Source organism: Schistocerca americana, chromosome X (assembly GCF_021461395.2).
Source record: "Schistocerca americana isolate TAMUIC-IGC-003095 chromosome X, iqSchAmer2.1, whole genome shotgun sequence".
Classification (NCBI taxonomy): Eukaryota; Metazoa; Arthropoda; class Insecta; order Orthoptera; family Acrididae; genus Schistocerca; species Schistocerca americana.
This window is the reverse complement of record NC_060130.1, coordinates 606,499,080-606,643,258: the sequence shown is the minus strand read 5'-3', so window position 1 is coordinate 606,643,258 and position 144,179 is coordinate 606,499,080. Positions and strand designations below refer to the sequence as shown.

The window sequence follows — 144,179 nt, the reverse complement described above, 5'->3', positions numbered from 1 at the left end:
GTTGCAGCCTTCAGCTTGCTGCCACTGTTGCTTCCAATAGCTCTGATTACCCTAAGAGCAACCTACGAAAACCCTAAGAACATTTCAGGTCCTCTTCTCGCATTTCTACCAGAGATTTTTTGCTGACTTCTTCCACAAGGATTTTGCTAGCCAGTAAAACCTTTCCACTGATTAACCTCCAATCCTCTGCGGAGACCTTCTGGTACTGCATCCTTATTTTCTTGAACATAGTATTTGGAGGAGTATCCTTAAGACATTTTGGTACCGAAATTGAAACCTTTGTAATCTTGAAGAGCTCAGCCAGAGTCTTGACGAGTAGCCTTGCCTTCTACCATCTTAGGCACCATCTCCTCAAGCCAAGTCACTATTTCCAGTCCCTCATAGACGAAGATAAGAGCACCTTTGTCCTGATAGACCCTACCGAATTTGGGTCCTGTACTTGTCCCCCCCTCCCCCATCCTCTTGAAGAGAGATATCTGAACAAGTTACATCTGCTGTGAAGTGATATTGGCAAGTGGATGTCCCTGCTGGATAGGCCCATCCTGAAAAACAAAAGAGAAGCTTTAAAGATCTATTTTCCTATTTCCTGCCTTGGCTTTTGCTGGATCTGTTATCCTGAGAAGTAGGAATATTACACTCCTCACTTGTTCTCTTGTTCCCTGTCTTAGAGTTAGAAGGGATCAGATTATCTCTTTCACCCTGACACAGGGTCCGTTTTTAGGTCTTCAGCTCAAGACCTTTTAGTTTCCTCCATTTATGTTTAGGATGCTGTTCTTCACCTTCCTTTTCTTTTTATTCTTTCCTTTCATTCTTTTCTTTCTTTCTTTTTATTCTTTGAGAAGTTTTCTTCTCTGACCTCAGACGAGGATTTGATCTTGACCTGTTCCTACTTCTCAGTAAAAGTTTCCACTTCTTGGACTGGTCTATTGCCAGACCCAACACAGAAACAATTTCCATCACTTTCAGCCCCAATGCTTCGATGTTTGAGGTCTCATCAAGTACCTCAGTTCTTGTTTTGCTTTCCATGTTCTCCATTTTGGTCCCACAAGAATTCTTAATCTATTCAGTCAACTCCATGGAACCCCACATGGTGCAGGCTAACTACCTTGGAGGTTGCCTGTTGCCACTTGCCTTGCACCTCTTGGTATAGGCCACATCAGAACTTGGGTTGGTTCCTGGGGAACTGGTGAAGGATTATGGGCATGAATACTGGAGAGATGGAACAATGTGGGACACACTTTGTCTGGTTCAGCTGCTGAGGTATGTCCAACATAGAAGACCCTGCCACTAGCTGTGCTACAGCTGGCATAGCCTGCATCTTCAAGCAAACATGAGAGCCTCTCCATCTGCACAGTAAATACTTCAACAAGCTGGTGTCCCCTTGACAGGCCATTGACTTTAGTTCCCTTATCATATTTTTAACGTCTGTACTTTTCAAAACTTCTGGTACATTCAGTAAGTCAGTTTCTTGTTTTTAGACATAGCCTTCCACGATAAGATATTCCTAACTTAACCATACTACATTCTAAATAGCCTCTATGCTCATTGGTAATTATGTTGTCCAAGCATGTTCCTAGTCTTGTGGGTTGTTCATTGACGCAGAAGAGATTAAGTGACTTTTATTGCTTTTATTGAGACACATTCTTCCTTTTTTCCCTTACCTCTATGTTAATATCACTGGCTACAAAAAGTTTGTATCATCTGAATCTTGAAACATACTATTAGAGTGCTGAGTTTGTCTACGAAAGTCTTGTCATCAGTTCCTGATGTACGGCACAGAGAGCCAGTTACAGTTTCTTGTGTGTGTAGTATCACTACCACTATTTGAAATACACCTCCTAGACACAGATTACTAACATACATATCTGTGTACTTTACAAGTAGATTGACTCTAACATAGATTGACACCCCACCATTTGCAACACTTGGTCTGCAATAACTTGTGATCAGTATCCAAATGAGACAAACAATTCTATTTGTGAACTATTTAGCCTGTGTTTGTTACATATCCGATTATTACCAATCAGGCTTTTGCAAATATCAAAATATATCTGCTTTAATAAAACTAATAGACTCTGAAGCTAGTAATAGACAAGCAAGTGGTGATAATCATTTAGATTTTAGCAAAGCCTTTCATACTGTTGATGTTGGCACATTACTTGCCAAATGTAGCAGCCTAAGTTTCCTAGAAGTGCCAAACATTAGTTTTACTTATACTTGATGTTTCCCCAGCAAAATGTTAAGCATGGAACCACAAAATAGAAGTGGAAGCAGGTAGTATTGTGTGCCATCCCTGGTTTGATTTTAGGTTCAATGCTCTTCTCATTACATGTCAATGATGTGTCAACAGTTCCATCCCACTGTAAGAACCACATGTACACTGAATGCAAAACCATTTAACTTCTGGACATTTATAAAGAATGTCAATTCTGATCTAACTCAGTTATTAAAATGGGCACAGAAAGTTGGAATACAGGTTAATGACTCCAAAACCTATGCACCTATGGTTAGTCATTCTAGGCTCAAGATCCTGAAATTTCAGGAATCTCTACCATTTTCCTTAACTGAGAAACATAAACTACTATCCCCTAGAGATAATAAACAGCTCTCCACACCCGACAAAAACAGGAAAAAATAGGGATAATGTAATCTTCAAAGTAACCATTATGGCACACTCCTTCAATAAATTAGGGAGACCATAGAAAACCTAAATCTTGAGGGCCAGGTGGGTTTTGAGCAGCCATTCTCCTGAATGTGAGTCCACTGTCTTTATTACTGTTTCAACTCTCTTGGTGCCATTTTAAGCTGCACTCACACTATGAAATACCAGGGTGAGATGTGCAATGCCAGATTGTGCTGAGCTGGCTCAAGCCATCATTATGGGTGCTGGGTGTTCACAATATATATCATTTTGGGATGCATATTAGGGGAAACCCACATTCCTAATTTTGATACTGTGAAAACTTTTTAAAGTATTTGAGACTATATCACACCCATTTCTTGACTTCTTATTTTTCAACAAAAATTTTTCTTTCAGTGTAAAATGCATAAATGATTACTTTTCATTTCATCACTTCTCTAATGTTTCTCAACTGGTTCTGAAGAAAGTATTCCATTTAAAACATGTGATTTCTTTTTTAAACAAGGTAGTGTAATGTCTTAGCTTCATAATGAACTACACTTCTTTTCTTAATTGGTAACTGTATGCACATTACTTACTAACATTGTACCAAAGACATATAACTGCCAGTAACTCACTGTTCGTTATATATACATCTACATGGATACTCTGCAAATCACATTTAAGTGCCTGGCACAGGGTTTATTGAATCACCTTAACAATAATTCTCTATTATTTCAATCTCATACAGTGCACAGAAAAAATGAACACCTATATCTTTCTGTGAGAGCTCTTATTTCCTTTATTTTATTACAATGTGATCATTTCTTCCTGTGTAGTTCATCATCAACAAAATATTTTCGCATTCAGAGGAGAAAATTGTTGACTGAAATTTTGCAAGAAGATTCTGCCACAGCCAAAAATGCCTTTGTTTTAATTATGTCTACCCCAAATCCTGTATCATTTCAGTGACACTCTCTTACCTATTTCGTGACGATACAAAACATGCTGCCCTTCTTTGAACTTTCTTGACGTACTCTGTCAATCCTATCTTGTGAGGATCCCACACCATGCAGCAGTATTCTAAAACAGGGCAGACAAGTGTAGTGTAGACAGTCTCTCTAGTAGATATGTTACATTTTCTAAGTGTCCTGTCAATAAAACACAGTCTTTGGCTAGCCTTGCCCACAACATTTTCTCTGTGTTTCTTCCAATTTAGAGTTGTTTGTAATTCCTGGACATTTAGTTGAATTTATGGCCTTTAGATTTGACTGATTTATCATGTAACTGAAGTTTAATGGATTCCTTTTAGCAATAATGTTACGTTTTAGAACATATATTACTGCAAGTGAAATATAGCTAAAAACATGTAATAGTTATTTAATTGGTAGTGGCACTTCTTTCAAAAGTCAATGATTTGGATTCTCTGCCCATCCTGAGTATTAATTTGGAGGAGAAGTCAGGGGTACTCAGGTTTTGTTAGCATAGTCTTAATCTGTTCCCGCAGAGCGTGCCACTGATGCTGCAGGCACATCACATGGGCCTGTCAACTGATTTGAGAGCACCAGTAAATACCATGGCCCTGCACTTGGCACTCAGTTCCTCGCTATTCTCTGTTCCTAGCTATTCTCTGAAGCTGTCAGTATGTAGTATCAATTGTAGAATGATTGACCTTGCCTTTGGCTACTTTTCATGATTCAGATTGCTCCCTGGGCTGTTTAGTGCATGCTCACACCTAATTCCACTACTCTATGGACTGCTTTTGGCTAGCCTGTCACTTGGTAAACTCTGCCATCATTGGGCACAGCAACTGACTGTTTGTTCCATCAGACTCTTTTTTTGTCCCTCTGTACCACCACCAGTGCAAGTGATCATGAACTGTGTTCTACTGATGCATAGTAGGGCAGAAAAGTGATGATAATGGCTTTCTCACAATGCAAATATTCAGTTAGGAACATGAAGCCCAAGTTTTTGAGGTTGTGGAGGTGGCAGTGGCAGCAGCACGAAAAACAGTCACAATTCCAATGACAAAACAGGAATTTCTGTTACAATTACCACAAAACTGCTGTCACAGCATGACTGCCTCCCCCTCAGCCATTTGCTTGGTTTGACAAGGCAAACAAGAGTGGGGAGGTTTATTTACATTGTTATGTTCTTCACTGAATGGTAAGTCAAATAACTGACCCTGAACAAAAGTCTGCTCTTTCACTATCTACTAGTAATAAATTGTACAAAGTCATGCAAAAACTATGCCCACATTCACTCTCCATAAGTTTGAGTTTTTCTGAACTGACTATTACAGTCACCAAGCCCACATTATTGGGACTAGGCTCAAATTTAATCAATGTCTTCATCAACATAAGCAAACATAGACAGCATGGGCTACAGATGTACAAGGCTTAGCACCCAAGTGTGTTTTTTCCTCCAGTGACATATCATATGTGGAGCCATTAATTCATATTGTTGATGTATTGCTGTTTGTTTACATGCCACTGCACCACTGCAGTGACTGGATTGTGGAACGTGACTACCAAATTAATTAGTACAACGTGAATGAGTGCACATTTATTGCAACACACACAACTGTAACATCCAGTTCATGTTAAACACAAAATGGATGTACCCTGGCAGAGACTAAGTCCAATACACAATATACTTCCTCAAAATAAACACTGTCCAGAGCTAAGTCTGTTACCAACGTCAGTGGGTGATAGTGGTAGCGGTAGCTGCTACCCTCGTGGACTGTTTAGTCTGGACTGCTGATTCCAGACTGGCTGCTGCTGATTAGCACCCAAACTTGATGCAAACTGCATATGAACTCCGTATGAGCTAGCACTAATTTGATGGGGTGCAAGTTAAATATCCAAGCGGACTAATGGTGACAATCCGTGTGATTGCCTGTAGCCATATATCTACATCTACATTTATACTCCGCAAGCCACCCAACGGTGTGTGGCGGAGGGCACTTTACGTGCCACTGTCATTACCTCCCTTTCCTGTTCCAGTCGCGTATGGTTCGCGGGAAGAACGACTGTCTGAAAGCCTCCGTGCGCGCTCTAATCTCTCTAATTTTACTTTCATGATCTCCTCGGGAGGTATAAGCAGGGGGAAGCAATATATTCGATACCTCATCCAGAAACGCACCCTCTCGAAACCTGGCGAGCAAGCTACACCGCGATGCAGAGCGCCTCTCTTGCAGAGTCTGCCACTTGAGTTTGTTAAACATCTCCGTAACGCTATCACGGTTACCAAATAACCCTGTGACGAAACGCGCCGCACTTCTTTGGATCTTCTCTATCTCCTCCGTCAACCCGATCTGGTACGGATCCCACACTGATGAGCAATACTCAAGTATAGGTCGAACGAGTGTTTTGTATGCCACCTCCTTTGTTGATGGACTACATTTTCTAAGGACTCTCCCAATGAATCTCAACCTGGTACCTGCCTTACCAACAATTAATTTTATATGATCATTCCACTTCAAATCGTTCCGCACGCATACTCCCAGATATTTTACAGAAGTAACTGCTACCAGTGTTTGTTCCGCTATCATATAATCATACAATAAAGGATCCTTCATTCTATGTATTCACAATACATTACATTTGTCTATGTTAAGGGTCAGTTGCCACTCCCTGCACCAAGTGCCTATCCGCTGCAGATCTTCCTGCATTTCGCTACAATTTTCTAATGCTGTAACTTCTCTGTATACCACAGCATCATCCGCGAAAAGCCGCATGGAACTTCCGACACTATCTACTAGGTCATTTACGTATATTGTGAAAAGCAATGGTCCCATAACACTCCCCTGTGGCACGCCAGAGGTTACTTTAACGTCTGTAGACGTCTCTCCATTGATAACAACATGCTGTGTTCTGTTTGCCAAAAACTCTTCAATCCAGCCACACAGCTGGTCTGATATTCCGTAGGCTCTTAGTTTGTTTATCAGGCGACAGTGCGGAACTGTATCGAACGCCTTCCGGAAGTCAAGAAAAATAGCATCTACCTGGGAGCCTGTATCTAATATTTTCTGGCTCTCATGAACAAATAAAGCGAGTTGGGTCTCACACGATCGCTGTTTCCGGAATCCATGTTGATTCCTACATAGTAGATTCTGGGTTTCCAAAAACGACATGATACTCGAGCAAAAAACATGTTCTAAAATTCTACAACAGATCAACGTCAGAGATATAGATCTATAGTTTTGCGCATCTGCTCGACGACCCTTCTTGAAGACTGGGACTACCTGTGCTCTTTTCTAATCATTTGGAACCTTCCGTTCCTCTAGAGACTTGCGGTACACGGCTGTTAGAAGGGGGGCAAGTTCTTTCGCGTACTGTGTGTAGAATCGAATTGGTATCCCGTCAGGTCCAGTGGACTTTCCTCTGTTGAGTGATTCCAGTTGCTTTTCTATTCCTTGGACACTTATTTCGATGTCAGCCATTTTTTCGTTTGTGCGAGGATTTAGAGAAGGAACTGCAGTGCGGTCTTCCTCTGTGAAACAGCTTTGGAAAAAGGTGTTTAGTATTTCAGCTTTACGTGTGTCATCCTCTGTTTCAATGCCATCACCATCCCGGAGTGTCTGGATATGCTGTTTCGAGCCACTTACTGATTTAACATAAGACCAGAACTTCCTAGGATTTTCTGTCAAGTCGGTACATAGAATTTTACTTTCGAATTCACTGAACGCTTCACGCATAGCCCTCCTTACACTAACTTTGACATCGTTTAGCTTCTGTTTGTCTGAGAGGTTTTGGCTGCGTTTAAACTTGAAGTGGAGCTCTCTTTGCTTTTGCAGTAGTTTCCTAACTTTGTTACTGTACCACGGTGGGTTTTTCCCGTCCCTCACAGTTTTACTCGACACTTACCTGTCTAAAACGCATTTTACGATTGCCTTGAACTTTTTCCATAAACACTCAACATTGTCAGTGTCGGAACAGAAATTTTCATTTTGATCTGTTAGGTAGTCTGAAATCTGCCTTCTACTACTCTTGCTAAACAGATAAACCTTCCTCCCTTTTTTATATTCCTATTAACTTCCATATTCAGGGATGCTGCAACGGCCTTATGATCACTAATTCCCTGTCCTGCACATACAGAGTCGAAAAGTTCGGGTCTGTTTGTTATCATTAGGTCCAAGATGTTATCTCCACGAGTCTGTTCTCTGTTTAATAGCTCGAGGTAATTTTCGGATAGTGCACACAGTATAATGTCACTCGATGCTCTGTCCCTACCACCCGTCCTAAACATCTGAGTGTCCCAGTCTATATCTGGTAAATTGATATCTCCACCTAAGACTATAATATGCTGAGAAAATTTATGTAAAATGTATTCCAAATTTTCTCTCAGTTGTTCTGCCACTAATGCTGCTGAGGTCGGTAAAAGGAGCCAATTATTAACCTAGCTCGGTTGTTGAGTGTAACCTCCACCCATAATAATTCGCAGGAACTATCCACTTCTACTTCACTACAGGATAAACTACTACTAACAGCGACGAACACTCCATCACCATTTGCATGCAATCTATCCTTTCTAAACACCGTCTGTACCTTTGTAAAAATTTCGGCAGAATTTATCTCTGGCTTAAGCCAGCTTTCTGTACCTATAACGATTTCAGCTTCGGTGCTTTCTATCAGCGCTTGAAGTTCCGGTACTTTACCAACGCAGCTTCGACAGTTTACAATTACAATACCGATTGCTGCTTGGTCCCCGCATGACCTGACTTTGCCCCGCACCCGTTGAGGCTATTTCCCTTTCTGTACTTGCCCAAGGCCATCTAACCTAAAAAACCGTCCAGCCCACCCCACACAACCCCTGCTACCCGTGTATCCGCTTGTTGCGTGTAGTGGATACCTGACCTATCCAGCAGAACCCGAAACCCCACCACCCTATGGTGCAAGTCGAGGAATCTGCAGCCCACATGGTCGCAGAACCGTCTCAGCCTCTGATTCAGACCCTCCACTCGGCTCTGTACCAAAGGTCCACAGTCAGTCCTGTCGACGATGCTTCAGATGGTGAGCTCTGCTTTCATCCCGGTAGCGAGACCGGCAGTCTTCACCAAATCAGATAGCCGCCGGAAGCCAGAGAGGATTTCCTCCGATCCATAGCGACACACATCATTGGTGCTGACATGAGCGACCACCTGCAGATGGGTGCACCCTGTACCCTTCATGGCATCCGGAAGGACCCTTTCCACATCTGGAATGACTCCCCCCGGTATGCACACGGAGTGCACATTGGTTTTCTTCCCCTCTCTTGCTGCCATATCCCTAAGGGGCCCCATTACGCGCCTGACATTGGAGCTCCCAACTACCAGTAAGCCCACCCTCTGCGACCGCCCGGATCTTGCAGATTGAGGGGCAACCTCTGGAACAGGATAAGCAGCCATGTCAGGCCGAAGATCAGTATCAGCCTGAGACAGAGCCTGAAACCGGTTCGTGAGACAAACTGGAGAAGCCTTCCGTTCAGCCCTCTGGAATGTCTTTCGCCCCCTGCCACACCTTGAGATGACCTCCCACTCTACCACAGGTGAGGGATCAGCCTCAATGCAGGCAGTATCCCGGGCAACTAGAGTCGTAGTCTGATCGGGGGATGCGTGGGACGAGCTGGCCATCCCCGACAAACCCCCATCCGGGCCCCCACAGTGATGCCCACTGGCAACAGCCTCAAGCTGTGTGACTGAAGCCAACACTGCCTGAAGCTGGGAGCGAAGGGATGCCAACTCAGCCTGTATCCGAACACAGCAGTTGCAGTCCCTATCCATGCTAAAAACTGTTGTGCAAAGAACGTCTGAACTAATCTACAGAGAGCGCAAACAAATCGACACAAAATTTAAACGGTTATTAAAATACAAGATTGCCTAGTAAATGCAGTACTGCTGCTACTTGCGCACTGCTGACACACTGCTCGGCGGGGGAAGGAGACTACGCCATTTTACACTATTCAGGTACTAAAACGCGATGCTACAACTCTCAAATACTATAATACGCCCGAAATTTAGGAATTAAACAATGCAAGTACAAAAACACGCAAAGAAATTAAGAATTAAACTATGTAACAAATGAGTGAGCTAGGAGTATACGACTACACATAGAGTAACAACACACATAACTGGATTCCCAGAAGGAGTGATATCATCCCTCTCCCCAAATGGTGCACATAGCAAGGCATGCAAAGTAGTATGGTCACTGCTGGTGGCCTATGTGGAAGACCACAGAAGTACTTGCTGCACTAGTTTTATCTTGACATAGGCCGAGCTCACACACAACCACAACGGAAGGGCAGACTATACAGCAGAAGCAGCAGCAGCAGCAGCAGCAGCAGTAGTAGTGTGGGACCCGACATACCCGTCCACCCCCCCCCCCCCCCTCCCAAAAAAAGAGGCAAATACTCTTCTTCTTCAGCTGCTACTATGATTAGTGGATAATTTCCATCTCCATCCTGGCCTCCATGCTGTTGCTGCTGAGCTCTGTGTGTAGTTTTGTAGTTCCCTCCTCCTCACCCCTACCAGGGAAGCAGCACTGCCATCAACCAGAAAAGGGCTGCTATTCCTGGAAAGAAGAAAGTATCAACTCATGGGTGGAGCTGATCTAGAAGTTAGTATTGCATAGGCCTGCCAGTCATCAGTATGACATACATTGTGCAGCCCACGTGACATACCATTAAGCCAGGATACTTCCTTCTTGCCATGCCATAAACCAGAATGGGAGATCTTGGTATAAGGTCATTGGTCCCATGATCGAGGACGGCGGAAATCAAGGGAGGAACAACACAAACAACAAAGTCCAGTCAAACGGAAGGGATAACATGCAAACAAAGAGGGAAAAGGGATGTCATGGCAACAGGAAGAGGACAGAACAAGAGGGAGGTGGGTGGGAACAGGGAGAGCAGAGGTGTCCCAAAAATGTTATGCACAGTGAAGCACCAGCTCTGCCACTGAACTGTCCCAACACCCACACCATACCATTAGCATGATTCAAAGGGGACAAACAAAATTTCAGGAGAAGGCAGGGGGAGGCGAGATCAAGGCTTCCACAACCAATCCTCATGCTAACTGAGGGTCTCAAATGCCAGAGGAAAATTCAGAGACTTCAATCAGAGGGTACAAACCTCTTTCGCAAAGTATACTGAGGGCAGACATAAACAAGCAAGGGTTGTACTAATACCTGAGACAAGGAAGGTGGGAGGGCATATTTAGTGTGAAGGACCAAAAGGCAGGGACACTCTAGCAAAATAGGGATCACGGTGAGTGGAGCCCCACAACCACAAAGAGTTGGGCATCTCACTGCGGAGTGAAAAACCATGAATGAACCTAGTTTGGTCAATGCAAAGATGGCAGAGGATTGTAGATTCCTGCAGGGAGAGGCACAAGGAAGAATGTCACATGGTGGCAGTCTCCTTGATGGCATGAAGTTTATTAGACAGAGTCAGCCTACGATTGTAAAAAAGGTTGTAGTAAGCAAGTTCATTACCCAGGATGCCTACTTGTCCAGGAAATCAACTGAACAAGCGACACCACAAAGATCAGTGAGAAGTTCATATTCAAGAAACTGTTCACACAGGAGAATCATACAAACATACCATCATTTGACCATTGGACTGACTGCCTTATGGATGACCTAGTAATAAGCATGCCTGGCATAGAAAAACAACTGAATAATTTGGAAGCAAATAAATCACCATGTCCAGATGGAATCCCAGTGTGATTTTACAGTGGCATTGGACCCTTGCCTAGCTTGCATGTAACGTGAATCACTTGCCCAGCGCCAACTCCCAAGAGACTACAAAAAAGTGCAGGTGACTCCAGTATAAGAGAAAGGTAAAAGAACGGACCCACAAAAGTACAGACCAATATCCCTAACTTCTGTTTGTTGCAGAATTCTTGAACGTATTCTCAGTTCTTGAGACTGAGAATCTTATGTGCATGCATCAGCAGGGTTTTAGAAAGCATCACTCATGCGAAACTCAGTTTGCTCTTTCCTCACATGATATATTAAGAAGTATAGGTGAAGAGCAACAGGCAGATTCCATATTTCTAGATTTCTAGAAATCATTTGACATGGTGCCCCATTGTAGGCCGTTAACAAAACTATGAACATATGGAATTAGACTGCAGATATTGGAGTGGCTCCAAGACTTCTTAAATAATAGAACCCAGAATGTTGCCCTTGACTGCGAGTGTTCACCAGAGATGAGGATATCATCAGGAGTACCCCAGGGAAGTATGATAGGGCCACTATCGTTCTCTAACACAAATTATTTGGTGGACAGGGTGGGCAGCAATCTCCAGTTGCTACATACATACATACATTAATACTTGTTCCATAGAGCATGAATACGACATTTCATAATGATGTAAAAGGTGTCATTTTTACATAAGTTTTCTTTACACAAAATAACTATTTGTTTTTCAGTTACTACTTCATGTATAAGAAATCATCTATTGAGTAGAAGGAGTTGTCATTCAGAAATTCTTTTAATTTTTTTAAAATGTTGGTTGGCTATCTGGCTATCTGTCAGATTTTTAATACCATTTGACAAATGACCAAAGACTTTTGTGGCAGCATAACTGAACCCTTTCTGTGCCAGAGTCAGATTTAATCCAGAATAGTAAAGATCATACTTCCTTCTAATGTTGTAGCTATGCACTTTGTTGTTATTTTTGAAATGGGATTGGTTATTAATAACAAATTTCATAAGTGAACATATTTATTGTGAGGGTACTGTGAATATCTCGAGTTCCTTAAATAAATGTCTGCAAGTCAATCTTAGATAAGCTCCAGCTATTATTCTGATTACACACTTTTGTGCAATGAATACTTTTTGTCTCAATGATGAATTACCCCAAAATATGATGCCATATGAAAGCAGTAAATGAAAATAGGCAAAGTAGGCTAATTTACTGATATGTTTATCACCAAACTTTGCAATAACCCTAATAGTATAAGCAGCTGAACCTAACAGTTTCACCAGATCATCAAAGTGTTCCTTCCAGTTCAATTCCTCATCAGTGCACACACCCAGAATTTTTCAATATTCTGCCTTAGCAACAGACTTCTGTTCATAGTCTTCATTTATCAATAGTGTTACACCATTTACTGTAGATAATTGCATACTCTGTGTTTTCTCAAAATTTAGTAAGAGTCAGTTTTCACAGAAACACTTAATAATTTTCTGAAAGACATTATTTACAATTTCCTCAGCTGATTTTTGTTTGTTGGCATGATTACTATACTTCTATCATCAGCAAAATGAACTAGATTTGCATCTTCATGAATATAGACTGGAAAGTCCATTAATATATGAGGGTTGGAAGAGTAATTGTGCCAACTATTTATTTACAGCTCGTAAAAAACAGATACGTGTTTCATAGTTTTACTGACCTTCAAAGCAGTCACCAGCATTGTGTATAACCCATTGCCAGTGATGTGGAAGTCACAGGATACTATTAGCAGTGCCATTTGTGTTGACAGTTCGAGCAAAGTCGTCTACTGCCTGACGAATTTGTATAAGTTCTGAAGTGAATGCCATGAAGTGTTTCCATCAGTTTAGAAATCGAGTTGAACTTACAAGAGCTTAAATCAGGGGCGTGCAGTAAGTGGTATAGCATTTAGTAGCCCCATCAGTCAAACAAATCAGTAACAGCTTGCACTGTACATGCTTGAGCATTGTCCTGCAAAATGATGATCAGGTCCTGCAGACAGCGTCGTCACTTCTGTCTCTATGCTGTTCATTTTTGGAACACAACCTATGACCAGCTTAGAGACAGAAGAGATGACACTTTCTGCAGGACCTGACCATCATTTTGCAGGACAATGCTCAAGCATGTACAGTGCAAGCTGTTACTGACTTGTTTGACTGATGAGGCTGCTAAATGCTATACCACCTAGTGCACTCCCCTAACTTAAGCCCTCGTGAGTTCAACTCGATTTCTAAACTGAAGGAAAAACTTCACACCATTAGATTCAGAACTGCTACAAATTTGTCCGGCAATAGACCACACTGCTCGAACTGTCAACACAACTGGCACTGCTAAGAGTATCCTATGACTTTCACATCACTGGCAACGGGTTATACACAATGCTGGTGACTACTTTCAAGGTCAGTAAAACTTTGAAACATGTATCTATTTTATATGAGCTGTAAATAATAAATAATTGCCACTATTAAATTTCCAACCCTCGTATATTAAGAACAATAAGGGACCCAAGACTGAACCCAGTGGGACACCATTATTGATACCTCCCCAGTTAAAGGACTCTGCTGATTTTTGCAGACTATCTGTATTGTTAATTTCAACCTTCTGCACTCTTCCAGTCAAATGTGAAATAAATCATTTGTGCACTGTCCCACTCATACCACAATACTTAAGGTTATCTAGAAAAATTTCATGATTCACAAAATCAAAAGCCTTTGAGAGACCACAAAATATCCCAATGGGTGATATTCAGTTACTCAATGCATTTCTGTGGAAATGCCTTTCTGAAAAACAACTTGACATTTTGATAATCCGTAATTTTTTTCAAATATGTTGTGTTACTGTTGAATACACTACTTTTTCAAGAATTTTGGATTAAGCTGTCAGAAGTTAGATTGGGTGGTAGTTGTTAGCATCAGACTTATCCCCTTTTTTTATGCAGTGGTTTAACAATTTCAGTTTATCTGGTAAAATGCCCTGTTTCAGTGAGCAACTACACATGTGGCTGAGAATCCTAGTTATCTGTTGGGAAAAAGCTTTTAGCACTCTGTTGGAAATGCCATCAATACCATGTGAGCTTTTACTTTGGAGTGAATTTATTATTTTCCAAATTTCAGTAGACGAGGTGGGCTGAATTTCAGTTTTATCAAATTGCATGGGTAGTGACTGTTCCATATACTGCCTTGCATTTTCTAATGAATAACTGGAACCTATTTTCTCTACAACACTTAAAAATGATTATTAAAAATGTTTTCTATTTCTGACTTCTTGTTAACAAACTTTGCATTGAGTTTGATAGAAATACAGTCTTCCTGTACTCTCGGTTGCCCTGTTTCCCTTTTAAGAATAGTCCAAATCATTTTAATTTTATTATCAGATGTGCTAATCTCAGACATAATGCACATACTTCTGGACTCTTTTATAACTTTCTTAATACAGTACAGTAGTTTTTTAATGTTTCACTGTTTCTGGATCATTACTTCCCCTACGTATAAGATATATTTCCCTTTTCTGTTTACAAGACATGGCTTTTTAAATGGTTTCTCACAATTACATTTCACCATTTTCTTAGGGAAACTGTTTTCAAATATAGTCACAAGGATATCATGAAATAGGTTAAATTTTAAATTAGCATCAGGTTCCCTGTGTACCTCATCCCAGTCTAACTGCTACAGGCTTTCCCCAGAATTTTCAATTGTTAAATCATTAACTGAGTGCACTATTTTGGAGGGCTGTTTTGCATTAACATATGGAGCTATGTCATATACTGTAAATAGCTGTGCATCATGATCAGACAGACAATTCTTAACGGAAAAAGTTTTTATTTGACTACATTTATCTTTGTCTATAAAAGCATTATCTATTAGTGTGGTGCTTTCCTGTACCACCCGAGTAGGAAAAACCAATAACTGATGACAAATTGAAAGAACCAAGTAATACTTCAAGGTCAAGCTTTCTATTGGACTCTTTTAAAAAATTTCCCAATGGGGACCTATACATGGCTACAACTATAAAAGTACCACTACTTAGTTTTAACTCACATGCACATGCTTCTGTATGTTTCTCTAGACAACCTTTGTTAGTTTCTAAATTTTTCACACTATGATAGATTTTAACATACACTATGTGATCAAATGTGTCTGGACACCTGGCTGAAAATGACTTAAAAGTTCATGGGGCCCTCCACTGGTAACGCTGGAGTTCAATATTTTATTGGTCCACCCTTAGGCTTAATGATAGCTTCCATTCTTGCAGCCATACACTGAATCAGGTGCTGGAGGGTTTCTTGGGGAATGGCAGCCCATTCTTCATGGAGTGCTGCACTGAGGACAGGTATCAGTGTCAGTCGATGAGACCTGGCAAGAAGTCGGCATTCCAAAACATCCTAAAGGTGTTCTACAGGATTCAGGTCAAGACTCTGTGTAGGCCAGTCCATCACAAGGATGTTATTATCATGTAACCACTCCACCAAAGGCTGTGCATTGTGAACAGGTGGTCAATTGTGTTGAAAGATGCATTGGCAACACTGAATCGCTCTTCGACAGTCGGAAGCAACAAGGTGCTTAAAACATCAATGTAGGCCTGTGCTGCGATAGTACCATGCAAAACAACAATTGGTGCAAGCCCCCTCCATGAAAAACACAACCACACCATAACACCACCACCTCTGAATTTTACTGTTGGCACTACACACGCTAGCATATGACATTCACCAGGCATTTGCCATTCCAACACCCTGCTACTGGATTTCCACATTGTGTACCATGATTAATCACTTGACACAACGTTTTTCCACTGTTCAAGCATCCAATGTTTACGCTCCTTGCACCAGGCGAGTCTTCATTTGGCATTTACCGACATGATGTGTGGCTTATGAGCAGCCACTCAACCATGAAATCCAAGTTTTCTCACCTGCCGCCTAACTGTCATAGTACTTGCAGTGGATCCTGATCCAGTTTGGAATTCCTGTGTGATGATCTGGATAGATGTATGCCTATTACATATTACAACCCTCTTCAACTGTCGGCTGTCTCTGTCAGTCGACAGACAAGGTCAGCCTGTACGCTTTTGTGCAGTACGTGTCCCTTCACATTTCCACTTCACTATCACATCATAAACAGTGGACCTAGGGATGTTCATGAGTGTGGAAATCTTGCATACAGATGTATGACACAAGTGACACCCAATCACCTGACCACATTGGAATTCGGTGAGTTCCACAGAGCACACCAGTCTGCTCTCTCATAATGTCTAATGACTACTGAGGCCACTGATGTGGGATACCTGGCAGTAGGTGGCAGCACAATGCACCTTATATGAAAAATGTATGTTTTTTGGCGTGTGCGGATACTTTTGATCACACAGTGTATATGGCAACTCCTCCTCTCTCCATAGTGTCTCTACTTACATGTGCTGAAAGCTTATATCCACCTACATTTACCATTTCTATACCTGTGACTACATGATGATCAGACAGGATAGTACATCTATTCCACCCTCAGTTTCTAAATCTTCTAAACAAACATGATGATCAGACAGGATAGTACATCTATTCCACTCTCAGTTTCTAAATCTTCTAAACAAACATGAAGGTCATCTACTTTGTTTTTTCATCTCCTGATATTCTGATGCAATATACTAACATTATTTTTCACTGAGCTTTTGTGAGAATCTTGTGACATTCTAACATTATTTTTCACTATACTGTTATGAGATATTTGAACATCTCTAGTACCTGCATGTCTGAGCTTCTCATTAAGCTTAATTTCAATCAATGCTTGATGATTGGACAATGATATTAGCCTAAAAAAGAGGTACTTCCATGAGATTCAGTGCTCCCCATTAAAGATTTTGCTATCATCCCAGCCAATTTACCCTTCCCTTACCTACTGAGATGCAGTCCATGTCTTGTGAAGTACCCCCTACTAATGCCATCAACAGGAACCAAACCTACGCTTGACAAAGTAGCCGCCAGAAGCAGCTAATCTAGCTCCATACTGACCATCCTGACAGAACTGTTCAATTGGGGCTGATCATACTACATGAGAGCAGGAACCAAGCCAACATTTTTATGGTTCTTTGCAGATGCTATTTTTACTAGGTCACACTCAATATTGTTTGTAAAACTGTTACACAATGATCCTACATCCTCTAAGACATGCACTGGGCTTGAAAATACTTGTTACCTAGTACCTGTCACCCTATTTTTTCTACAAGATCTGGCCCACACCTCTTCCATGGCTACTACCTAACAACTCAAGTTTCCTCCTACTTTCTACTTTTTTGAAGCAGTTGGTTTCCTAGTGAAAGCATGTTTAGAGCTGACTACACTTACATCCACTTGAGCCTTTTCCTTAGTTGACTGAGGTAGCAAGGCAAATCTATTGTTTGTGCAAATGATGAAACTGTCAGATATTGATCTCTTTCTGTGGCCCCTGTTCCTTGCTACCACTTCCCACCTGTCTTCACCCTTCTCTCCCCTTAACCTCGTCAGTTCCTGACTAGCACTATCCAGTTCAGCCTTAAGGGCTCTAATCTTCCCTCCCTGTCCAGCTATTTTCCTATCCCTTGAACATACTCTGCAATACCATGGAAGAGACCCATTTACTTCCCCAATTCCCATGCCACTAAATTTCCCCCCGTGTGACCATCTGTCACAACAACTGCACAGAACCCCAGAACTAACTTTCCTACAACAGCTCGAACACTTCTCGCTCATGGTTGTTTACAATAGTTTTACAAAATTTATCTAGGCAATAACAGTAATATTCTATTAACTACAGATCACAAGAGTCACTAAAGTTATGTGGAACACTAATATACATATTTACTACTAGTATAGTAATGTAATGCGATTAAACTAATGTTAAAAATCAGAACCTGTGTACCTGAAAAATTAGGCCTAAGATCGCATATGCGCAATATGTACTTCACATGTTTTGAAAGGAAATAAAAGATAGAACTTAAAACCTTAATTCCCCAAGTAGACACAGCTCTACTAAATACATGTGTAATGAAAACAACCTAAATTCTTCACTTAATACTAGCTGATGATGCCTTGGTGTACAGTAAGGTGACAAAGTTGAGTGACTGTAGGAAGATACAGGACAACTTACACAAAATTTCCGGTTGATGTGACGAATGACAGCTAGGCCTAAGTGTGGAAAAATCTAAGTTAATGCAGATGAGTCAGAAGATCAAACCTTTAATGTTCAGATACAACATTACTAGTATCCTGCTTGACACAGTCAAGTCATTTAAATATCTGGGCATAATGTTGCAAAGCGATAGGAGCTAGAACGAGCATGTGAAAACTGTGATAGGGAAGGCAAATGGTCAACTTTGGTTGATTGGGAGAATTTTAGGAAAGAGTGGTTCACCTGTAAAGGAGACCACATATAGGATGCTGATGCAACCTATTCTTGAGTGCTGCTTGAGTGTTTTGGATCCATACCAGGTCAGATTGAAGGAAGATGTCAAAGCAATTCAGAGACGGGCTGCTAGATATGTTAGCGGTAGGTTTGAACAACATGTAAGTGTTACGCAGATGCTATGGAAACTCAAATGGGAATCCCTGAGGGGAAGGCGACCTTCTTTTCGAGAAACACTATTGAGAAAATTTCGAGAACTGGCATTTGAAGCTGAATGCAGAATGATTCTACTGCTGTCAACATACATTGCGCGTAAGGACTACGAAGATATAAACGAGAAATCAGGGATCATACAGAGGCATACAGACAGTCAATTTTCCCTCACCCTATTTGCAAAAGGAACAGTACAGGAAATGACAAGTAATGGTACAGGGTACCCTCCACCATGCACCGTAAGGTGGCTTGTGGAGTATCTATGTAGATGTAGATGGCAGAGACAAAGGTGTGGTGGGAAAAAAACAGAGAGATACACTGAAGGCCACTCATTCAGTCCATACATAACAAAATTCAGGTGATGGGGGACCATTTAATATAACAGAGGGCCCGATAGATGGCCATCAATTCTGCAGTAAACACTCCACATACAGCAGACGTGAGATGGTGTTCTGTGCCTACAGAAGATATGGAGGCATATCCCATATGATCAGTGGATTTAGAGCCATCAATGTAAAAAAAAAAAAAAAAAAAAAAAACAATGACATCCTGAAACTCCTGTGAGAGTGTTCGGGACAAACCACAGAACACTACTGGGCTGATTGAGGCTTTTGGTCCCTGGAAGAGATCCATCCAAATCTGTCACCAAGGAACTAACAAAAGAAGAGGGGGGGGGGCACTGTTTGGGAGGGAATGTGGGTAAGAAGGCAAGGAGGAGAAATGGAAGTCATGGTGGAGAGAAGGGAAGTGTAACCCAATCGGTAAACCCACCTGGGGGCAGACAGTAGGTGGGCGATGGCCTGAAGATGTGAAAAGGATAAAATAGGAAGGGTGAGCAGGGCAAGAGCAGACAGTGATGGCATATCCCAGGAGCTGGGACCATTGAATCAAAAGGGAAGGGAGCCCAGCATCAATCAGAAGACTATCAACAGGGCTAGTGTAAAAGGCACCAATGGCAACATGGATACCACAATGGTGAACCAGGTCCAAGAGGAACAGTATGGAAGGGGAACCTGGTCCATAAAATTGGCTACCATAGTCCAGACAGGACAGAACTAATGCCCAGTAAAGAGGCAGAAGGGTCGAATGATCTGCACCCCAAGAGATGTGGGCAAGGAAGCAAAGAACATTGAGTTTATGAAAACAGCCAAACTTCAGATGAGGGATTTGGGACATCCAGGTAAGCTTGTTGTCAAAAAGCAGACCTAAGGAATGGAACTGGGGGACCATGGTCAAGTGTTAGGCATTGAAGCAGAGCTCCAGATCAGGATGGGCTGTAGTACAGAGACAGAAATGAAAGGGGAGAGAACTGAAAACAGTGTTAGAGTGTCCACATCGAAGCACACCAGAGGGCAACATGGAGCTGCAGCTCCAGAGGCCACCAAGTGGGAGCTAGCCCAAATACAGGAATCATCCACAAACAGAGCAGGGGTGACCAACGGTCCAGCAGAGGCCACAAGTCCGTTAATAGTGGTTAGTAAAGGGAGGACACTTAACATGGAGCCCTGTGGAATGCCATTCTCCTGGGTCTGTGAAGAGCTGAGAACAGTGCCTACCTGGACTCTGAACGACCATTGGGACAGGAACTGGCGAATAAGAATTGGGAAGGGTCCTGAAGACCCCACCCATGGAGTGTAAGGAGTATGTGATGGTGCCAAGATGTGTCGCAGGCCTTATGAAGACCAAAGAAAACTGCAACAAGATGGCAGTGATGAGAAAAGGCCTATTGAACAGTGGTTTCTAATCACAGCAGATGCTCAATCAGAGACTGACCATCTCGAAAACCATGCAGCCAAGGAGATAAAAGTCTCCAAGGTTCAAGGACTCGATGGAACTGACAAGCCACCATCCGTTCTATTAACTTGAAGGGGACATTTGTCAGGCTGATAGGTTGGTAACTATCAAGGGATGACAAATCCTTGCCACGCTTAAGGACAGAAACCACAATATTGTCTCTCCATTGAGAGGGGAAAATGCCTTGTAGATAAATATGGTTAAACACCTTGGAGGACATATTTCCGTTGTGGAGGACTGAAGGGTTGAAGCAACTGGTTATGGATGGAGTCAGTGCTAGGAGCTGAATCACGAGAAGAAGAGAGGGCCAGAAGCAGCTCCCATTAGGTAAAAGGTCCACTGTAGGATTCCACCTGACAAAGGGTAAAATATAAGGCAGGAGAGGGAGACAGATGGATAGGAGGCTGTCACCGATGCCATTGTAAAATGGGTTGAATGGGTTGTGAAGTGTTCCATAAGAACTGATGGATCTGTACAAAGGCCACTTGGAAGATCAAGTCCCAGAATGGAAGACTGTCACTGACAACCTTGGAGGGTGTGGAGTGTAGCCCACACCCATGAGAAAGGGACAGAAGCACCTAGAGAGGATACAAAGTGATCCCAACTCACCTGTTTGCTCTGTCTGATAAAGTAAGAGACCCTGGCACGAAAATGTTTAAAGGTAACATGACCGGCAAAGGACAGGTGCCACTTAAGATGTTGCGAGGCGCAACAGTAGTCACAGATAGTAGTAGCAATAGCAGTGCTCCACCGTCGAACTGGCTGATGTTGAACGGGGCCTGTCATGCGCAGAACGGCAGTGCTTGCAGCGCAGATTATCTTATCGGACAGATCACAGATGACTTCATCAATAGCCGGCTGTAGTGGCCGAATGGTTCTAGGCACTACAGTCTGGAATCATGTGACTGCTATGGTTGCAGGTTTGAATCCTGCCTCAGGCAGGGATGTGTGTGATGTCCTTAGGTTAGTTAGGTTTAAGTAGCTCTAAGTTCTAGGGGACTGATGACCTCAGAAGTTAAGTCCCATAGTGCTCAGAGCCATTTTTTGTACTTCATCAATACAATCTGACAAAGAATGTGGAAACATGGGAACATGACCTGGAAGGTATAAATAATAACTGGATCCTTTTACCAGCTTCTCAACTCAGGCGATATAATTGCTGAAAGGTTAAAAGATAACTTGAGTTTAATTTCAAACATGTACCTGACACACACAGTATAGGTTGATGGTGATTATAATTTACCCTCGATATGTTGGCGAAAATACATGTTTAAATCCAGAGGTATGCATAAAATATCATCCAAAATTATGCTAAACGCATTCTCTGTAAATTATTTCAAGCAGTTAGTTCGTGAGCCCACGTGAATAGTAAACCACAAGTTAACAACGAGCATCAAAACGGCTACAGAGATTAGCGAACACAGTGTTGTCGTAGAGTAATTCAATGCTGTAACCCCTAAATCCTCCAAAAATAAACGAAAAAACACCTACCCAACAAAGCATATAAAAATTCACTTGGCGCCTTCCTGAGAGACAATCTCCATTCCTTCCAAATTAACAATGTAATTGTAGACCAGATGGGGCCAGTATTCCAAGTAATAGTGTGATAGCAGTTGAGAGATTTATACCAAATAAATTAACAAACGATGGAGATGATCCCGATGTTGCAGAAACAACGAAAAAAGCATGCCAAATTTAAATGAATGCAAAATCTCCATGATTGGGGATATTTTGCAGAAGCTCGAAATTTAGCGCGGACTTCAATTCGAGATGCTTATAACAGTTTCCACAACAGAACTTTATCTCGAAACTTGGCAGAAAATCCAAAGAGATTCTGGTCGTATGTAAACTATTCTAGCGGCCAGATACAATCAATGCCTTCTCCGCGCGATAGCAACGGAAATACTATTGGCCACAGTGCTGCCAAAGCGGAGTTACTAAACACAGTCTTCCAAAATTCCTTCACCAAATAAGGCGAAGTAAATATTACAGAACTCGAATCAAGAACAGCTACCAACATGAGTAACTTAGAAATAGATATCTTCGGAGTAGTGAAGCAACTTAAATCACTTAATTAAAGAAAGTCTTCCGGTCCAAACTGTATACCAATTAGGGTCCTTCCAGAGTAAGCTGATGCAATACCTCCATATTTGAAAATCATATACAAGCGCTCGGTCAACGAAAGATCAATACCCAAAGACGGGAAAGTTGGAAAGGTCGCACCAATATTCAAGAAAAGTAATAGGAGTAGTCCACTAAATTACAGGCCCATATCACTGATGTCGAAATGCAGTAGGATTTTAGAACATAATTGTGTTCGAATATTATGAATTATCTCGAGAGGAATGGTCTATTGACACACAGTCAACACGGATTTAGAAAACATCGTTCTTGTGAAACACAACTAGCTCTTTTCACACAAGAAGCGTTGACTGCTATTGATGAGGGATTTCAAATTAATTCCGTATTTCTAGATTTCTAGAAGGCTTTTGACACTGTACCTCACTAGCGGCTTGTAGTACAGGTCGCAGTTAATATTAACTGATGGAAGGTCATCGAGTAAAACAAAAGTGATTTCTGGCGTTCCCCAAGGCGACTTTACACGCCCTCTGCTGTTCCTTATCGATATAAACGATTTACGAGACAATCTGAAGAGCCGTCTTAGGTTGTTTGGAGATGATGCTGTCGTTTATCGTCTAGTAAAGTCATCAGAGGATCAAAACAAATTACAAAACTATACAGAAAATACATCTGTATTGTGCGAAAATTGGCAATTGATCTTCAATAATGAAACGTGTGAGGTCATACACATGAGTGCTAAACCGAACCTGGTAAACTTCAGTTAGACGATAAATCAGTCAAATACAAAGGCAGTAAATTCAACTACATACCTGGGAATTATAATTCCGAACAAGTTAAATTGGAAAGAACACATAGAAAATGTTGTGGGGAAGACACCCAGAGTAGAGGGCATGGGAACTGCAGGGGAGTGGGAGAGAAGAGGAGCGGAGAGGAGAGGACAGGAGGACAGGATTGGAGTAAGGAAGAGGGAGAATGGGGTAAGAACGTCATTCAGAGGTGAAAGTGGAAGTCATCGACACAGGGTGGAGTCGGTCATATTTTTGATGAGCCTTAGTGTAAGACAGATGATCTAGAAACTTATACACTTTTATCTTCTTTTCTTTCTTGTAAGATGGGCAATCTGGTGAACATGAAACCTCTCATGGAGGTGGGTGTCCACATTCACCTTACAGAGGGTCTCCTGGCCATCAGCAAGACATGTGCCCACAATGCAAGCACCGAGAGCACCTCATGGGTGGAGGGATGTATGGCTTCACATCACACTGTTAACACATAACCTTGACTTTCTCTGGGAGGGTATCTGACTCAAACGCCAGAATAAAGGCACTGCGTATCGGCCAGTTGTTCTTAGGATCTTTCTGCACATGTCAAATAAAATGAAAGCCCCTTCATTCCAGATTAGCCCAGAGTTCCTCATCAGTTTGAAGGATGAAATCCCGATGAAATGTGACTCCCTGGACCATATTCAGAGACTTGTGAGGTGTAATAAACACCAGGACGTCGCCAAGACGATCACAAACATGAAGAGCTGCAGATTGTGCAGCAGATGAAGCTTTGATGAGCAGGGAACCCAACCACATCTTAATGAAACTTGTCTTTGATATTTTTCACAAAAAATAGTGGCTTTGTGGCGTTAAAAGTTCCCCTATCAGTCTTAGTACAGACCACGTAGCAGGGAAAGTGTTTCACTCCAAGCTGGCGAGCCTGGCTCTCCTCTCAAGGTGCAGCCAGAGAAGGGAAAGCTGCAGGGCCATAAGAAGCAGCATTCAATGATCTGTTACCACAGGAAGAGATGGATGCAGGAGAATGGCCAGATTGTTCGAGTTTGATATGCTTCATGCAGGAAGCATCCAGCCTGATGCCACCTACTCCAATTAGGGGCTCGCCCCATGGGTGCCACCCACCAACAGCAAGGGCAGCCCTCAAGGGAGGAGAGGAATCCATGCCGTAGACACTAGGGATGGAGTTCTTCACCAAATGGCTCACACTACAGACAGAAAATTTAGAAATGGAAGTCTAATACCAAAGAGAGACCAAAGTGCCAAAAAGGATGAAAGAGAAATGCAAAGGGAAATAAAACCACAAGTAATACAGGAAACCATGTGAACAGTCAGGTCGACGTAAATAAGAACTGTAGTACCTCCCGCCGCGGAAGTCGAACACGTGCAGAACAAATGGACGTGGTCAGCCCATAGAGGGCTCCGCATCCACAGCGGCTATTCCGCGCAGCGGCTATTCTGCACAGCAGCTCTCGCGCAGCGAGCGCGCCACCGCTACGCCACGTGCAGACAGCAGCCAATAGCCGCTCCCTCCGGTTTTGTATATATGGACCCGCTCTGCCCTAGTCCAGTCAGTCTGGTACTCGCTCTGGATTGCGTTTCTATCTCAGCGGTACTGCGTTCTGGTCGTTGCTCGTTGTTGACATTTGCCTGGCTCTGGTTCCAAGTGGATATACTGTTGGTGTTTGGTGTTGTGGTTTCTACAAGCCTCCGCTGTTTATCTCTTCCTTGTTGTGTCGGTCATAGTCGGTCATGGTCGGTTGTTGTCGGCTGTCATTGGTCTGTCGCCGACTCGTCCTTGTGTTTACCTGGTGGTGAGTGCTTCCCCGCCTGGCGGCTCCGATCCGCAGCCCAAGGCGTTCCCACTGTTGGTTTTGGTTACTACAAGAACACTGAAAGGTGGGGAGAGGTGGGGAGGGGGGGGGGGCGGTGGCACGCAGCCCAGGAAGGAAGAATGCGCTGCAATAGCTTAGGGCCCCGTGAGCGCTACAGACAAACTCACGAAAGAACTGAGAGCCCCTGGGGATGTCAGAATGTTCCTCATCCTTCCATCGTGCAGCATCTCTGTAAGAGATATATCCTTGTGGGGAGAGCCTCTGTAAGATGTGAGAAACATTATCAAGTCATCCTCTGATGCATAATCAGAAGTGAGACTTTTCATTTGGACCTCAGATGTCTGAATGGAAGGTCCTGCAACCCCGTTTGACTCCAGATGAAACAGCGCTCTGTGAAAGTGCCACATCCCACGAGTTGTGCAGAAACACTCAAATTATTGACTTGTGAACTTTGTGGCAACAGCCATAATAATAGCCACTGGGGGACCCTCCACAGACAAAATCTGTTTCAGAGTACGGACTGTTTGGAGTGCCCTTGTATTGCACATCTTGATGACATACCGATAGCTTGTGTAATAAGTATTATCCAATTAGCCTCCAGGAAAATTCTGGCGTCATCAAGGTGGAGCTGACTCCCAGATTCCAAGCCAGGGAAAGCACGATTTTGGGGTACCGCTTGGTACTTGGCACAGAGTTGCCTTGAACACATTCGACATTCCCATCCTGGATTTGTTTGGCTGAACCCTGAACTATGAATCCAATCTGCTGAAAAAGATCCAGTTCCATGATGGTGGCAGCTGTTTGTGACTGTCACCAACAGTGGTACCAGTACCTGTTTGTGTTCATACCTAGTAGCCACAATAAAATGACCTTTGATTTGGATTGGCTGATCAGTACAACTCTTTAGAGTGCCTTGAAATTTGGAAAAGTGTGGAGACTCAAGAAAATCATACATACCACTGTTTATGAATTTGTATTGTATATTTTGGCCACTGAGCCCAACATCCACTAAAACAGCGCTGTCACCTAGAAAAAGAATAACACAAACACTATTTTCAAAGCCACCCTCCTTGTGTTCAGCATCACATGTGCAGTTACGGCACTAGACAGTGCGACACTGTTTCTGTAAACAAACCTCTGCCTTAGCTCCCTCTTTATGACAGTATAAGCATTTCATGTTTTTGTAACATTATATCTATTTATCATATGTAACAAAGCATTGAGGAAAAGATTTATCTTTAGAGGACTGATTTCCAATTAATTTAGACTTACACCCATTTGATGGGGCATGAATACCCCCAGGATTTCCATGGGTGTTACCATTCCATTTACCCCTGTGATTGACAGATTTGTCACCATTATTAAAGTCCCTCTTAAAAATCATGGTTTCTCCATGATCAAGAGCTCACACTGTTTGATTTTTTTGTTCAGAAGCTTGAATAACAGATAAACAGTCTTCCAATGAGGGATTATTTACACGACTAAGATCATTACACAGTCCTGAGTCTGGTGCATGAATGGTAAGCATGTACCTGACTGCTATATCAGCTTAAAAAACATTACAGTCCTGACTTTCTCACTTGAATTTACAGTCTCAGATGAGACACAAGAACATGGCTACCCATTTCTTAAAAGATTGTCCATTTTTCTAATATGCCCTATTGAAGTTATGCCATGGAGCCACCACTAGAATATTACATTAAAAATATTCAGTTGCAGCATTGAATAATAAGAACAAATCTTTGGCAATTCACCCACTGTCTTGTGTGCTGTGAATTGTTTCTCCAGCCTGGCTAAGCAGCTGGGCGAAGTTTCTTTTGTTGGGTCAAATGGGTGGAATGCCACTGGTGTTTGACTGACACCCTGTTGCCATTGCTCCTGTTCGTCTAATCTTTGTAACAGCTTTTCCTGGCTAGTACCAATGGACTACAAGAAGTTCAAGATTTGAATTGTGAGATCAAGTTGCTGTACCATTTGGAATGAACTGAAGACATATTAATGTGCTCAGCCAAATATAATGTGATGAGATGGGGCACAAAAGAATGTTCCAACAAGAAAAATAGCAGAAAAGTTCCTGAGTGCATGAAATATAATAATATTGAGCACCACTATGACTACTGACTTTCTTGACATCAACACTCTTTAGTCAGCAAACATAAAATAATACTCTGTACCACGTACCCTTGATGGTTTGAAATATGTCATTGATACAATCTGTGTTGATTGCCACTGAGGGACATCATCTTCAATTGCTGCAGGTAACTGCCCTTCCTTGTTACAAATACTATTTCGACTGAAAGTGTTGTCTACATTTGAAATGCTAAATGACTGCGCCACTGATGTTAGTGTTCCTATTTGTTTTTGTGCTACTGCAGTGATTTGGTTCTGGAACAACACTACCAAATTAGTACAGTGTAACTGAAAACTCATTCACTGCAACACACACAACCATTACATCCAGTTCCTGCTAAATACTAACAAGGATCTGTCCTGGCAGAGACTAAGTCCAATACACAATATAGTCATATTCCCAAAGTAAACAACATCCAGAGATACCAGCATCGCTGAGTGACTGTTACAAAGGTGGCTGCTATCCTCGAGGACTGTTTACGATAGATTCCTGATTCCAGAATGGCTGCTGCCCGATAGCACTCACACTAGATGCGAATCACATACAAACTCTATTATGAACTGGCATTAAATCTTGGGGACATGAGTTAAATAGCTGCACATATAGATAGATACTGGGAATCCATGGTATTGGCTGTGGCTCTAAAGTGATAACACATGTCCTTTGCGTTGGTTTCTCAGATGGTGTCATGTCATCCCTCTACCCAAATGGAACACATGAAAAGGAGTGGAAAGTAGCAGGACCACTGCTTATGGCCACTGCAGAAGATCTGTGAACTAATCAGTACACTGGCTTCATCTTGATGTAGTTTTAGCCTGCACACCACCATGGAGGAAGGGTGGAGTACCCAGCAGAGCCAGTGGTTTGTCCGATAGAGAAGTTAGTGTGAAGGCTTTAGGATTAACAGATCCAACCATGAGTGATTTGCTGAAAATTTCCAAAGATCACAAAGTAACAGCTTCAGTGCAAGCTATCTTTGACATACTACTGGTGTCAATTTTCTTTGTACTGTAGTCACTGTAGTATTATGTGATCAACTGATGACAACCAATCAACGTCATAAATGAATTTGTTCAGCACTTGTTTTTCAAATGTTCTGGCAAGGTGGGATTCAGCAGTCAGAGCAGTAGTTAGTGATCCACTGCAATCACGATAGGTAGGTGCACCCAAACAGAAGTTTTTTGTATGTCATTGTCATGTTCCAAAGCAGGCGCAAGCTCAAACGAAATTTTCCACCACATCATTGTCTAAGAGTCCAGGAAAGTTAGTGTAATCAAATCATGTCCAGATTCTGACCCAACACATAGACATTTTTTTTTCCCATTCTGTGACGTCACCTGTTTTGCATTTTTCAAACTGAGGTATCTAGTGAATGTTTGCCTTGGCCAGCGGATGACAACGGCTGGCAGTGAGATACATTCTATCTCAAGACTGCCAAGAGCAGCAGCATACAGGCTGCAGAAGCTCATGCTGTAACAAGAAATTAATGAAGTGATGGCAGAATACCAGCTGAGAACAGGCGCAGCTGTATATATTATTAACAGACTCGTACTGGTGCATCAGCTTACGACAGATGCCGTGGCTTCAGCGCATGGCTGTGACATACAATGGAAAGTCGATCCCACTGCAAGGTCAAATCATAGTCCACGCTAAGCATAAAAATGTAGCTAGGCAATTAACACTATTAGTAGTGAACTCTGGATGACAACAAACATTTTTGGCTTTGATGCTTTTGAGCATTTTGGTTTCCAAATTCAAGACGAAGTGAATCTAATTACAACCACAATTCCATTCAAAGAACTTGATATTTTATGTATGCAATATAAGCAGTTATTTGAACCTGCTGTAGGTTGTGCAACAGGGTTTCAAGCCCATGTACAAGGGCCACTCCAAAAGAAATGCACACTTTTTTTTTTTTAATTTATCTTTTATTCTACATGTTTGAAAGTTTTACAGTGTTTAGATACATCCTTTAGGAACAATATTTTCATTTCTCCACGTAATTTCCATCCCTCTCAACTGCATTATGCCATCTTGGAACCAGCACCTGTATGCCTGCACGGTAAAATTTTGGACCAACCTGTTGGAGCCACTGTTTGGCAGCGTGCACAAGGGAGTCATCATCTTCAATCCTTGTTCCACGAAGAGTGTCTTTCAGTTTCCCAAAGAAATGATAGTCACATGGAGCCAGGTCAGGATTATACAGCAGGTGGTTTCAGTGCTGTCCATCCGAGTTTTGTGATCGCTTCCATCATTTTTAGACTGACATGTAGCTGTGCATTGTCATGCAACAGCAAAACATCCTGCTTTTGCTGATATGGTCGAACATGACTCAGTCGAGCTTGAATTTTCTTCAATGTCGTCACATATACATCAGAATTAGTGGTTGCACTTGGCATGTGTCCACAAGCAAGAGTCTTTCGGAATCGAAAAACACCGTAGCCACAACTTTTCCAGCAGAAGGTATGGTTTTGATTTTTTTTTTCTTGGGTGAATTTGCATGATGCCACTCCATTGATTGCCTCTTCGTCTTTGGTGAAAAATGATGGAGCCATGTTTCATCACCTGTCACAATTCTTCCAAGAAATTCATCTCCATCATTCTCGCACTGTTCCAAAATTTCACTGCATACCGTTTTTCTTGTTTCTTTGTGAGCCACTGTCAACATCCTGAGAACCCACCTGGCACAAACCTTTCTTAACGCCAACACTTTCAGTATTCTGCAAACACTTCCTTCCCCTATCCCAACGTAGCGTGACAATTCATTCACTATGATGTGTCTGTCATCAGTCACCAATTCGTTAATTCTTTGCACATTGTCTGGAGTGTGTGCAGTACGAGGCCTGCCACTGCGAGGACAATCCTCAATATTGCCGTGCCCGCTTTCATCACGTAACCTGCTTGCCCACCGATTAATTGTATTGCAATCGACAGCAGCATCTCCATACACCTTTTTCAACCTCTTGTGGATGTTTCCCTCTGTCTCGTTTTCACAGCACAGGAAGTCTGTGGCAACACGTTGCTTCTGATGAACGTTAAGTGTAGCAGCCATCTTGAAGACATGCTGTGACGGCGCCACCCACGAGAACAGGTTGAACTAAAATTGAAAACAAGTGGGAAGGATGTATATACACACTGTAAAACTTTCACACACACAGAATGAAAACTGTATTTTTACAAAAATAGTGTGCATTTCTTTTGGAGTGACCCTCATATCTGTAAAGCAACCTGCAATGCCTAAGTTTTGTAGAGCATGCCCATGTGTGATTGGGTTTAAGTATAACAAGATGATTTATAAAGTATGGGAACAATATCCCCAATATCATCTACTCAGTGGCCCATGCTATTAGTAAAGATGCCAAATGAATCACTTAGAATACTGTTATGTGACAGTTTTAAGTCTGTCATTAATGCTCAAGCTAACACAGATTTGTGTAAAATTCTTTGTTGAAATGTGTAATGTGTTTTATTCATCTCATAATGTACATAATTTCAGAACATTTGTCTGAAGTACAGGAGACATGTCAAGGTTACAATTTGCTAATTTAAAATTTTGTCACACTTACAATAATACTTTGCCGAAAGTTTACTTACTTAAAATATGTCAAACTTACAGTATTTTAATCTACTGTAACTCTCATAAATTTTTATTCCATTTTAGGGATCCAGCTCAAAGTATCACTTCGTCCTTCTTGAAATCTTCCAGAGTATTATCATCATTTAATTAGAAAATCATGTAACTTGCTTTTTAAACTCTTTACCTTCATATTCATTATGTCACAACCTTTTATTGTGTTGTGAATTTTCATGGCTACATACCGAGGAGTCTGAGCATGCAGTTTTAAGTGATGGGAGGTGAGCATAAAGTTTTCTTTATGTCTTGTGTTGCATGAGTGTTCAAAATGATTTTTTTTAATAGATCAGCTCTGCAGCATAGGAAAAGCTGTATAAAGAGGGAACAGTTAATATTTTTAGGTCTTTCAATAATGTTCAACATAATGCCCTCGACCATGCAGACATGTTGTGAATGATTCTTTTTTGCAACTTTAAAATTCGTGTAATGCTTCCCAAGATTCGCCAAAAAATTATGCCATATTGAATAACTGATTCAAAGTAGCTATAATATGCTATTTTCCTGGTTGCCCTATCAGTGGCACAGGCTAAAATTTCCATTGCAAATGCAAGGCTGTTTAATTTATTTGCTAGATATTCTACATGAGAATTCCAGCTCAAAGTTCTGTCTAAGTTTGGTCCCAGGAACCTGACTGAGTCAAGTTCTTCCAGTTTTTGATTGTTGTGAGTGATACAGATTTCTTCAGTTGTTGCCTGTTTGGTTTTAAAACTCATCATATGAGTTTTTTAAATGTTTAGCCTTAAGCCATTTGACTGAACCATGTTTCCAGGTTACTTAAAGTATTCATGACACACTGTGGTATATTGTCAGAGTTTTTGTTTTCAATTATGACAAAAGCATCATCTGCAAACAAAGCTAAACGAGTATTTATATTGAGAGGCAAGTCATTTACATAAACAGGAATAAAATGGTTCCAAGGATTGAGCCTTGAGGAACACCTTGTCTCACAGTTTTCCACTCAGAGAAATAATTTGCTCCATTTTCTGTGATTACTACCCTTTGTTTCATCTCCAAGAAATATGACTCAAACCATTTAAAAGCAATATCACTTATTCCATACCCGTTGAATTTGAAAAGCATCAGGGCACGGATTACAGAGTTGAATGTTTTTGTAAGATAACAGAATATTCCTGTAACCTTAGCTTTTCTATCTAGTGAAGAAGTAATTTTTTCAATAAACTCATTTATCACATCTACTGTGTTTTTGACTTGTAGGAAGCCAAATCGGTTTTGTGAAATGATATCATTCTGCATGATGAAGCTTTGTATCTGTAAAGTAGCAATTTTTTCAAATATTTTGGATATGGCAAGGAGTAAAGAGATGGAGCGATAATTTCCCATATGATATTTTTAACCTTTTTTAAACAATGATTTTACTTCTGCATATTTCAGGAGATCAGGGAAGTAACCTTCTTCAAAGGATTTGTTTATTATGAGAGAGAGAGAGAGAGAGAGAGAGAGAGAGAGAGAGAGAGAGAGAGAGGAGCAGCTATTATGTTGTAAACTTTTTTAATTATTTTGGTGCGTATCCCATCCCAGACAGCAGAGTTTTTGTCTTTTAAGGAGAGTATGACATTTTCAACAAATTTTGCTGAGACTGTCTTGAATGTTTTAAGACATTCAGTGGCATTGTCTTTTAATCCAAAACTATTTATTTTCTGCTCATTATTTGCTATGTCTAAATCAGATTTTGCTACATTTATGAAGTACTCATTGAAGCACTCAGATATTTGAGCTGAATTTACAACTGATTTTTCCTTAAGTTTGCCTTTTGACATGTCTTCTTTGTGATTTTGGATACCTAAATCAGACTTAACTACAGATCATACTGCCCTTGTTTTATTTTTCTGCCCTAGAATGAATTTGTTATTTGCCATTTGTTTTGCAGCTTTCACAACTTTTGAAAAAATAGTTTTATAGTTTCTAACATATTTTACAAAATCAGGATCTCTGCTGTATTTCAGCTGATTGTGTAGCTTCCTTTTCTCTCACTGGATATTTTTATCCCTGATGTGATCCATCTTATCTTACTTGATGTTTTGTTGCAATATGGTCTTGATGGGAAATTTTAATTAAATACTTCAAGAAAACTGTTTAAGAATATACTACAGTTTTCATTTGTTGAATCACCATCCCCGAAACACCACTTAACTTTACTTAGTTTCTCATAGAATATTTGAATATTTGTTTTATTGAAACTTCTTTTGATAAAAATTTTCCTTATATTATGTTCATCAGTTTTTGGCAGTGAGGGAAACAAGGCTGAGTGATCAGTCCCAAATCTAGACAGAATTTATATACATTATCAAAGTAGTAATTTGTTACAATTTTGTCGATGCATGTTGCTGAGTGAATATTTTCTCTGGTGAACTCCAAAAAATTTATTTTAAAACCAGACTTTTTACTTGAATCAATAAATTTTGTTGACTCTCTGTTGTCATTTGCAGTGTTTATATTAAAATCTGTTGCTATTACAATTTTTTTCTTCTCTTCTTTCTTTAGTTTATCTAGCAAGCACTGGAATTTAGAGAAGAATGGTGTGACTAAAGCCCTTTTGGAATTCTATAAATTGAAATGATTAATATATTACGGTCTTTAAGCTCCACACAACAACTTTCAAATATGCAATCTTCATTTAAACAATTAAAATCTCTTTTCACTTCATAGCTTATGGAAGATTCCAGGAGTATGCAGCAACCTCCATGAGATTTTTTTCTCCATGCAATAGCCACTTGCAACATCGAAATTTTCAATTTTATTTAAAATATTTATTGTATTAGAGCTAAGCCAATGTTCATTTAAACAAATAATTTTTATGTTTTTACATTCTGAGAGAAGAATTTGTAACTCATCGAGTTTGTAGCTTAGGCTCCTGGAAGATTTAGTATTTAAGCCATTTATATAACAGTGCATCAAATAAGAATTTTCACTTGTTTTAATGGTATTAAGCACACACTTTCATTGACACTCTTCAACAGTTTTTTTTTTTTTTTTTTTTTCAACAGGCATTTTTCTTTTATATCCCCCCCCCCCCAAGTAAACATTAATTTCCCTTAGTTTTAATGATTTTACAAACATCCGTAAACATTTTGCTTAAGGTCATCGATCGTAGTCTGTTTGGATGCAGTCCATCCTTGGCCAAAAGCTTATTTGAGTATATAAATATAGCACCTAGTCTCTCAAAATTAATTCTGCAGTTAATTCAATTGATATAACTGTTACTCACTGACCTCCTGTTTACGATTTCACTTATCACTATTCTGGAAGCGGGGTAAATTTTTCTAGCAGATCGGATTATATTTTTTGATTCGTTAATAATTACCTCTTTGCTGTATCCTCAGAGGGAATTTGTCCCAACATGGATGAAAACGGATTTGTAATTTTTGTTCACTTCTTTTTTGATGTTTTCTCTTGAATTTGTATTGTTTTTAAAATAGGTACTAAGCTGATGGGACCTAATTCCTGGGTGCACTTCAGCTTCACAGGTTGGTACTATAACATTCTTCAACATATCGCCAATTATGAGAAATTCCTTTTCAGCTACACTTTTATTACTTGACGTCTTTTGTTCTCGAACTTTTCACTTGTCCATTTATATGTAGTGTTTATGCCTATTGAGTCTGCACTTTGTTTTAATTCACGTGACGTCAAGCACTCGTCTTGCAGGGAGCTCATATCTGCATCCCTCCACAAATGGCGTACTTCATTGTTTGCATCGATCATTTTTTGGGAGTTGTTTGGGTCACAGTTTTCTTCATGAATGAGATCCACATATTCATTTCTAGGTATCAATACTTCTGAGGGATTGTTAGCAAAATTGGCTGGGGGCTTTATTTTCCTAAAAAAATTTGCTGATGTCTACTTTCAATTACGTGGAGATGATTGAACTATTTTTAGTAATTGATACACCATTTGGCATGAAATGTTATAACAAATTATCATTTGGGGTTGCAAGTGCTCCCACAGTTTTTCAGAGGCACCTCGAGTAACTCATCCAATGTATCCCCAATTGTGCCAGTTATTCTAATGACTTGCTAATTAGCAGTGCCACATGAAAGCAGTACATGCAAAACTTACAGATGATGTTTGAGTGGCTTCAAGCCAATGGTTTGTGTTACTGGCTTGACAAGTGTAGTTCCCTTGAGCCAAGTGTAAAATACCTAGGACATATACAGCATGCAGAAAAACAAAATGATCAAAACTGTAGGGCAGAAAGACGACATCAAACAAAAGAATTTGAGCATAGGAACTACATGTTGCAGCTGAACGTTTACGGTGCTACATCGGTGTGAAAACAGTCGTCAGTTTGAACAGTTGTGATGGCATACTTATGTTGGTTAAGTGGTGGCAAGTCTGTGTAGAAGAGCATATTCATTTTTCATTTACTTTGACTTTTTTTGGACATACTGAAATATGGAACATGGACATGTGATTGTTTTCTTTCCAAAGAAATGCTGTATAGTACGTCAGCTAAGTATGAAACACGTGTGTGATACTTTTAAGTTTTCCTTGTTCTCATCATGGGACTTGGTTAGTGCAAACATTTTGTTTATGTATACATTTTCTGTGAATTATATTTCATTTGGAGTAAAGCTGTCCATATGTCAAATTTCAATTATGTTCCTGTAGTGCCGAAATATACAACTTCGACCCCTAGTTCCTATACTCAAATTCCTTTGTTTGATTCCTTCTTTCTGCCCTACACTTTTGGCCAAATTGTTTTTCCACAACCTGTATAGAGTACAGAAGGAATTATGCCCACAAAGAATCGTGAATGAAGTCAGTAACTTACCAGCTCCCAAGAACCTCAAAGAACTGCAGTTATTCTTGGACAAAGTTAATTACTATGCCAAATTCATTTCCAATGTACATAAATTTCCTACCTGATTAATCAATTCCATAAAAAATGAGTTAAATTCATGTAATTGGAGGCATTCCATACAGCACAGTCCATTGCATTTGAATTTAAAACATTAAATGCGACACAGAAAACGTACACGCATATAGAGAAAGACATGTTGGCTATCATATATGACATCAAGAAGTTTCATATACACCTCTGCAGTAGAGTGTTTCATCTGATCATTGATCCCTGGCCCCTCATTTTGCTATTCATTTCCCCTTTAAACTTCCCTATAAGACAGCACAGTGGCTGCAACAGTGGGAATGGTTCCTTAGTAATTATAGCTATGAGATCCATTTCAGGCCTGCCATGCAATACTCAAACATGGGTCCTCTTTGTTACTTGGTATGCAGCTCAGATACAAAGTTTGACAGGCACAAAGCAAACTGTTTTGACTTGTACTCCAATCAGCAACAGGCCCTTGATGAATCCCCAATTACAGCACATAAAGTAGCAGTAGGAACAGTTCATGAACCACTATACACCTGTTTGAGGCCATAGACCTAACACGGCAAACCTAATTTTTGTTATGAGAGTAATTCGATGCAACTGATGGTGTCATATTATTAGCCACAACAATCTGTGTCCTCTTCATCATATTTGCTACAGAGGGGGCACCATCCACCTTGGTTTTTGCCTATTCATGGCATCTGTGTTTCAGAGTTCTTGTTATCATAACAGCACTGAGCACCTGACCACCATGTCATTTCATCCAGCCTCTAATTCTGAGAATGAGTTGACTGTCAGGACCTTCAAAATGCAAGTCAGCAAGATAATGGCAGCCAACTCCAGGGAAGCAATCACCAAGTTCCTTGCAACATACTGGTCCATCCCTTTGACTGGATGTAGTCCAGCTGAAATTTTACACGTGTAGACCCAGTGCTCTCTTTGACCTGCTGTGCCCGACTGAGCAAACACACTGAACATGCACATAGCCTTATTACCACATGAGCTCCCATACCTGGGCTCATTTTCCACCAGAATCCCAGGCAGACACAAAGCTCCACTGACAGCTATAGGGAGCACCAAATGTTTGAGGTTGCAGCTGGATAGGAGCAAATAGCCAGACATCAAATTCAGTGCCAGCCACAACCAGAGCGAGAAATAATGCCTCCTTTCTGCCCCCCTTCCGCAGCCAACTGGGTGTGACTCATGCAACTAGGTGTGAGACAAGCCTGACTAATAGACTGTCTGCCATTGCTACAACCTCTGACTTTGTTTTAGGTGCCCTCAGGGGGGTCAACAATGACACCAATTCCACAGACCCACACACTAAACTATCGGTGGAAGTTGAACATATCCAGACTGAGGTGCACATGGAAGCTGAACCATTGTTACAATCTGGACCATTACCAGCACCCACTCCCCCGCAGGAAAAACCAAACAGCATCCCAGAAACTGTTGATTGGCCAGGAATTCCAAAGACAGTACCAAAATCCAACCCATCTGAACATGATGAGGTAATGCCACAGGAGATTTCAACAGAAATTACAGCACCATTCTCTCTCCATCCTCAATGAAGTCAGTACAGACCAAGCCATTTCTGGTAATATATGCCAATTAAGGGGGGATGGGTCTAGTACCCAACACTGATACAGATTTCCCAACCATCCTGAGTACCAATTTGGAGGAATAGTCAGAGATACTCGGGCATCTTGGTAGCAAGGAGGGTGTCACCACCACACACACAGCCTCTGGTTTGAAGAGGGTAGCTTTGGCTGAAACTGGTTAGTACAATTAATTAATAAATTGTTTTGCAATTTGGACTGGCTGTTTCTGTTATTCTGTCATTTCACTATGACATCAAAAATTATTAGCTTATTGCCTAGTCAGACATTTGGAAGATTTAAGAAGTTTGTTTTGCTAATAATTCAGTCTATCAACAATTTCCATCTTCAGAATCCAGTATACTAAATAACGACAGTCATCACTGACTACCAAATAATTACCTGATTACTAAAGTTTTGTGGTCCATTAATGTATTTACAGTAAAATAAATATTTCCTGGTTTTCTGTGGAATCTTACTGCAAATATGTAGCAATTTATGGATTTAAGAAATTTCTGTGGGCAGGGAAAATAATAAATCATAATATGAAAAGTAGCAAACAATGTCTTGCAGTAAATGTTATTCCAAGATATGCAAGAGTTAACATTAATGTTAATTCACCTGCAGCCACATTTGTTCAACAGAGGAGCAGTTAAGCAAACTTCGGTAAGCACATTATTTACAAGAATATTTAAATAGGGAAAGTAGGGATTGCATTTACTCTTTAGTAGTCAACTATCATCTTTGACTTCTTCAAAGCAAAAGCAAATCAAAACTCTGCACTGATCACCATGTCATCCTCTTCCAATGACATCATTTGGATGTGATATGAAGGGGCATGAGATCAACAAACCACTCTCCTAGTCATTGTCACATTTCTTGACCTCTCTTTCAAGTAGGTCCTCAACTGGCATCACGAGGCTGAGTCCACCCCATTCTGGTCCTCCCACCAAGGACAAATCCCTGACAGTAACGGGAATAACCCAGGTTCTCTGTGTAATACTGATCACAAAGTTATGGAGGTGTACTTGATTTTTGTCAGTGGTGCTCAATTTCATAGATATTAAGATATATAAAATTCAGGACTTCAAAGAGATAAGCATCTTAAGAAAATTAATTCCTTGATTAGTAGTGATAATAAAAGCACAGGTTGAGGCGTGGCACCATATAACGGTCCTGCCTTGGAGGCGGTTAAGTGGGAGATGTGTCTCGGAGCTGGATAGTGACAGATGGTGATGCAAGACTCGACATGTACGTAGTCTCTGTGTCAGCCGATAGAGGACGATACTGGATAGGGGGACTGTGATTTTAGTTTCGATTGTGCCCACTAGAGTGCACTAAAGTAACAGAATGTTTTTCATAAACTGTTCTAGTATTTTAATAAAGTGTTGTTATGTCTTTTTGTGTATGGTTACAATTTTCCTGAGAATTAAAAAACATCCTGTGGTGACAAAGGTCTACAGACAAGACATATTATTGCCATATTACACTGATAAGCAAAATTTCCTAATACAACAAAGTACTCTTACTCTTTATAATGGTACAGGCTTGGCATGTCACAAAATCTGCATAATGCTAAGCAACTGCACTGGTCCAACACTGCTCAATCTCTGCATCATGTTTGTCAATGGACAGCTGTCAAGAACATTTCCAAAGACAAACAAACATGAGAACATACACTATTAGCAGGTCCCTAATACTAATTCCTTGTGAAAAAATGGGATAGATGAAATGAGAGCTCCAACTCTCATTGTATAAATGTTCTGCAGATAAGGATTTGATCATCAATCTGAACTGTCCCCAGCAATGCAACATGTACTAGTCTGGTTAGATAATAGAGGAGAAATTAGATTACTTGCTGAGTTGTAAAATTCAACATGATTTACACATATGAATTGAACAAATCATAGTACTCAAATGCTAAATTTCAAAGGATGGTTTCCATTAATTTAATTTTTTTGTCCATTCTTCACTAAACAATGCAAAAAGCAAGATTAAATACAAGGAGATGAAGAGGCAGTTGTTTGACCTCAGTCTTGGTAGAAGTACACAGGATAACAGAGTAATAATTATTAACTTACACATATCTTAAAGTTAAATTTCGCATGCAGAAAAGTTATGTGAACCTCTCTCTCTCTCTCTCTCTCTCTCTCTCTCTCTCTCTCTCTCTCTCTCTCTAGAAATCAGATAATAAGGTGGACTGTGTAGCAATAAAAGAAAATAACAGTTTATTCAAAAGAAAATAACAGTTTATTCTTCAGCTTCAATTTGCAAAGTTGAAAACAAGGTTGGAATATTTATAAGAAATTGTCCTGCACTATTAAGCAGAATCATGTTGCATTTAATGTACAAGCTCACTGCAGGAAGCATTATATGTAACCAGAACGACAGGCGTTAAAATCCTTTCAGTTTTTAAAATTTGTAACTTTTCTTAAAGAAAAGATAAATCATGAGTTACACATGATCTGTATCAATAGTTCTTACACAGACAAGTAGTTCTTTCTTTCTTTCCATGCTGTTTTAGAAGTAAATTCTTATTCTTTCTGCGTGCATTATGACAAAAATCACAATGATTGTATTATAATATTACAGAACATTTTAATAGTTATAGTACCAGCATAAGATATCTGTAAAATATCCTGAGTTTGTAATGTCTCAATTGTAGTAGATACAACAGGCAAATGGAATCATATTCACCAGCAAGAGACAAGCTATCATAAACACTAAACTGCATAGTGTTAAACTGACTAGACTACTACAGGCTGATGCACACAACTTGCTTGTCATTTTTCTGCTGTGTTCGCTGGCTATGCCTGTAACTAGCACACTGCATAAAATCTGTTACACAATTGCGATACATATCTATACGAGCATTGGAGGGGAGGGGGGCGGCAGGTAGGTAGGTAGGTAGGTAGGTAGGTAGGTAGGTAGGTAGATAGAGAGAGAGAGACAGAGAGAGAGAGAGAGAGAGAGAGAGAGAGAGAGACAAAATCCGAGATCTCCCAGCAAGCTGTCAGGTACTGGGCCACTAATCACATCACAAGCATAGATTTTTGTCAGCACTTTTTGTAGCTCTATCTGAACAGATATGAGAAAATTCAATTTTTGTGGTCATTCTGCAATTGAAAATATGGCAGAGATGCATCCGACCATATAAACTAAGAAATCTCTTGATAAAGAAGCCAGACTTTGTATGTTGAGCAAACACTATTGAGTGACTGAAATATGGTGTGTATAAATGATGAAGTTGTTCTTTCACTTTTTTGTATTTTACACTATGTTGAATATTTGCAAAAGGAAAAACACAATTTTAATTTGTCACAAAGACCACAATACAAAGAAGTCTAAAGATTTTATTTGTGATGAAGATGAGTCTTTGAGATTTATTTGTAAGGTGTAACATGTTGAGCATATTTGTGCATCGATTCAAATGGTAACAAAGTACAGGGCAAGGATGGTGAACTACTGATACTTTGCCAATTGGTACACTCCACATGTCACTAAAAGTGCTAAAAGGTGTTTCAGTACAGTGAGAAAAATTGTAACTGACAAAAGACATGGACTTCAGTTCAGTTCTGTGGATGCACTGATGGACACAAATAACTACCTAACAACTAGGTGAAATGCCACTGTGTTGTGAGCTGTGGGGCATGCAGTGTGGTGCAGTGGTTAGCATTGCTGGAAGGCATGCTGCAAGTCACCATTTCAAACCTGAGCACCAGCAGTTATTTTTTATTTAGTATTTATCATTATTGGAAGGTTCTTGAAAGATCTTATGTTTGTAATGTGAGTATATCCTGGAATATTTTATGTTTTATGAATACTAATTTCTGGTTTATCCTACGTTCATACAAATTGCTTCACTCGCTGTCCAAGAGTTCAGTTCTCTTCTGGCAGTGTGTTGGTGTCAGTAGTAAGTGTGCTTTCAGCGCTAAGTGTTATATTTCATTGATAAGCCAGGCTTTGGATTTGGATTTGATTCTGATTATGATGTTATACTGTTTGGTGGAGACAATAGATATTTCAAAACATATACATCACTGTGGCTCCAATTGAGTAATGTAAAAGCCATCACCTGCATGTAAAAGCACCAGAATATAAACAGTACACCACTCTTAAGATTTATACACTCAGGCAACCAATGGATTCCAAAACAGCAGTAAGTCAGCTGTACATCAGGCACCCATAAGTATTTTCCAGAGATGGTGGTCAGGATCTGATGAAATCGCTGAAAGGATTTGACCAAATCACAAAATACAACAGGAGGAATGACATGATATTTTTGGAAATTGTGACTTACTTGGAGGGTACAGCCCAGCATTGGTTCGAGAACAACAAAGAGAAGCTCAGTAGGTGAGAGAACACCTAGCTCCTACCTAAACTAAGGAAAACTTTTGGCAACAATCAGCAGCAAGTCCACTTAGCAGACAAACAATTGAGGAACACTGACTAATGTCACGGTGAAATGAGACACTCATACATACTGAATGTTTTGGCTCTATATCACATCCTGAATATGACAGAAGGTGACAAAATCTCACACTTGATGAAAGAAATCATAGAAGATATGTATGAAGCTCTTCTGGTAAAGGATGTCACTACAAAAAAGGAATTTATCAAATGATGCCAGAAAATTGAGCAAATGCAACAGAAAAGTGTTGGACAAAAGAAGTATGACTGACTGCCGAAATTTGTCCCTATAACAACTTTAGAACTACCATGGGCTTTGTTTCAGCGTAAAAGTCAAGTTCCAGCACGGCGGTCAGGAATGGCAGAGCAGAGAGGGCTGTGAAGACAATGTCAGCCAATAGTATGCTGACCGACCCCCCTCTAGGACGACACCGAGGCAGCAGCAGCCTCTAGGCAAAGAGAACATAAGTGCTGCACTGCCTGGCTATGGCCCAGTTGAATACTAGCCGTTCTACGAGCTCTACAGCAGTGACTTAATAACTGTATCCCTCCTCTTGTATTATGAGTTGTATATACTGAAGAGAATTCTTATTTGTCTATCACCATTTGCTTGCGACTCATCTTCACAAATCCTCGATGTTAAGTGTTGTCATTTAATTTTCTGAAATAAAACAATTTGCTTGAACTGTTGTCTAGCAATCTGAGAAAGCAGATTTCCTAGGCGCCCTATATTACACAAGTGGCCAGGACACAACAAACTTGCCTCTCTCATAGCCCAAATAGTAAACGAAGAGGTACAATAGTGTATGGCCGCCTGAAATGTCAAACCATGCACCAAGAGATAGCAGTCATGAATGTCAATCCCATACTACAGGAGGTAGTAGCAAATGTCAGAGACAGGTGTATTGATCTTTGGCATCAACCTCCACCACAGTTAAACATGCCATGAAGAATGGACTCTGCCAACTTGGACTTATACTGACTAACTACGAAACAACCACCCAGCATAGGACCAACACAGGTACAACCAACTCCTACATCAAGAATAACACCTAGTGGAAAAACAGACACTTGGATGCAGGAGAACAACACACCAGTATGTTTTCACTGTGAACGTCCTAAGCATGTGCTCTACTCCAGAGAGAGAAGACGACTGTATCACGACTATTGCACCACAAAAGTCAACCATCATAATAGTTCTACCACTGCCACTCAACTGCAGACAATTGTAGTCAACCTGTAGGACAAAGCAGATCACTGCACCCTCAATGAGGTTGTTCCTCAACACACACTAGCCATTCCCCTGTCTCCCTAAAGAGGCACTAGCTGCTCACCCAGTCACTGAAGTTAGGAAAACTACATGAGGAGACCATCTATAGAGGTGTGGCCACTACAGATGAAAATTCTCCATGGATGACAGTCACCAAGACATCACAAAATCTCACTGATGGCCAACCTGTCTGGACACTAATCAATTCGGTGGATTCTTTTTCTGTTAGGTCAAATGCTTGTTGACGTCAGCTAAAGACTGTGTTCTGCGATACAAAAATGATTGTGCTGAATACTGCAAATGGGAAATTTGCTTATCTGACATGAACATGTATAACAAGAATAACTGTCAATGACAGAATATAGCCCTTCAAGTTTGTTGTCTTAGTATAATGTAGTCATAATGTACTCAAATGGGACTCTTTGGAAGCATCACAAGAAGCCATAGACTGCGAAGATCAGAGCTTCAGACTGATATAGTTATTCCAACTAGCACACACAACGCAGATTGCACTGGGAGGCTGCTTGCCATTGAAGACGTTGTTATCTAGCCATCATCAATGAGATAAGGGTCAGTCATTATTTGAGATGCTCAGTTACACTGTGAAGATTTTGTTGAGTGCAAAAAGCTGCTGAGGCTTACAAAAGAAATTTAGACACCCGTGATTATAATAAGTTCTGTAGGTGGGCAAGGAGAACTTTAGTTTACTAATTTTCATGAGCAGCCAAAACTCCATCCCTAAAGGTATGTGCATATGGACAACTGAACCAGTCCAGGAAGTGTTGCTTAGGGCCATGGATAAAGAATTGTGCTCTACTATTGATGCAAGGGAGCAAGCTACAATTGAATTGTCAATAGGTTCTGGACTGACGAAGAAACATCAACATATTACAGTCATTCTGTGTCAATTTTCAGAAGCTCTCAAATCCAGAGTGGAGAAAGGACAGATCAAGCAAGCAATGTTAAAGCACCAGACTAACATCATCCACTAATTAGCAGTGCTCATATAGAGTGTCGCCGGCTGAACAACAGTCAATGCAGGAGGAAGTGGAGAAGATACTGCAAGATGACAGCTTTGAATCTTTAGAGTGTCCTTGGCTCTCTCCTGTGGTCCTAGGGGAGAAGAAGGATTGCACATGGCATTTCTGAGTCAACTACTGATGAGTCAACCAAATTAGGAAGAAAGATTTCTATCCATTGTCAAACGTAGATAACACCCTAGAAAATTATAAAGGAGCAAACTATTTCTCAACTATGGTCATGTAGGGAGGCTACTGGGAAACTGACGTAGATGAGTCTGACTGGGAAATGACTGCCTTCATGACTCCTGTTCCCCTCTGTGAGTTTAAAGTTATGCCGTTTGGACTGTGCAATTTTCCAGACAGCTTCAACTGAATGATGGACAATGTGTCTCTGCACTCTGGCTGACACAATCATTTTTTTTAAGATGTTTGAAAAATGTGTAAAGCCACTTGAGAAGCATGTTAACGTGTGTTCAGACTGCAGGCTTTCACCTAAATGTGAAAAAGTGCCCCTTTGCTGCTCAAGAAATAAAAATCTTGGATCATCTAGTGAATGGCAATGTAGTCCACCCCAGTCCAGAGAAAATAAGGGAATTACACATTTTCCAACGCCTCCACACATTTGTGATGTGAGAAGTTTTCTTGGAATATGTTCATACTACCAGCAGTTCATAAAGAACTTCTGCACCACGGCACATCCTTTCAAAGAATTCCTGCAAGGACAGGCCAAATGTTCCTGGAAGAAAGTGCAGGGAAGGTCTTTCTTTGCCCTTAGAGATGCCCTCCCACCCTAGCATTGTACAACAAGAATGATGAGACAGAACTGCACACTGGTGCTAGAGGTGATGGGATAGGTACAACTCTAGAGCAAATTTAGAAAAGCACCGAAAAAGTGATAGCTTATGCCTCCAGAGTATTCTCCAAATCTGAGAGGCGCTATCCTACAACTGAGAATAAGTGCCTTGCAGTTTTTTGGGCCAACACAGTACATACAGTTCCACACAGTAAATGGAATGACACCATTAATAAAAATAGACTTCGATCAGAAATGGGTAGCTAAGGTAGAACATTCAAAATTTCTAGGTGTACGCATTGATGAGGGGCTGAATTGGAAAAAAACACACTGAAGATCTGCTGAAACGTTTGAGTTCAGCTACTTATGCTATGAGGGTCATTGCTAATTTTTGAGATATACATCTCAGTAAATTATCTTACCACGCCTATTTTCATTCTCTGCTTTTGTATGGCATCATATTCAGAGGTAACTCCACATTGAGTAAAAGAGTGTTCATTGCACAAAAGTGTGTAATCAGAATAATTGCAAGAGCTCATCCAAGATCATCCTGCAGACACTTATTTAGAGAGCTAGAGTGCTTCACTGTAGCCTCACAATATATATATTCACTTATGAAATTTGTTATTAACAATCCGAACAAATTCAAAAGTAATAGCAGTGTATATGGCTACAACACTAGGAGAAAGGATGATCTTCACTACTCAAGGTTAAATCTAACTTTGGCTCAGAAGGGGGTAAATGATGCTGTCACAGAAGTGTTTGGTCACTTACCTAATAGCATCAAAAGTCTGACAGATAGCCATATAGCATTTAAAAGGAAATTAAAAGAATTTCTTAATGGCAACTCCTTCTACTCATTAGATGAATTTTTGGATATAGTAAGTGGGTAATTTCCGCAATCCCCACAAAAAAATTAAAAATATTCAGTGTCATGTAATATTTTGTGTAATGTAATATCTTGTATAGACACTTTTATTAACCTGACACATTCCACATCATTAGGAAGTGTCGTACTCATGATCTATGGAACAAGTACTAATCTATTCTAATCTAATCAACAAGTTTCAACCATATTTATTCAGAACACCATTCACTGTTGTGATGGATCACAATTCGCTATGGTGGTTGACTAGCTTAAAGGATCCATCAGGTCTAATGGTGAGATGAGCACCAAGGCTTCAGGGGTATGAGATCACAATGGTATACAAAAGAGGATACAAATGCAAGGACACTGTCTGTCTTTCAACAAATCTTTTGGCAGAACACAGCAGTATGGATGAAATCTCTGTCATTACTGCATTAAATAACATTGCTAATGAACAGAGCAAAGATACAGCACTGCTGTAAACCATATAAATCTTGAAGGAGGAGGAACAAACTAAAGAAGAAGTCTAATTAATAAATGGAACATTGTGTAAGAGGAACTAGCATTCAATGAGGTGGAAATCGTCACAAATTATACCAGCTCATCTGCAGCCAGCTATTCTAAACTATTTCCATGACACTCCAGCATCTGGTCACATGGAATTCATGAAGGCTGTAAACAGAATAATATGCAGGCATCGCTGACCAGGTCTCTTCTGATCCATTAGACACTGTGAGCCAATGTGATGAATTCCAATGACAGTAGCACATGCCACAGTTACCACCAGAACATTTGATAACAATTCCATCTGAAGCAGTGCCATTCCATCAGATGTGAATCAACCTCTTTGGGAGATTCCCAGAGCCAATAAATGGAGTCCATGGATAACAATCTGCAATGACAGCCTCACCTGCTAGACTCTAAATCTGTGTCAAGAGATGATGCCCCAGAAATTGCGAAGTTCCTTGCAGAAAACGTCATTTTCAAGTATGAAGCACCCAGTGGGAAGATCTCTGATCATATAAAAGTTTTCCAGCGAAGATTAAAATGCGCGTCATTTACGACGGCGGCTGAGTTTAGGTTCGTTCTGCACATCTGGCATCACAAAACACAGTCAGCCAATGAACAGAGAACGACGTTGCCAGAGCTCGACTGCAGTGCAGAGCATGGATGAGTGTCGTCAGTTTTAGAAACGTTCAGTCATAAATAAAGTAATTGAACAAAAGCAATGTCTTGATAGCAGACTTTCTTTTATAGAAAGTTTGGAAAAAGCATTTTTTATACCAATTGCTTCATATTCTGTTAATTAATTAAACCAAACAAGCAATAAGCCTCCTAATTCAGGTGATACCAAGGAAAGGTGTTTGTATCATTCTCACTAACCGCTTTTTCGCAATAAAGAACAGCGGTAATTATTTCTTTCCTATTGTACTTCGACGAAACGTGAGTAATTCATAGTCATATCAACAGTGTTTGTCGGTATTTTGCGTGCTCTTTTAAAGTCCTTCGAATGGTTCATTGATTGACAAGATGTGTTAGCGTAATGATTAAAGTGATTTGCTGGAAAGCGAATGGTTCCGAGTTCAAACCTTGTTCAGTGCTTAATATTCTCTTTATTTAAAAACAATATCGAAGTGTCTTATTTCATGAATTTTATTCGTTTGAATGCAATTTTTTGAAATTTCTAGTGGCAACTAAAATCGACCATACGCAAAGTATACACTATGGACTTTTACCTCTGCAAACTCTTCAAAATTTCATGCAATTGTTTACTAAAACTAATGCTGCACAATAACTGTGTTGAACATCGAAACAAAATTAAGTCATTTATGGGTGGAAGGTATCAGTCAAGAAGATGTGTAAAAATCAAATTATTGGGCCAAATAGTTTTTGTGAAATCGAATGATAAAGTGTGTCAAAGAAGTTGAAACACCATGTGTCTGCACAGGCAAGCAGTGCAGTGATGACAAAATCGTGCACAGCGCGGAATGCGGGGAGCACGTCTCTGTAGCAGCGAAAGGGTTAATGCGGCCATGGTGGATTTACTTCATAAACTGCACGCTCCCCCCCCAATCGTAAGTTTGCGAACTATACTACGGCGCTGCTTCTCTTGGTGCGTGCAACTGGCAACGCAGCAATCTCCCGCGTCTGGGCAGGCATGCGTGAACCACCAAGATAAAAGAATTGAACTACAGTATTAGAGGTAATTTCATATTTCAACATCACACACAGGATCATAACTGCCTACCACTCATAGACAAATGGCCTTACAGAATGCTTTAATAAGACAATGGAAAGATGTTCTTAATGTGTGTTGATGTAGAACAGAAACAATGAGATATAATACTGCCTGTTATAACATTTGCATACAACAGAGTGAAGCAAGTCACTACAAGAGTCACTCTGTTCTTTGTGCTCGATGGTCATAAGACTGACATGACCATGGATATGCTGTCTGTGTTTCAGTGGGACGATACTTGAGATGACTGTGTGAAACACCTCATCACCAGAATCACAGAACGAAGGCAGCTGGGCTCCATACGGATACCAGATACCCAGAAGAAAGACTGAGAGCACTGCAATGGCAAGCACCAGCCAGTGAGATACAGCTTGGGAGTGGAAAACTAACTACTGGAAAAGTTACTAAAGCAGTACTTCATGCTGTATCATACCCTTCGTCACTTGTCAGATTTCACATATGAAAAAAAAAAATAATAATAATAATAATGAACCTTTGTCAAGAATACAAAATCACACAGAAGTTGTCCATGCACTCCGTAAGAATCCCTACTACAGTCCAGAGTTGCTGATTAACAATGGAAAGTTCCAGGAAACTGAAGACCCATTCTGTGATCATGAAGCTTAAACAGGAAGGGCTATCTCTGATACTGATCACAGTTGCTGATTAACAATGGGAAGTTCAGGGAAACTCAAGACCCATTTAGTGGTCATGAAGTGTTGACAGAAAGAGCTATCCTTGATCCTGACCACAGTGAAGAGGATGCAACAAGACAACCTGAATATAAGGATCCGTAAGTGTCACTGTACACAGGACGACTGACAAGATCCAGATCCAGGATGCTGTAGTTGGCTTTGATAAGAGCTTCTCAAACAGTAGGCTGCTGTTTCTCCACAAGAGGGAGCAATGTCGTAAGATGTGGTGCATACAGTGTAGCATAATGGTTAGCATTACTGGTAGGCATGCTGTGAGTCACTAGTTCAAACCCGACCACAGTCAATTATTTGTTACTTAACATTTATCATTTCTGGGAGGTTCTTAAAAAGTTGTATGTTTGTATCGTGTGTATATTTTGCAGTGTACAATGTTTGTATAAATACCAGCATTCTGGAATATTTGATGTACATATAAATAGTTGTAATATCCATCCAGGAGTTCACTTCTGTCCTGATTTTACATCGGTGTCAGTAATAAACATGATTTCAATTCTAAGTGGTGTACTTCACTAATAATGCTGCCTTCGTATTTGGCTTGCTTCTGTTTACAATCCGACAGTATATTCCCAATTGATCATATCAACTGATTACTTATTAAGAAATTTAAGATGCTTTACTTTATTGTTAGAAATATCAGAGGCAAAAGTGCAATGATTCATGATGTGAATATGACACCAATGAATACTAATGTTTTTCTCTGTTTTACACAAATTTATTATTTACAAACAAACGAAATAGTACCTGTACATAAATTTTGTACATTGTCAATGCCCTTAAATTGCACAATTAAGCTGTGAACCCTCAAATCTCCTTTGTAGTTTGCTCCCATCCAACTTGCTCTCATTTGTTCAATTCAAAATGACAATTTAGGCTGGCAAAGTCCAAAGTATCTTCGGAGCCATTCAACACCTCCTGTAACAAGACTTTCAACTGAGTGCATTTTACCATTAACAAAGCTGATGATCAGGAGATCACATGTGTATTAAACATTTTAGTGGGATCCTTTATTGTAAAACAAGTATTAACCATGATTTTTTTTCTTTTTGTTCCTAAAATAAACAATGACATTATGATGCAAAATTTCGGTAGCATAGACTCACAGCAAAAAAAAATGCGACACCAAGATGGAGTTGTGTGACATAAACAAAAGTTGGTACACATGTTTCTACATCTGAAAGACAATGTATATTCAAATTTCACATTAGTCGCATAAAAGTGGCGTTAGCAGTGCCACTATGAGGAAGCAAATCAACTTTGCTTAAAATACACACTGTAATGGTCATGAGTGTCAGTTACCTTTGAGACTGGAAGTAGTGAGTTTCAATAATGCCTTTAAGGTGAAAAAGGTGCCACTGAGTTTGAACGAGGTTGTGGAATAGAGCTACAAGAAGCTTAATATTCCTTCTGCGGTACTGGAGAAAGACTTTGCATGAATCACTGTACATTATTGCTGGTAGCAGTGGTCACAAGAATGTACGGTTGCAAGAAGACCAGGCTCTGGATGGCCACATTGCACCATAATGTTTGGCGTATACCTCTGGCACATCATACTGCATCTGCAGCACCAAATTGAGCAACAGCTGGCACAAGAGCACCACAACGAACTGTTACAAATTGGTTACTTCAAGGACAGCTCCGAACCAGAGGCCCTGTAGTATGCATTCCATTGACCCCAAACCACCACCATTTGCAATTTCAGTGGTGTCCTGCAAGAGCTCAATGGAGGCAGGGTGGAGGTCTGTTGTTTTCCAATGAAAGTTGGTTCTTCCTTGGTGCCGGTGATAGCTGTGTGTCGGTTAGGAGGTGGTCAGTTAAAGCTCTGCAACCAACCTATCTGCATGCTAAATACACTGGACCTACACCTTGAGTTATCATCTGGGATGTGATTTTGTATGACAGCAGGAGCACTCTCATGGTTATCCCCTGTCCCCTGAATGCAAATTTCATCGTCAGCTTGACGATTTGACCTGCTGCCATTCATGAACAGCATTCCAGGGGGTGTTTTCCAACAGGTAACACTTGCCCACATACCGCTGTTGTAACCCAACATACTCTAAAGGATGTTGACATGTTGCCTTGGCCTGCTTGATCACCTGATCTGTCCCCAATCGAGCACATATGGGACCTCATTAGACAACAACTCCAACGTCATCCACAAACAGCACTAACCATCCCTGTATTGACCAACCACATGCAACACCCATGGACCTCCATCCAACAAACTGATAACTGCCACCTGTAAAACACAATGCATGCACATTTGCATGCTTGCACTCAACATTCTGGTAGTTACACCAGTTACTAATATGTCAGCATTTCACATTTGCAATGGCTTATCTTGTGCTTACATTAACCTGTGATCTTGCAATGTTAATCACTTACATATGTTACCTAGACAAATGTATTCCCAAAATTTCATTACTCTAAATTAATTATTTTTGGTGTTGCAATTTTTTTCCACCACCGTATATTGTGTACTGGGAGTTGATGGAATGAACTATGACTGAATAGGGCTATTGCTTGTAGGCTAAACATATGACATGGCACAAATGTTTTTGGACCTAAAGTCAATGAGCTGTAACTTAGAACAAGTGACTGGAATTATGCATGTCTTGGATTGCATTTTTGAGGCATTAAAATGAATACTCACATGTAAATGAATTAATATCTTGGTGCATTGAAGGAAAAAGCTTCAAATAAGCTCTTGCCAGAACACAAAATTTACAGGGTTTACTTTCCCAGATTCTCCTAACAGCACCTCAAAATGGAATACTCAGCTGCTGCTACAAACTCTCCAAAAGCTGTAAAAAAATTACAAGATACTTAGCAGGTAAAAAGGAACAAAAAAATGAACTTGACTAACAACACAGCCATGACAAAATTGAGGATGTGAAAGAATCTCAGTATCCTACACCGACCAATGTCAATGAAGCACTGACAAGAACTGAAAAACTTAGGCTCAAGCAAAGTTCAGTCAATAACATCAGCACATAGGCCATTACAATAAACAAATACTGAAATTTTAATTCAGAAAATGAACATTCAGTCTTATGTTTACTGATGTGGAACATTACATTATTCCTTCCCTATTAGTAAATACAAAGCTGGCCATTAAAATTGCAACAAAGGTCATAGCAGCATAAAATGATCTACATGCTTGTATATGCAAATGATTAGCATTTCAGGACAAGTGCACAAAGTAGGAAGGGAGAATGGTATTAATGTTCTGTGTATAACAAAAGATCACACAGCAGGTTTCTCATTCAGAAGTCACATTTGTATGTAGTTGTTTGTGAGAAGATTATATTATGCCTCAGGTACAGGAAAATGTCTACCAGCATGTGTCAGAAATACGACAGTGACAGGATCATGGCCAATAAGACTGCTGTTTAGCATTCAGTGAGACAGCTGCTCTCATTGATTGGAATCATATGATTGTTTTGCAAGTACATATTGGCAAGTTCAGGAAGATGATAGTGTCATGCAGGATCTCAATAGACCCACATGATTACTGCCTAATAGGAGAGAGATAATGTTTGCCCAGCCATGCAGGGTAGCAGGGCCACATCACGTACCTTCAGTCAGGAAATGGACATATTTGCAGCAAAATAAATGGGTCAGTTAGTGAATCATTGTTAAAAATAACAAATGCCATCCACCTTAACGTCATCTGACTGGTGATAGACACTTTGGACCAGCACCATTCCCAATCTCTGTGCCAAGGCTGTTGCGCTACCATTTCACATCAAGCAGTGACAACTCATGGTGCAATACACATACAAAATATATCCCTTTACCCTGTAACATTCATACCACGATGTCGCTTGTCCACCCTTTGAACAACTCTTCAACATCTGTTGGCGAGAACAAAGTGTTTTGGGAAATGTGCAAAGGATTTTCTTTTCGAAATGAGTGTGGCCGACGTTGAAGTTGTATGCCAAGATTGGAGTCAGAGTCCTTTTAGCTTCCTTAGCTGCTCAGTCTATATGCCGCAAGCCACCGTATTCTACATGGCAGAGGGTAACCTGTACCACTACGGGCCATTTTCTTTCCTGTTCCACTGACAAAGCATGGGAAAAATTGACTTTCTACATGCCTCTCGTATCTTATCCTTACACGAAATGTATGCTGGCAGCAGTGGAATCATTCTGAAGTCAGTTTTAAATGCCAGTTCTCTAAATTTTCTCAATAGGGTTCCTCAAAAAGATTATTGTCTTCCCTCCAGTGATTCCCATTTGAGTTCACACAGCATCGCCATAATACTTGCATGTCGTTCAGACCTAGAAACCTGCTTCAATGTCTTCCTCTAATCCGACCTGGTGTGGATCCCAAACAATCAAATAGTACTCAAGAACAGGTTGCACCAGCATCCTATATGTGATATCCGTTACGGATGAACCACACTTTCTTAAAATTCTCCCAGTTAACTGGAGTTGACTAGTCCCTTCCCAACTGCAGTCCTCACATGCTCATTTCATTTCATATAGCTTTGCAACATCATGCCCAGATATTTAAATGACATGACAGTGTTGAGCAGGACACCACTAACACTGTATCCAAATATTATGGGTTTGTTTTCCCTCCCCATCTGCATTAACTTACATTTTGCTACATTTAGAGATAGCTGCCATTCATGTATGATCCTACAGTTCCTCAACTTCAACACCTTCCCGTACACCACAGTATCGTCAGTGATCAGTCACAGATTGCTGCCCACCCTGTCCACCAGATCATTTACGTATACAGAAAATAAGAGTGATCCTATCACGTTTCTCTTGGGCATTTCTGATGATACCCTTGTCTCTGATGAACACTCGTCATCAAGAACAACATACTAGGTTCTATTACTTAAGATGTCTTTGAGCCACTCACATATCTAGTAACCTATTCCATATGCTGATACCTTTGTTGGAGGATGTTGCTGAAGGAAAATGTTTAACATCTGCTCCATTTCCCTTAGTGCTATACAAGCCCAGCAGCAAATGCACAGAGCAGAGAAAATGATTCAGGGCTGACTGTCCCTTCTTCAACACCAAGGGAACAAGTATGGTTCTACTGGATTTCCTGGACATGTAAAAATTCAGAGGCATGAGACAGCAGATGTAGCAGCAAAGCAAGCCTCCAGGAAACTTAATGTGGCTCTATTTACCCAACCCCTGCAGGCTATCATCTCACTGTAAGGTCAAAAAGTCATGCAACGATGGAAGGAGGAGTGATAACACATGTGGGACAATAACCTGAGATCGGTGACATCAACCATTTCTGACATACCTCATACTGGTCACTCCAATGGGATGAACTCACCGTGACAGACCTCTGAATAACTTCTATCTTTGGCAAGGATATCCTCCAGTCTGTCATATCTGTGGTGTAAAACTGACTGTAAGTTATTTTGTAATAAAATGTATTTTATATTCAGACAACAGGGCAGCAGATATTTCAAGTCCAAACCTGCTCTCTGTTTTAGCTACGAGATGTGTGTTACAAAGATTTTGACATTTTGTGCACTGTCCAGAATGCAGCCTAAGGTCTCAGGTAAAACATTGATAAAACATTGTGTGCTGCTGATTAAAGGAGTCTGTAACTGCCTCCTGCACATCCTTGTCTGACACAAATCGCGAACCCTTCGAGGCCTTTTTTAAGGGACCGGAAGCATGATAGTTACCAGGGGAGAGATCAGGACTACTGGGCGTGTGCTCTAGTGTCTCCCACTTGACTTGGCCTAAGTTCTGCATTACGACATTTGCAATATGGGGACATTGATAATCATGAAGAACAGCACTCCTAGTCACAGTTTTCCTGGATGTTTCATCTTAATTTCACACATTCTCTGATGTACATACACCAGTGTTTGTCTTTCAACAGCCAAGAAAAGAGTAACAGCACATATGTCCTGTATGGATGCATTTGTCAATGTCACCATAGTTCATGTTTTCACATTTACTGCACAATAGAAAGACATGAATGCCACACATTCCTTGTCTACACGCCTGTGCTTATGTAACCGCATTGGAGTCACAGTGCATCGCATATATGCTGCAACAATGCCCTCAAATGGGAACTTTTTGACTGCCCCTTATAGATCATGACTCAGTATGTATCACTTTGCAAGAACAGGTACTCTGTTTCAAGAAAAATGGAAGTGAGTGAGTGCTGTTGATTATATCAAGATCTGTGGCTGAGCACAGACCACATTTAACACCCTATAAGAGCCACAGAAAAGGTTATCTCTATATACATATCATGGCCCAGTAAAATGTGTCATTCTGATAGAATGTTTGTCATACACCATCTCCTGCAACATCTCATTTGACCAGTGAACAGGCCCCAGCATATGATGAATTTCCGTGGAAAATAAATTCTCTCTAATCCACAAGAAGGTGAAACAGATCAGATGCATACCATCACACTAATCTGACAGTCTCCAAACAGTCTCTGTATACACCCAGGAAATCTTTGATATTCCATTCCATTCTCTGCTGGCCTTGGTAGACTGTCATTGTCTCTACAACATATGCTATGGCTCAGATTTCTTGTCTTCCATATCACTGTTGCTTTTTTCCTACTGCAGTGTTCATGTTAGGTGCCAATATAATTGCATCTGCTTTGGTTGAAATGGACACTTCATGGAGTAGAGCACACAGCATCCCTTGCAGCTACAGTCAATTTTCTTACTGGTCTGACGTGGCCTGACTCAAATGCCTCTCCTGTGCAAAGCTTTTTCTCAAGAAGTAGCACTTGCAACTTACACCAGTTACTTACTGGATGTTTTCCAATCTTTCTTCCCTTATAACTTTTACCCTCTACAGTTCACTTGAATGTTATAGAGGTTATTCCCCGATGCCTGAATACATTTCCTGCCATCCAGTCCCTTCCTCTTGCCAGTGTTTTTCATATATTCCTTTCCTCACAGATTTTATAGACTATCTCCTCATTTGTTACCATATCAGTCCACCTAATTTTCATCACTCTTTTTTAGCATCACTTCTCAAATGCTTCAATTCTCTTCTGTTCCTGTTTTCACTACCGTACAAAGCTGTTCTCCAAACACACATTCTTGGCAATGAACACGGATAACAACACAGATTAGCATTAATACTCAACTTCTGTTTTAAACCTCAAAGAAAGCAAACATCACACCACCAAGAACTCTCATTAGATGTGTATCAAAGGCAATGTATAATTACAATGCTCACTTTTTACCACAAATTTAGAAAAAAGGTTGCAATATTTTCGATAATACAATAAGCAAATGATGTGAAAGTTATGCACGCTGTTACCCCAATAGCGTTGGGGGGAGGGAAAGCTTATCACGTACAAACCAAAGCCACAGCAGTAAGTTTGCATCACTTTTTCATACACAACTAAATGTTTTAACATGTTGACAACCATAAAGACGCTCATGGCCAGTCATACAACATGCAGGATACAATGTGATTACATTCTGTGCATATTTAGACAGATGTTGAAAGTAACTTTGCCAGGATGTACGATTCAACGAAATATAGCACCAACATGTGAACTGTTCTCACAGTTACTTTCAATGCTGCATCCTCACCTTCAACATGTGCAATGGTGTGCATCTAGCTGCTTGAAACCTCCAACTGTAGCACACCACAAAAATAACCAGCTAATATTTTGAAAGCTGTCTGTCTCTAAACTAGCTGGTTACCTACATATTCCTAAATTAACCCAAACATGCCCTCTATTCCATAAAAACAATTGCCTATTCGCATATACACAGGTTACTAAAAAAGTTACATGGAATGCACAAAACGTAATGAACTCTGCAAAACACTACACGCACAATAGTACAGCTTATGTATTAATTTCACAGAAATGTTTCACTTACAATAGAGAGTTGAAAAGTATTATCGCATACTATGAATCGCTATTGTCTAATACTAGCTGGAACATCAGTTAGTGAAAAACATTTACCAATAACTTAAAAACGTATATGTGCTAACTGTTCTGAAGACACACTGCACATGTGCAGCAAACTATATCGTTTTCACTGTATCGATACAGAAATAGAATGCAAATTCACGTATGTACCCTCACTGCAATAACATTACTGTCTGTTCAAACTGTATAGAATATTTATGACAATTAAGGTGGAACTACTCTGATGTTATGTCATGAATAAGCAAATGAAGAGCACCTGCTAGTATGTCATTTGTAATCAGAGTATAACTTCATTGTGTTACCATGGCACAATTTCTTCCAAACAACTGCAAGGCCCCTCGCTGACTACGTACCTAATATTTTTCTATCTATTCCGGTGGGCATAATGGTTTGAAAGTGTCGGTGAATATTCAGTGTGTGTCTTGTTGGAGCATAAACATTAAATTAGTGCCTCTAACAGATGGATAGCTTTTTATGGGGAATGCATTGTTAGAGCATTTCTGTACTGACTCCAGAAACACGTGATACAAAAGTACACGCATTCACAAGGAACCACTTGACTGGAATACATGAAATTTCCCACTTACTGTGAGTGGTTGTCTTACTATTTGGTTCACGGTCAGGCCCAAACTCCCATATGTTGACAACCACGTGTCTACAACCTGCACTCGTACATCCATTATGTATAATCCTTTACATGGGAGACATTTTACTTGACACTCGCTTGCCCGGTGTCAGCAGATAAATATGATATTGCAGTGCGCGTGTTATTTCGAATTATGAATTCACAATCATACAGATACTTTAGTATCATACTTGAGTGCAAGGCTTCAAAAGGCAATGATGTTTATGGTATTCAGTGTCCCACATGTTGTCTAACACGCAACCACAATATTGACTGCTAATGGTAACAGGGGCTGGAACTGGAGGTATCCAATGGTGACTGCAGTATGAGGCTACTGAGTGTAGTTGCACTCCTTAGTTGACAAGGAACTCTTAACAGCTCTACAGTGCTAGTGGTGTCGATACAAAGCAGAGCGACGGCAACGATAAACAAAGCAAACCTTGCATTGTATTTACAACGGGTGCCGAAGTTGAAGTTTCATCAGTAAGTAACCCAAGGAATATCGCAGAGTGAGAAAGAAGTGGCAGACAAAATCAACATTACAGCAAAATGAGTCAGTGGAGGGTGTTGTGTCACATGCGCACAACTGTGCAGACAATGTACGTGAGGAGTACAATGACCACATACACTTACAAAGTGAAGGTGATTTTGGAACAGGTGTTGAATCACATAGTTCATCATCCTTGTCAGACAGGGAGAGAGAAATCCCCGTTTCCAGTGAAAGGTAGTAAAGGACAATCATCATCCAAAGAGCGGGTACAAAACATAATTAGGAGCATCAAAGATCATCCACAGCATAGTAAAAAATTATGAACAGATTTTGAATAATTCTGCAGAAATATGGCTATGTAAAACACAATAAAAATTAAGGATACTAAAGGGGGACAAGGTGCACTGGTTACAAAAACTAGTGTTGGCGTGTTTCAAGGATGCTCGACAAAATTTATACGACATACATGACAGTGGTCTTCTACCTTACGCACATCAAATAGCGTGTGACATAGGTTACAGTGATTTCAAGGGAAACAGTGGATGGTTGCGTAACTTCAAAGAGTGCTACAGAATTGGAAGACTTAGGATAACAGAATTTCAGACAAAGCAATCAATCTGATGATGCACAGAAAACTACAGAATGTGCCCAAAAATTTGTAAATGGGATAAACAAACTTATCCAATTGTCCAGTAAGGAATTTGTTTTCAACTCCAAAAAAATTGGGATTTGAAAAGGAAATGCATATGAAAGGGAACCTCAAGAGATTCTTCCTCATGTGTGTGATATAGCAAGGGAATTAGAGAATATTTACGTCACAGGAAGCAAGAGTGGGTAAATGGGTGTAACAGAACTACAACTATAGTATGAGTACTGCTTTTGGCCAAAAAAATGGTCAAAATAACTTGCTTTTGCTCAGTTCCTGGTCTGCGTGTAAAAATCTTACTCCTTTAGAGCAAACCACACCTCCTGAAAAGCGTGTTACATTGCATTTCTTACCACCTGGAAGCACTGGACAAATTCAGCATATGGGTGTTTGTTTTTCACTGCACATAAAACATATTGTCGCAGAAGAAGCTGAGTAGCACCGTGGTGCAGTGGTTATGATACTAAACTGTTGCATGGAGGGTCATGAGTTCAAAACTCACCTGGACTGTACAATTTTAATTTCTATATTTGGTTCGAGTACATTCTAGAAGTACCCACAAATGTCAAGAATCATTGTACTGGAATGTTCTGTAGGTGTGTGTATATATACTCTATGTGTTCTGGCCGGAGGCAGTTCGCCCCGTGCACTTGTATGTGCAAGTGCTGAATAAACCTTCGTTAAATGAAGTTAGTGTTTGTCATTCATCTAAGTACACATTCTTCTGCATGACATTATTATGGTGGAGGCACCAGGTAATGGAACTTGTGATAGTGCACATTATCGATGACACAGTGGCTCCCACCAGGCCACGACAGAGCCGCCGTTTACGTGGCGAGAAACCCGAGTTCAAGCCATATTCAACAGATCACAATCTATCGGAGACAGAAGAAGAGGATGTTATGATGACAGCAACTGTGTGCCACCACATGAGACATCCTTCCAAGTTTTCTGGTGACAATGGCCAAGATCCAAACAAGTGGCTGAAGGTATATGATGGGTATAGCCAAATTTAACAAATGGTATGACACCGTGTGTTTGGCTAACATATTTTTCTACTTGGAGGGCACTGCCTGGCAATGGTATGAGAGCAACGAGGAGAAGTTCACACACTGGGAAGTATTCCAGGCAGAACTACGCAAGTATTTTGGCGACACACAACAACAGATGTGCAAGGCTGAAGATAAATTTAAGTGCAGGGCACAGTGTCCAGGAGAAACTACAGCATCGTACATTCAAGATGTCTTGGAGCTGTGTAAAATAGTGGATACTAGAATGAAGGAGGCAGATAAGGTTGCACATCTCATGTAGGGTGTTGCTGAGGACATGTATCAAGCCCTACTCTTGAAGGAGGTTTCGACAGCAGACTTCACAAAATGGTGCCAGTATACCGAAACAATGCACCAAAGAAGAATTACATGCAAGAAGTTTGAACAGTTTCCAAACGTAGTATCGATGTCTGTGATGGAGGAAGCAACTGATTTCAGAAGTGGTGTTCCTCAGATAGTGAGAGAGGAAGTTCCGAAGGCACTAGGATTGCACGGCAAGCAAAAAACTGAGACGCTTCAAGAGGTCATAAGGGAGGAAGTGGAACAGACGTTGAACCCAATCTCTCATCCTTCACTTCCCTTTAAAATGGTGAAAAAGTCAAGACCCAGGTGGAGTTACGTTCCTACAATGCCGCATGAGGAACCTGTTTGGGCACCAAGGAAGACTGACGGCTGGAGGACACAGGATAACCAACCAGTATGTTTCCACAGTGGACGACCAGGACACGTTGTGCCTAATTGTCAAGAAAGGCAGCGGATATTTGACGATGCCTGCGCCAGAAGACGGCAGACAGCAGACCGATCTTAGCTGACGCCAACTCCGGAACGACGAAGATGAACAAGATGTGGGTGCAGGACGATGTAGGTCAAGGACGCTCCGCAACATGCTGATAAAGGTCTCCATCACCGTTTAGAAGCTCCAGCCGATCACCTAGCCAATGCAACCTGGAAAACTTCCTTGGAGGTGAGGCTGCCGAAGAGAAAAATCCTCCACCGTCGATCACTACAAAAATGATAGGAAACTATGTCGATATTCTCATGGATGGCCAACCGGCCCAAGCTCTTGTGGACTCTGGAGCATCATATTTCAGAGAAGTACCACCGCCAGTTGCAGAAACCGTACTCGTCGACAGCAAAACATGTCTGCTGAAGATAGCTAATGGGAAATATGTAAAACCTACAGGAAGATGTACCATTCATGTGGGTATAAGTGGCCATACACGGCCCTTAGAATTCGCCATGTTACATGAGTGTAGCCATGACGTAATTCACGGATGGGACTTTTTCAAAGCTTCTCAGGCAATTATAGATTGTGGTCGCTCGAAGATTATGCTAGACGAGATGAGATGCTGTGGACAGGAAGATGTGCATGCAAGCATGTGGAGATTATGTGTGCTGGATGAAGTGATCATTCCTGCAGTGAGCACTAGAAAGGTAACTGTCACGTGTCATGCCATGCATCAACCCATGGATCTTGTAGTGGAATGTAAGAGAAGCATACCACTGAAGAATAATTTGGTCATCCCAGCCTCTGTCATCTCGTTTAAGAACGGATTCGGTGAATTCTGGATAGTTAACTGTCACCGAGAACCGCAGATCCTTCCAAGATGCATGTGCGTACCAAACACTGAGCCATTAATTGAAGAACAGCTGAGCATCGTAGAAACCACCTATGCCGAGTCTGTGGGTGAAATTAGTGCTACCACAATGAGACAAGATCTTCTCAGAAGAAGCTACTTGCCATTCTTCAAGAGTTCTCTGAATGCTTCAGTCCACAGGTGAAGAGCAAACTAGACAAATCGAGAGTGAAGCACCAGATTAGCACTGGAGACCATCAACCAACAAGCCAGAGACCATGCCGTGTGTCAGCAATGTAACATCAAATCGTTCGCGATGAGGTAGAGAAAATTAGGAATAACAACATCACTCAGCCTTCACAGAGCCCATGGTTGTCACCAGTGGTCATCGTCAGGAAGAAGGATGGCAGTCAGCGCTTTTGTGTTGATTATAGGAAGCTTAATAAGATAACTAAAAAGGACATTTACCGTCTTCCACGAATTGATGAGACACTAGATTGTCTGAAGTGGGCTAAGTTTTTCTCAACCACGGACATGTACTCCGGATACTGGCAAATCGAAGTGGATGAGGCTGATTGTGAGAAACCTGCATTCATCACCCCTGAGGGCCTGTATGATTTTAAGGTGATGCCCTTTTTGTTTGTGTAATGCACCAGCAACTTTTGAATTGATGATGGATAATCTTCTAAGGCGCCTGAAGTGGACAATGTGTCTTTGAGAACACTGTAATGTCATCTAAATAACAGACACATTTGATGAACATATAAAAAGACTGAGGGCAATTCTGAAGTGTCTCCAACAAGGAGGACTGAAACTTAATCCAAGAAAGTGTCTCTTTGGAGCAAAAGAAGTCAAAATACTTGGACACCTTGTGTCAAACGAAGGCGTGCGGCCACATGCAGCAAAGGTGACATCTATAATGGAATTTCCTACTCCTATAAGCATTGGAGATGTGAGAAGCTTCCTCGGATTATGTTGTTATTACTGTTGTTTTATCAAACACCTTTGTATCAAAGCCAGGCCACTCCAAGAGTTGTTAAAAAGCTGATGCTAAATTTATCTGGGGTGGTGCTCAACAAGTTTCTTTCGATGTGCTGTGAAAAGCTCTGGCAACTGACCCTGTACTTAGTCTGTATGATGAGAGAGCAGCTACAGAACTACATACAGATGCCAGCGGGTATGGGACCCGTGCTGTTCTGGTGCAAATTTCGGATGGAAAAGAGGTTATAGCCTATGCCTCTAGGACACTTACAAAAGCTGAGAGAAACTACTCAACTACAGAAAGAGAACGTCTTGCTGTGATCTGGGCCATGTGCAGATTTTGACAGTATCTCTACGGAAGGCCATTCACAGTTTTTACAGACCATCATTCACTTTGTCGGTTGAGAGGTCTTAAGGATCCAACAGGACGACTCGCCACGTGGGCACTACGTCTTCAAGAGTATGACATTATCATAGTGTACAAAAGTGGAAGAAAACACCAAGATGTTGACTGTCTCTCAAGAAACCCTGTGCAAGACAATCAATACTTTGAATAAGATATTGACTGTCTCGCTGCACTCCAAGGTCTCTCTGCTGAGCCGAAGGAGGACGCCAAGGTGTCTCAAATTATTCTTGCCTTAAATCGGTCAGAGGATGTGAAAGGACAATGTAAGGTAGTTAATGGATTACTTTGCAAGAAAAACTTCGATCCATTTGGGAAGAGGTGGCTACCAGTGATTCCTTAACACATGAGCTTAGATGTTTTACAGAAATTCCACGACACACCTGAGGCCGGACTTTTAGGATTTATTAAGATATATGATAGAATCCGCAAGAGATTTTTCTGGTCAGGTTTATTTAGGAATGTCCATCACGATGTGTAGCACTGTTGAGAGTGCCAGAGGAGAAAGGCAGTCCCTCATAAACTACCTGGCCAACTCATACCAATCCCACCAGCTGGAACACCTTTCCAGCACGTTGGGATTGACCTCCTCGGATGATTTCCAACATCTGCTAGTGGCAATAGATGGATTATTGTTTGCACTGATTATCTGACACACTATGCCACTAAAAAAGCCATGAAAACAGCCGAAGCATCTGAGGTTGCCAAATTCATCATGGTAGACATTGTATTAAAACACAGTGCCCCAAGGTCGTTAATTACAGATTGAAGGAAAGTTTTTTCATTCAAATCTTGTGACAGAGATAAACCGTCAGTGTAACATTACTTATCACATGACAACTGCCTACCATCCGCAAACTAACGGGCTTACTGAATGCCTTAATAAGACCTTGGCTAACATGCTATCAATGTTGGTCAATGTTAAGCAGAGGAACTGGGATGAGGTGCTACCTTTCATGACATTTGCCTGCAACACCACCAAACAAGACACCAAAGGATTTACGCCATTTTTCCTGGTGCATGGGCGTGACGGGACGACGCTGGACACTGTGTTTCCATTACATCCTGATGACTTGGGCGACAACTACATCGGCCAGGTGTTAACCAGACCTGAGGAAGCTCGGCAGTTAGTTCAACTCCACACATCGCAGGCTCAAGAAAACGACTGCCGAAGGTACGACGTGAGCGACCGCCCTGTTGTCTACCAGCCTGGTTACCTCTTCTGGATCTTCACTCCTGTTCGGAAGGTTGGTCTCCCTGCGCTACTTTGGACCTTGTAAGATTGTAAGACAGTTGTCTGATGTTACTTATGAAGTTGAAGATATTGACCCCGACACAAGACGACGAAAGATCAAAGGTACGGTCCATGTCCTTCGAATGAAGCCCTATAAGGATGCTGCAACCCAGGGTAAATTCAAAGCTCCTGTGACAGGCAACTAGTGGACAGGTGGCAAAGAGCGAAGTGGCAAAAGAAGTTCTAAGAAGATCACCGCCAGGGCAAGAATCAGTCATCGGGAGTTGGAGTATGCAAGACCGATGACTCATTCCCGGACCAGGAGGACATAACACTGAGACGCTATTGTCTTAAGGAGGGAGCAATGTCGCAGAAGAAGCTGAGCAGCACTGTGGTGTAGTGGTTACGATACTAAACTGTTGTATGGTGGGTCGTGAGTTCAAAACTCACCTTGGCTGTACAAATTTGATTTCCATATTCAGTTCGAGTTCATTCTAAGTATCCACAAATGTCAAGAATCTTTGTGCTGGAATGATCTGTAGCTGTATATATGCTGTATGTGTTCTGGCCGGACGCAGTTCGCTACATGCTCTTGTATGTGCAAGTGCTGAATAAACCTTTGTTAAGTGAAGTTAGTGTTCATCATTCATGTAAGTACACCTTCTTCTACATGACAATATTATCACACTACGCCTTAAAGAATAGCCAGTTCACAATAAGAATCACAACAGAATGTTTCACATTCAGTTGCGAGCCATCACATTCCATCAGTTTTCATCACCCCATTGCACCAGTATGATTCTAACATGCTTTCTTGAAGAGTGGATACCTAGCTGGATATCCCACACAGTTTCTAACACCCCAGGAGTTCATATACAATCTGTGTGGTGCAAATATTTTTGATCACTGTGTGCACCATTTTCACTCAGTGTTCACAGTGCAAGTTCATCATTTGTTTTGAACATTTCTCGACTGTTATATACCACAGAAAGTATCTCCATACATTTTCTGCTGCCCTCCAGATGCACATGGTGAGGCATGAGCAGCTAATATATTTCCTGCTGTAACTGCTAATGCAACACTTTCAAGTGAGCCCTACTGATGCACTCAAGGGGCTCCTTGTCAGATTGCTGTGGTAGTATTGGCAACTTGTTTATGTTTGAGGCATTACACAAATGTAAAATAATATTTTAAAACTATAACATATTGTACCCAAATGTTCACTATCTCTTTAACCTCACCAGACATTTATGAGTTAACCAACTGCCTTGACTACACAAAACATTAAATCCAGCTTACCTTTCATACAAAGATGTGTTTCGGGCATCAGTTGAAGAAAAGATTCAACATAATAAAGTCAAGTGCAGGTAAGTGGCTGAGGAGCACACAGTGAAAGGTTTATGTTTATTTCCCCTAATTCATTATAAGCTCATTATGATAGTATCCACATGGTTTTGGTTACAGATTACAGATGGCATTATGTGAACACATACTTTTATAAATCATGTAAATTACCAGTGTTAAAATTCCAACAACACACAATAAATTGTTTGTGTTCACCAGAATCCCTCCAACCACTTTGATACATTTTTATAAGGATTCATAATGTAAGACCTGGTACAACAGGACCACATATGGATGAGATTGTGACAGAACGGGCCGTTACTGATACCTGAAGAAGTCAAATAAGTGAGTCTTGGTAAAAACACCATGGTATCCATAACTATACAGGAATACCACAGGACAAATAAAATCTAATCCATTTTAGATGTTGACCCTCTTAAAAACAAGTCTGACTTGCCAATGTCAGGTGACAATTATCACTTCAGGAATTCTACTTCCCTTTTAACACCTTTCAACCAATTTTAGGACAGACTGGTTCTTGTGTCAGAACTATTCATGTCATCATTTTGTAATCACACAGTATGGTACACAGTCCCTTCTTTTGATTTTAAGCTATTATTCATAACACAGAGCAAACTCAAATTACCAAACCTTAGCAAATACTACAGTGTTCTCATTTTTAATATGGAAAATCTAAGTTACAAGTTCTCTTTCTTTTGCTTATCGCTGGAGAATTTTTCATGCTCCATGTTCTACTGATAAATATATTTATACTCCATAAGTGGAGTGTATACAGTGCTTTACCAGTCTCACATGGTAATAAAAGTGAACCACGGTGTATACTCCACTTGCAGAGTATAAATATACAGGTCATTAGGGCACATGGCATGAAAATTCTCCAGTGATAAGTAAACGATAGTAAACTTGTAACTTACATTGTCTGGATTAAAAATAAAATGGCATAAACTCAACTTCTGAATTTATCACTTTTGCCATTATGTTGAGATCTACACGAGTGGATGTCACATGTTGCTTGAATCCACTTTGAAAGGGCACTCTAAAAATTGGAACATTAACCCTCTAATCATGTGCAATTTTTCAATTTATTCACACGAAATTGTGGGCATTGTTATTTCATAATTAGAAAAGCTGGAAGGATAAAACTGAAGGAATTTAACAATACCAAAAAATTAATTTACAATTGCTTTTTACCTGACATTTAATGTAAATAATACGTGAAATGCAAAAATCGTGTTCAGCATTACAAAAATACATTACACTTCGTCATTAATTTTTCTGAGTGTTGTAATTGTTGAAGCAACATTCCATACAGAATATGGTTGCAAAGTTGCTGGTGCAAGAACATATACTTGTAAGTATGTGAATGACAAAGGAGAATTACACAAACGTGACTCCCAATGTTTTAGAACAAAAGAAAAAGATCTGATGGGAAAACTGCAATCTCCAATGTTCTGGAGTAGCACAAATATATTTGAGGGGACAATGGCATCCTATGATTCTCCAGAGCAACAGAAAAGTACTACCTATGCAAATCATGACTTCTGACATGAAAACAGCAGAGAAATTATGTCTGACGCAAAAACAATGGAGTCCATGAAATTTTCCGGAAAGAGCTGAACTCAAACGTTCACACTTCCCATGGTTGGAAGGTGAAGTCTCTCCATATCTGCCAATGAAATTGGTCGAGTACGTCTGTTACACAATTACATAGTTTACATTATCCTGCACTTTTTTCACTAATCAAGAAACTTTGTTCCTCCTCAACCTACAATAAATGTTAGATGTAAGGGTAGTAGGTAGGTTCTTTTGTATAATTTATATATTATTAAATCAGCACTGAATCAGTTCTGTTTGTCTTTCCCCTTTTGCATGACTTTATGGGGGGGCAGTGGGGGGAGGGGGGAGGGGGGGGGGAGGAGAGGCAGTGGGGGGAGGGGGGAGGGGGGGGAAGAGGGGAGTGGGTTCAACTTAGCATTTCATTCTCATTCCTCTCAACTTTGTGTGGCACATGTCTCTGTTGTACAATGTTATTGGATGCCTTCCATTCATACTTCACATTTGCAGGCCCGAAGATAGAATGTTTGCTGCTTAATTAACCAACTATCATTTGATGTTGCACTTGCCAAACATGTTTTCCGTCATCTTTAAATATCTGTCTCAACTCACATAGCCAATGACAACTGCGGTAGCTGTGTTTTACAAATTCCCTTTGATATCTAATGTGTTATCTTAAAACTGAATTTCTCAAACCAACTGCTCAAGGCAATATATGATTATGTATTTTCTATTGCTGGTAAATGCAAAACCATTACCGTAACACAACCAACAAATTTCTGCCCAAGTTTCTCCATATTTTTCCTGAAACAGCTCAAAAACTGCACCTACATAAGCAGCAATGCGCTACAGTGTTTGACCCCATTTATCACCATCTCTACTAAATGACATGTTATTTCTGACAATGCAACATTATCCTATGTGCTATGATGCGAACACCTACACACTGTAGCATGTGATCTGTAAGGACCTACGTATATTCCTCGCGAATCACCCCTATAATTTTTATGCCTCGCGAATCACCCCTATAATTTTTATGCCTCGCGAATCACCCCTATAATTTTTATGCAAGTCCACAGCACAAAATGTGGTTGCTAGATTACGACAAATGGCTTTACCACATTCCTGACATATTTGATGGATAACATGGCGAGCAAACATGCATGCTAGGGAAGCTTGGGTACGGAAAAGAATTGCATATTCTCCACCACATGCAACGACCTTCTGGAATATAGTGTGTGGTATTGCCGAAAGGAGTAGTAGTTTCACAGAAACCAGAACCTACTTCTTGTTGTTCAGTTTTTTCCTCAGTATGTAATAGTTAAGATCACAATTTATTCAGTGGAATCACCAAACCATCTTACATAGTGATTTCCCACTATGCCTATCAACACTGTAGACTGTCACACTGCAGTCCACCAAGACAGTGTTGAACATGTATGGACAATTTACTGTAGCACAGGCTGAGGCAGAACTTGCCTGTGAACACTAAATCTTGCCATTCAGCATAGTGGTGATGGCATTAGGATGTACATTTGAGTCAAAGGTGGTGTGCATGGCTCCAAGACAATGGAAACCAACATAATGGTATTCATACCATAAATCCACTGCACAGACCATATCAAAGTATTGACACAGTCAAGTTTACGCTCACTGGCAGAAAAGTTAAAATTATGGAAAAAGCTGTAAGAATCATTATCTATACAAAACAAGATTCCATCAGCTGCTAAGAATTTGTGTTCCAGCACCTACTCACTGCAGCCAGCAACCACCTCATATTCAATGGTTCCACACGTACTACTGCCATAAAGTCAAGCCCTCTTCGAGTGGAAATATCACGGTATGACAAACCTAGTTCCTGCAGGCAGGTAAATCTGCCCTGATCGAACTCCTTCCCCTGATGCCACTGGGCATTTTGATGGTGAAAAGGCGTAATGTGACTTGTTTTCACGTCTGTTTCATTTGGCAACTTGTCTGAATGTCACTGGTGTAACACTAACCGTCCTATTCACATAAAATAAGACACTGCAGAACTGAAGTACAAACCATCTCCCTGTGATTATAATCACTTATCACTAATCTTTCTATGTGCTCTAAGTGCTATTTTATATTGCAGTGATCTCATTCAAATAACCTATGCAATTATGTTTCAAGTACCACCCTAAGAAATCCTTCAGATAACTGCTGCTTTCAGCCCAAAATGACAAAAGTGTATGAATTCTTCACACAAATAAAACAGGAGCACTGTCATCATGGGTACCTAAAAGATATTACTGCATCACCATTACTATATGTAATTACCTTTGGAGGCAGACCAGGAATGTGTGCCTAAGCCTGACGAAAAATATTGTTTTGCATGTATCTGTCATTTTTATATTTCATGAGAACACTGACAATGTCCATAAGATTTCACAAAGTATTTAATTTTAAAGGCATTATGATACAGTACCACATTGTAAAATAAATATTTCTCCTCATTAAATCAAAAATTCTACAAGCATAAATAAATACAAAATGCTAAGCTTATACATCATCTAATATTTCACAATATTCACAGTATCTACATTGTCTCACAGTCTTCAATGACACTTTAACAATTTGCAATAACAAATACATTGTTACATTATTATAAATAAGTGTCAAATAACCTACATTATATGTGCATATCAATATAGGCTGAAAAAATTCTTATCACTTGTTTTTTTTTTTTTTTTTTCAGAAAACCTGTTAACTGTATTATATGTTATTTGCTTTAAATCTTTGTCAGAGATCTGAGAAATGGTCACAAAATTTCATTACATGGCAATCACACACCAGAAGCTGCACTGAATCTCACATGCTAATTGAAAGGTTATCAGTACATAAAGCATGTAATTCATGAAGACAGTATAAAAATTAACAACGAAAAATCAGTCCACCAAAGTGTAATTTTTCAGTCGTGCCTTAACTATACTGAAATGTGCTTTGCGATTAGATTTATAAATGTCGAAAAGAACAAAGATATGATTTCAGCAACAGTTTACAAAACATGTATAATCTCATGTTTATGGAAAAAATACAATGGAACAGAAATGCAGCCTTTTGCTAGACTATATTTTTACGAAACCCATAGGATTGTGATGACCAACTGCCATGCTGGATACACAACAGCAAAGAGAGAAAGCAAAATAAAAAAATGTTCTAAGTCCTCCCACTCATGTGTCCTATCAAATTTCATAATTTACCATGTCACTATGTGCTCAACTTAAAATAAGAATATGACAGTTAATTCTAACTTACAACGTTTTAAAATTTTTAATTTTAGCATATCCTGGGTGTATTTTGAACTCTTCCACACTTTTTCAGTGGTTAGATCTCCCTTTTTCTATCCTCACTGAAGACACTTACTCAGAAAATTCTTTCCTTAATTACAGAAGCACAACAAAAATACTGCAGGTGACAATACTTTTGTGCAAGATAATGGACATTCAAGGCACAAAGGTTCATGGAGAATTTCATGTAACTACATTAAGTGAACACAGGCTCATGAAGGATTTCATAAAACTACAATACGTGAACACTTAAGTGTGTGAACTTCGCAGCACACTGACAAAATTGCTTTCTATGAATTAAGTATATGATGAGTCCAAAACAAACATTCTGGCAGTGAAATTGCTAACAGATCTGTAACAGCACCTACAGCAGTCTATGAAATATTGTCCTCTGATATCTAAAAAAGGGGAGACAAAAACCGAACATTGATACAGTTTCCCCAAAGTATCTACCAACTATGCACTGCTCTGCATAGAAATGGGAAACGAAACTGCTTAAGTTCTAAGGAAGTATTTCAGGATACATAAGGAATGTTATTCACTCAACATTAAAAATATGGCTTAAGATATACAGTACTGAAAAATGAAAAAATATAAATCAATTTTGGGCATTAAGCATTGTATGAACAATGAAAATGCAAGACCAGCTTAATTATTTGAATTACAAATGGAGGACAGGACAAAAATTGGATGTGGTTAAGGAAAGATTATTTAACGGATTCTCTGCAAGGGCCACAGAAATATGTAAAATTTGACAGTTATCTCTGTGCACCTGAATGCAATGCTCATGCTCATGACTGATTAGCTAACCATCATGAATGCTACTTTACCCATACTTTTAAGAGCTCTTAAAGGTAGCAATATACTCTTATAAAATGTCTGCTACCTGGATTATCACCCAACGTCAATATGTCCAACTACTAGAAACAATGAAGTTTATGTATTTAACACGATAGCAGCTTAATACCACCAACCCAAAAAAAGTTTGTTTTTCCAATAAAATAAAACACTAGCTACATGACTGGTTTCTCCAATTATGCTTCATATAAAACAGAACTATAAGATACCCCATTATGAAAACTTACGTACAGATGGAAAACACACATAGGATGTTATATAAACATCCATCTTTTAGAGTCTTGTGTTTAATGGTGAAGTAAAGTGTTTGAGAGCTAGAACACACTACAGTAAATAATGCATTGCTGAAGAATACAGTCCAATATAAATGTTGATAAACACTTCCCCCATACACAATATGTAAAGACAACATCCAACATCTCCTATCCCGACACCAAATTTTAAAAAAACTAGCATAGTTCAACTATTTCTGAGCAGAAAGTAACTGCAAACACTGCCAAGACCAACATATTTGCAATATCAAATAGTTCACACTCTTTGAAGTTTTATCAGTGCCATAGTACAAGTACCTTTCTTCGTCATTACAGATTGGGTGCACACTAAGTGGCAGAATTTCCCAATGTTTAATGTGTGCCATAAATTAAAATTATTCTCAATTTGCATTGCTTCCTTAAAATACAAATCATACTGGTATGCAAATATGAAAGAAATAAAACAACGAGATATCAAAATCTGCTTGGTCTAAATACAAGAAACCCTTCTATTCATAGTTGTAGGAAGAGAGCAATCATTTTAAAATGTTGCTAACCGCGAAGGAAGAAATCAGAAAGAGAGAAATTACATTTGTAAATTTCACCATTAGTGACTCTTGTGCCTTCCAAGAATGAAAACTGAATATGCTTGAGTAGTGACTGAAGTGCTAGGAAGGTCACAATCTTACATCGTGTGACAAACTAGGAATTTCTTTAGTGGTTATCCATCAACACTACATCTTAACAGTTAAGAGAGGAAAAGTGATGCCGAGAAATCTCAAAAACAGCAATGAGAAATACCAATCCTCCTACCTCACACAATCATTTATGTGGCCATGTACCAGATAGTAAAAACATAAAATGAATCATTGTAAAAGTAACCTTACTTTGGAAGCTGTTCTCACGACATGAAGTCTTTATCATTCTAACAGCTCAGTATATATTTTAAATTCCATTACATGTACTGAAAGGGAGATGGAAAAGGGATCATGACTTGTGCATTCACACTTCTTACAAGTCAGTAGCCCAAATCACGTGTGCATGGGGGTAGGTTAGGGGAAGTTATTTAGTACCCCTCCAAGACCAGGAGTTACAGGGAAAAATGCTGTAACTGTTTTCCCTAAACTCAATGGTCACATTCATTTGGAGAAAATCTGTGCTACATTCATGTGCACTGCAATTTTCAACATTTTAAAGTCAAAATAATAGTTAACTACCTCTGTAATGCTAGAAGTTTATAAGGTAAAGCACATGGTTTAGATATTCAAGGTAATAATCATGGTGATCGTTTCCCTTCTGCCACAAATCACACATTCTGACAATTCTCCACATCTAGTCAAATCTTTGTGTGGTGCAACTTATGTGATAAACTTCCCCACAATGAATTAAAAGAACCAATACCTAAATAATATAATCTTAAAATAACATTCAGTTTGTAAGATACTTGATGAGACTTCAATAATTCTAAATTATCGTATGAGGATTAAGAATCTTCTATTTTCAAAGAAGTTTTTTCCAAGCATAATTATTTTTTATATAGAACCATTAATTTCCACAATGGTGGTTAATATAAAAGAGCTTTGCATCAAATATGTGCACAAAAAAGAGAATCTCATTACAGTAATAAACACTGTCAACCAACTTTTCCTGAATAATAGGCACAATCAACATAAATGGTAACAACATTATTATTATTAAACCTATTTACACTCATACAGGAGTATACAGCTGATCAGACAATGCTAATTTGGTGCATAATAATCACATCCTTCTCATTCCACAATGTGTGTTCACAGTCATGGATTCTTATAATGGAACTGCTATTTAAAGAATCACATAACACCTTCTGTCTACATACAAAATATAAACTTAATTTTCAGAAACAAACAGTGGGATTACTGTTGCAGACTACATAGGAACAAAGAAATATTCTGCCTGTATTGTATACAGCTGAGGAACAAGGAGCCGCGCAGGGTAGCCGTGCAGTCTAAGGCGCCTCGCCACAGTTTGCGCGGCTGCCTCCATCGGAGGTTCAAGTCCTCCCTTGGGCATGGGTGGGTGTGTGTGTGTGTGTGTGTGTTGTCCTTAGCGTAAGTTAGTTTAAGTTAGATTAACTAGTGTGTAAGCCTAGGGACCGATGACCTCAGTAGTCTGGTCCCATAGAACTTACTACAAGTTTCCAATTTTTGAGGAACAACTCACAATAAGAGTAAATATAATGAACAAGTAATAGAATACATGCAGAGAACAAGAAGCTCTTCCCAAATGGAGAGAGAGAGAGAGAGAGAGAGAGAGAGAGAGAGAGAGAGAGAACACAAATCTAAAACTATAAATAAGATGTAACAAGGAGGAAGACACTGGGTTGCAATACAAAGAATGATTAATTTCTGCCACTCGTTTTACTTCAGAAATCTTTCCTCAAATACCATACCACATACTCTGTTGTGTGTTCTAGAGAATTATCTGATTTTCCAGAACTGTGTATCTGGGTTCCCCCCTCCCAAATTTTCCCCTCCCTCTTCTGTGATCTGTGATCATGTCCCCCATCTATGCACTCATTGGTTTGGATCCAGTTATCCTTTATATTTTATAAATTATACACCTCTGCAGCTTCCTATACCAAACTCTAAAATCCAACTCCAAAATATAATTATGTGACTAGTGAACTGTGGAGAGCCATGGGTTCAAACCTTTGAATGCCACACACAAAACTTGTGTTATGAAAACACAAGTACACCACCACCATCATTAGTGTAAGGAAGAGATGTGGCACCCCAAGCCAGTAACTAGTGATGAATGGGCACTTTACATAATTATTGCTTCCAAAAGTAGGTGACTGCAAGTGACATTGTCCGATGCACTAACCCAAAACTACAGTCTGCACACATTACTAAAAATTATCTAAAAAAAACAAAAAAATAGTAAGTAACTGTGCCTCCATCTCACATAAAACATCCACATAAATACATTTTATCAAAATATTACAGAATAACAACATGATAATTTAGAAAAAGGAAAAAAATACATGATCAGATTTTTCAATGAACTTTAGAAATGTATGTGAGCACACATTTGTCACAATGCATGTAGAAAACAATCAGTGATGACTGTCAACAAAATGTCAGTATTACAACTCCACTACAAAAAGAAATTAACATACACAATATGCTTTCCAATCAATGTCTACTTCAGCATTTGCCACCTTGTATATATTATGCAATAAGATCTAATATTCTGGGAATCTAACCACTGCAGGCTCAATTTACAACATTTATAAAGACTAAAAACATTAATAGACAATGCTTGTTTAATTCAGCACAGTGCTCAGTCAGAACATGTACTGAATACACTTCTTTTCTTATACTTAAATTATTGATTGTGAAGTGTTAATTTGTTGATCACTGGTTCTTTGTGGCAGTAATAGTACAAGGCCATTTTTCTATGAATTCATTAACAATAAAAGTGCAAAAAACCAACATCACTACTAGACAATATTTTATATTATTTTCACCTGCAACATTCAACAACTTTCTCAAAGCCAACATCATAGTAGTACACAAAGTGTAGTTTCACTACAAGCTTTCCAGAAATGTATCAATAATTAATATTAGAAACAAAAACTACTGCTTTACGGGTATGGAGAAGGATCAACCATAGTTTAAATGAAATTAAGATACTACACATGCACTGTTTAACTACAGTAAACTTTTGACAGAAACCTCTGCCCTTACTGGAATAAAAATGAAGGAATCGTACTAGCTACAAGAAACTAACAAACACAAGCAGGTAGTGTGTGTGTGTGTGTGTGTGTGTGTGTGTGTGTGTGTGTGTGTTTTATTAAGCTGCTTCTGGAAAGCTTGTGACACCTCTACAGTTTATCATACATGAATTCATGTATCAAGATAAATGTGTTTCGGAAAAATATTGTCTGTTTATTGCATGGTGTAAAAAGTGGCCATCCATTATTTTAGAACAAAAGATTTCCTTTGTCTATAGTGTCTTTGGTATTCTGAAATTTCATTAAAAATGAGGAGAAATAAGACATGCTTAACTGTACTTGTAAATAAAGTTCAGTTAATACCAACTCCATAAAACAGCAGCTCTTTCTGGCTTTTTAATAGTCTCTTCTATATTTAAGTTGTTTGCACCCTAAAAAATTACTGTGGGAAGTGCCAAAAGACAGTTCAAGTACAAAGGATGCACACAAATAGAAAGCTCTGACTCAGCGAAGATCTGGGTTGTCATTAACCTGTTTCTTTATGCGTAGCAGAATAGTGGTGTACCACTGATCAAGTCGTGAAATTGAATCATAATCTTTCACTGCTTCTGTGAAACCATCAACATTCTGCTCCTCCATGTGATCAATTAAAACCTGAAATTTAAAAATTTCTGGCATTAATGATCAATTTAAACCACACTTATTAATAGTCTACAAATAAAAAGCCCCACTTTTTCTCAGACATTCATCTATACTCAGGAAGTTGGACTATCCAGAATTAATTATTCCCTTGGGCACAAAATGCAAGGTAAGGAAAATAAACATGCAGAGAAAGTATTTACAGGAAGACACAAACATTGTTTTCTGGCATTCAAACTCTTTTACGAGAGTTACAGTTTTTATTCCCTATAGAGCCCATTTTTCACCATTTTGTCGCTAAGTTTTGCATTGCTGACTTCGCTGCAGATTCAGCCAAATCACTTCCAGTCTTTAACTCTTGCACAAACAGGTCTGTACACGTTTTCCACAAACTGAGCTTCATGTACCACTGGACAATGAAGATGCACTGTTTTACTGTGAGCACAAATTTATGTTGCCTTCAACTGGTCACTAAACATGTCTGCTCCTCTCACTTGCTTAAACCTAATGACACGTCAAAGTATTCTATACAGAGCGTGCGGCCGACGTGTGCATGCAGACATGTGATAGCCGATTGGTGAATTGAATCCACGGTTTCCAGCATTATCTAAGATGGGCAGTTCTGTTTATTAACAAGGGTCAATTCCATATCTTTCTTATAAATATTCTCCAGGTCAGCATTATTTTGCCCACCCTATATACAGAAGTAGCAAGGCTAAAGTCACACACAATTCCTGAATCATTTTCCAAATGTGATTACTGCATCTAAGATAATACATGGAAGATAAAGAAGAAGTGACAAGAACGTATGGCACAGAGTCATGAATACTCTCAATCAAAAACAACTTTTCCTGGCTCAATGATTTGTACATTATATGAAACACCTTTGAAACCTGAACTGCTGATTTAATTTCTAAAACTTTCTTAAACATAAAAGCTGGGTTGTTAATGTGTAGACAAAGCATTTAGAGATGTCCAACATTGAAGTACATGTCATTCATTTAATGAAGCAGGGAAGTTATTAGAAGACAGCAAGATTCCAAAATTGAATAGTTTTGCTGAACAATGCAAAGAAACACATTTAAATTATGTAGTATTCCCCACAGTTCATTGTAACAGTAACAAAATAAAGAAAAGTGTCTGTAAGAATGGCTGACATGCAAATGGGATGTCTTTCAAAACAATCTCTTTCTTAGCAAAAACTCCACATCCATTATTTAAGAATTTTTTATAGCCTGACATCATGATGTACTTTTATTTAACACTTTGGCATCTAAGTATGGGCACAGCACAGGCCACAGCATTTGGTTAATAGGTCTACGCCCGAGTATATCTTGCAATGCAATGTTTTCCGATATGCAAGGCATCTGTAGTTTTAAAACTGCAATGGCTTTGTATGAGAACATTATATTGACATCTCACATGCTGTACCTTGACAGGTGCTGCCCTCTGTTGTCAGTTTATAGAATTCCTCTGATAGAAACAGTGGCAAACATAAGAATGCCTGCCACAATGGAGTCAATGCGTGCTAGTGGAGTCGTGAGATTTTTTGCATGTATTTATTAGAATTTTAAGCTTCCTGTAATTTTGCTACAAATATGTCAGATTTACTTAACATATAAGAAATTCTGGAAACTGCAGAGAAAGAATCAAACGATTCTGCACTGGAAGGAGAAATATATGCGTGGGAACAGTCTGAAGAACCTGGTGAAGGACTCTTCCACAAAGGCACAACAATGGCTCCAGAAATTGTTCCTAGTGCAACTATCAGCTGGTTGGATGACACTTCCCTCACAAAATTCTTGGAACTGAGATGAAGTAACATCCGACATGGTTTTGCAAGAATTGTTCACAGAAGAATGAACAGTCTGCTGGCCAATCAAGCAGGAAAGAAAGAAGCTGGTACTGCCCTGACTGCGACATACTTCTCTGCACACTAGAATGTTTCTGTCTCTTCCATACAAAAGCCAACTGTGTGTGGAATTTCTCAACAACTCACCTCACACTATTCTTTTTTCCTGAAGTTTAGTTATACAGTAGTTTAATCATTACCATAAAATTTGTAATCTACCATTGATCCAAAATAAAAGATAAAAAATAAACCTTGCAACTGTCTTTAGCATTATTACCCTTAAATATACCTCAAAAATAGATGTGCCAGTAACATTTTAAGTAAGGGCATAAATGGCTGGTTTTCTGGGCCCCAAATGTTTCAAGCGATTAGACTCAAAAACAAACTAGCTCTGTCTGAACAGGCCATGAAGGCCCAACGGTACAGACCGGGCGCCGTGCCATCCTCAGCCCACAGGTGCCACTGGATGCAGATATGGAGGGGCATGTGGTCAGCACACCGCTCTCCTGGCTGCATGTTGGTTTATGAGACCAAAACCCACTACTTCTCCAGCTCCTCAGTTTGCCTCACAATGGCTGAATGTACCCTGCTTGCCAACAGCGGTAGACAGACCGGATGGTCACCCATCCAAGTGCTGGCCAAACCTGAAAGCACCTAACTTCGTTGATCTAACAGGAACCGGTGTTACCACTGCAGCAAGGCTGTTGGCAATTAGACTCAAAATGTTAACAAAAATTGAGAAACCTTATTTCTACACTCCTCCAGCACCACTCAATTAGAGAAGCTGAATTGTGAAGATTACTTGTAAGATTTTTTTTTTTTTTTTTTTTTTTTTTTTTTTTTTTTTTTTTAGTACCACTCTTAGACATCAACTTAGATGATGTATCCCATAGTATCACCAACAATCACCGATTTAGAGATTTTTTATTCACACAATTGTGTTACAAGAGGAACTGTGAAACACAGGAAAACCTACAGAAATTACATATGTAAATAGCTATTTCAGCTTATAAAAACTAAATTATGTTAATGTCCAATATAAAGTTCTGGGTTTTCAAGTGTGATTCAATAAGAGGTTCTAAGACTGACTGCAAATTTTTGATAACTGGCAGTCTCGAGTTCTAGCTATGTGACAGGTACTGTGGGGAGCTAAATTAGTATGCAGAATGTCTATTAAGTGTTCACTACTGAAATGTGAAGAGTTCATTCAGTATGGAAGCAACCTTTGCTTTTGTTCAGCCTGATTTATTCATGTCAGACAGACCATATAGAATTAAATGAGATAAGTGTGTTGGACAAACTCACAACTAATGAGTCTGCGAAAGAGTGTCACTGATACATAAAATGAATTTCAATGGGGAAAATTCTTGTAAAAAAGGTGACACTAAATATTCCTTACAAATACTTCATGTAAAGCCCAAATGAAGCACAAAAAATACTTAAAGAATGCATAAGACAGCATTATACTAAAAATATTGCTAACACGTTAAGTATTTTTTTAAACAGAAAAAGTTTTCATACTTTTATTATAAAGATTAATCTGGGGTGCCTACCTTGATAAGTTTATATTCCCTAGAATCCTGGAAGCCTGGATACATGGACTGGTAACGTTCCAAAGCATGCTGTGCATTGAGCACATCAACACAGAGATGACAAAGTGCAGCACGGAAAAAGTATTCTTTTGCACTGTATTTCAGCAGTGAACTATCGAGTGATGTGGCTGCAACCTATACAGAAACATACGAAACAATCTACATGCACGAAATAAAACTTAAGGATATGTACAGGAACAAATACAGGAACAAAAACTCACATAGCACCAATTTTATGATACCCCACTGATTGAATACTCTTATATTAGTTTGCTTTTTCAACTAGCGAAACGGCAACTTTTCTCACCATGTTGAGGCCATAGAGATAATTAAATCAAAATATGGTTGAAACATGGGGTAGTACAGGGTAGTTACAATGTAACTTTTCCTATTTAACAAATTATAACAATGCAATTAATTACCGTGTGAGTACCAAACTTGGTAGCATTAATGTCAAGGACACGGGAAAGACAAATAATGCAGAATCAATTCAACTGAAACATTTTTAATGTACTGCTATAGTGCATCATACCATTACATACAGGCACCATTACTGCTCCAAAAGGCACTAATATGGTGCCCATCAGCGTCCAATAGAGTCTGAAAGAGCACAATTGAATTCTTCACATCAGAATGAAGCATGTCTGAAGGTATGCTGGCTACCTCTCGATCTGCTGCACTTCAGATCAGCACATGTGTGAATGTTTCCCTGGTAAACCCTGTCCTTCATGTAGCCCCACAACAAAAAACCACAGGAAGTGGGATCAGGTGACCTTGCCAAACAAGCATTTGGACTTGATTGGCTGATAATTTGACAATTCCAAACGTGTTTCATAGAAAAGGGTGAACTTCACAAGCGATGTGCGGTAGGGTGCCGTCTTGCATGAAAAATGTTGAGTTCAATTCTTCTCTCTCCTGTAGGGCGGGTATGACATGCTGGAGAAAAGTATCACAGTAACAATGACCAGTCACACTGCACTTCTTTGGTCCTTGAGTGCCAAAAAGAGTGGGCCAATGATGAATTTAACCATGAAGCCACATCATACAGTGCCACATTCACCATGCAGAAGAACTTTATGCACAGTGACTGGTGATGAAGATCTCTATGCTCAGCAATTCTGTGTGTTCACCTCACCCCTCGGAGAAAAAAAGAGCTTCGTCTGTCCATAAAATGATCCAGGGCCAGCGCTCGTCAACTTCAATCCTTGTGAGAAAGTGGAGAGAGAAGTCAACACGTTGTCATGTGCCCTGGGGTGGAAGCTGCTGTACAATATGGATGTTGTACGGATACCATTTAAGAATGGTTCGAAGCACCTTCCGTGCAGGGGACCATGGGATGTTCAACTGTCATGAAACAGCGAGCACACTGCCTGACAATTGGAAATTGCATGTAGCATTGTCCACCATAGCAACAGCGATTTCATCACTCATCTGTGGGGCAACTTGTCAACCGCCTCTTCCTGGAGCGACACCCAGTTCTCCATTTGATTCAAACTGCTCCATAATGCTCCGCACAGCAGGTGGAGAAAGAGGACCCTTCCGTAAGCCCTTCAGTTGACGAGATTCTCGAAGTGCAGCTGCAGCATTACTGTTGTTTTAGTAATAGAGCTTTACCAATAATGCCCTGGTCCTTTTGTCCAAGTTCATGTTGACAAGTCAACAAGTGCACAGCGACTGGTCAGGTGTGAGAGACCATGAATCACGATGACTGATCACGCACCCGGTGGCCATAATTGGAACTGGATGGAGGGGGGGCTAGAATGCATGGAAATCATGCACCCTATACTCTGGACATAAATGCTACCAAGTTTGGTACTCTTACGGTAAGTACTTTCCAAGTTATAACGTGTTAAATAGGGAAAGTTTAATTATAACCACTCGGTACTTGATCACAGCAAGTTACACTGCACATTTACTCCCTTTTCAACTAACATCACATTTTTAAAAACCTGTATGAGTTATTTTCAATTATGACATGCTTTGCTCTGCTTCCTCTTATAATTAGACTGGAGAAGAAATTATTGAACGTTTCTAAATCTGTGCCAAATCATTTTTCATTTCATGCACAATTTCACACAACTGCTGACACTATACAACCTATATTCCAGGAATTTGGATTCAGAAACAATGGAATGATGCGCATAGCTTATCATCATTTATATATATGTTCCAGTAACTGATATAACACTGGTACTGACAATGTGGTAGCATTCATACTTCTCGAAGCTGCCACATAGTTCTTGAATGGGAACTGATGCTTTTTGCAAATTTTGCAAGTAGCACAGATAAAGGTGGGTGATAGCAGATTAATACACACTTCTATTTTGCAGCTAACAATGGAAGGATACAAAAGGATCACAAACGGCTCTTCGTGGTGGGAAAGAAACCAAGCAGCATGAGACTTCTCCAACACATTTGAACAACAGAATAAACTGAATATTAATGCATAACAGGATCCAATTAACTGCAACAATATGCTCACAGAATGAAAACTTGTAGTCACAAATTATGAAGTCCATTATGTTCATTTATGCAACACACAAATGAAATGATTGTCTGGTGTGACAGCACTGATTAGGATGACTAAAATTTTGCTGGAAGTTAGAACTGTGATTCCAACTAACTACACAATAACTACCTAACTATACAAAAAATTGAAAGACAAATTGCAAACTGCAAATCAGTAAATATTCTTTACATATCCAGCAGCATCTTTCGGCTCATTGATAGCTAAATTTTGTATTTCATGTGTAATCTGCTTTACTTTCCCACAGTTGTCATAAAAAAATTAAATACTTTCCCAAGAATTTAACAGGAAGTTTATGAATGGCTATTTTGGTACTTTAAATTAATGTCTGATTATTAAACTTTACACTTACAAGTGCGCACATGCACATATGCGGCTACTATTCTTAAATTAAATAACTTAGGTAAAATTTAGTATTTTCAGTATGAGAAACACTATGGTTTTAAAATTGATTATTCCACTTCAGTGGCAGTCTAAGTTGAAACTGGATATTTCTAAACATCATATTTCCCCTGGTGATTGATGATGTGAACTACTGAAGACACAGGAACACAAAGATAGATAGCTGGATGGATGGATGGAAAGAAGAGAGAGTATATAATACATTGGCAGTGGGTGTCAAGTATTACCTGTTCATATATTTTAATTGCTTTTTCATAATCTTCTAACTGGGCTGCATAATGAGCAACTTTCAAGAGGCATTTGTTGGCTGAAGAGTTACTTTCTTCTCCTCTGAAATAGTCTGCAGCTTGTTCATAGTGTTGTACAGCACGTTCCAGGTCAACATTTTCTGTTTCATATAATTCTGCAATTGACTGATGGTGTTTTGCAGCCATTGTAAATCGTCCCATATCAGTGTAAATTTCAATGGCCCTCAATAGACTTGCAACAGCACCTGCGTACAAAATCATATACAATGCATGTGTTACGCTGTTCATATACAACAAATCATTTCCCACACATTTTCTACAAGTATTTTTTGTGTCTATAGAGTTTGGAGGCAGTAAGCAGCTTAATGAAACACAATAAAGTTGTAGATGGCACCAGTATTCACACAAATCTCTGCAAGAAACATTATTAACAATGTCCTTCTGTCAAATAATTAACACACACAAATTCAGTTTCCCATGAAAGGTACAGACTATCTACACAGGATGATTCCGAAATGGTGGTTGGAGAAATGAACAAAACATATCATCCACTTTCAACTAACTAGGCACTTCAAAATTTTCCCCTACAGATGATGTTCCACACAAAAATTATTCGTACATATTGTAGCTACTGATTTATATAGTAATAAAAGACCAACTGTACAGCATATAATTCAACATACAATATTTTTGCTGGGTAATTACAGATCTCAGTTTCTCTTAACTATACAATGGGCAGAATGTTTCTATTCTTTACAGTTAACCTACAACAAAAACAAATTTTGCACTATACCTTTACAACAGTCACACATTCTGCTGCACTTCATGTGATAAATTGTCAGACTAATGAGCCTAACAGACAACAACAACAGTTAGATGGTTGAGTGTGTTCTCATCAATGAAAGTGAATTACAATACTCACAAACTCTGTTCGCCCAAATTTTATGGAAGGAGCAAACAATTGCCAAGCTCACTTCCCATTACTTTCAAACTGTGTTATGCTACTTATAACAGTGCCAAAACTGAGTCCAAAAGAGCCAAACTAATAAGACACAGATTTCTTAATGTAATATTTACACTGATCAGCCAGAACATTATGATCACCAAACTACTACCGATACAAACCAGACCAGGCGATAGCAGTGTCACCTGGCAAGAAATGATTGCTAGTCTCTCTCTCCCTCTCTCTCTCTCTCTCTCTCTCTCTCGTCCCCCCCCCCCCCCCCCCACACACACACACACACACACACACACACACACACACACACACACGGCGCATGTGGTATCAGTGAGCTTTCTGTCCGAGTGTAGAATGGAAAAGCTGCGAAATATATCCAAGTTTGACCAATGACAGATTTTACAGGTGTTCAAGAAGTGCTGCGGCAAGTGTCTTCAACACATGGCGAAACCAAGGTGAAACCACATCCAGACGTCATGGGGTTGGGCGGCCACACCTCATTACAGAGGTTGGACATCATAGGCTGGGCAGACTGGTAGAACAGGGCAGGTGGCGAACTGTGGTGGAACTAACCTCAGACTTTAATACTGGGCAGAGTACGAGTGTTTCTAAGCATACAGTGCACCAAACACTTCTGACGAATGGCCTCCACAGTCAACGACCAATACATGTGTCACTGTTAATGGCAACTATGACTGAAATGGGCACATGACCATCGGCGTTGGACACTGACACAGTGGACAGCATTCCATGGTCTGATGTAATACCAATACCCTCCACATCATGCCAATGGGACTGCGCAAATCCGTCGTCTGCCAGGGGAACAATTCCTTGACACCCGTACCGCAGGATGGAGACAAGATGGCGGCAGCTCCATTATGCTCTGGGGAACATTCACGTGGACATCTATGGGTCCAGTGGAGCTTGTGTAAAGCACCATGATGGCCAAGGAGTATTGTACACTGGTGGCAGACCACATACACCCCTTTGTGATGATCCTGTTCCCCGACGGCAGTGGCATTCTTTAACAAGATAAAGCATCATGTCACAAGGCCAGGAGTTGATGGAGTGCTTTATGGAACACACTGGCAAGTTCCAATTGATGTGATGCCGCCCCCCCCCCCCCCCCAAACTCAAGATCTGAATGAACCTGACTGAACACATCTGAGATGTGACTGAACATGGCATCAGAGCTAATTACCCCCCAACCCCCTTCCCAGGATTTCAGAATTTACAAGAATTTGGTTACGCGCGCGCACGTGTGTGCGCGCGCGTTTGTGTAGATGTGGTGCCACCTTCCTCCAGTGAACTACCAAGGTCTCACTGCTTCCATGCCATAACGTGTTGCCACTGTTAGACATGCCGAAGGTGGGCTTACCAACTATTAGGTAGGTTGTCATAATGTTCTGGCTTATCAGTGTAATGTAAAAGATTTTACTTGTAAAGATTTGGAAAAAGATGGTATCAGTGCGGAGTTTTGGAAGAACAGGCTTACAGTTTACATACTTATGCTGTACACATAAGATAAAAGTCAGTCTACTTGCATTACTTTTAAATACTCAATGAACAATATAACTGCTTCGAAATGTGTGAAGAGGTGGATTTAATGACCTCTGCCATTGTGAGACACAATTATGGCGCTAAATAAGATTTGGCTGGTTTTGGAACTCAACAGGGTGAAGAGTTTGTAAGTTTTGTTTCTACGCATGCTTTTTTAAGCACTTCACTGCTGGTAGTTATTAGAGTAGATAATGTACTCCGTTTGTTCCACAGACCCACAGAGAGTAGGTCCTTCGGGAGGTGGAACATGATAAAAACAAAATTACAAAACATCCACAGATCAGAAGTGAAATGTTACTGCAACATGTGAAATAAAAATGTTTTCCTTCTGTACAGGAGTTACCCCACAGTACTTCGGAGTCCCATATTACTGTCTATTATTTATTGTATACACTACTTTAAATGTTTCTGTGTTTCTTTTAGTTCTTATATTCTTCTGTAGAGCATCTTAAATTTTCTTATCACCTTTCTGTGACTTATTTAATGACTCGTTCAATTACAAAGTGGCCTTGGCTCACACTGTTCCACTGAACCAGATGAATTGTAACTAAAATTTACAAATTAATATTAAAATTGTCATAATTCCTAAGCTATTGTGGCCAAACATTATTAAATAAGACCATGGATGGATGGATTCTTACACAGATCACACTACTTTGATGATGAAACTGGAGTCAGGTATTACATGTAACTCGTGCTTTGTGATACAAGTAACATATGCCCAATTGGTTTTGCTAAGAAAATTGTCACTGGAGCAGGAGTTGCCACAAACAAATCATTTAGCTTATCTTGGAATTGGGCTTTAACAGTGACCTAAATTTCTTACAGTTGCTAACAAATAATTGAAAACTGGTGTTCCCAAGTAGGTGACACCTTTATCGACAAAAGAAAGAGGTTTTTGTCTGTATTTAGGTTGTTTTTATCTATAGTATCGACCTGTGAAGTGAGTAGTTTATTTTAAAAGACAAATTTCATTAAATAATAAATGTACTGAGAAGCAGTAGTAAGTTAAGCACACCCAGTTCATTAAACAGGCTTCCACAGAATGTTCTTTGATTCATACCATGACACACACTTTGAACATCTGGGTTTAAAACTTTGGTTTGATCTGGTGGGTAACGACAAAATTTTATACCACATGGCATAATTAAATGACAGTAAGCAAATTATGTCATCCATTGTGTTTCAGTATCTATCACCTATGTCTGCCAACATTCAGTCCATATTATTTGCTTTGACATTTCAAGAATTCTGTACTATTCTTGTGCTTACAAAATCTATGAACATGCAATCACAATAATTCACCATTCTCGACCTCTTCTGTATGCAATTCCTCATTTTGTGCATATGCTGGGTGAAAACATCTTGAGTGTTCTGAACTGCATGTACTGAGTTTTTAGGTGTGTAACAAGAACAAACTGACTAAAAAATAATTATTAATTTATATGAAAATTAATTACTAGTTCTTTCTACAACTACACTTGATTTAATGTTGTTGTTGTTGTTGTTGTTGTTGTTGTTGTGGTCTTCAGTCCCGAGACTGGTTTGATGCAGCTCTCCATGCTACTCTATCCTGTGCAAGCTTCTTCATCTTGATTTAATACAAACCACAATGTCTATATTATCTTCAAACAAGATAAACCTGGCATCAGATGACATTGCAGATGTCAAGTTGTTAAATATACACAAGGAAAAGTAAAGACCCCAGTGTAGAACCTTGTGGATACTACATGTAATTGGTTTGTTTCATGAATACCAATAATTTGCCACAGAACTCGCCCTCATTACACCTTTTGTTTCCTTGTTGAGAGGTGATTTTAATCATTTCAAAGAATTTGTCACAACTAAATAGTCTCACTTACTTAAAAGAGGGTTGCGACATACACAGTCAAATTTCCTTGATGAATCTTAGAATATTTATTAACTACCAAATTAAATATACACTCACTGCATGCGTAAACAGCCTCCTGAACATCAAAAATCTTTATTGAACCCAACTTTGACAATATGTCATTTGCAGAACTGTTCCAGGCTGGCAAGTATGGGTTCCTCTTAAGTTATAAGACATTTCATTTATTGAGTAATCCAGTACTGTTTGTAGACATCAGTCTAAATTGAGTTACATCTGGAGGAAAGCAATTTCCATACAATGTGAGGTCTTATTATGTATGAATTGTATATTTCATTAATTTCGTAAGGACCATCATGAACTCACATGTTTTAAATTTTTTATCCTGATAAGCACCAGAACTTATCACAAGTAACATCATGTCAGGGTCTGAGGTGCCACTTGATTTTCTAACATGATTTTGTTCGTAAGACCTGTCCAGAAACCCACAACCAAGAAGAAAAGAGAGAAATACCAATAAACTTCAGTTTACTTTCATGTCACGCAGCATTCACAAAATTCTAGAAATGGTAACATACAATCAGCTTCTTAACCACCTGACAGCAAATAATGTATTGTCGAAGTCACACTTTGGATTTCTAAATCTACATACATACTTACTCTGCAATCCACCATATGGTGCGTGGCGGAGGGTACCTCGTACCACAACTAGCATCTTCTCTCCCTGTTCCACTCCCAAACAGAATGAGGGGAAAAATGACTGCCTATATGGCTCTGTGCGAGCCCTAATCTCTCTTATCTCATCCTTGTGGTCTTTCCGCTAAATGTAAGTTAGCGGCAGTAAAATTGTACTGCAGTCAGCATAAATTGCTGGTTCTCTAAATTTTCTCAGTAGCGATTCACAAAAAGAATGCCTCCTTTCCTCCAGAGACTCCTACCTGAGTTCCTGTGCCATTTCCGTAACACTCGCGTAATGATCAAACCTACCAGTAACAAATCTAGCAGCCCGCCTCTGAATTGCTTCTATGTCCTCCCTCAATCCGACCTGTTAGGGATCCCAAATGCTCGAGCAGTACTCAAGAATAGGTCATATTAGTGTTTTATAAGCGGTCTCCTTTACAGATAAACCACATCTTCCCAAAATTCTACCAATGAACCGCCTTCCCCACAACTGCCATTACATGCTTGTCCCACTTCATATCGCTCTGCAATGTTACGCCAAAATATTTAATCGACGTGACTGTGTCAAGACCTACACTAGTAACGGAGTATTCAAACATTACAGGATTCTTTTTCCTATTCATCTGCATTAATTTACATTTATCTATATTTAGAGTTAGCTGCATTTTCCTTACACCAATCACAAATCCTGTCCAAGTCATCTTGTATCCTCCTACATCACAGCATCACCAGCGAACAGCCGCACATTGCTATCCACCCTACCCAAAAGATCATTTATGTAGATAGAAAACTACAGCGGACCTACCACACTTCCCTGGGTCACTCCAGATGATACCCTCACCTCCAATGAACACTCACCATCGAGGACAACATACTGGGTTCTATTACTTAAGAAGTCTTCGAGCCACTCACATACTTGGGAACCAATCCCATATGCTCGTACCTTAGTTAGGAGTCTGCAGTGGGGCATCGAGTCAAACGCTTTCCGGAAGTCAAGGAATATGGCATCCGTCTGATACCCTTCATCCATGGTTCGCAAGATATCATGTGAAAAAATGGTGAGTTGCATTTCGCAGGAGTGATGCTTTCTAAAGCCGTGCTGATGCATGGACAGTAACTTCTCTGTCTCAAGGAAATTCATCCCACAAGATTTCTAAAGGGTTCTGACACTGAGAAGGCTATCTACATACACAGTGAAAAAGTACTTCACTCATCAAACAATGAATTACAGGCTACTGATATATTTTGTAATCTGTTGAAGGCATCTGACACTGTAAATCACAATAGCCTTTTAAATAAATTAATTATTGTGGTGCATCAACAGGAAATGCTGCAAAATGGTTTAAATCCTGTATCTGACAGGAAACAAAGAGTGTTGTTAGGAAATAGACATGTATTAAGTTACATGGCTTCATTAATCTGAGAACTAATTACATGTGGTGTCCCACAAGATCTTAATATCCTTAGTTTTTCTTGTGTGTCAATGACCTTTCATCAATAACATTACAAGATGGCAAGTTTGTTTTGTTTGCAGACAATACAAACATTGCAATAAATAACAAATCAAGTGTAGTCTTCAAAAGATCAGGTGATGGTTTCTAGCCAATTCTTTGTCACTGAACTTTGGAAAGACATACTACATGTAGTTCAGAGTTTTCAAGAGGTTTCCCACCACTATATGCCTAAAATACCATAAACATATAGAGAAAGTGGACAGTGTTAAATTCTTGGGATTACAGCCTGACAATAGATCCCACTGGGAGGAATATGCGAAAGCACCTACACCAATCCCCATTTCCATGTTGTCAGCTATAGGGGTTATTAAAATAAAAAGTTGGCATACTGTAGTTACTTTTATTCCATACTGTCTCACAGGACCTTTTTTTTTTTTTTGGCTCACCAAGCCAAGTTTAAGTTTTCTGTGTACAAAAACATGTAATAAGAATTATTTGTGGTGAGACTCAAGAAGATGCTGCACAGGCCTGTTTAGGGAACTAGATAGTAACTACTGCTTCCCAATATATTTATTTCTAAACGAAATTTGTCATTAAAAGTATCTCCTTTTCAAACTGATAGCTTAGAATCAAGGCTACAAATAAGAAAAACCTTCACAAATATTTAAAGTCAGTTGCTTTGATCCAGAAAGCCATCACCTATTCAGGAACACATTTCTAATAACTTGCCAGAAACCATAAGAAGTTTTACTGTCAGTAAAACTTAAGAGGAGCCTTAAGGATTTATTGGTGTCCAACTCCTGCATGGGCGTGTGTGTCAAATACTGCAAGTATTAGTACAATCAGACTTTTCGAATTCAGTGCAGTAATGTGGTCATTTAAGTGTTGTAAAACCATTTTTTAAATGTAGTGTTTATTACCTTCCAAATGAAAATATGACAAATTTTTTTGGGTCATTCCAAATTCATGGTGATCATTTCACTTGCGATCAGTGGCAGGTACATTAACTTATTTATTTTTCATTAAAGTACTTATTCTGTATTTTTGGTTTTCTGATATGGTGTTCATCTTGGGGGATCTCCTCACTATGGATCAATTTGAATGAAAAGTGCATCTAATGCAACAGCTGTTTACAGTAGAATGAAGTCATAGAATAATTTATCTTTTTTTAAAACAACAAGCAACCACTACTATCTTCTGTTAAATATCCAAAGTGATCTTTACAGTGTTTTATAAATGGTCTAAAATTGCCAATAGGTGCTCTGTCTGAAGAATTTATTAAATTATACTTATGCGGCACATGCTTCTAGATGTGGCTCTGAGCAGAAGTTTTAAATATTCAGAGAAAAATTCTCTTAAGACTCTACCTAGAGTAATAGACACATTGATTGAGTATACTACACTTATATTGTTTAGCTGCTTTCTCAAATTGTGTGTTTCAGTACTAACCCCACTTAAAATATAGTTTTTCCTGTCATTCCTATTCAAGTATTAAACTGCTTGTGACGGTTCCTACCACCATCAATGTTCTTAAATCAGCTTTCCTGTTGGGGCAAAGCTGTAGTGTAATGTGTTCCCTGCTGATGATAGAAAACACAGGAAATGCACCAACATGTTGACTACACATCCGATATAAGCAGCCATTCTAACTTTCCTGACGAAGGAGCTCAAATGAAGTAAAACATGGTGGCTCAAAATGAATACTAACCCAATAGTGGTATGCCTCAACACCAGCACCATATTTACCAAATCATGTTTTATAGAATATTACAAATCATCCAGTATTTTTGTCAGAGTTTCCCACTGTAAGTACACTGTCTTTGAAAATCTTTATATTGTGACCCTACCTTCTCCTATCACCTCACCTAGAGCAGCACCATGTTTATGAATATAAAAACTAACCCTTGCACAGAGAGCAGATATATCAATCAGCTGTATACTCAGTTTTTATGATTTTTGGTGTGAGACATCACATACAAACTGATATTTAGAGTTTACTGAGTACCCACAAACAAAATATCTGAAAGAAGCAGGCGTGCAGTGATTGTGGAAATATGTGAGAATGAAACCAGTAAGAGTCACAATACCGCACCATATGCTAACAGCCATGAGATGTCAAGTTGGATCTAATTAGCTCTCATATTTGGTGTCAGGAAAGGATGCTAGACAATATCTTTGACTAAGGCCACTGTAATATGAAACATCTTTTTATTGCTGACCAACAGCTGCTCATTGTCCCAGAAGACGTATGAGGTAAAAAGTCTCTATGAAGACAGCAGAATGTGTTGCAAAAATTCAGCATTGTAGACATGTGAAAACTTCTTACATCTTCCAACAAAATTTACTTTGTGGTTTTGACACTGACGAAGGAATATATTTGAATATCTGACTGCAGAAAAGCATTGAGAACAGGCTGAATATTCCAGTTCATCATAACAAGCACCTCAGCTTAGATTAAGAACACAGTTTCTGATAGGACACACGTCATTTACTCCAGTAACCAACAGGGAAAAAAGTGATACAACACAGATCCAAAGTTCCGGCTGGTATCAGGAATTTAAAACCTTGTGTTGCCCACTTGCCTGTAGGCTTCACCAAAATACTTTCGTAAGCTTTCATTTTTAGTATAAAAAATTCCATAAATACTTCCACAGCAATTGGGTGCATCCAATAGCGCAATCAATGACTTGGTATTTTCCCCTCGAGCCTTTTGTAATCATTCAGAACTACGAAACTGAAGTTGGAGAAGCCAGTGCTGGTTGATATTGTGTAAGCTCCTTGAAAATAACTGATTTAAATATAATCTTCTCAGCTTTACGTTATTCCCCTGAGATTAATATAATTTCATTTTTACTACACATGACAGGGAAAGACTCTGGGACGAACTGAAGAAGATAGATATAGAAGATGGATACATTAATGTTATAAAGACAATGTACAGAGGCCACAATTGTAGATTTAGAACACCACTGGGGAACTATGAATACTTCGAAATAAGACAAGGACTTAACCAAGGAAGTATTCTATATCCTGCGCTTTTTAATGTTGTGATGGAAGGAATGAATAGGACAGTTAAAAGATATAGTAAAAGAAAATGACAAAAAGATGATTTTTGCAGATGATATGGTAATATGGGGTGATAAAGAGGTAGATGTACAGCTACAGCTTGATGCGTGGAAGGAAATAATGACAAGGTATGGATTATAAATAAATAAAGATAAGAGTGAAGTAATGGTATTTGGAAGAGAGAAAGGAATCAACGTAAATATGACCTTGAATGGAGAACCCCTCAAAGTGGTAGAAAGTTTCACTTATTTAGGGAGTGAAATATCTAGGGATGGAAGAATAACTAACGAAATTAATAGGTTACGGAAGGGAGGCAATTTCTACCAAACAATAAAACATCTGATATGGAATAATGAAGTTTCAGAAAGAGCAAAACGCCTTATGTATAAGAATTATTACATCCCTATTGTCACCTATGGTGAAGAAACATGGACAATGACAGAAAGGGACTGGAGCAGACTGCAAGCAGGGGAAATGAAATTTCTCAGAGCAGTTAAGGGAAAAACAAGAATGGACAGAGTAAGGAATGTAGAGATTAGAAAGGACCTCAAACAAAAAAGTATGAGAGAAGAAATTGAAAGAAAGAGATTAAGATGGTATGGGCACGTTAAGAGGATGCATGGGCAGAGACTCCCCAAAATTATGGAAGAACTAAAGATGGATGGGAAAAGACCTAGAGGGCGCCCAAGAACATGGTGGAAAATGGGAGTGAGAATGTCTGTTGAAAGGAGAAGTGTGACCTGGCAGCAAGTGGAGGCAGAAAAGTGGTGGAAGGACCGAGCCAAATGGAGAGGACTCGTCAGCACCCAGACCCGGCAGTAGCTGGAGCAGAATTCGGATGTAGATAGACTACACATGAACCAATAGATCAACCAGATTCCATATTCTAACTAAATGTCATTCCTTGGGAGTATTCACTTCATATCTTTCAAACTCCCTATACAGTGCAAAGCAATATCTATATGCATCCTCACCATGTGATTTAACACTTCTGTGTTATGAGAAAGAAGGACCATATGCTCTTGGAGTGGGAAGGTGTATAATCATTAGAAGACATTGTCCTTTTTCATAAAACAGGAGTCTATCACACGATTTCAGTCGTACACATTGACTTAAAGAATTTAGAAAGCACCATCTACCGACAACCTGATTTTACTACTATGTGCAACAGCAGTCACAGTTGTGTACTCAGTGAATAACCTGAATTCCATCAACGTCCATCATCTCAGGTAAGTTACTGTAATTTTAATACCACCAGATTCAATGCCACAGAACTCAATGAACAAAATGTTTCACAATTCTATTCAGTGGCGATTTTATGTCAAAAAAATTATGATTACACAACAGTTTATATATTTATTTTCCATCCTGTTACCTGGAGAGGCAAAGGTTTACATCAGTTCTGATTCTGTACAACTTGAAGATACGAACAACATTTAATTGTACTCTTAGAATTCTTGGACTCTTAAATCTATCCTGTTTGCCACCTTAATAACTACTTTTAAAGAAAAATGCCACTATTATGTTAATTAGAAACATTAATACTAAACAGGGATTAATTAATTGTGCAAGATTAGTGTAAACTCCCTTAGACAAGTACATCAACACTGTCAAAATTCACTGACTCCAAAGAAGCTGTGCTCATACTCCGCATTAACCTCACCCATTCCGATCCAACCAAGTCTTTCCAAATGATAAGAAAACAATTCTCAGTAAAAGTTGTCATTCCTCTGCCAATTAATAAAGCACAGGGCCCACACTTCAGGATTGTATTCACCAGAACCTGTTTCACATGTCCCCACTCCCCACATGGACCGTTCTACACGGCTTTTTTATGAGTTCATACATTCAGTTATATTTAAGTTTGTGCTAAAAACACATACAGCCAAAAGACAAACAATGATCAAATGCTAGCTGCTAACATTGTTTTTGAAGAATGTTTCATAAAATAAAGAAGTTTTGAGAAATAAAATTAAACAGACAAAGATGGTATCTCCTTTTTAATTTTTTTGCAATTAATCATACTGTATATAATGATGCTGATTTTTTACAGACACACATCTGTTACTACTATTCGAAATATAACACCTTTTATTAATAAATGCTTGTATTTACTTATTTCTGTATTATTATGTTATCTATTGGTGATTTATCACGACAGTGTGTGAATTATTCACACAGGTCAACTACTCAGAAATAAATGACATTTATCCTACACATGACACAGGAAAAGTAATGTACAAACAAAAACAAAAATTCCACAAATCATAATTGGTGACCTGACAGCATGTCTCATACCTCATAAAATGAAACCAAAAAATCTGAACATAAATTGCTGATTGTTTCAAGTATTATCCACAATCACCTGTGCTGTCTTCTGAGTAGCGAAAGGAGCACACTAATGGCCACCAGGTAAAAGTCTTATGAACGATCTCCATTTAGTGAGAAGTCATGAAAAACTTTGTGTCTATCGACAGTACATAGTTTTGCCCTGTGACCAGGCACAAAATTCTAAGGACATACAACACACACTCTAAAAGCTCAGAACTGCTGCAGCACATCGTTTGCTGCCTTGATTGCTGTCTACCTGCTGTAAGGAAACCTGCGACCCTCAAATTGGCGACACTAGACTATACCCAAACCAGCTTTTGTAGTGAAGTTAGAATGCAACAAACATTTTGAGGGAATGTTTCGCTGCTCACAAAAGTTGGCAGTAGAAGGGGTCAAGGACAACAACGAACAATGGACTGTAAAAATGAAGAGGAACTATTAGTTATCTCAAATGTGATGAACTTGGCGAACAAAATCCCTGTTCCAATGGCAATGGGCCTCTGAGACACGGATAATGTGGAAGTAGCCACCAACCTTGCTCTCAGCTAAAACCTGTGATATGTAATGTCTTATCAGAAAATCAGGAAATGCATGGTACCACTCCCAACCAAAATTCCTGACACTGCAGTCACTGGTTTTAGAAACTGTAGCATCTCATGATACCCAATAGCACTACAAGGCATCATTATAGGTGTTATGTGAGGGATGCCATTCAACCCTGTAACTTTCCCACATTCTCCAACACTGAAGTATAGATTAGAAGAGCCTCAACACATACAGCATTTGTGCTGTACAGACAGTCTGTACTGGGAAGCTCACAGTACCTGGTGTCCATCTTTGTTTTACTGTCAGGGGCATCCCACGCAAAGGAATATGGATATGCAGTTAATAGTACAGTAGACACTGGCAAATCATGGACACAAACAACACCACTGTAGCAGTAACATGCAACATCCCATAAAAGATCACTAACAGCACTGTGCACCTCACAACCACATCTTTCAAGATGCAGTATACACAAATGTGAAGTCCCTCTCAAAACTACAATTTGGTCATATGTGAGCCCTGTGACAATGACAACAAATATTAGCCCATTACAAAAACGATGACTTTCGGGAAGAAGTGACACATATCAAACAACTTACACAATGCTCATTCAATTGTATAACAGATTTTGAAGTTCACCTCACAGAGGTCCTTTAGCAGCAGGACCATTAAAAAGCTAGATCCACTTTTGGAAGCTGCACAGTCCATTATCAAATCTCTCTCCAAATGAGATTTCGCTGATATTTTCATCATGTTGCAAGGGGAAGGGATGAATTTCACCATTACTACTTTATTAGTACACCAAAGTTTGTCTGTAGGCCAAAACCTCACAGTGATTGCAATGTAACAGGAATTTACAATCTGAGACTATATTAAAGTGTCACTGATAACAGTATGAGTGATTTAAACTTTTGTAACTGTTGGAGGTTTCACATTACAGTTTTGAAATTCACTGACTTTATTCAAAACAGAAGAACTAAAAATGTAGCACAATACCACAAACCACTAGATGATGTGAATCCTGCTTACTGCAGCATACAATGGTTGCAACCCATGTATGGCATTATGTTTTTCCATAACAATACAATGCTGAAGATGGGGTAGGGTCACACAAGTGGTTGAAAACTGAGTGAAATTCACTTGACACCTGTTGATCGAACATAGTTTTCAATCTCAACTTATCTGCACACAGTATTCAAATGCTTGGGCCTCATAGTAGAGTTGGAAAAGCTAGGCACAGAGTGCCCCTCTTCCTGTTTTGTTGAGAGATCAAGAAGCTACTTATTTGTCATTTCCATAGGAAAAAAATGAATGAGGAACTGTGTTACTTTAGCAATTTTAATTATCATCATCAGTAAACTTCCGCCAAAAAAAAAAGTGGTTTACATTTCAATGACCCTAAGAGTCACAATTTTGAGCAGACCATAGCAAATTGCTAAATACATGGCCATTATCAAAATACTTCTTTCAAGGAAAAATTAGGGCTGCAACTGGATCCTGACCCATACTCCAACTTAGTCAAAATTTCTGGGAAATTCTTTTTTTAGTATGTGGAAATATATCACTTGCATAATTTTAACTTTCATAACAGGGCTCACTGATTCAATTATCAGTTGTATAATGATACTTGATCTCAGGTTTCAAAGAAAATATGAAAAATTTGAATTCAAAAAATTGTATGCTGCATGACATTTTTGCATAACGAGCGATTTGCCCACACATTTATGTCCTCATTAAAAATTGGCCACTAGTGTCAGTCAGTAATAATCTTGTGCTGAGGAACATCTGAGGAGACAGCCTCTTGTTTAAGGACATGATTACAGACAATGTAGAAAGGATAGATCACTACTCACCTCATGGAGTAAGCGATGAGTCACAGGCAAGCATTATGAAAAACAATGCTAGAAATATTTCAACTTTTGGACAAAGACCTTCCTCAGAAGTAAGAAAACACACACACACACACACACACACACACACACACACACACACACACACACACACACACACACACACGGGCCAATGTTTCTAGGCACGAAGACCCGACTCGACTGGCATTTGGGTCTTAATGCCGTAAGACAATGAGATGATCCAGAAATCAGGAACGAAATACAAGTTGTTACGTGGCATCTAAGCCCGAGATAATGGTTGGTGGAAATAAAAATTCTGGTGAATTCCACAAGGTCTTGTTAATTTCCATATTTTTTTTTCTTTTCAGTTAAAAGAGGTACATGCTGTCCACAAATCAAATCCCCCTGGAATTTAGCATCTTGTCTGTTCATATTACTTAGGATCACAATCTGGTCATTATTAGAAGACTCTTTCAAAATTGGGTACCATATTTTACAGACTATAAGACGAATATTGATTTTCAAGCATTTAAAAAAAATTTTTTTACTGTTTTCATTGTCTGGTTGCAAAGCAAGACTAAAAATACCTTTCTTTATAAAACCAAACTGACCTTTAAAATCCCTGAAAATCATCATCATCATCATCATCATCATCATCATCATCATCATCATCTAGTTTTGTCCATTTTGCATTCAGTCTTCTATTTGCACATTCAATCTTCCTCATTTTTTTCAGTTCTTCTTTACTAGCCCGCCAATCGTGAATGGCACTTTCTGTTGGTGGAGGGCCAAAATGCTGCTCAGCTGCTATTTTTCCATGTTGTTCTGCATATTCTATTACTTTCAATTTACAACCCTCATCATATGAATACCTTGATTCTTTTTCCATTACGAAACTAGCTGCCAATAAAAATATTGTACTGCTACCAATAACATAAATCACTTTCAATTCAAATTCAATGGCACCACACACTGCAGTGAGGCATTATCGGCTAGACAGTGTTCTGGGTTTGTGATGGTGGGGTGGGAGGCAGACAGAATTATCACATTTGTGAATCCCTGCTACTCATGTTCCTTGCATCAGTGTACTGCTGCTGCCAGCCGAATCCATTATTGCCAGATAGACAGATTTCCCATGGCACTGAATATATGGCCATTTTTATGACTGACAGGAAGTTTAAATCAAACACTGGACATTTTTATATTCATTTCAAGTATAAGGCACACTTCAATTTTGGAGGCAATTTATTGAAGGAAAAAAAAAGTGTGTCTTATAGTCTGTAAAATATGGTATGAAACACCTTCATATTGCACTCACCAGAGCAACAACATGCATAGCACCTATTTAGTAGCTAACACAATCACCGTGACTCTGCTATTCCATTCACAAAATCTACCTTCCTTTGAAAATTACTTCATCTCCAACTACCAAATACAAACACATGACAATTACTCTTCATTACCGCAATAAACTGACGTTCCCTCAATTCCCCCCACTTTCAATAGCTTTGCTATCACATTAGTTTTTGCTGCTTTAATTAACAGTTGGACTCAACAATTATACCAAGTTAATATCAATTTCAAGTTTCTCTGGTTTTATAATGCTGATGAAATCCAATGTTAGAGTTGGGTCTGTCTCACTCAGTACTTCATAGAAGTATTCAATCAAATCCATGTACTATTTTCACGCAGTGAATATACTCCAGTGAAACATAATCCTCACTTGGCAGTTGCCAAAATAGCTTCCTCATTATACTGCAAAGACAACAACAAAAGTTTATGTGCATTTTTACTTTCACAATTTTATTTCATCTATCCAACTGTTGGAAGTTGAGATATGACAACACTTATTTATAGTGTGAGATGTCAGTACTATAAAAAGCTTCGTATTGTAGTGATATTTTACATAAGAAATAATGAAATTTCTTGAATTCTCTGAATTCATTCTAAAAAAATATACATAGCTTTAATCTGTCAAATTATAACAGGTGAAGTGAGAGGTGCTTTATCTTTTTCCACACTTTGGAATTATTTACCTGTGTTAGTTCAATCACCTTACATTTCTTCCAGATAACCTTGTAGAGGTGTCACTCACAAGTGTTTTAAAATTAGAGGGCATTGGTTATCACAACAATGCCGATTTATCAATTTAAAGGGTTTATTCTGTCACATACGGTAAATAATTTGAAATGTCTTCAGATCTTATTGCAACAATTATAAATTTTATTACTCAATGAAATGTAAAGAAAATGGGCACAGTGGTTACAGCCTTATAATTAAATACCATTTAGTGCAGGAAACAAGGACTGAAACTTAATTTTACAAATTTCTGAAGTCTGTCTGCGGCATGGAATTCCCAAAAATATTGCTCAGGAAATGGCAGGCAACAAGTGTTACTTACATGCATCTAATGTCTTCACTAAAAAGATGGCAAATTTATGCAGCTCTGATCATGAAGGTGGGGGATGATGTATATATACACAATGAAATGAAGGATGACGTTCAACGTCAGTGGGCCCCTGTACAGCAATGTTACTTGAACTGGCTACAACACTGACAATGTTGGAAGGGGAATAGCATTCAATATTAGGATTATACAAATTAGCTAACAGTCATGTAAATGGTTTTCTAAAGGAACTCTAAGTAATGTTAGCCACGACTATCCGGGAATTCCCTTACACAATAGTAGCCAGTGATGTAAACATTAACACAATGAAAGGAAACTGTTATACAATGAGAGTCAATGATCTAATCAACACTTATGAAGTTAGACCTTGTAGTAAATAGCACCACGAGGTGCAGTAACAATACTGATATGTTAATAGATAATGTAATTATCAAACTACATGTCTTAAACACAGTCATTGCAGATCACTATGCTGCATTAATTATAGGGCAAATCCAAAGACTAAAGCATCACAAGTCAGATTTGACGACTGACACCTTCAAGATGGTGGATAGCCTATTTCAAGCTCATACAATATGGTGACAATTACATCACTCATTGCACACGCGCACACACACACACACACACACACACACACACACACACACACACACACACACACACACACACCCTAAGTGGGAGAGGGGACACTGGTGGGAGAGATACCAACAAAATGGAAAATATTTAATAGCAGAAATAGCATGAACATAATAGGATAACTGTGGGAATTAGAGGGTTTTGGGCATGGTCAAATTAAGTATACGACAATACTGATAATGAAGTCATACCAAAATAAATACTAAAACAAAAATAAAACAAGCTATATTCTCAGAAATCAACAAAACCACAATTAAAAAGCTGAACAAAAATTGGAATCTGAAATTTCATTTGACCTACATAGCTCATACAAAAACTGCAATACCATAAAACTCCACACAACTCGACATATTCAAAATCTAACACTTCACTTGATCTATATAACTACAATGAAGTCCACAGTACCACAAAACTGAAATTCCCACATATAATTTATGCAAAAAATCTATCCTCACCAAAGTAGGTAAAACAATCTGCATGATACTTTCCAATCAAAACCCAACAAGAACAATATAACAAAAAATTCATGGAAAACTGCCTTCATACCAATTTCTGCAAAGAGACTAATATTGGATATTAGTTGTCGACCTTTCCCATTGACATAGGAAACATACGACAAACATCGTAAACAACATTTACCTCTACACGAGTACTCTGTAATTTACAATTAAGTGATTGGTAGAGGATTTGTCAAACCACCTGCAAGCTATTTCTCTACCTATCCCACTCTCTAGCAGTGCATGGTAAAAATGGAAACTTAATCTTTTCATGTGAGCTTCCATTTCCATTACTACAAAGAGCATTTCTTTCTAAGCAGGTGGATGCCAACATAACATTTTCACATTCAGAGAAGAAATTCAGTGATTGAAATTTCATGAAAAGATCTCACCACAACAAAAAGCACCTTTGTTTTTAAGACTCCCAACCCAATCTGGTTATCATATCTGCAGCACACTTTCCTCTATTTCGTGATAATACAAAATGAACTGCCCTTCTCTTAACTTTTTTGATGTCCTCCATCAATCTTATCTGATGCAGATCCCAACCGCACAGCAATACTCCAGAATCGGGCGGACACGTCTAGTGTCAATAGTCTCTTTAGTAGACCTGTTGCATAAGTGTTTTACCAATAAAAGACTGTCTTTGGTTTCCCTTCCCCAGAGTATCAACTATGTGATCATTCCTATTTAATTTATGTATTTATTTGAATTTACAGCCTCTAGATTTGTGCCATTTATCATGTAACTGTGATTTAACAGATTCCTTTTAGTACTCGTGGACGAGTTCCCATTTTCATTACTGAGAGTCAATTGCCACGTTTTGGAATATACAGATATCTTATCTACATCATACGGCAATTGGTTTTGACCATCTGATGACTTTACAAGGCAGTAAATGACAGCATCATCTGCAGATAATCTAAGAACATTGCTCAGAGTGTCTCTTAAATCATTTTTGCAGATCAGGAACAGCAAAGGCCCTACAACACTCCCTTGGGGAACGCCAGATATTACTTCTGTTTTACTCTACGACTCTCCATCAATTATTATGAACTTTAACCTTTCTGACAAGGAATCATGCATCCAGTGCACAATTGAGACAATACTCCATCAGCATGCAATTTGATTGCAAGTCATTTGTGAGAAACTGTGTCAACAGCCTCCCGGAAATCTGAAGATCTAGACTGAACTGGGCATCCCCTGCCGATAGCAACATTACTTCACTAGAATAAAGAGCCTGTTGTGTTTCGCAAGAATGATATTTTCTTAATCCATTTGTCAATAAATCATTTTCTTTGAGGTAATTTCTAATGTTCAAACACAGTGTGTGTGCCAAAATCCTACTGAAAATCGGCATTAATGTTATGGGTTTGTAATTCAATAGATTACGCTTATTTCCTCTCTTGGATATTGGTGTGACTTGTGCAACTTCTGACAAGTGGGTAGTTGTACATTATTGCTGAGTATGGAGCTACTGTATCAGCATACTCTGAAAGGAATCTGACTGCAATACAATCTCGACCAGAGGACTTGCCTTCATTATGTAATTTGAGTTGCTCCACTGCACCAAAGATATCTACTTCTAAGTTACTCATGTTGGAAGTTCTTCTTGATTCAAATTTTGGAATATTTACTTTGTATTCTTTGGTGAAGGAACTTTGGAAACCCATGTTTAGTAACTATGCTTTAGTGGCATTGTCGTGATTTCAGCACCGTTACTGCGCAGTGAAGGTATTGGTTGTGTTTTGCCACTGATGTACTTTACATACAACCAGAAAATGTACAGTTTTTTTGCCAGATTTTGAGACAAAGTTTCACTGTGGAAGCTATTAACAATACCTCGCATTGAAATTCACGCTAAATTTCGAGCTTCGATAAAACTTTGCCAATATTGTGAGCTTTGCGTTCTTTTAAATTTTGCTTGCTTTCTTCGTTGCTTCTGTAACAGTGTTCTGAAATGTTTTGTATACCATGGAGAGATCAGTAGCACCTCCTATTAATTTATTTGGTGTATTTCATTCAACTATCATCAATACTATTTCTTTGACTTTAAATCACATTTAATCTATTCTTACAAAATCAGATGGATTGAGTGGAGACTGTTCCTTAGGAAGATGTCAATCGAATTTTTACCTGCTTTTTGAAGCAATTTTGCATTTATTTTTGGTGCATTTGGATGTTACAGTATTCAGTCTCGGTACAACAACCTTGTTGACACTAGGTCCTGGTCTCCATGTCATGATGCTCCATATTTGCTCAGGATTATTTGTTACCAGGAGGTGAAGTATGTTTGTGCAACTATTTACACTTTGAGTGGGCTCCTGAACTAATTATTCAAAATAATTTTCTGAGAAAGTATTAAGTATGATTTTGGAAGATATTTTATGCCTATCATCAACTTTGAACATGTATTTTCACCAACACATCAAGATTAGATTGAAGTCACCATCCACTGAGTCAGGTACCTATTTGAAATGAGACTCAAGTTTTCTTTGAAATGTTCAGTAGTTGCATCATCTGAGTCTGGGAGACAGTAACAGGAATCAGTCGTTAATTTATTCCAGAGTTTAAGTATAATCCCTACCCACACCAGTTCACAGGAACTATTTACTTCAGTTTCACTGCATCTGACAGCAATAAATTGTCTACCACCAACTGTATTTAATTAATTTTTTCTGCATTCGCACTTGTTGGATTCACCAACTAGTAACCCAACTGTGAATATACACCAAAAGGTGACATCACAACAGCTGTCAACATTACGTCACAGGTCAGAGCTCACGTCCAGCAGAATAAAAAAAAATAAAAATAAAACACACTTCTCAACCAACATCGGCCAATGCATAAATATAGCAATCTAGCGACTGCAAAAATAACATGTCATTGACACAATCTCAAATCGCCAGCTTAGACATCTCAAACCAGGAACCCCTCCAGTTAAAGAGGCATACTGGTCACTGGTGTGAAATGCAGTTCCTTTGTTCAGTCTCACACTTGCTCAACAAATTTAACACTTCACATACTCAGCAATTGAACTGCATAACTGTAGGAATTCAGCTGTGGTCAACATCATGTCCCCTATTGCAGCATGCAGGGACCTACTCATTGGTTGGTTGGTTTTTGGGGGAGGAGACCAGACAGTGAGGTCATCGGTCTCATCGGATTAGGGGCGGATGGGGAAGGAAGTCGGCCGTGCCCTTTGAAAGGAACCATCCCGGCATTTGCCTGGAGCGATTTAGGGAAATCACGGAAAACCTAAATCAGGATGGCCGGACGCGGGATTGAACCGTCGTCCTCCCGAATGAGAGTCCAGTGTGCTAACCACTGCGCCACCTCGCTCGGTAGGGACCTACTCGTGAACTTCATTGTAATCTCCGTAATAAACACAAAATAAAAATAACACAAAGTACCAGCTATTCCAAACCCAAAAATGAGAGTATTGCCCATAACTGACAACACCAAAATGATTCACTAACAAACTGGCTCCAACTCTTCCAATACTATTCTCACAAAGAGCACTCGAGAAGTCCACTGAATCACTAACAGAATAACGAACATTTTAAAAACAAAGATCCCCATTAGAAAATGCCACAGCATACTCCAGCTTACCCCTCTTCTATACAACATGCCACCATAATGACACACAACACAGTTACATCACAGGTCAAAGCAGATGGTGGGACTGCAAACTTTGGTTGACCCAATTATAGTATCAGACAATATAGCAAAAGTCTTATATCTTTAAAGAACTGTGACAGCCAAAGCTTAGGCAAGCTACAAAGGTTACTACAATCTGAGGAGTGGAAAGATGTTCACCACCTGTCGAAAGTCTACCATCACCCATGACAAAAACGATATACAGGGTGATTCAAAAAGAATACCACAACTTTAAAAATGTGTATTTAATGAAAGAAACATAATATAACCTTCTGTTATACATCATTACAAAGAGTATTTAAAAAGGTTTTTTTTTCCACTCAAAAACAAGTTCAGAGATGTTCAATATGGCCCCCTCCAGACACACGAGCAATATCAACCCGATACTCCAACTCGTTCCACACTCTCTGTAGCGTATCAGGCGTAACAGTTTCGATAGCTGCTGTTATTTCTCGTTTCAAATCATCAATGGTGGCTGGGAGAGGTGGCCGAAACACCATATCCTTAACATACCCCCATAAGAAAAAATCGCAGGAGGTAAGATCAGGGCTTCTTGGAGGCCAGTGATGAAGTGCTCTGTCACGGGCTGCCTCGGGTAGTTTGGTTTTCAGCCTAGTCAACAGCGCCTCAAGCGAACAAATGTACAACTAAATGAAACTTTATAGCTCCCTTAATTCACCGACAGATAGTGCTTAGCTCTGCCTTTTGTCGTTGCAGAGTTTTAAATTCCTAAAGTTGTGGTATTCTTTTTGAATCACCCTGTACTTTATTTGAATGTACAAACTAAATAGATGAAGAAAATAAATGTTCTCTCTCTCTCTCTCTCTCTCTCTCTCTCTCTCTCTCTCTCTCTCTCTATCACTACGTACAGTATCATTCACCCTTTGCCCTCAGAACTGCAGAATAAACTCTTGGCATTCTGGAGACAAGATTCTTTAGTGTTTTTGCAGTTCAACATGTCTGTAAATTATTTCACAGATCTTCAACATTAGATAAGCTCAATTTTCTGTCCTCCCTGTCAAGTTGACCCTACAAGATTTCAATGAAATTTAAGTCTAGTGACTGAATCTGCTGAATCAGTCTTCAGCTCCCTACACTTCTCATTTTTAATGGCATATGCTCTGCACAATGTAGAAGCATGCTTGGGATCACTGTCCTACTGCATACTCATGATCAACAAGTCTCTTGTCAGGTGAAACAGAACTGTTTATCAATATCCTGTGATAGCCTTTCTTCTTTAATGTTCTATGAATTCTCACTAGATCACCAACCATCACTCACAAAACATCCCCACACCATGATCAATCCTCCACTGTGGTCATCATATACTGACTCTCCATACGTTCCGCACAAAGTCGACAAGCAAATATTCGACAATTGCTTCAAAATACATCAAACTTAGATTCATTCTTGAATAACACTCAGGGCCACTGTAGTACACTCCAGTTTTTATGTTGCTGTGCTGACCGCAATCTTTTCACTTTATTTTGTTTGAAAAAAAAATGAAGGTTTTTTCCACCCCTATTCGTGTGTTTAAACCTCATTCACAAAGACTGCATTACACAGCTGAGACAGAGATTGGAGCACCTCACGTACTATTTACTTCCTTGCAAATTTCAAGTGCAATACATGTCCTCTGTTGTTTGCTTTGTACACACACAAACTGATATTCCCTGCATGGTGTTACTTGGGGTCTTAAAGAATGTGAAACACTTCCACTGGCACTAGTTTGCTTGAACTGCTGCAATGTGTAAACCACTGTAGATTGGGCTATGCCAACTTCTATTACTACTGTCCTGCTAGAATAGCCTTTGTGATGCAGAGCTACAATTGCAGCAAATTTTCAATTCCAATCTCCTCCTTCCATCCAATTATGACGTAATGTAGTACGAACTTGATCAGGTATACAAACACAGTGCTAGACACACACATTGTACTGTAAACTAATGCAAACTGGTTGCTACACAGACAGCTGAAGGAATGAGGCCTATTTGAATAGAACTGTCTCGCCTTTACATTTTTATGTGTGTCTTACTATCAGAATGGGGATATGATTGAATATTCAAAATGGAATACCTGTTTTATCTACAACTGCGATAGGTGGTCGAAAATATTTGGCCAGAAATGTTTGCATAACGGGATACATAAATAAGGGATGGGAATCATTTTGCAAAACATTAGCCTACAGCCTAAATCCTGCATGTCAAATAGTATGTAGACATACAAATGGTAAGTACAAAAAAAGTTGGGTCACAACAGGTGTAATAAGGACAAAAGAAATGGCAAAAACTAGGCTCGAAGTGTCAGTTTAAACCAACTTAAGTAAATTATTGTGCCTATAGGGTTAATAAGAGGTTACACAACAAACTATTAAAAGAAACCAAGTCCATTAACCACAAAAACAAAACTGCAGCTTCTACTAATATCACAAAGACCATAACATCCTACATGATGAAATAGAGGGAAGGTGTAAACACATACACAGGAGGAATTTAACTGTCTAGAAGAAAGGAAAGGAAATTCTGAACCCTCAAGAAGTCAGTACTATTTACAGAAACATTAAGTTGAGGAAATGGTCAAATTAAATAAAGCAAAATTTTTGTCATGAAATGCAAACAAAGTACTACTCATAAGACAAGATATTTATTGCTTTTCCCAACAAAGGACTGATTAAGAAAGAGTAATATGCATTTTACAAAAACACTAAGGACCACACAGTATTACTAATTGAATGCTGCCTGCAGTGGGTAGCACAGCCCTTGACTTTTCTTACAACCTTAGCTATGACAGAATGAATAGTTCCAACATGTTTAAAAAGGAGTAAAGTTACCCCAATATGTGAAGGAGGCAGTACAAAAAGTCAGGGAAATTGAAGATCAATAATTATTACAACCGTATCATCTAAAATAACAGGAAGTGTCATTAAAGATAGAATATTAAATTTTATATGAACAAAATATTTTTAACAAGGCACAGCATGGGTAAGGTGTGGTAGATCTACTAAAACTGCAATAGCTGAGTTTGTTAGTGTTAATAACTACATGAAAAGAAGGAAGTTTGTTGTATGTTTCTTGACCTTTCATGTTGTGTGCCATAACATTATTACAGAAGATCAGTGCTACGATACGAGGAGGAAAGCAGTTGATATTACGAAATCATTCGTGGGAAATAGAGAACAGCATTTAGAAATAAAACAAAGTAAACAATAATATTACAAATGTCTATTGAAACTCTGAATTTGTTAAATATGCTGTGCTTTTATTGTAAGTGCTAGGACCACTGCTTTTCTTGTTATAGATAAACAAACACTCAAAACAGTAGGTGGAAATGCTGTCATGTACGCAGACGATACTTCATTTGTCATTAACAGCATTTCAACGGGAAACTTCCAGAAGAAAGCTTCTCTAAATATGAAAAATGGAAACTAATTACTTCAGTGAAAATAATCTTTCTATAAAATGTTCCCAAAACCACATAGGCCTACATGCAAACATAACACACAAAGAATGACATTACTGTCAAGCTTGGAGACTTGGATCGAAGAGAGAGAAAGTTATACACTTCTGGGAGTGTGGATAGGTATTCAAAATGAATCATAAAAATATCTTCGAGATATACAAAGGTCTTGATCGTACAATTCTTTATTAAGCGTTATGCACTTCAAAATTTCATCGTCAGACTGAAGCTGTGGAATTAAGTGTACAAAAAATTAATGACAGAAAATATACATAAGTGTGCATCTAAGTATTGTATATTTTCTATTATTAATTTCTTGTACACTTCATTCCGCAGTTTCAATCTGACAATGAAATTTTGGAATGCGTAATGCTTAATAAAGAATTGTGCAGTCAAGACCTTTCTCTATTTCAAAGATGTGCCAAATCCGAATGGTCACCTTCCTCTACTATGGAAGTATTTCTACATCAAATACTGGATAAAAACAACTGTTGCACAATAAATTCAAGTATATTTTTCATGAAAAAATGTTGAGAACAATAAACACACAAACTCTAGTATGAATGCTCTATGGACTAATTCAGTCACACCTATAATATGGTATTCTTGTCTATGGAAGTGCTAAAATTGTGCACATATGAAGACAAAGTTACAAAAGGAAATTGTAGGATATATAGGAAAAGTCCCTCCTAAAGATTCTTGGTTAAATAAGTTCAGGGAACTAAACATATTAATAGTATGATCACTAAAAACATATGAAACAAATAAATATGTAAAACCTAACCATGCTCCATTGTTCAACATAAATAAGCATGATTGTAACAAGTAAAAATGATAATAATATTGGAAGAAATCAGCTCAAATTAACTGACGAAGAGCTTGTAAATGCCAGACGCTTCCCATGCAACAGTTCGTCATATTAAATAAAGATGTGTAGAATTATTTCAGATAGCTTCATCTAAATTTAACGAATGATAACTACATCTGTATGTATTCTCCATTTCTAAGCAGTTATTTGAAGATAAATAAGGATTCCATCTACCAATATGCACTACCTAACTCCATGTAAGACACCAAAAAAACTTGTGTTTTTTGATACTTATGATAATCATTCATTTTATCAATATATTCACGTCACTTATAAACTCCTTGTAAATGTGATTGCCCAATACCATTGCACATAATGGTCGACAGACAAACAAAAAATGTTACTATCAGGATATGTTCCCAATTTTTATCTTACCCCTTCATGTCATGTGGTTCATCACACCTGTGCCTCTAGATAAACCCGCCGCCTTACTGTAATCTGATCAGATTATACACTGTGCAGAAAAATTCTTTTGATTCACCAACAATTATTGGAGCTGGCAAAAAATTTTCAGTAGTGCCATATATGAACTTCGGAAAGAAGTCACACTGCAGATAGCCACTCCCCACTTATGTGAAAAATGTTATTTGCAAAAGTTACTTCACTTACTCAATTCAAGAAAGCCTTACCACTTCTTCCTCGTGTAAATGATATGCTTAAATGTACATTCCACATATGACTGAAGACACTCATTACTTACCGATTCAGGCATGGCTCATTATGCCCTGCTGGAAGAATACTACTACTCGTGTGTCATACTGATTTCGAAGATTAAATAAAATTTGTACTCCAGAATGTTTCCATGACTTAATGCCAGTCTAATAAACAAATTTCACGTCATAAAGTACTGGTCTCACCATCAGAATCAAAAAAGTAATGGATGGCCCACTGAATACATTAGTAACTTACCCAATTAATTCTTGCTGATTCTATTGGTATGACCAATGTGTTCAATACATGCTATACTACCAACAAAACATTTAATACAGCCAGAAAGACAAACACCTTGAAACCACAACATATTTAAAATTATGATTGGATCGGATGCTCAAACAACAGGCTAAGCTTTCTGATACTTTAGTATGAAAATACCCACTGAAAATTATGTCTATACAGGGTGGTCCACTGATAGTGACCGGGCCAAAAATCTCCTGAAATAAGCACCAAATGAAAAAACTACAAAGAACGAAACTAGTCTTGCTTGAAAGGGGAAACCAGATGACGCTATGGTTGGCCCGCTAGATGGCTCTGCCATAGGTCAAACGGATATCAACCGAGTTTTTTTAAAATAGGAACCCCCATTTTTATTACATATTTGTGTAGTACGCTTTGTGATAGATGGCGCTGCAATAGTCACAAACATGTAAGTATGTGGTATCACTTAACTTTCCGCAGTGCGGACGGTATTTGCTTCATGATACATTACCCGTGTTAAAATGGACCGTTCACCAACTGCGGAAAAGATCGATATTGAGTTGATGTATGGCTATTGCGACCAAAATGCCCAACGGGAATATGCTATGTATGCTGCTCGGTATCATGGATGTGATCGTCCAAGTGTCGGAACCGTTCGCCAGATAGTTACGTTATTTAAGGAAACAGGAAATGTTCAGCCACACGTGAAACGTCAACCACGACCTGCAACAAATGATGATGCCCAAGTAGGTGTTTTAGCTGCTGTTGCGGCTAATCCACACATCAGTAGCAGACAAATTGCGCGAGAATCTCAAAAATGTCGGTGTTGAGAATGCCACATCAACATTGACTGCGCCCGCACCAGCAATTACATGGCGACGACTTTTAACTTCATGTACAGTTCTGCAACTGGGCACAAGAGAAATTACAGGATGATGACAGATTTTCTGCACACATTCTATTTAGCAACCAAACATCACTCACCAACAGCGGTAACGCAAACCGGCACAGTATGCACTATTGGGCAATGGAAAATCCACGATGGGTGTGACAAGGGGAACATCAGCGACCTTGGTGGGTTAATGTATTGTGCGGCATTATGGGAGGAAGGATAATTGGTCGCCATTTTATCGATGGCAATATAGATGGTGCAATGTATGCTGATTTCCTACGTAATGTTCTACCGATGTTACTACAAGATGTTTCACTGCATGACAGAATAGCAATGTACTTCCCACATTATGGATGTCCGGCACATAGCTCATGTGCAGTTGAAGCCGTATTGAATAGCATATTTCGTGACAGGTGGATTGGTCGTCGAAGTACCATACCATGGCCCGCACGTTCACTGGATCTCAAGTCCCCAGATATCTTTCCGTGAAGAAAGTTGAAGGATATTTGCTATCGTGATCCACCAACAATGCCTGACAACATGTGTTAGCACATTGTGCGAACATTACGGAAGACAAACTACTCGCTGTTGAGAGGAATGTCGTTACACGTATTGCCAAATGCATTGAGGTTGACAGACATCATTTTGAACATTTATTGCATTAATGTGGTATCTACAGGTAATCACACTGTAACAGCATGCGTTCTCAGAAATGATAACTTCACAAAGGTACATGTATCACATTGGAACAACCGAAATAAAATGTTCAAATGTACTTACATTCTGTATTCTAATTTAAAAACCTACCTGTTACCAACTGTTTGTCTAAAATTATGAGCTATATGTTTGTGGCTATTACAGCGCCATCTATCACAAAGCGAAAAAAGTGGTCCAACTAAAACATTCATATTTTTTTATGTAGTACACGAATATGTAATGAAAATGGGGGTTCCTACTTAAAAAAATTCAGTTGGTATCCGTCTGACCTATGGCAGCGTCATCTAGCAGGCCAACCATAGCGCCATCTGGTATCCCCCTTCAAGCTAGACAAGTTTTGTTCTTTGTAGTTTTTTTGTTTGAGGCTTATTTCATAAGATACTTGGCCCGATCACGATCAATGGACCACCCTGTATACGTACTCCACAAACCACTGTACAATCTCCATCAGCACGTACATAATCATACATGCCTCTGTAGATGCCTTAATCTCTCTTCAGCCACTATCGCTTTTTTTGACATGAATAATAGAGGCAGCAGAATTGTTGCCCTCTTCATCAAACAGTTCTCTTAATTTACCCAAAAGATTTAAAAAGAATCCTGTTGCACCTCTTCCACAATGATTGCCAACTCAAGTTTCCTGATTAACTAAACTGATCTCTCCAATGAGCTATACTTATCAGCTGAAGTATCAGAAGCATACTTTTCAATTTACTCCACATCTACTGTCATGCCTACTTGATCAGGACTCGAGACACTGGAACAATACTCTATAATACGTTGCATTACTGTGTTTTATGACATTTCTTTTAGATTAGTATTTGGTTCATTCTCTTACTGAGGGGTGTTATCCTGCATTTTTACAAATTTGGAGGGGGCTGTAATTTAAAATATGAAGTGGACATCATTCTGCACCCCCTCATCTTCACCCCGCAACAACACTCACGTGTAAAACAGCACAAACAATTTGAGTACAGCTGACCACATTTGAAAACAGTTGATTTGTACCTATGGCCTAATAATTGCGTACACAGTCCTATTACGCTTCTATGGGAAACAACCAATGCTACTTTCAGCTTTTTCCTTTATCATCATCATTGAAGAATCACCATCCAGTGTAACTTCGTTTCATCAGTCAAAATTTGAGCCAACTGCATTATTTGTCAGCATCTTCCAAGTCTGATTATCTTATCTATCTGCAGATCACTCTGTGTAGCAACAATCAGATACCACCATTACTTTTTCAATAAACTTACTTTGGTATATTCTTCGCCACCTTTCCCATTCATAAAACTGACAAAATGCTACAGAAATTGCAAAATGTTTCTGAATCATACCAGTAAAGTGATGTCTGTCCCTTCAATAAAGCATGCAAATATAGTAATAAATTTATCATTCTTAATGTTAACTACACCAAATTTTCCTGTATCTTGCCCCCTCCAAATACAGTTCCTTCTACACAGCCTCTAGCAAACAAAGAATACATGTCTTTCCAGCCTGTTTCCTTACAGTACATAATGCTCATGCTGTTTCAGTCATTCCTGTAACCAACAGTGTAAAGATATTGTTTTCAAGTTGGTTTGACACTCAGCATCAGACAAGTCAAAAGGTTTGAGGTACAACCTACAGTAAGTCCTAAGACTTTTTCAATCACTTACAATACAACTTCATTTTCCTGAATTACCTAAGCTCTGATTATGGTGTAACAGTGGAATGCAAGAACCGGATGAGCATCACCTGAAAGTGTGCATATTCTCTGTACACAGTATACAAAATAATCGTGAGAAACAAGGTGTATAAAGCTCATGGATATTGTTGACTTCCCCCCCCCCCCCCACACACACACACACACACACACACACACACACACACACACACACACACACACACACACACACACACACAGAGAGAGAGAGAGAGAGAGAGAGAGAGAGAGAGAGAGAGAGATGATGAGAGAAATTTGAGATGAGGAAGATGAAGGCAGAGGAGGATGGATCACCAGAACTATGATAACATTCACCATACTGAATTTCCTGATTTGGCATTTTATTTCACAACACGATGTCTGTCACTTTACCAATTCCTCCAATCTTACAAATACACATTGCCTTTTCTTTCTTGTTTTGACGAAAATTGGGACAGAAAGGAGTATTTAATGTGAGTCATTAGCTTGATCAGTGATGTGCAGAAAGTCAGAGCAAAATATATGATATGACCAGAAACATCCTTATTACCCACAATCAGTATGATCTTACTTTCCTTCACCCCATTGTGGGTGTGCTGGCAATAAACTTCACTCACTACAAAATCTTAAGTTTAACACCAAGGAATTTTACTTCCAGCAGTAACCACTGCTATCTTCCATAAAGAGTCTCACCTCTCCTCTAACTACATTAAACTGAATTTAGAGCCAATTGACCTGTAGAAAATTTCAATATTAAAACAAGCTAATAAAGACTGCAAATTTGTATGAGGAGAAAGAGGAACTCCTAATTCTTATGAAATTTTCAAAATACCACACAATTAATGAAGTTAATCATGCAACAAATTACATCCTTCACTATTCAATGAACTCTCATTCAAGTGATCGTTGTCTTGACAAATTCAGATTAATGTTTCACATCAGTTTCACAAAAGAATCGCACAATTTATTGATTGGTGTATGACCAACTATATGTAGTATAGATGGAAAGTCTTACTGGCAGAAAACATTTACAATTCAGATACGGTAGCTAGAGAAAGTAAATTGTCCTGAAGTGACAATGACACTATTCAACCAAGTGCAGCAGCATTATCCGTACAGTTAGTTATGCAGAACAAACAACAGTATTTGTGGAAGACTGGAGGTGAGAGCATGTGCACTTAAATCTGTCTCATATTCTTATCTATCTTTCTGAACAAAGTAAAATTATACCTACGGCTCTAATGCCCACTAGTACCACCACCCAATACGCCCCCTCTTTCTCATATAGCATCACAACAAACTTACAATGCTGCCATCACTGCCATGCACACACTTCACTTTGTGAAACTATACAAAATTGGTGAAATGTTAACTTTCATTTAGAAACAAAATTTAACAATTGTTAAGAATATTATATTTTACACCCACAAGGTTTTCAAAATTGCTTGCAAGCAATATGTTACAATGTCTTAGATGAAAACTTCAGTACTAATGCGTGGCTTCTGAAACACAGAATCCCTCCAGAAGACACAACTTGTACCACCGGGGAACTGGGTGGGTGAACAATTACAAAATGTTATCTCCACTAGGATATCACCATGTAATATTCCAGAAACTTTGTAACCGTGTGTGTGTGTGTGTGTGTGTGTGTGTGTGTGTGTGTGTGTGTGTGTGTGTGTGTGTGTGTGTGTGTGTGTGTGTGCGCGCGCGGGGGGGAGGTTGTGTTTGCACACTCATCCTTGGTTTGTGTTGAAGTCACAGTTGCAACGGCAGAACTCCTGGTGAGCAGGACAAAGGAAGTCCATTCACCAGTGAAAAATGAAAACATACCACGAATGCCCGTGCACTACAATATTATGCCTCACAAAACATTTTTTATAAAAATTTTTATATCACCCTCATCAAGGATATTTATAATGAACTAGTGGACTACTGGGTACAGAACACTTCTTACTGTCCACATCATATTACAGCTGACTGTTACAATAATTAACTGTGATGTATGTACATTACAAAATTATCATCAGGAAAATTTGTACCAGCCATAGTAATTATACTGTATTTCCCTGACTTTCCAACTATTGCTATATACATGTAAATAAACATCCATTTTTGCATTACACTACATGAGGTTGCATTGTACACGTACCGGTAATAAGGATACTCTTTACGCAGAAAGGCCCAAATTTCAGTACAGTTCCACAAACATATACTGCACACAGGGCTCGGATACACACCATCAAGAACTACGTTATTTTCAAAACAACTATATGGATTCTCCAAAACGTTCAGCTTCCCACTTTGCGGAATACGGCGCGGCCCGTTTATAAACAACCCTGATGGATGGATTAATAACATAGAATCCTATCATAACTGAGTGATCCGAAATTAAACATTCGTTAAAATGCGTAGGGCCAAGTTATGCAGTCTTTGAAAGAATTTAAGCAGTTCTTATACAGACATTCATGCTGTAAGTTTAATGCATTTGAAAAATTACACACGATGTTCAGCACAATATGCATATTGGTTTTAATCTTTGATTATTTGCGGAAATCCTAAAATATGACATTAGCGAGGCTGAATATTAACAATGAGACGGTAAAAATCATGTAAACATAAATTGCTATGGAAACATTCTGACCAGAAACCTAAGGCCTAACACAATTTTACAACCCTACATCACAAATACCTCTATACTTACGTTCTGGCTCCGACTTTTTGTAGCAATTGGCAGCATCAACAAAGTTAGTGGCTGCATCATGCCGACTGCCCGACTTTGCATGAAGATTCGCAGCTTCACAAAACGCATTTCCCGCTTGCCCCCACTTCTTTGCCATTTTGAACATATTAGCAGCTCTTTGATAACACTCAACTGCCTCTTCTAATTTCGATGAGCCTCTGCAGAACAATGAAAACGAAAGAATTATATACACAATCCTAAAATGACATTTGGCAGCTGATTCACACAGTGGGCTATACTCGCAACATAAGCAACTTTGACGTAACTCCCGTACGTAAAATTCATGTCCGGACAGAACTGTACTAACCCAAACAACGATCCGAAAAATCCTTTCGAAGAATTAAGCTTCTTTTCGGCTTCAGCCATCAGCTGCATCGCTTTCTGTTCGTTGTCTGCCATTTTTCACAGAAAATTATTCACAAACCCACCACACACACACCTTCACTTATTGACTAAATGAATTCATGATCTTCCACTAGAGGGAACTGCTATACGAAAAACCAAAGCAGTTGCACACAGATAGCCCAATCACAATTAAGAAATAGCGCTATCACACAGATTAAACTACGAAAACTGAACCAAATAGATCGAACAAAATAGAAATTAATTATTGATCAGCTAATTTTGTATAATCAGCAAAAATTGTGATCAATCAAAACTGTCAAATTACTTTTGCGTGAATAGCATTGTTCGTAGAGATAGGAAATCTGTCATTATTCGCGGAGTGAAGTGTAATTTGGCTATACAGCAAAATATCGCTCTTACACGAACGTCGGCGAAATCACTGGTCGCAGTTAATGTCTTACACATTTTGTTTCATTTGCGGACTGGTCTGGTAAACCGGGGATACTTTACCCCCAGGGGAGTAACTTTGCTTCGTCTATGAAAAGAGATTCAGTCTTACCTAGTAACTATCTTAATAAACAATTCCAAACATCGTTCATTTTGTCCAACAGCTGACAGTTTCTAAAAGCGCATGTGTTTGAGTTATTCTGCCACTCGCTATCTTGGATATTTTCTGATAACCAAATCTGCACTACCGTATTATTGAGGTAATTTTTGATAAGAAAAAATGCTTTTTTGCTACCAGAAAACTACTTATACAGAAGGCAAGTGACATTCATTTATGTTTAGAAATTATTTATTATCTAAATTTCATTCACAAACTTGTAATCAGTGTGTTCTTTAGCACTGCACGGTAGAAAGGAACCGTGGAGATTGTTTTCTGGGAATACTGGAGACGACTTTGCATCACTGACAAAGTGGATCAAAGTAGCTCCATAGTGTTGTCATTACTTTGTTTTGGCCATGATTCATGTTGCGATGACTCTTATTATCTTGAAAATGAGCGCTGCTAAGAGATTAATGGTGTTATAGTATGGTAAGAGTGTAAACAGGAGCTAGGATCTCGTCAGTATGCAGTTTACAGCACATTTTATCGGAAACAATGTCTGGAATCCATGAGAAATGGAACACGTGTTTGAAATGTCACAAATGCTTCAGCCAAAGCAAACAGCTTAAGAAGAGGAGACTTCAGACACTGTTTGATTTTTCTATTGATTAAGCTCTATTACAAGAACAAATTATTGACTAAAGTTGGGACGAAATCATACCGGAGATATCAAATGGAAGTGTGGTTACACAGTATGAAAATAAACATTACCCTGCTGGTATCGAAGGATTTATCGAAGATGGATGCAATGATAAATACCATGATGCCATCTCTTGTTAACTGGAAATGGGCTTACAATAAAGATGTACTTTTTCACAACTGTGAAGATACAGCAGAAGATAAAACACCTTCAAAACAGTTAAGCGAAAGACGCATTTTCTCGGTACCAGAGTTTGTTGATGGCGATGAATTCGTGTAAAATATTTTGCTGCTATAGTCCCTAACATACCTAATGAAACACTGACCTATTCGTTGAAACAAAACACCAGGACATTTCGATCATATTTATTAATTTCTTTACGTCTTTATTTTTAAAAAATTACCCAATTTTTTTTTTATTTTTGCGCTTTTCATACCAAGAAGTACTTAAATGTTTGTTTACTATGGTTCTAAAGGTACAACAAGAAGTTATTATATTGTCTTAAAATAACGTTTAAGTGGAACAAACAGGTCCAAGTCTACAAGAAGCTCAAATATAACATGTTAGAAAACAATTATGTCACTATAAGGTTGACTTAGAGGGTTATGGCACTGTAGATTTATAACATACCTGCAAATAATGACATGAAAACTAAGTACATACACACATACATGTACAACATCGGTAAATTTACACTATAAACAATTACTTCAATCCACCACAGACACTGTATAGGAATGATGAGGAAATGTACTATATTTTAAACAAAGTAAAAAAAAAAGAGTAGTGTTATCACACGTGTCTCCAAGCTGCCAGCTTAGTGACCACTGCCACTGCTGCTGCTTCTCATATAGTAGCACCAACAGACCCTAGAGAACTACAATCAGATACTGTCCACCTACAGGTGAAGCCCGAAAGCCTTTTCTTGCAAACATCATATGCCTTGGCCACCAGCAATGGGATGAAGCATCCCACACAACTGGAGAGCAAGAGAGAAAGAAAATAGTCGGTCTTTTTCTTGCATCTGATATGGCCAACAATCAAGATAGCAATCCTGGCAAAAGTCAATACTTTTCTGCCTTGTGTGGGATGCCAGCGACTTCTAAGGAGGTGCCCATGCACAGGGTAATGTGTATGCATATCACTCACTCGCCAGCAGAAGCGGTGGATATCTCTGAGGAGATGTGCAGATATTGCATTCTATTTTCTACTTGTTTAAGCACCAAATACACCACTGGGAAGAGGCTCTAATAATTGTTTAATAATTTGGCTATTAGTCATCTGGAATATATCCATAAATAAATTGTTATAAATTTTCCACATATTAGCAAACCAAAAATTTTATAACGTCGATTGTACAAAAAAACACGTTATACCTTCTACAGTGTACTGTACAGAGATGATTAAACCATGCGAGTATCCTTGTTTTGGATGGTGGAAATGCTTGGACGTCCATACACATTATTTTCTGAGTGTTCATTTCGTTATTACTCGTCGATAACAATTGTGACATTCTCAGCTCTACCATTTCCACAGACCTGTAATTTTCTGATAGCCTATTGTTTGGTGTTTGGGTGTGTCAACCACATTGCAGTGCTGGCAGTATGGATGACATGTTAGTTTTATTTTTTTGGTGTTGCAATGCTTTTGGGATTAGATCATTTGTAAATATATATGCCACTGAGTGTATGTGAGCTGATGTATTTATCGCTGAGATCCATCCATACTGTCTTCTAGTTCAAGACTTTGTGTTTAATCATGCATGGACTTTTCTTCTGAATGTTTCTGTTGTGTCAGCTACTGTGGGCGTCAGCACCAACAAAAACAAGGAAGGAGAGAAGTTGCGATGGCCTGTGGCAAGAATCCAAAAACATAACACTTGGAGGTTAATAGAACACTTTATTTCTAAAAAGGAAAGAAACATAATGTTACTTCTTGTTATGAGGTGGCTTGATGTGCTTCCTCTGCCTTCTACATACAATTACTTTTACTCGCTATTACTACTCTCAAATGCAATACCAGGTATCGTCTTCCTACTACTAAGTGCTGATGAACTCAAAGTCTGCAACCGAACAGGGCCAGACCAGCGATGGGCGGCTGTTTAAGTTGACGCTGACGCAGAACACTGAACTCTGTCTTCCTCAAGGTGTGGTGCTCCCCACTTTTTCCCCTGGCACATAGGTCAGCGCTTCCTTGATGTTGTTTTGTGGCACTGTGCTGATCGGTGTGTAGTCGATGCCTTAGGACTGCAGTTTCTGATTATTGTCTTTGTTGTATAATACCTTTCATCAGGAATCTTCTCTAATACGAATTATGCTCCAGCTATAAGATCCCAGATATAGTTCCCAGTGTCCGTCTGTAACTTATGTTTTTTCTGCCACTGCAGTCTTCAGTACATCCAACAGACTTGCAGGCAGTTACAGTGTATTTATTACGTATTTAATAAGAAGGGCTGAACATTTTGTATCACAACTTGTTAAATCTAGGCCGCCTACTGTAGGCGATTTCGTCAGCTGATCCCTGGCTACACAAAACGACACACCTTTTCATATGAACCAAGTCGTGTGTTTCTTATTTGTGCTACGTATTTTCTCTTAATGGGTATGGCTTATGCAATACATGACATTTTAGGCTGGTCTAGTGTGCTGATGTGTTCAGTCCTTTGAATGACATTCAGTTCCTTTATACTATTTCCTATTAGAGCACCTCTTACTTTCATCTAAAGTACAAAAATACCCCACTAGCCACCATAGGTGCGTGGTGGAGGATACTATGTACCACTACAAGTCATTTACATTCCTGCTCCACTGGCAAATAGAGCGAAGGAAAAACAACTATGTATAAGCTTCAGTACGAGCCCAAATTTCTCTCATCTTATCTTTGTGTGCCCCACGAGAAACATGTGTTGACAACAGTAGAACAGTTCTGCAGTCGGTCTCAAATGTCAGTTCTCTAAATTTCTGCATAGTTCCTCATGAAAAGAGCACAGACTTCCTTCCAGGGATTTCCATTTGAGTTAACGAAGCATCTCTTTAACACACATCTCCTGATCGAGCCTACTGGTAGTATATCTAGCAGTGCATCCCATGCTTCGAGGTTTTCCTTTAGTCTGATATGGTGGGTATCCAAACACTTGAGGAATGCTCAAGAATTAGTCCCACTAGTGTTAAATATTCCATCTCCTTTACAGGAGAACTAAATTTCCTCAAATTCTCTCGATAAAACTTTAATCAGTATCATTGTGTCAAGCAGTGCACTATTGACGCTGTATTCAGTGCTACATAATGAATTTTCCTACTCATCACCATCAACTTAGATTTTTGTACATTTAGAGAAAGCTGCCATTCAGCACACCAACCTGCAATTAGTAGGGGTAATGGAGGTTCTGCAGCATTTTTTTAGTGCATGTTGTATATATTCAGAGAAAGCATACATTCATGGGCAAATCTATTGCTATGCTAATTCATTTAGGCCCCCAGGGTGCTGATTTATGACCCCCTGTGGATAATCCATCCTTCTGAGAAACCCGCAACCGTCACCCTTCTCCTCCTCCCCCCAACCGTCCCCTTCACCCTCTCTGATATAGGGGAACTTTTTATATCAAATTAATTGACTAATTAATTAAATCGATCAATTAATTATCCCATCTCCCTCTAGAAAATCACCCAACCCTCTCCTCCCCTTCTCCATTCCCTTCCCTCCCACACCTGGAGTTGAAAGGCTTTTGCTGTGCTGAGCTGCTGGAGAGGAAGGATGTAGGTTAGTTTGTTTTCTTTATTTTGGGTGCTACCATGTTGGAAATTGGCAGGAAAAGACCAGCCCCCCTCCTCTGTCCTCCACTCCCCTCCCCCCACAAGGAGAGATGGTGGGAATGACTTGCTCTGTGCTGAGCTGTTGGACTGGTAGGTGCAAACATTACATTGCCCAGCAACTACACGTCCTAATTACACAATTACACTGCTGCAGATTGCAGGTACCATCTTCTTGGAAAATTTTTTGTGTGTACCCTCCTTGATCGACTGAGCTAGTGCACAATGCCATCACCAGAGTACACTACACTCCACTCCTCATCCCCTCCCTCCTCACCACCACCAGAAAAAGTTGATGAGAAAAATCGCTCAGTCGCTGGTGGACTGGAAGCATAACTCGAGAGGAAATTGAACTTCATTGGAGAAGGAATAATAACATATTCCTTATTTATAAAATTCAGTTTGGATACCAATTTGCAGGGGTTGGATTTCTTTATTTGACGAGAAAAGATCGTCATTCTCTGCTGTTTATTTAATTTTGGAAAACCTAGGTCTCGTAAAATACATAGAAAAAGTTAATTAAATACATGAATAGTTCGATTTTTTCAGATCAGACAAGGAATACTGATATGAAAGTAGTGTCAATATAAAATACTCACCCCACATTGTTATATATCATGTTAAACATGCATGGCAGAAACCTCCCAAACGAGTCACCATGCACTGCACACCATACAACATGGGCTGGATCACAGGGGACCCCTTGAGTCCAGATCACTAGACTGGTGGCGCCTGTCGCCTGTAGATGAATGTTCTATATCATGTTAAACATATGTGGCAGAAACCTCCAAATTGAGTCTCCATGCACTGCACACCACACAACATGGGCTGGATCACTGGCGACCCCTTGAGTCCAGATCACTGGACTGGTGGCGCCTGTCGCCTGCCGATGAATGTGTGATAAAAGACTTTGACTTTCTTTGAAATTTCATGCCAGACTCACTTCCTGTCTTGTTCCCAGACGCACTGCCTCCATGTCAGGTTATTGGAACTTTCTACCCTTTGTGCTCTCCCTGCTATGCAGATACTGACTGAGTTAGTTCAAACTACTACTAGCAGAGAACGTTGGGAGAAGCAACCTCCCCCACCTTTCTTGATCCAATCCCCTCCTCCCCACCCCCTAGCACCTCCAGGTATTTCCTGTCAGACAGAGCATCAGGTGGTGGCAATACTTTGATATTGATACTGAGGAAATTTCTGTCGAAACACATGCTCACTATCTCTCTGTCTCTATCTCTGGCTCCCTCTCTTTCAAGTGTCTACTACCGTTGTGGTCCTGTATAAAATGGCAGTTACAATCTCAAATTTCGGCTGGAATTTATGCCGCAACGGTTGTGTAATTCCGGACCAACTACACGTCTGCTATCTGTATTTTTAAGAGCACTGTAGAATTCCCATGTTGTTTCTATCTGCTACACCAGGAAGAAGATGGAGGGATTAATTCTGTAGTTGCTGTTGCAGTTAGACATCGGAGATCGCAGGAACTTCTGTATGCTACCGCCATGCCTAGGCCATGTCGGTAGCTGCACACTCAGCTCATGGAATACCATGGCAGTCGTTGCAGACGTTCAGAGGTTGGAGAGAGTACCATGATGAATTCCCAGCCGCCAACCGATCAACAGACATTGGAGAGAAGAATCGTCCAGCGCAAACACTTGCCAAATTGAATCGTCTCAAATTTCCGCGTAAAAATGGGAAAATTCTCACAACACACGTGAATGTGATGGCTCCCCAACAAGTACTGATTATTAACATTATTCATCCGCCCAAAGGGCGACACAGTGAGGTCACTAACTTCCTTCTATCCAATCTGATTGGTTCAGGAGGCTCACATGGCGTCTTGTGCCTCAAGCCAGAAATGCCCATTCGTTCCACCCACCAGCTATATCTGCCACATACATGGAAACCAAGGGATTGCGTCCCAGGAAACAAGCCACATATTTATCACTGTTATTACAATTAAGTATTACGACTGCAGCACCAATCTGTTGACATTCAACAATGAGCAAAGTATCGGAAAGACCTCCTCTTGACAACTGTAGCTCTGGAACATCAATTTCCCCCGTAAATTTGTTTCCTCCTCATGAGTGGACATAATTTTCCACATAAGATCTTTCATACCCCTTACAATTATCGATGCGATGAAATCGCAGTTTTCCACATCAGATCTATACCCCCCTTAAGACTGGACATAGTCCCACCCACGTCATTTTCTTTGTACATGTTGGAACACTGACCACAATAACTTTACATTCTAACACATACACATTTCGGACAAGTAATCCAATTATCAAAAAATGGTTCAAATTGCTCTGAGCACTATGGGACTTAACTTCTGAGTTCATCAGTCCCCTAGAACTTAGAACTACTTAAACCTAACTAAGCTAAGGACATCACACACATCCATGTCCGAGGCAGGATTCGAACCTGCGACCATAGCGGTCGCCCAGTTCCAGACTGTAGCGCCTAGAACCGCTCAGCCACCCGGGCCGGCAATCCAGTTATCGTTAATTTGTGTGTAGCGTCCGAAAAAATTATATGTCCACACTCATACCAACTAGATTTCCTGATTCTCTTCAGTTTTAGGAAATTGTTTAACATTTAGGTCTACCAGCCAATCAGATTCGAGAACAGATTGCAGGTATTTTCAGTCAGCACTTCTGTAAGGTGCTGCATCCTACCAAGACTCTCTCAAACAAGCGTTGTATAGCACAGGCGTCCTATACTATGTGATAATCAACAGCACTCCTGTCAACTGAAGGGTTGGAAAGATATAATCGATATTGGTTTATGTACTGTAATAAATATCGCCGTCGATAGCACAACAAAGAACGTGAAAGGATGTGCTTAGGGGAGCTGATGAGAACACGCTGTGTCTATTCATGATATTACTGTTGTATTTTGTCTGCTATAGCAGATACACTTGAACCGTTGCACAGGTGTATTGTGCAGATAATTAAGAAATGAATTATCGTCCCTTACAGTCTGATATGCTCGTCAATGCGTTGAAATCACAATTCCCCACATCGAACCTATCCTGTCCTTATGGTTAGACATACATAACTTTTTTCAGATATAGCGATCTGACCACTTCCCACACACATGTTGTGATATGTCAGAACGCTATCCACAGTAACTTTACTTTCCAACAGCATAACATTCACGATAATTAGCTTGATAATCATTTATAGGCGTATAACGTCCGAAAAATTATGGAATGTCCACACTCGTGTCAGCTGGGTGTCGTTTAGTATGGCCTGCCATAGCTCTCCACTATCAAAACCCTGACATCATATCATCATCACATATTTCTCGCGGAATAAAAGGGGTAATTACAATTAAAATGCCTTAGCGCCTTTGATTTATGTTACATACGTTCTTTCCCGATAGTCGGTGTATGCTAGAGCAGGAACAACTGGCACACTTAAGGTAGAAGAGTAACTTAGAAGGATCCAGCTAATTTCTACGAAAACATTAGCTCAGATGTCTCACTTCCACGAGATGTCTCGATTTCGTGACTTCCACTAAATGTTTTTACAGATAGGTCTTCCAGTCAGTCAGAATCGAAAACAGGATCTAGGTGCTCTGCTCTTGGGATCTCATAAAGAAATGAATCGGTCTCCAAATTTCACCACGAGTGCTGCGTCATCATAAAGTTATGTGGTAGATAATGGCTATTGGTATATTCTCCATCCACACTCTGTCCTTGCGGTATCGCTGGAATGAACCACTGTTCAACAGATGGTGCATATATTGGAGTTCACTACTGACCTGCACCGTGCTGTTTGAAACAGTCAGTGCACTTCTGTTGCTCAGACCCACCACAACTGAGAGAGGAATGGAATGGAATGATTTTCATATATCCAAACGAAAATCTAGCTACTCTCATTTCTGTCCTACTTCTCCTCAGTTTTACATAATTCCATCAATTTTACATTTTTACCATGTTTTTCAGTAATTTCAGTGCATTTTATCCAATTACTCGAGTTCAAAACCATGGCTCTTGACGACTTCTCAGATCAACAAAACGCATCATCGTTTCGATCTCTCGATGTAATCAGCCAATGAGATTGCAGCAAGGTTCTCAATTTCTGTATCATTGCCAAACCACCTCCATTACTTTATGAATGCTGTATATACGTGCACATATCGTGAACCCAGTTACACTGCCTACATTACATGTCACAAATACTGTTTCGTAGTGTGGGACATAGCCAGCAGTAGAGATGAGGTGAAAAAACTACATCCCTTAGCCGAAACACTTTATAAATTCGTTAAAATTTTATTATTATTCACCACCTACCCCTATGTTAATGGAAGTCACGAAGTATTCTAGCATTTATGGGATAAAGTCGGTGATTGAAAGATCTCACCAACACCTTTTATGATTACCACCCCAATAAATGAATCATATCCATAACAGGGCTGTGTCCTGTGTTTCAAAACGAGCTATCTCTTTGTTGAACCTAACGCCTAAGGGTCCTGAGCAAAACTCTTGATGATCTCTTTCTATGTATCTCGAAACTGTTCCTCTGTCTTTAACCAACCCCTCTGAAAGAATTGCTCCGACTTAATTTGGAGCTGACTAGAAGTAAGAGTGTACTATACCCACTACATTTGATGTCTCATGACGCAAAAGAATGAGCTTACTTCCATGTAATCAAACCACTTCGATATTTCGCTTTTGGAAAGAGCATAACACATGTTCCAGACTTGTACAACTGACCAAAGCTAATGATACAGACCGGTATTCTCATTTCAGTACTGTAACTGCCGTTCCGTGAAGACTGTTCACTACCAATCTTACTCACATCACTCATCTAGTTACACACAATCTCTCAGGAATCTAGATGTATGCATACTGAGGAGGTTAGCACTACCTACTGTTTTATGAGCGTATAGCAGACAAGAGTATAATATGTTTCAGAGGGTTGTGGTAATATAACAAACGATTAAGAAGAAGAAGAAACGTATGGTTTTTGCATGATGGAGCTTCAGATAGAAGTTTGAAACATTTTAAAGAAATCATTTGTGCTCTCAATTCTTCAGTATTGTTGAAGTGTTTGAATGCAATACCAAGAAGGTACTGGAAAGAGAGAAATTATTGGAGAACAGAAACACACACTCTTAGGACAACCCAATTCTGCATTTAAGCATGCAATAATGTTAAAGCAGTATAGTTTTCGATATATTAGGTTTGTGGAATGAAGTACTGGTATACTCTCATGTAGGAAATATATTTCCAACACCTTCCATACACTCACTCTGCGAGCTTTCTAGCTCTCTCACTATGGTGAGAAACTTTATGATGATAAAACTACTACATTCTACACCAAAGAAAAAAATATATAAATTAATTGTGATACATGCCCTATATATATTTCTGGAGGTGTATAGAGCACACTTTTAATTTCCAGTTAAGGTTTAGAAGTTATGCTATGCATGCATCAGCTATAAAGTGATCATCATCAATACAAAATGCATGAAACCATGGCATCTAGTGAGTAAATAGACAAGTGCATACCAGTGGAGATTGACATGTGAAATTACATGCTACTGGAACATAGCGTTACTGTGGACAGTTTTCCAACATGTTACCAGATACGTGTGGGAAGTGATCAGACCGTTATTCCTGTAAAAATTTCATATATCTAGCCATAAGGGGAGGGTAGGTTTGAAGTGGAAATTGTGATTTCGACGCATTGAAGAGTATATCAGACTGTAAGGGATGATAGATTCATTTCGTAAATACTTGCACAATACACCAATGCAAGGGTTCAAGAGGATCTGCTATAGTGGACAAAATTCAGCAGCAATATTATGGATATGCAGACCATGTTTCATCTGCTCCCCTAAGCAGATCCTAACACATTCTTTGTCATAACATCGACGGCGATGTTTATTACAGAACAAAAACAGATATCGGTGGTGCCTTTCTAACCCCTCATTCATAAAAGCGCTGTTGATTATTGCATAGTGTAGGACGCCTGTGCTATACAACGCTTGTTTGAGAGAGTCATGGTGGGATGGAGCACCTTACAGAAGTGCTGACTGAAAATGCCTACAGTCTCTTCTCGAATCTGATTGGCTGGTAGATCTAAATGTTATATAATATCCTAGAACTGAGGAGTATCGAAACACCCAGTTGGTGTGAGTGTAGACATACGATAATTTTTCAGACACTATACACATATAATCGATATTTGCATTACTTGTCTGAAATGTGTATGTGTTGGAGTGTAAAGCTATTGCAGTCAGTGTTCTATCATGTACAAAGAAAATGACAAGGATGGGACTATGTCCAGTCATAAGGGGGAGGGTATAATTTTCATGTGGAAAATTGTGATTTCATCACATTGATAGTCGTAAGGGATATGAAAGATTTTCTGTGGAAAATTATGTCCAGTCATAAGGAGGAACAGTTTTACGTGGTAAACTGATATTTCCAGAGCTAGAATTGTCAAGAGGAGGTATTTCCAATACTTTGCCTATTGTCGAATGTCAACAGATTGGTGCTGGGATGGTAATATTTAATTGTAATTACATTGATAAATATGTGACTGATTTCCTGGAATGACTCCCCTTAGTTTCCAGGCATGTGGCAGAGGTAGCTGGTGGGTGGAACGAATGAGCATTTCTGACTTAAATCACGAGATGCCACATGAGCCTTCACAGTTAGTCAGAGTAAATCGCCCACTGGGCAGGTGAATAATTATAATACCCAGTATGTGTTGGGGAGCCTTCCCAGTCACGTGTGTTGCGAGTATTTTCCGATTTTTACGTGGAGATTTGAGAAGATTCAATATGGCAAGTGTTTGCACTGGACGATTCTTCTCTCCAATGTCAATTGATCAGTTGGCGGCTGAGCAATCATGATGGTACTCTCTCAGAGCTCTGAAGTCTATACAAAATGTAGATTCTGGCTCAGCTCTGGCTCACCAGCTCACTCATATAGGTGCATTGCTTTCGAGCCAAAACTCGTCAAGAACCTACAGTTTGTATTTATTATAATGTAATTTTCGCATGTAACTCACTTTTTTCTCAGAAAAGGTGAATGTAAGAAAATGAGTTTTAATATTATTTTAGAAAAGGTGAATGAAAGAAAATAAAATTTAATATTGTTTTATAAAAGACGAATGTAATAAAAATCAATAAAATAAATTGTGGTGAATTACCCAAAATTTTTAACTTTTGATTTTGTCTTTCATTCCGAAAATACTTAAAAATGAGATGCAAACAAGCTGTAAAGGTTTCTTAACTTTTTCTAATTTTTGGTTCATTGTAAGACAAATTTTTCTTATCATACATCATTGTATGAGCTAAAGTATCTGTAGGACTTTTTTCATTTGAAGTTGCACAAAGTTTCATAGTCGTTTTCTGTGAAGATACAATATTCTTTCTACGAATTATGTTAATTACAAAGATAGGATAGTTCATTATGAAATTATATGGAGATATGTCAGTGTCTGATTTGACTAGTGTAACTCGTTTAAAAACGAGATATGCTTTGAGAAAATTATTTGGATGATTAATATTCCACATTTCCTGTGGAAACATTTAGTTTCTCCCATTTTTCAAGTACAAGTGCTGTAGATTAACATGGCGGAGTAATGAAGAGTCAAGTAACGGATCATTTTTACGATTTGTCTGAAATGTAACAAATACGAAATATGGCATACCAAACTTCATCAAGTTATAGTAATTTGTGATATCTAGTTTGGAATTTTTCTTACCACTCAGTCCTGCAACTTTTACGGTTTGTAGTTAAAAAAAAGATTTTTTTGGAATTTATTGATTTTTCAGAATATTTTCTCTTTGTTATAACTAGTAATTTGGTTCATATTTAACAACCGGTACACGGATTTCCATCGATTCTATTACAGTTTTTCCTTCCTTAGGAAGTGTATCTTTAATATCAACTCCAGCATCATTATAATCAACCCATATAAGATGTGCATCTCCGCATCTCCAGAACTAGAAGATGTAGAAAGAGTTGCTATTAAATCTCCTTCCCACATAATTTCCTTCTAATCTTTAAAAAATCCTCCAAGCATTGATAATGGAGAAAGACCTTCATTTATCTTACTCGTTTTTTCTATTATTAAGAATGTGTCCTTCTAAGCTTATTTTGTCAGTAACAGATGAAGGCAAATATAACAGAGCTGTTGATGAAATAAAAGGATGTTCGATCTTAGAAAACGTATTATTCCCTGTCTTTATGCTCACAAAATTAAACAGTCTTAACACATAATTATCAATTAATTTTTTCCAGAATGAGATTTCCACTCTGCAGCTGAGTGTGTGCTGATATGAAACTTCCTGTCAGATTAAAAGTGTGTGCCAGACCGAGACTCGAACTGAAGACCTTTGCCTTAGGTGGGCAAGTGCTCTACAATCTGAGCTACCCAAACACGACCCACGCCCCATCTTCACTTGGTAGAGCACTTACCTGCAAAAGGCAAAGGTCCTGAGTTCGAGTTTCAGTCCAGCACACAGATTTAATCAGCCAGGAAGTCTCAATTAATTTTTTGTTAGATTTTCTGTAATATGTTGGATAATATGATTGTGATCCATCTGGATTAGCTACAACAGTTCTAAAGTTCATGTTCAACTGTGCATGATTCAGATAAAGCCATACAGCATCAATATTTATTTCAATTTCTGTAGCCTTGTTGGGTGCATTTGAAATTTTTTCGTTTCCTCATTCACAAGGAATGAGAAAAGTGATAACTCTCGATTTTGTTCATGATTTATTAAAGATCAAATGTATTTATACATTTTTAAAACAACTGTTGCACATGCACCATTAAAGTCAATCAGATTATCATTTTCATTAGTTATAGTAATTTCTAAATCTTGAATAGGATCAAAAAGAGGAATATCTACAGCATACGTGGTTCATAAATTATTGGTCTTCCAAATTCAGCACTTGGTTTAAATGAAGCAAAATGTCAGTTTAACTATGATAATGTTTAACAAACATTCCATCATCCAGATTAAACTTTACATTAATTTTAGTAACATCTTTAGCAACAGTTTTTTACTATGTTCAATAATTTGATTATTAAATGCTGAAACACTTGCAATATTATTTTATTTTATATCCATGTATAATTTTGCATTAGTTTCAATAACAACTCTATTTAAAATTCCCTCTGCTTTAATATTTTTCGAGTGAGGAAATTTTTCATAAATTTTCAAACTATACTGACCAACAGGAATTTCTGTCGTTTCTCCGTCAGACCACAGGTTGGAGCCTGCTTGTTCTGGTGCACAGTATAATATATTGTTTTTCGATTTAATATTTGGAGTTAAAAAGTTGAATAAAAACCAACTTATGTAACATTACTGAAGCTATCTTGTATAGGTACAGTCAATCTTTTCTTGAGAACAGATGGCTTATCACTCAATTGAAACAATCTACTTATTTAACATTAAAAATTTATAAAACAAATGACAAATTGGGTAACAAAAATAAACATTCCAGAAAGGAAATTAAAAAGAAAATGTGGTAAATTTTACCAAATTCAATTCAATTTCAATTATAGGACCAAGGGGTTGTGGAAAAACAACATTGGTAATTGACGATTATATTCTAGTTCCAGTATGGTTCAACTGGAATAAAGTTAATCATTTGTATGTTTATTCAAAAACTTATGCCAACCAAAATATCAAGAACTTATAAAAAGATGTAAAAAATTGAAGATAAATACAATGAAAAAATTCTGATTTTATTGAAAATAATGAAGAAATTATTCCATTAAATCAATGTCTAGATAATTGTGTAGTAGTATTTTATTCTTGAAACTCAAGATATAGTTAGAGAATATTTATCTAGAGGAACACATAAAGGAATAGATGGTTTTTATTTAGGTCAAACTTATTCAAAAATACTAATACGTTTAATCAGAGACACCTTAACTTTTTAAAATATTTTCAGAGAATATGACAAAATTTAAATCATGTTTACCATGAGTTCGTTTCATGTGATTTAAAGTCTGATGATTTTAAAGAAACATGTAGAGACTGTTGGACGAACAATCCGGATTTTTTACGATAGAAATGACTAGAAAATCGAATGAAGGTGTGTTCAGAAATAAAATACAGAATTTCATAACAACATAAAGGATAAACACAAGTATTAAACATAAACATTAAATTTAAACATAAATATTGGCTGTTAAAAATCTTTAATGAATGTTTTTCATCTCTAATAAGTGTTTGCAAAATACGACATACGAGGGCAGTTCAATAAGTAATGCAACACATTTTTGTTCTCGGCCAATTTTGGTTGAAAAAACCGGAAATTTCTTGTGGAATATTTTCAAACATTCCCGCTCCGTCTCGTATAGTTTCATTGACTTCCGACAGGTGGCAGCGCTGTACGGAGCTGTTAAAATGGCGTCTGTAACGGATGTGCGTTTCAAACACTGGCAGTGATCGAGTTTCTTTTGGCGGAAAACCAGGGCATCTCAGATATTCATAGGCGCTTGCAGAATGTCTACGGTGATCTGGCAGTGGACAAAAGCACGGTGAGTCGTTGGGCAAAGCGTGTGTCATCATCGCCGCAAGGTCAAGCAAGACTGTCTGATCTCCCGCATGCGGGCCGGCCGTGCACAGCTGTGACTCCTGCAATGGCGGAGCGTGCGAACACACTCGTTCGAGATGATCGACGGATCACCATCAAACAACTCAGTGCTCAACTTGACATCTCTGTTGGTAGTGCTGTCACAAATGTTCACCAGTTGGGATATTTAAAGGTTTGTTCCCGCTGGGTCCCTCGTTGTCTAACCGAACACCATAAAGAGCAAAGGAGAGCCATCTGTGCGGAATTGCTTGCTCGTCATGTGGCTGAGGGTGACAATTTCTTGTCAAAGATTGTTACAGGCGATGAAACATGGGTTCATCACTTCGAACCTGAAACAAAACGGCAATCAATGGAGTGGCGCCACACCCACTCCCCTACCAAGAAAAAGTTTAAAGCCATACCCTCAGCCGGTAAAGTCATGGTTACAGTCTTCTGGGACGCTGAAGGGGTTATTCTGTTCGATGTCCTTCTCCATGGTCAAACGATCAACTCTGAAGTGTATTGTGCTACTCTTCAGAAATTGAAGAAACGACTTCAGCGTGTTCGTAGGCACAAAAATCTGAACGAACTTCTCCTTCTTCATGACAACACAAGACCTCACACAAGTCTTCGCACCCGAGAGGAGCTCACAAAACTTCAGTAGACTGTTCTTCCTCATGCACCCTACAGCCCCGATCTCGCACCGTCGATTTCCATATGTTTGGCCTAATGAAGGACGCAATCCGTGAGAGGCACTACGTGGATGATGAAGAAGTTATTGATGCAGTACGACTTGGGTCCGACATCGACCAGTGGAATGGTACCGTGCAGGCATACAGGCCCTCATTTCAAGGTGGCGTAAGGCCGTAGCATTGAATGGAGATTACGTTGAAAAATAGTGTTGTGTAGCTAAAAGATTGGGGAATAACCTGGTGTATTTCAATGCTGAATAAAACAACCCCTGTTTCAGAAAAAAAATGTGTTGCATTACTTATTGAACTGCCCTCGTAGAAGTTGTTATAATAGCTAAACAAAATAGAAAGAAAGCTAAGGAATTGAAAGAATAATTCGAGCTTTGGAAAAAACAACAACAAACAGGATATGAGAAATATAAAAAAGAAAATCAAACAGTTATATATACAACTGAAAAAGTTAACCAAGGAGTTGAAGGATTAGGAGGAAAAGTGTTAAAAGCAATTGACAAAAAAGAGAAGTGAAAAACAAATAGTCTCTTATAATTGAAATTATTTGGATGATTTTAATGATATTCTACTATATGTATCGATTGATGATTATCTAGAAAAGTATGGCTACACATTAAGTGAATCAGAAATAAATTATGTGTTAGAGAATTACGAAAGAGAAAGAACAAAATTAAAAGAAAAAGATGCTAAGAAAATAAGTGAAAGAATTTTAGAAATCATCGATCATAGAAAACGTCCTGTTTTTAGATTAAGAGCTGTTGGTCTTTATAAATATATTTGTACATTACCACTAGAATTCAATAACGATAAATTGAAAAATGGTGTACAAGAATATGAAGGAACAGATGGATTAATGAAACTTTTAACTAGAAAAAATGGCTATGGATGACTTAGGAACAGAATATGATTCTACTGAATTACAAAATTATGCAAGGATCTTATTCGATTCAAATGCAGTATACAATGAAAGTAATCCAAATAAAATAAACCCAAGTAGAGGAAATAAATATAATTATTTGATGCAAACAATTGTTGAGGAATACTTTTCTTGTTTTTCAGGAAGAAATCTTAATGATTCACTAGAAAAAGTTGGTGAAAATATTATGAAAAACCACTTAAATATATTTGAATCAATGATGATAGATTGATGGTAATTCGTGGTGAAAAATGATCTGGAAATAAAAACTGTCATAATGGAAATGTTGGAATAATGGAAATATTAAGAAACAAATTTAGTGGTTTTATAATTGAGGAGTCAAAGGAATTCCATATCTAATTAGATTTTTTAATAGTTTACCACATACATTTTGGAAAAGTGAAAAACATGGTAAAGGATTAGTGAATTGGGCTTTAAATAACTTCTCGATGCCAGAGATGCATCTGACAGGATATTTGTACTGTGGAGCTTTTACTAAACTAGAAGAACGTTTCACACATGCAGATCCAGGAAAAAATAAACTATATGACGCTTTTAAAAAAGACGATATTGACTATTGTGATCATTATGATTTAGAATCCAGACACCAAGCTGATGAAGAACTTCAATCAGCTGCAAAAGACAGAATGCATGTAAGTGATACTTCATTAGGAAGAAAATAGCTCCAACTGCAGTTAGAGGAACTATGTATGGGAAATGAAATTAGAAATGGTCTTAGATTTGTGCCAGGTGAAGAAGGCATAAGCCTGCGACTTGATGAAAATGGCTGGGATTATAAAATTAATTTTTTTCTTCTAATGAATGTAATGCATGGCACAATACACAAGATTACAAACAACATTGACAATAAACTGTTACACAGAAGAATGGCTATTCATCGAGATGGTGCTAGAACAGGAAATCAATAAACAATTTTAGCTCACATGAGAAAGTTAGGAGTTGAGAATTTTAGAACTAAAGCTATAAGATCTGTTGTAGTTTCATCAAAGAAAGAACTTAGAATTGAAGAGCAGAATAAAATAGAAAAACAGAATATGTCATTTTTATTGAATGTGCATTTCGCGTATTCTTACAATTATGAAATACGAGAGATCAAGAGAAAAGACACTAATCTAGAAGAGATTATTATCACGGACATATGCAAGTACCAGAATGGCGTGAAAATGAAAAAAAAATGAAATAAACTGAGAATGCAAATAAAACTTAGTAAGGAAAAACTATTTAATGCACCTTTTATGGAGTTATGTAGAATAGAATCATAAATTTATGAATAACTTCGGAATTGGTTATACTTTGTTTCCAAGTGTCAACACTAAACCAAAATCAATTACAATTACATTAAACAAAGAGCAGTTACATAGTATTGAACTATTTAGAACTGATGCACAAAAAAGAAAGAAAGAGAAAAAACTGGTGGAGATATATTTCTTACATTAACTATTCCTGTTGTGAAAAAGATTATTGAATATCTAACAAAAAAGAAAGAAGGAAAAGGACTAACATAACAAGATTGTGGTTTTCTTCCATGACTGTTAGCTGCATTACATTATTTTGCAACAATTTGTTCACTTGCTGTTGGAACTGCAGCAATTGCAAATGCAGTCATAAATAAGAAGACATGTTAAAAAATTAGAAGAACAAAAAAGATATAATTGGAATTGGAACAGGAAGCTGGCGCTGGAATAAAAAAGGAAAAAAGTTTTGAAGTAATAATTAGAAATTTTAATAATCCTTTCTAAAATTTTTGACGTGCAAAATTTTGTAAAACTATTAAAAATGAATAATTTTTGTGTCAGTTTTGTGGTTGACAGATTATTTAATGAACCAAGAAAATTCGAATGTGGAATAGTTAATTTAGATACGTAATTCTGATCATCCTTATACTTATTCTATTTTCTATCATAAAAATATTAAAAAAATTTAGTATTTGATTCATTTGGTGGAACTATTCCGAAAGAATTGGTTAAATATCTCGGTTCAAGTGAGTTTTACTATAATGGACAATGAATTCAGAAATTTGATGTAGTAATATATGGATATTTGTGTCTATTTGTTTTCAAATTATTATGCATGAATTACAAGTTTCATGAAATTTTGACTTTAATAACTGGACGTTTTTGGAAATAAGGTGCAGCCTAAAAGTCCAAGGAATAGACAAATAAATTCAGAAGTAAAAAGGGGAAATTTAATTAAACAATTTCATAAAGAATTACCTGTTATTTTTAAAGTGACTAAAGGGTATATTGATTTAAAGGCAGAAGAACTGCGAATATAAATGATCCAGTAAATGGTTATGATTCTGTTACTAAACAATATTAAAAAAAATTATATGTTACAAAATCTGAATATCCAAGTATTTTAACACAGTTCAGTGATTATTTCACTAATAAGCAACTAACTGAAAAAAGAATCAACTTATTAAAAACAACCTGCCATATACTTTGCAAAAAAGGAAATAAAAAAGCTTTTGCAGATTATTTCGCAAAAACAGATTTAACTCCGTACTTCAACGGTTTAACCAATCTTAAAGATATAAAATAAATGATGTACAAATTATCGAAGTTATTTTTGGACTCGAAGCGAACAAAATTTTCACAATTTCAATGAATATGCTTTTCTCTTAAAAAACTTCTTGTTGTTGGTGAAAACATAAACAGAGATTTAAAGTTTAATCATTTTGGTATTTCAGTGAGTGTTCTTGACAAAGTTTACAAAATAACTTCTGACATCCAGTCAATGAAAATAGTGTGCAAATAAAGTTTTCTAAATATAAGCTTAAAAGATTCTGTTAGAAGTGCTTCAGTTGATGTAAAATTAATTATATTTGGTGACATAATATAAATCTTATTAAATTTTTAATCTATATAAATGGAAAATCATACCTACTGATTGAAGTGTACAAAGTTTACTGAAATACATAATCCTCACAGAGTAACAACTAAGAATGGGAGACAAAGAATTGTACAGCATGTACAAGTAAAAAGAGTAAATTCATTAAAAAGATTTTGTAGGTGAAGGTATAACAACGCACATCGAAGATATGCTTAGTCCTTCAGGACGTACATGCAAAGAAATATTTAATGAAATACATAAACCAATTTATTTATTTATTTTATTTATTCATGTTAGAAGCATTTACAATGTATAAAATAATGTAAAATATTTACATGTCGTGTGTATATATATTTACAAGACAGTTATTTACAATTCAGCCGCCCAGAAGTTAGTGATCTCTATTGCATTTGGCGTTGCATGTAGCAGGTGTTCTGTTGTGCATGTTGCTGGACATAGGGTACACTGGAGCAGATGGAAGGTCGTCTGCATTGCTCCACACTTACAGAATGGCGGATCCTCTAGGAAACTCCATTTAGACAAGTTGCTCTTACATTTTGTGACACCCAAGTGCAGTCTGTTGAGGGATCTCCATGTGCACCAATCCTCTGTGTAGCCGAGGGGTAGTTTTTCACTTGGTGTAATCCATTCCACAGTACTGGTAAGCCTTGCACGCCATAGTTCGATTCGGTATTGCTGTGGTGCCCCAACTAGAGCCTCGGTAGATCTGAGGGAGCTCTTTCTGCATTTTAGTCGTGGGTTTGCTGGTTGATAGCCATATAAGGGGTAAGCTTCAGAAGTTTCTGATTTTTTCTTCTCACTTTTTGCTGCTACCTCTCAGCGGATGTTGGGGTGGGGGGGAGTGCAATTCCCGCGAGGCTGTACAGTTTATCAACAGGAGTAGGCTTCAGGCACCTGGTGACGATACAACAAGTATCATTAAGAGAGACATCTACTGTTTTCGCATGGCAAGAATTGTACCACACTGGGGTTGCATATTCTCCGACAGAGTAACACAATGCAAGGGAAGAGGTTCTTACCATGTTGGCGTGTGCTCCCCACATTGTGCCTGTTAGCTTTCTGATGATATTCTTCCTGGCTCCCACTTTTTGCTTGGTATCTAGGCAGTTTCACTTACATGTTAATGCACGGTCAAGGGCGACCCCTAGGTATTTGGGATACATACAGTGTTCTAGTGATGTTTCTTCCCAGGTGATTTTGAGGGCTCTAGCTGTCTGCCAATTTTAAGATGGAAAGTGCAAATCTGTTCCCCCAGGATTTGGTCTCAACTGATTTTCCCTGTAGTAAGCTGACAGTTCTCTCAGTGCTTTGGACACATTCTCTTCAACAGTTACAAAGCAGTGGGCTTGGGCGGTGATAGGACACTCATCTGCGTAGATAAGCTCTGTGTTCCTTCAGGTAGTGGTTGACCATTGGTGTAGATGTTAAACAAACCTGCAGCATGCACAATTCCCTGGGGTAATCCGTTTTTCCGTTATCTCCATCTGTTTCTATTGCCCTGGAATTTAACAAGAAACCTTGTATTTTCAAGGAGATTCCTTATGAAACAGGTTAGGTGGTGGTCTCTAGTAGCATTATACAGCTTCATAAGAAGTCCTCTTTGATTAACTGTGTCATAAGCTGCTGTTAGATCTATAAATACAGCTCCTGTGATCTCTTCCCTTTCAAAACCATCTTCGATGTGCTGTATTAGTTTCAACACTTGAGATGTGCCGCTCTTTCCCTGTCTGAATCCAGCCTGCTGTGGAATGTATATTGTCTCTAGCTTCTCCGTTATTTGGTGTAGGATGAGTCTTTAAAGAAGTTTGTACAGATGACATAGGACAGATATAGTTTGGTAGCTTTTAGGATCATTTTGGTCCTTGCCTGGCTTGTGGATAGCTATAACTTTGGCTTTCCTCCAGAGTTTAGGAATCTTGCAGGATTGGACACAGCTGCTCATTAGGTCTCTTAACCATTCTTTTGTTATTGGCCCAAAGTTCTTTATTTGCTCCCCTCTTATATCATCAAGGTCTGCTGCTTTTCGATTTTTGCGCTTACCCAGAGCGAGATCCACCTCAGTCTGGGTAAATGTTTGAAGCAGAGTATTGGTTTCTTGGTCAGGTCGTCTCTCACATGTCTTCTTACCAGGCCTGGTTGGTTTCCCATTTTCTATAAGCTGCTGTGCAATTTTATCAGCTTGGACATTCACAGGCGTATTCGTCTGTGAAGGGTCATTATTCTAGCGTTTTAGAAGCCTCCAGGCCTCATGACCTCTTCTACTCATATCACAGTCTTTCATCAGGTTCTCCCACTGTGTTCTCTTTGCCTCGGAGATTTGCAGGAAGAAGCTGATTTCTGTCTGTGGTGCCTCTGAAATAGGTACTAAACTTAACATCAGCATTCTAGAAGCACTTACGAGTACCAACAAGATACGTTTAAATAAACAGTTCTTTTTAGAACCTGTTCTGACAGTTATTTCAGTAAATATTGAACGCATGTCACAACTTAAGCAACAGCTGCTTCAAGAACTGTGCCATGAACAGGTGTGTGATGTACTGTACATAAACCAATGAGAGAATACTTTAAAAGCAGAAATATAATATCTTTTGGAATTGATGATTTATGGCAAGCAGATTTAGTTGAAATTGATTCTGGAAAGTTGGAAGTCATTCCGAAAATAAATAAAGGATATAAATATTTATTAAGTGTAATTGATGTTTTTTTCAAAATTTGCTTGTGATGTTCCAGTTAAAGATAAAACATGTAAAAATATAGTTGATTCTTTCAAAAAAATATTCAAGTCGAGAAAACCAAAAAATTTATAAACAGATAATGACAAAGAATTTTATAATAAATAATTTCAAGAATTAATGAAAAATTTATCATTAATCATTATTCAGCTGTTAGTGTATTAAAGAATTGTACTATTGAACAATTCAATAGAACACTGAAAAAAAATATGGAAAAAGTTTGCTCTGAAAGAACATTATAGATGGATTGACGTAGTTTCGAAATTAGGTGACGAATATAATGACACAAAACATTCAACTATAAAAATGGCTCCAAAGAATGTAAATAGGGAAACTGAAAATATCTTATTGAAAACTGTTTATGTAACAAATTTGCTAGATACTGACCTAGTCTCACCCTTAAGTCTGCATCAGCAGACTCTAAATATAAAATTGGTGACAAAGTAAGAATAAGTAAACTTAAGAATTTTTTGAGAAAGGATATGCAGCAAATTGGACAACAGAAACTTTTGAAATTGAAGATGTCGTAATATTACAATGTAATAAGTGTCGTACTCATCAGATCTTGTGGGACTCTCAGTGTCAAAAGGCTGCATTTTGACGACGACATGTACTCATGTCAGATAGTTTTATATTCTGACAGAATGTAACTATGCAGTGTTACTTGAAAATGGCCAAAAGGCCGAAATTGCAATAGTAACAATAAATATTTTATACAGTCAATGGCGACTATGATGTCTTTTAAGAAATATTATATGACTGTGAATCCCAACCATGAGAAGTTAAGAAAATTAGTTATTTAACTTTTTTCTAGGCGTATGTTATACAGATGAATATGCATCTAAAATCATAAGTTAAGTAACTGTTGATAAATTGAATTACTTATGCAATCTGAATGGAGAATAACTTTGTGTTGATTGTGAATACTTTAAAAAGCAATTGTGAGTTACTTATATTAATACTTTAATCTTATTTTTAAATTTGGATTAGATTTTATTATAACCTTCTTTGACTCTTTCTATGTAGTTTTGTATCCTTTTGATTCAAGAAGATTTTCTGGTTTGTCTACCTATATTATTTTTAGCAGGATATTATTCATAGATTTGCAAAATAATTAGTGTTACTTCCTCTCTAGTCGAACCATTTAACACAATTTTATCAATTATCTTGTTATTTACTTTAGTTGTGAGTTCATTCAAAGACAAGTCACTCTCTCTATCAATGAAAATGTCTAAATAATATTTACGTCACTGAAATTCATGTTATACAGTTCTGTACTTTCTTCTTTTCAGTGTGATTTAAAAGTTGATTTAAACATTTCTTCAGATGGTTCACATGGCTCTGAGCACAATGGGGCTTAACATGTGAGGTCATCAGTCCCCTAGAACTTAGAACTACTTAAACCTAACTGACATAAGGACAACACACACATCCATGACCAAGGCAGGATTCGAAACTGTGACTGTAGCAGCCGCACAGTTCCACACTGAAGTACTTAGAACCACTTGGCCAATTATATGAAAATGTGGACAGTCTCTTAAATAGTAGTATTCAAATTTATTATCTGGATGTTCGAAGTATTGTATGGAGATAATCTAGATTTGATTAATTTGAGTGTTGTTCCACCAACTTTATAGAAATTATCTTCATGTTGTTTTGTAGCCACTACATAAATTATATCATTCTTTTCTGTTTTTGGTATGTTTCTATTTATTTGTTTTAATTTAATATGTTTAGATTTTTCTTCTTCTGGCTGTATAGCAAGTATGTTGTTTTTCCTGTTCTTCAATTTTTAATTTATATTAAAATTTTATATCAAGTTGTTTAGATTTATCTTTTTCAACAGATGCTGTGTAGTTTAAAAATTTACTAACATATCCTCGACTGTTGTGTCATAATCTTTAACTTCATCAGCAATTTTAAATCTTAAACTCATTATAAGGTTTTTAAAATTTCTAGCAGATAGTAAACGCCAGGTTGTTTTACATAAATTACTTGGCGTTATATTTCTGATTTCCCTTTGAATATAATCATACTCTGAAGCAAGGGAATTATTATATTTCATTTCAATATAATCTAAGTTAGTCACTATACTCTTGCTAATCCGTCCCTAAGTACTCTGGTCTCTCAGTAATCCATTGCACATCCAAAAACACGTCAACAATGATCTATTTGTGTCCAACAATGCTTTATATGCTGTATTTGTAGTTGTACCTTTCTTCATAGTTCGGAATCATGTCTTCTTGAAGGAAATACAAACACTAGACCTCAAGCATAAAATCGAAATTTTAGATAAGTTAAATAGAGCTTCTTTGCAGAAAGCCATTGTTGCTGAGTTCAGTGTTGGACGAGCAGCTATTTATGACATAAAAAAAAGATCGTATTTGGCAGTACTGAACACAAATGGATAGTGAGTTGGGAAAATGGAAGGTTATGTGAAAGAGTGAGAATGAAGAACTGGATATAGCTGTTTATAGATGCAAAATTTTTAAAAACACAACTCTCAGTCACGACTGATTGCTGTGTTTTTCAAAGTTTTGTATTATACAACAATCGCTGATTGACAGCCATGTTAAAAACCTTGTTTATAGATGGTTCATACAACACGGTAAAGGAATTCCAGTCAGTGGCCCGATTATAAAGGAAAAAGCAGCTGCATTTAACAAACAACTTGGCGGTAGTAACTTTTTGGAAGTGACCGAATGTTGGCTATGTAATTGGGAAAAACGGCATGGCATTCGGCAGCTGACAGGCACTGGGGAAAGTCGCTCAGCTCAGATAAAGTTGGTGATTTGAGTTTGTAAGCAAGTTAAGGAAGATAATAGAGGTAGAAGATTTAACTGCTGATGCCTCGTATAATGCTGATGAAACAAGGCTCCTTTCCAAGATGCTTCATTCACAAATATTTGCTGCCAAGAACGAGAAGTAATCTTGTGGTTACAAGCAACAGAAACAGAACTTAACATTAATGGCGTGTTGTAATGCAAATGGAACTAATAAAATACCTCTTATGGTGACTGAAAATTACCAACATCCACACTGTTTTCAACACACTGACATAAATACTCTTCTAGTTCAGGATTGCACTCAGAAGAAAGCGTGGATGGCCAGACAAATATTCTCTCGGTGGTTCCATGAAACGTTTGTACCAGCAGTGAGAAAAAGGGCTAAAGAAGATAAAGCTTCAACTGAAAGCTATCCTAATAACTGACAATGCTCCTTGTCATCCTGCAGATGTTTCTCTAAAGTTTGATAGTATACAAGCACTCTTGCTCCCACCCAGTGTGATAGCCCTAATTCAGCCCATGGAGGAGGGAATTTTGGAATCAATTAAACGTGATTATCGACATTCACTACTCGTCTTCTTGCTGAACGAAAGTGAAAATGACTCTGTGGAAACTATGCTGAAGGTGTTGAAAGCAATTAACATACATGGTGTTGTTTTCCAAGCAGCGAAAGCATGGGATAAAGTGGAGAGCCTACCATAATGGAAAGCTGGAGAAAATTGTGGCCATCCATTCATGATGAACTGGATCTAGTAGTGAGTGACAACGATGAGCCAGTCAATTCGGAATTATCAGTTACACTACTTTGTACACTGACATGTTCCACAACCTTCCAGGAGGAGAATAACTTGATGAAGATGTTACTAAGTGGCTGAATGAGGAAAACTGTGATACAGATTAAACTTTATCAAATGAAGAAATAATCTAAAGTGTGCAAGAAATTAACGACGAAAGTAATGAAGAAGAGGAAACAGGAGGAGAGAGAGCACGAAGATTTCTCACTCTGCTTGTGCTGAATCTTCAAAGGTTTTCCTGGTGTATATTATGCAACAACCAGATACATGCAGTAGCGATGTAATGCTTGTAAAGCAGTTGCATGATAAAGAATACAACCATTGCATATCATCACTGCAGCGGTTACAATTAGGGGCATGTTTCACAGTGAGTGATATGACTGTATAATTATTTACATTGTATTTCACACTCAAGGACTAAGTTTTCTTTGAAAATTAATGTATTTTTGGATTTGATAAAGTATGTTCTCTGTGTTTTAAAATTGTATATTTCGGTTCAATAAAGTACAGTACCCTATATCCCCTTTGTTTTCAAAATAAAAAAATAATTGAATAAAATAAATTTCAGATGCCCATTAATATGGCACTTCCTCTAATTCAGCACCCATATGTGACATGAATGGCCAGATTAGCGAGAGTCTAATGGTATGTGTTTAAAGATTCAATAACATCCTTTTTAGAATTCTAATTTTTTAGGTGGTGCTGTCACGACCTCTAATATTCTAGTTTAATAAAACACAACATATCATTTGTTAATAAAATACTTTTTGATTAAACAGTGGAACCCAAATATCTTTAAACCAAGAACCTAATTCTTTTGAAAAAATTCAATGATACTGACGCAGTCTGCAGACTGCTGAAGCAGTCGCTTCATCACATGTGTTTCTGAATTGTTGGCAACTTCATTAGAAGTACACGGAACTGGTTCCATTTATTAAAAAATATTTTTATTGGGCTTTTTTACTTTTTCAATAAAATTACAGTTCTTCTAATTCTTATATTCAGTGGTCGTTGGAAACCTACATCAACACATCAAATATTATCAGAGGATATTATGAGAGAATTTCAGGAGAAAATTAACTTGAGTAGAAATATCGAGGGAACAAAAATTTTCTGAACAGTTTATAAGTGAATTTCAATACAAATTAATCTGGAAAATTTATCATACAGACAAAAATTATCAGAGAATTTCATAAGAGAATTTCAAGATAAATTGAATTGGAGTTATATATCAGATAGAGAAAAATTGTCTGAAGATTTTATGAAAGAATTACAAGATAAATTATACTGGAAGAGTTTATCATATGCACAACAAACGTTTGTAGATTTTATAATGGGGTTTGAAGATTGAGTTAATTGGGAAGTAATTTTAAAATATCAAGAACTATCTGAATCTTTTATCCAAAAACTATTCAAACCATATAAAATAATGGAACAGTGTCAAGGTTGTAAATTTCCTATATCCTTAAGTAATGAAATCATTTATAAAAGCAAGCTGTAATCATATTTTTCATAAAGAGCGTACTGATGAGTGGTTAAAAGAACAAATTAAATGTCCAATATCAAGTCAATTAGCTAATGATGACATTTCTTTGTGTGATGATCGTGATAGTGGGCCTGATGATGGTTGAGAATAGATTAATCTTATAATAATTTAATTGTATATAAATGAAAATAGCTCTGCTAATGTTGATTTTGAAAACATCAGTAGTGCCAGCTGTAGGCCAACACCCAGATGAAAGAATAAAGCAATTAAATATTTGTATGATTTTGGTTACTTAGATATACAGACAGAGAAGAAACAATGCTTAATTTAGTAAATAATGATTTATTAAAGAATCAATAGTGTTATTTCAGCTAACACAAAATCTTCAGATAACTGGTGAGTTAAGTGAAAAATTTTGGATTTTTTGAACAGTCCTAGATGTGTCCATAGTTATAGAATTAGTTTGAATAAATGGAATAAGAAAATTTTAAAATGGAATTATAAAGGAGCAAATAAAAAGAAATAACAGAGACACCATTTCGTTTATGGGAAAAGTATATTAAAAATTCAGTTTGCTCATGATATTAATAATTCTGATCTTTTGATTAAAAGTGAAATACGAGTGCATTTACATAACATAAAATATCTGGTCTTAGTTGTTAAAAAGAACAACAGAAAAAGGAAATGTGTTAGATCACACATTTTTCCAAATAAGAATAATAATCCTATACAAATATGAATAAAGATGAGAGTTGGTATATGCAAAAATCATAAAAATACACCAAAATATCAAACAAATCTATCTGAAGTTTAGTTCATGAAATCGGACACCCATTAGGTTTATATCACTCAAATGTTTACGAGTGAATAATGTATTCATTATGTAACAGCTCACATTTAGAATTATTTCAAGATGATATTCAGATGGTATTCAGGGATTTTGTGGCGAAATAATATCAACAGAAACTACTGTACAAAAATCTACACCTGTGGTACCAACA

At 38.6% G+C, this 144,179-nt stretch overlaps 1 protein-coding gene across 2 annotated transcripts; it reads right to left on the bottom strand.

Moving 5' to 3' along the window:
• Positions 1–49,746: 49,746 nt before the first annotated feature.
• Positions 49,747–115,391, bottom strand: LOC124554771 (alpha-soluble NSF attachment protein). Of its 2 annotated transcripts, XR_006968442.1 has the most exons (7): positions 115,226–115,391; positions 114,880–115,076; positions 82,131–82,396; positions 78,936–79,109; positions 75,423–75,545; positions 51,575–51,725; positions 49,747–49,836 (listed from the first exon to the last, which is right to left on the bottom strand). XR_006968442.1 is itself a non-coding variant. In XM_047128417.1 (5 exons), the coding sequence occupies exons 1-5, from the start codon at positions 115,315–115,317 to the stop codon at positions 75,396–75,398; spliced, it is 879 nt and encodes a 292-aa protein (XP_046984373.1). In that variant the 5' UTR covers positions 115,318–115,391; the 3' UTR covers positions 69,156–75,395. The 2 variants fall into 2 exon arrangements, 1 of the variants encoding a protein (XP_046984373.1); XM_047128417.1 differs by lacking the exons at positions 49,747–49,836; positions 51,575–51,725 and having other exon boundaries at positions 69,156–75,545.
• Between the last annotated feature and the right edge of the window lie 28,788 nt (positions 115,392–144,179).

What these genes read in the sequence shown, in the direction of transcription:
- LOC124554771 (XM_047128417.1), bottom strand. Translation starts at nt 115,317, where the DNA reads ATGGCAGACAACGAACAGAAAGCGATGCAGCTGATGGCTGAAGCCGAA. An exon ending in CAATTAAAATATATGAACAG is followed by an intron (nt 79,110 to 82,130) that starts GTAATACTTGAC and finishes GTTTCTGTATAG; the next exon opens with GTTGCAGCCACATCACTCGA. An exon ending in GGGAATATAAACTTATCAAG is followed by an intron (nt 75,546 to 78,935) that starts GTAGGCACCCCA and finishes TTTAAATTTCAG; the next exon opens with GTTTTAATTGATCACATGGA.